Below are 144,179 nucleotides of genomic sequence, written 5' to 3' on the forward strand. Positions count from 1 at the left end.
TTCCCCCAATGATTCTTTATTTTCCCCCTCTGTTCATTTCTTCGGCCTTCTCCTCCTTTCATTGTCCATTATTCTAATTTTTCAGTGCACCGTAACAAAGGCTGGGCCTCCATCACACCAGTTACATCTATTAAAGTGGGTCAGTAGTAGGATACTTCACACTGCACATTGGATGCCTTTTTTACTTCCACGTCTCTTTCTCAACAAACAAAGAAGATTAATTGTGATTTCTTATTAACATATTGGACGTAAAAAGGCTCTCCTTGTGATTACGAAAATAATTGTTTTAAGAAATATATTCACACATGTCAGATTTTCACATTTCAATTATTCGACAATCGGCTCTGTGCATATACCGGTAACTGTAGTCCAAGTTTTCTGGTGGTTCCAGTTCATCTACCTATAGCTTTGTTTGATTAGCTCAGCAGCAGGTTTGAACTTCCAGTTTAAATCTGCTGCAGAGCCTATCAAACGAAGCTATGGGAAAATAAACTGGAATAGTAAACAGGTACTGTAATTGCCACCTTCTGAAAACTGGGAATACAGCACAAAGCCTATTTTCTTTTCAATCTTGTGAGTGCCAAATGCCAATATCCATGTACACATGGCATGTGGGTAACGAAACGAAATCAGTGAAACAATAGTGAAATTATACGTGCACAGATATTGAAACAAATTGATTAGGGATGTCTGAGTGAGTGGTGTCCTTCTGAGGAACTCAGTCATTGCCTACTGTGCCACATAAAAAGGTTCAGTGGAGGATGGTTGTCTCTTGGATGGTGGCTGCTTGCACTGAATCAGTGGTCAGCTAAAAGGGCTGTCCTTCACAAAGAACAGAGGCTAAATGGTCTTGACCTAGGTCACTCAAAGTTCAACACCACACTGACCTCTTCAAATTCAGGTTTTCTGTGATCATAAAAAGTATATTTACAGAAAGACTGTGGGGGGTAAAGCTAAAGTCTTGTCTAGGTCCAGTTTCAAATTGCATACAGCTGCCCTTTTATGGCAGCTTTGAAGGACGGTAGGGAGTCACACTTTTTGATGACTGTTATAGAGCATTTCACATATAGCATAATATTAATAGTCAGTCAGTCAGTCAGTCAGTCAGTCAGTCAAAAGAAATTCCCTGGAGCTCAGCCACTGTCTGTCTGTCTGTCTGTCTGTCTGTCTGATATAAATGGACAGCTTTTTATTATTCAACGCTTTGAGTCAAAGTCTGTATTGGTTAAAGGTGTATTTTTGCTCTTTACAGAGCCTACGTTTTTCTTTGTTTTACACTTGACAATTGTTGTTGGGTGATTATAACATAGCCTAATAGTAATACTATTGGCAGACACATCCTACCCACTTATAGAAAAGGAGTAAAAGCATGCACATATGTAGAAGCAGTGCTCTTCCAAGCACAGTTCTCCACCAGGTCAGGTATGTTATTGTGGCCTCCTCCTGGTGGCGTTAAATGTGAAAAGGTTGCCATGTCTTCTTTGGTCTTTAACGGTGACGCTGCGGCTGCATGCATGATTTGAGGCATTTTGATCCAAATATTAATTTGGCAAAAGTCGACCTGCTGGTGGCGCTATAACAGGCCAATGTGAAAAGAGTGGCTTTTGTTCCTTGATCTAGTGGGAATGTGCGTGCAGAATTTCTCTGTAATCGCAAGCTGTGTTCATGATTTAAGTCATTTTGTTCAAAATGGACCAATCCTGTAAAATTTGGAAGCCAATAATGATGGAATATGAAATATCGGACACATCTGTCTTTCTTTTTTTTTTTTATATACTTTTTATCCCACGATTTTTGCAACCCATTTTTCACCCAGTGCCAATTGCCTATGTAATCCTGGGCTCTGCTCTCCCTCTGCCGCGCCTGGGGAGACAACGGACTGACCTCATGCTTCCTTCAATGCATGAGTAGTCCAAGTTGTTCCTTTTCACCTTTTCACCTTTTCAGGGGGGGATTTCAGGGGGGATTTCCCCGGGATGGACGTAGCGCGTGGAAGGAACACGTTATTCCAACCAGTTCCTTTCCCCTCCATCAAGCGCCCCGGCTGGCCAGGGGGAGGGGAGGCATTGTTGAGACCAGGATTACTGCATGTTTTTGTGAGGGTATCAACCCTAGGAGACACAGGGAGAACATGCAAACTCCACACAGAAAGGCCCTATCGCCGACCCCACCTAGGGTGTGGGCGCTGATGACGCGGAGGGAGGAACACGCCCCCAGCACCCACAGCGTCCCCCGAAGGGAATCGAACCCAGGACCTTCTAGCTGTGAGGCGAAGCGCTAACCACTGCGCCACCGTGCCCCCAGGACACATCCGTTTTGATCACATGACTATAGAGAGACTGTGTACTGATTCGCATGATTTTTGGATGAAATCTAAAGGAATAATAGGAAAGAATACGTTTTACATAAGTCGGCCTCCTGGTGTGAAAAATTTGGGGCAGAGGTTCTGAATTGGTATCCACCATCCAGGGAGTGTGTGTGCACAGTTTGGCAGCGACCGGGCCAACGGCACTGGAGATTAGCTGTTAACAAACTGGATGGACGGAAGGACGGACGGACGGACGAACGAATGCACACACGCACGGACAGACGGACAGATTGAATATGTTATTGATGATTTTTAAGGTCCAGTCAGTGCAACGAAAACAACTTAATATAGCCTATTCATGATTAACCTAACTATTGACCATGATTATTGGTCATTATTGTTTGTCAACATTTTGTAGGCTATATTGTCAATGTTGCATTCCTTATCATTCCTTGTGAGTACAATGAAATTAGTTTGTAAAGTCTTCTGCCTAATTAACCTCTGACAGGGCAGCCCAGAGGCTTTGGACCACTTCCTATCCTATCAGGATAAGAAACTTCATCAGAGAAACAAAGGCTCTGGCAGAACACTGATGCTGCACCTTGGCTAAGCATGGCTGACAGCAGCTTCCTATCTGTGGCCAGGAGGTCGCCCTGGGTGACATGTCGTTCTGGGGGGACACTGTCTCTTTGCCTGGAGAGTAGATTAGGGGGTGAAGTGACCTCATTCTCAGAGGGGCCTGGTGTGTTTTAGTAAACACTTTGTATGAGACACAAACATTGATCCTCCTTCAGACCGCGATTCCATTGTTTGCTATTACTCCTGAACAGACATGACAGAGGAATGCCAGTACTATGTGGTGCTGAGCTGTGGGCAGCCCTCCTCTTCTCTCCAGCATTAATAGGTTGATTGTTGCGACCGAAGGTCGCATAATACCCTGAAAAACCTCGTAGCTTGTCTGTCTGTCTGACTGTCTGTCTGTACAGGAAGTGATGTCATTGTGATGTCAGTGAGTCACAGTGATGTGGTACAGATTCTACAGAATGACTCATATATGGGCATAAAAAGGATGTCACGTGACATCACTTCCTGTACTGACAGTCAGACAAGTTTCGAGATTTCTCAGGGTATAAAAGTCCATATATGTCATTCCCAGAAAAAAAAAAAAAAACCTTTATGCCCATACATGGAGATTTCTGATGTAATTAATCGCAGGCCGAAGATGAGAATGTTAGGGTAGCCCCTTATGTCCATATATGGAGATCCACAGGCATCAAACCAAGGCCCTAACTCACCAAGGCCCTGCTTGGCATTACTTACGTACGTTTTATGCCCATATATGGAGATTCCTATATTGTCATAAGGACATTATTAAGGATATTATGTCCGTCCTTCCGTCTGTGAACAGCTAATCTACGGCACAGCGGCACCGTTGCCATGATGGCAGCAAAACTGTGCATGCACACTCCCTGGGTGCCAGAGCAGAACCTCTGCCCCAAATGTTTCACATGGGCCTGTTATAGCGCCACCAGGAGGCGGATTTGTGCAAAACACATTTTTGGCCAGTACTCTTACAGATTTTGTCCAAAAATCACGCAAATCGGTACGCAGTATCTCTATAGTCATTAAACAAAACAGCTTTCAGATTTGTCATATTCCATCCTGATTGGATGACTTTATCAAGAATCTATGACCAACCAGAGTTGAGACCAGAAAGCAGAGTTGCAGTCTTACACACTTCTCTGTGCTTCCACCAGAGCAGCCACCTACCCAAATTAAAACAATTATAACTGTTCGACCAGTTAGGCGTAATATACCAGCTGGACAAGGATCTGTGCATACAAACTTAGTACAGATCAAAACCAATGATGTAATGCCAGTAAATATAAATATTAAGTGTGGGCTCCTGAACATTAGATCTTTAAGCAAAAAAGGTGTAACAGTAAATGAAATAATATCGGACAATCACCTTGATGTTTGCTGTCTTACAGAGACATGGCTGAATGAGCTCGACTATGTCAGTCTCAATACAGCCACCCCGCCAAGTCACACTAATACACATATTCCTCGTGACACAGGACGGACAGGAGGTGGAGTTGCAGCCATCTTCAGCTCCAGTTTGGCTATTAGTCCAGGAGCCAAACCTACTTACAAGTCATTTGAAAGCCTAGTTCTTAATCTTTCACATCCAAGCTGGAAATCATCACAGCCACTATTATTTGTCACAGTGTACCGCCCACCTGGCGCCTACACTCTATTTCTATCTGAATTCTCAGAATTCTTGTCAAGTCTGGTCCTCGCCTCTAATAAGATTATTGTAAATGGGGATCTGAACGTACACATTGATGTAGAAACTGATAGCCTTGGTAAGGCATTCAGTTCATTAATTGACTCTATCGGTTTCTCCCAGTGTGTAGATAAACCTACACACATTGCCAACCATACCCTTGACCTTGTTTTGGTGTATGGCATTGAAATCGAACATCTCATGGTCTTCCCACATGATAAGGAACTCTCCGATCACTATTTGATCACTTTTGAGTTCACACTATTGGACTACCCACCAGTGGACACACATGTCCTTGGTAGAAGTCTATCCGATAAAGCTATAAATAAATTCAAGGAAAAATTGCCATTAGCCATTAGTCCAATATGCTCCAACCAAGTTGAAGATATGTATACTTATAGTCCCTCTCAGACTGATCACCTTGTTGACAGTGTCACAAGCTCGCTTCTTACGACACTTGATTCTGTTGCCCCTCTTAAAAAGAAGGTAATAAAGCAACAGAGGTTAGCCCCTTGGTATAACAATGAAACCAGAAGCCTTAAGCGAGCCTCACGCAAACTGGAAAAAATATGGCGTTCAGCCAAACGGGACGAATCCTGTATAGCATGGCAGAATAGCCTTAAGCTATATAGAAGGGCCCTTTGCAATGCCCGAACTGCCTACTATTCATCCCTAATAGAGGAAAATAAAAACAATCCCAAGTTCCTTTTTGACACCATAGCCGGGCTGACAAAAGGCCGTGACTCTGTGAAACAGCGTATTCCGCTAACTCTCAGTAGTAATGACTTCATGGGATTTTTTAATGATAAAATCAAGAAAATCAGAGATCAAATCGATGATCTGCTGCTTTTGTCTCCTACTGGTCCACATGTGGCCTCGGGAGTGGCTTTGCAGCCTAGTGTGTACTTGGACAGTCTCTCCCAAATCGAGCTCTCTGAATTCACCTCGATTATCACTTCTTCCAAGTCAACGACCTGTCTCCTCGATCCAGTCCCCACTAGATTACTTAAGGAGGTCCTGACCCAGATCGGTCCTTCCTTACTCAATATGATAAATATCTCTCTTGTGACAGGCTATGTGCCACAGTCCTTTAAGGTAGCAGTAATCAAACCTCTTCTCAAAAAGCCTACTCTCGATCCATGTCTTTTAGCTAACTATAGACCTATATCGAATCTCCCGTTCCTCTCTAAGGTCCTTGAGAAGGCAGTTGCCAAGCAGTTGTGTGACTTTTTACAACACAACAATTTATTTGAGACTTTCCAGTCAGGTTTCAGAGCACACCATAGCACTGAGACAGCACTTGTGAAAGTAACAAATGATATCCTGATCGCGCTGGATAACGGACTCCTCTCCGTGTTAGTTTTGCTGGATCTTAGTGCCGCTTTTGACACTATCGACCACCATATTCTGTTACAACGACTAGAGCACCTGGTTGGTATTAGGGGTACCGCACTGGGATGGTTCGAGTCCTATCTGTCGGACAGATCTCAGTTTGTAAACGTTAATGATACATCCTCATTACGTGAAAAGGTCAGATACGGAGTCCCACAAGGCTCTGTGCTTGGACCAATACTATTCACCCTATATATGCTTCCTCTGGGTGAAATCATTAGAAAACATTCTATACACTTCCATTGCTATGCAGATGACACTCAATTATATCTGTCAATGAAGCCAGATGAAACGGATCAACTGGCTAATCTGCAAGCATGTCTCAAAGACATAAAGAGTTGGATGACCAGTAACTACCTACTCCTCAACTCTGACAAAACAGAAGTTATCGTCCTGGGCCCTAAGCACCTAAGGGACAAACTGGCAGATAGGAACTTTGCTCTGGATGGCATTACCGTGGCCTCTAAGGCCGCTGTGAAGAATCTGGGGGTTATGTTTGATCAAGATATGTCTTTTCATTCTCACATCAAGCAAACCTCAAAGATTGCCTTCTTCCATCTGCGTAACATTGCTAAAGTGAGGCGCATCCTGTCTCAAAGTGATGCAGAAAAACTAGTCCATGCATTTGTTACCTCTAGGCTGGACTACTGCAACTCAGTACTATCAGGCTGCCCAAGTAAGTCTCTGAACAGCCTACAGCTAGTCCAGAATGCTGCCGCTCGTGTATTGACAGGAGCCAGAAGAAGTGATCATATCACTCCTTCCCTGGCATCTCTACACTGGCTCCCGGTTAAATACAGAATTGAATTTAAAATTCTCCTCCTCACATACAAAGCATATCACGGTCTGGCACCGCAGTACCTCGAAGAGCTCATTGAGCCTCGCAGTACTGCTAGACCGGTGCGTCCACAATATGAAAACATGCTTGTCATTCCCAAAAAAATACCTAAGGCCAGAACAGGAGCCAGAGCTTTTAAGTATCAGGCACCTCAGTTGTGGAACCTCCTCCCAGTTTCTGTCCGTGTGGCAGACACACTTTGTGTTTTTAAGACTAGATTAAAAACGTTTCTCTATGATAAAGCCTATAATTAGGTTCGTTCGTTCGTTCGTTCGTTCGTGCGTTCGTTCGTCGCTTGTTCGTTCGCTGCTTCGTTCGTTCGTTCGTTGCTTTGTGTCGATCAATTCGGAGGACTCGCTCCTCCGCGGCTGGGGCGTCGCAGGCTCTCCGGAGCCTTCGTCCCCTTAAGTACAGACCGTTGCTTCGTTCGTTCGTTCGTTGCTTCGTTCGTTCGTTCGTTCGTTCGTTGCTTCGCTTGTTCGTTGCTTCGTTCGTTCGCTGCTTCGTTCGTTCGTTCGTTCGTTGCTTCGTTCGTTCGTTCGTTGCTTCGTTCGTTCGTTCATTCGTTGCTTCGCTCGTTGCTTCGTTCGCTTGTTCGTTCGTTGCTTCGCTCGTTGCTTCGTTTGTTCGTTCGTTCGTCGCTGACTAAATTACCTCCCTCAGGCTGTCCGGGTGCATGTTGGGACCAGTGGCCGGGCTGACAAAAGGCCGTGGCTCTGTGAGACAGCGTACAGTCACTCCTAATCCCAACCTACAAAGTCACTGGGTTGGGCTGAATAATGGGTCAGAGGGGAGGGGGAACCCTCCTCCCTCTCTTCCCCCTTTTGGTTGTGTGGGTTTGTGTCACATCATTGCAATTGTAACTAGCACTGTGCCTGCCATTATAAGGCCTGCCACTAATTCGAACTCCGGGGATCATCCCCGGAGTTTCTTTTCTGTCTCCCACTCCACAGTTCCAGTTCCTGGAAACTCGACAACCTAAATACCTAAAACTCGACAACTCAGCTGCTGGGATTGCTACTAAAACCCGACTACTCAGCTGCAGACCAAGAGTGTGACCCCGGACCAGGCCTCCATGAAGCACACCTGTGGACCTGCCTGGATCTCTCTGTGTCTATCTCTTGTTCTCTCTTTGTTCCTTACTGTCCCCCCGACTCGGTCGAGGCAGCACGGCTGTTCACCCCAGAGTCAGGATCTGCCTGACGTTTCCTCCTCCTTAAGAGGGGGTTTTTCGTTACCATTGTAGCAAATTGCTTGCTCAGGGTGGGGGCCCCGGGCCTGTGAGGTATCCACTCGAGTTCTCTCGGGGGGGTACCTCACAGGTACAGGTTCTGCTCGGGTTCTCTCTCTCCTCCCCCCACCCCCCCTACCCTTACCTCCCCCTCCCCTCCCCTTCCCCTCCCCCTACACACGCGTGCGCATGCAGCGCCTGTGTGTGTGTGTGTGCGTTCGTTCGTTCGTTCTTGTACATACGCATGCGGGACCTGTGTATGTGTGTGCGTGTGCCCCTTGTTGTCTTTCCCTTGTCTCTCCCTTGTTTCTCCCTCTCTCCTCTCTCTCTCTCATGGCTCTTTAGCCTTTGTAAAGTGTCTTGAGATAACTTGTTATGATTTGACACTTTAATAAAATTGAATTGAATTGAATTGAATTGAATTGAAATTGGCCAAGATTGCCTTCCAAAGTTTGCAGGAATTCTCTGTTTTGAACAAAATGCCTCAAATCATGAACACAGAGTACTACATCTTGCCGTGACATTTTGCATGCACATACCCACTAGGCCGAGGAAGAAATGCCACTTGAACATTTTCAAATCAGCCATGGTTGCACTATAACAGGCTTATTTGTTTTTACCTATAACTCTACAGATCAGTGTAAAATGTTTTATGCACACTCCCTAGAGGCCAAGGAAAAACCTTTGCCCTACATTTTTCACATAGGCCTATGCCTTTTATAGCGCCACCAGGAGGCCGACTTATGTAAAACATTTTTGTTATATTGCTCCTTCAGATTTTATCCAAATTTCACACAACTCGGTACACATGATCTCTAATAGTCATGCGATAGTCTAGTCAAGTCTATAGTTAAGACTTTGTTTTTTGATATTTGGTCCGTTTTGAACAAAATTAGAAGGTTGCATGGGAAAAGGTACAGTTGCATGACAGTACAGTTCACTGGTACAAGGTCAACTAAAAAGAGATCCTAGTAAGCTTTATGGCTTATTTACACAGGAACCCTTTATGTATCTCATATAACATTGAAAGATAGACGGATAGAACACAGTACTATGCATAGTATATCATCAATAACAAAAAGGAAAAAAAGGAGCAGTTATAAAGAAGAAGAAAATTAGAAGCAGTGCTCTTCCGAGCACAGGTCTCTGCCAAGTCAGGTATGTTATTGTGGCCTCCTGGTGGCGCTATAATAGTCCAGTGTGAAAAGGGTGCCATGTCTTCCTTTCCCTGATGCTAGCCTGATTTCAGACTCAGAAAGAGTCCACTCTGAGAGTGTGTGGGGTCTATGGTCTGGAAGCAGGCTAATATGACGCTGCATTCATGATTTGAGGCATTTTGTTCCAAAAACTTGTGTTGCAAAAGTCGATCTCCTGGTGGCGCTGTAACAGGCATATGTGAAAAGGATGGCATTTGTTCCTCGACCTAGTGGGAATGTGTGTGCAAAATGTCACGGAAATTGCACCCTGCGTTTATGATTTGAGGCATTTTGTTATGAAATATCTGACAGGTCCGTCTTGATCACATGACTATAGAGATACTGTATAACGATTTTAAGTTGGCCTCCTGGTGGCACTATAAAGAGCAGATGTGAAAAATGCAGGGCAAAGGTTTTTTTCCTTGGCCTCTGGGCCTAGGGAGTGAGTGAGTGGGTGTGCATACAACGTTTTACACTGATTGGTGGAGTTATAGGTAAAAACACATATCGGCCTGTTATAGCGCCACCATGAGGCTGATTTGATGGGAAAAAAATCAAGAGGCATCTCTTCCTCGGCACTCTGTGTTCATGATTTGTTCAAAAGGGAGCACTCTTGCAAACTTTGGAAGCCAATCTTAGCCAATCAGGATGGAATCTGAAAATTCTGAAAGACCCATTTAGTTTAACTATAGAGATACTGTGTACCGATTTGCATGGTTTTTGGACAAAATCTGTGGGAGCACTGGTCAAAAATGTGTTTTTCACAAATTCGCCTCCTGGTGGCGCTATAATAACAAGCCAATGTAAAAATATTGGGGCAGAGGTTCTGCTCAAGCACCCAGGGAATGTGCGTGCACAGTTTTGCTGCCATCGTGGCAATGGTGCTGGAGATTAGCTGTTCACAGACGGAAGGACAGATGGACACGCGGACGGACGGACGGACGGACGGACGGACGGACGGACGGACGGACGGACGGACGGACGGACAGACAGACAGACAGACAGACAGACAGACAGACAGACAGACAGGGTTGTCTCTCGACCATGCCTTCTTTCGGCCTGGTGTAGACAATTAGCCTCAATCTGAATTAGAAAAAAAAACGGGCTCTAGGACCTAGCATCTGGTTCTTGGGGATGGTCTTATTTTTGTCCGTTACATTCATGCATGTAATCATTGATTGTGCCTATTGTGACAGGGCGGTATACCATCTGTAGTGTCCCATGAGGTTGACACTGCTGTCATTGGCTCTTTCCCCACAGACTTCAAGGAATTTCTCTTTAATTTCCGGTTGCAAACTTATTTAAAAAAAATGACTTCGTATTACCTATGATTAAACCCATAAGAAAGCATGAATATAGCAGGTTACAAACTTCGACCGATTATCTTGTCAACTTATCAAGCAAGTGTTACACCATTAGGCTACCTAAAAGTGGAGGTTATTTAACTTAGCCTATTGCATCCTAAAAAAAGAAGAACCTGCATAGGCACAGCACTGTTTCCCAACCAGTGGGTCGGGACATAATGTCCCTTTGTTTCCTACATGTTTAACAATTATTATTATTATTCCAAATATTTCCAAAAAGCTTTTTCATGAATTAAAAACTAAATTCAATGATTTTTTTTCGGTAATTTCATGAAGAAATCAAAGAAAAATCTAAGAAATTCCATAAATTAGAACACAAATTAAGAAGTGAAAATAGCCGATCTACAAGCTCATATAACTGCGCAAGTTGTGAGCTTGTAGATCTGCTGTTTTCACTAGTTTGGGTCCGGAGCAAAGTCTAATTTCTCTTTTGGGTCTCGAGCTGAAAAGTTTGGGAACCACAGCAGGGATACCGTAGCCTATACAGCGCCCTTCTTGACAAGTGTTAGCTTTGTCGCCTTGCCCTGTCTTTGGCTCTAGCAGCCCCCGCCCGTCCCCCCCGTGCTCTGCCCTCCCTACGCGCCACCCCGGTTCTTTTTCCCACTGTTGAGCGAAGCAAGACGCGGGTGCAGCGGCGGGAAGCAAATGATCTACAAGCACTTCCCTAAAAAAAAGTTCACATTCACACACAGACGCCACAAGTAGCTAGTCTAGTCTAGCGACTCACATCTGACAGAGGGAGCCCACTTGGAATTAAGCTACGCAGTCAGGAACACTGTGGAAGAAAATGGATAACCCCTGTGTTGTAGGCTATTTTTTGTTTAGTTTTTAATTATTTTCCTTTATTCTTTCAGTAGATGAAAGCCTTTTAAGCCAATATTTTTAATAGCTTAGGCCGCCTATATAGGCTATAATTGTTACCTGGCTCAAATGCTGGGTAAGGTTGGCCTTATTTTTTATTAGGCACGCACGTTGCGCACCTGTAGCAGGACAACTCAACTCATGATCAGTTAACCTAGTAGGCTATGTGACCTGGCGAGCATATGATTCTGATGACTAAACGGATGGATGAAGCACAAAATAACCTTGCTTTGACTGAGCTTTCTCTGTAAGCTGTGGACGGGCTGGATACACATTGGAGAAAGTCATCTTCACGAGTGACAATAACAACCCAACAAGAACCAGAATGCAAAAGAGCACTGCGAACTGACTCAGCACGCTTTTTGCGTTAGGCCTCCTAGATGTGGAAAGTATAGATGAGGGGAAAAAGTGTCGATTTCCTCGAGCAGTGCACCTGCAGCAGGCAGCAGCATTGCGTTTCCAGCAGCTGTCAGACTGTTGGGACCCTCCCTGTCCCTTGAGCGACTGGAACCTCGGCTGAAGTGGGTACTGCGCATGACAGAGTGCTGGACAGCTCCAGAGAGGGAAATTTAAAAAGGGTTTTGGTGAATCAAGTGCAGCACAGTCAAAATACAGTACAGAGGCACGCGAACGGCGCACTCTTTCTTCAATATCATCTACGGCAGGTGATATGTTGTTTTTGTCTCTTTCATTCAGCATAATATTTTGGTTATGTCATTGTTATGTTAATTAACACGGGGCTATTGTAATTTTAGAATGATTTGGGCCGGGATGAATTTATGAATAGCCTACTTTCTCTCTTCAGCCATTGTCATTCTAACCTGGGTGAACTGAATACAATCATATTATTTATCTACATGCACATTTGATAAAGCCAATTTACAGTAGACATTTAATCCTATAATGGGCATTAAGGAACTTAAACTTACAGAAGTCTAAGGGAGCAATAAGCATTCATACTACATCCTATAACAATGCTGAAATAACCATAACCTTACTATAGGGCCTATAATTAGAAATATACCCTACTAAAATGTGCTTATTCATCTTAAATTGTATTCAACATACAATTATATTGTTGTATGTACAGTATATATATATATATATATATATATATATATATATATATATATATATATATATATATATACACACACACACACACACACGCACGCACGCACGTACGTAGACCTACGTATGTACTGTACGTATAGTATGTATGTATGTATGTATGTATGTATGTATGTATAATGTATGTATGTATGTGTGCGTGCGTGCGTGCGTGCGTGCGTGCGTGCGTGTGTGCGTGTGTGTGCGTGCGTGTATGCGCGTGCGTGCGTGCATATATAACTCAATTATAGCATTATTGTAGCATGTATATTTAATCCTGGTGATATACTTTTATGTTGTGTTGTGTGTTTATTTGCCATTTTATTATGGCCATATTTGTTATTCAATTTATCTAATATTAATATTATATTTTATATTTATATTTAATATTAACACTGCCATATGCAGACTGTTCATTTCCGTTGTACCTCTCCTTGAAGGCATCACCTAAACTTACATTTATCTTTCTTTGATTTCAGGGGTATCATAAATAAATAGGAAATGATAGAAGCTGGGATTTCAACCAGGATGTCAGGACTAATTGAGAATGCTGGGCATCACCCATCTCCTCAAGACTACAGGTAAGACCCCTGATGTCTCCTATTATTGGACTTTAAACATTAGTAAAATATGTGTTGTCCAAAACTGGACTGAATTACCCTGCACATCTTCAAAAACACTCAGGATTAAAACTGACCGGAATACAAAAGAAAAAGGGCATATTTATGGTAATCAAATTCCCAAAAGGTGTTAGCAAAAGTGTCATGGAACAAATTGTCTAACCTCACAATGTTAAATCTAAAGGTAGATAGACAGCTCTTTTTGTGCATGGGGGGGTTGCATGAAAAAGGAGAAAGAAAAAGACTGCAGAATAAATGATTTTCAGTCTGAATGGATCTGTCAGAAACCATCAGCTCTGTTTACACTCCCGCTGTCGGCACACGGAGAGCCTGAGCCTCTTGGGCTGCCGGCTCGGGAGAGAGGGGGCTCTCCGGGTCACCAGTATGAAGAAGTGGTTCCCAATTAGAAAAGGAGGGACAGAGAAGAGGGAGAAAGAGGGTGTGTGGGGGAGAAGAAGGAGGAGGAGGTGCAATATTTAGTGTTGTTGAAACTCTGGGAAAACGTCTGACTGGGTGAGAGATGGCGAGAGACATGCTTTGCATCATTGAGCAATTTCTTTACCGTAGATTTTGCCTTGGGAGGAGGAGTGTACCCCCGTAACTATCAAAAACATATTGTGTCATTCGTAATATTGTCTTTTGCCGTGTGGGACAAAAGTATGAGAGGTCATATCAAACAAGATAATGGTTTCAATCAATATAAAATATGTAATATTACATATTTGGTTTAATTTATAGAATATGCTTTTTTTTATATATTTTTTAACTTCTATTAATATATATATATATATATATATATATATATATATATATATATATATATATATATACATTTGTAATTTTACTTGTACATTGTTGAACTTTTTTTTATTAGATTAGATGATTTTATGTGTTTGATTTTATTTATTTCTTGAACACTGCATGTCAGAGATTACATAAAACTCACCTGACATTAAAGAGAGAGAGAGAGAGACCGACCATGTTAGTTCTTTCACAAGGATCTGAACTGCCAATAATCATTAAACAAGCCCTTGTAATTATTTTGTTTATGGACATGTGCTGATTCCTGGCTGCAATGATGTCATTTATTTTGATGGTAGAGGGAGTAAGCACTGAGACCTGACCCCCAACAACCCAGTCAGACACCCCCTCTGGTCTAGAGGCTCTGTTGGTTTCCCCATTAGGGGGATGGGGACTGAAGGGGGATGGGTTGGGGCCAGTGTAGATGGAGGCTGGAAAGGGACAGGGAAGCAGATGGCATCCTATTTGTCCCTCTTGTGTGAGGCCTGTCATTCCAACAGATTAATGCAAGGGCTGGTTAAGGAGAAAAACGGTAGAGACAATCAAGGAAGGGTCTGGGGAAGACAATGGAGACACGTGCCACTGGGCAGATTTGTCGTTTGGGACACAATAGGTGATCATTTTTCAATAGACAAGGCCAACTGTTGCAGGCAACATGTGCTGCTGTCCCATGTTTCAAACGATCCCTCTAGGCTGTTTACTTATGATTCAGCCAATGGTTACAACGGGACCATGGTCACCTGACACAGGGTAGATTTTTTTATTTGGGATTTTGTGTATGTGCGCGTGTGTGTGTGGAGGGGGGGGGGTTCTACTGCACTGTCCAGAGACCCATAAATTAACTGAATAGTGAGTGTTGTCATAGCGACCCCAATTACTAAACCCCTCTACAGTACAAAGTGTGTGCAGAGGACTGGAGAGCATTCAAGAGGATTCCTGTCTTTTCTTTCTTTTTCTTTGAGCCCCATTGCGTAAAGTAATGAGTGAGAGATGATCAGACCTGATTGCTGATAACACATTTATCCACCTTCTTAGCAATGTAATGTTTTTATTTTTGTAATATATATTACAAAATATATTATTATTATATATAAATATTGATTGCTTGTGAAATTATCCCTAAGAGACACAACATTAATGACTTGAAAACTGTTTAATTTAACAGGAATTTAAAAACATGAATCTATAGACTTATAATAATTATTTTGACTGTAAAGTTGATCTAAAATCCTGTATTGTTGATATATATGCTGCTGCTGTGTAACAACACTTGTGGTTAATCTTCTTACGGCAAATCCTGGCATAATACATGGCTCAATTGAGACGCTTTCACCTCTACTTCGCTAGCTTTGGGCTCATTACAGTGGCTTTGACTGTGAATAACAAAATGTTCTGTGAAGTGTTTAGATTTAAATTCCACTTGTAGTCTGTGTGTCTAAGCTGTTGGCTGCCCCCCCACACCCCAACCCCCCCCCCCCCCCCCCCCCCACCCGTCCTACACACCCCACCCCATCCAGGCTTCTGACCACAGACCCCTCCCAGCTGAGAGACGAGGACCTCCCAGGGGACCTGCAGTCTCTGTCATGGCTCACCTCCGTGGATGTCCCCCGGCTGCAGCAGATGGTTGATAGTCGCGGCCACAGCAACGGGCCCTCTCAGGGAAGCCTGTTGGACCAACAGACAGGTGAGGATGACACGTTGGGGATACAATTATAACAAACGGAACATTGCAAATAACGAAACCAAAACAGATATAGACTACTGTAAGACTAGCCCATAGACAAATGCTAAACAAAAACGACTCTTGCAATTGCCAAAACCAATATAAACTAAAAACATTATAATCTAATAAAAAACAATCTTACAGCTCAGCTGAACAATATGACCATGACTGGAGGACAAGGCTCCATGATCCATCTCCAGAGCAACATGCAGCACAGCCCCCTGGGAATCAACGTCATCAATGCCCATAGTGGAAGTGTGAGTTGTAACAGCCCTGCATGGACTTTTTATTTATTTATTTGAATTGAATTTTATACAATAACATTTCACGTTAATGGGCCCATTTCCACAGATGTCTCCATTTTCCATGAACGGGCAGCCCTCCCCAGGATACCAATGTTCTACCTCAGCCTACCAGCCTACACCCCAGCAAGTGTTCTCTTTAACTCAAGCTGGACAACAGGTACCTCACATGCCTTACCTTTAAGTTGAAGCACTTGAGGTTGCTGCCTTATTGCCTCTGTAATCTCAAATCACCATAAATCATGCATTTTCTTAATTTCCTTTCTCCAAGTGTTCACCTGCTGGACTTTATAGCAATGTCTCTTTCAACAACCAAAGTCTATTCACGCAACCTCGCCTGGCTCCACAAAACCAGGATATGCAGCCCAAATCTTTCCCCAAACCAATCTACTCCTATAGGTGAGACTCAATAATCCTCTGTCAAAATATATAATAAATACATTCCACATAGGAGAAATGGCATAACAACTATACATTTTCTTTCCTGTGAATTGTCTTCAGCTGTTTGATTGCGATGGCTCTGAAGAACAGCAAAACAGGCAGCCTCCCCGTCAGTGAGATCTATAGCTTTATGAAGGAGCATTTTCCTTATTTTAAGGTAAAAGAAAGTACATCTCTGCTGCTATAAGCTCAAACCGCAAAACAATAGGTGAGATGATTTTATTTAATTAAAATACCTGTCTTTCTTTTCATTGTAGACTGCACCAGATGGATGGAAGAATTCAGTCAGGCATAACCTGTCGCTTAACAAATGCTTTGAGAAAGTGGAGAACAAGATGAGTGGCTCATCCCGAAAGGGTTGTCTATGGGCACTGAACCCTGCCAAAATTGACAAGATGGAGGAAGAGATGCAGAAGTGGAAACGCAAGGACCTCCCAGCAATCCGCCGCAGCATGGCTAACCCTGGTCAGAATTTGTTTGTTTGTATTTAATCAGGTCTTGTATCCAAACAATGTGTGACGAAGTTCAGAGATCCATCCAAAACTCAATTATCAATTTACATAATGAAAATGACTAGAAGACGAAGTCTGTCAGTTTTGATAGTTCTACTGTAACATGCTTCCTTGCAGATGAGTTGGACAAACTGATCACAGACCGTCCAGAGAACTGCAGACGTAAGGCTATGGAGCCAGGTATGACACGGGTGCCCAACTGCCCAACTGGCCTTCCCCTGCCAGTCCCAAACCAGATGCAGCCCCAGCCTATGGTGACCCTGTCCCTGCAGTGCTTACCCATGCACCAACACCATCACCTTCAGGCCCAACTCCAGGCCCAGGCCCGCTTGGCCCCCATGTCTCCAGTCCCTGCCCAGACGCCTCCGCTCCACACAGTACCTGACCTTTCCCATAGCCCACTTGCCCAGCAGCCTAGCAAGCAGACACACGATTTCTACAGTCTCCATGGTGATACAAACACAGAGGTGGATGCATTGGACCCCAGCATCATGGACTTTGCTCTACAAGGTGCAGTCTTTTCTCACTTTTAAATTTGTTTGCAGTTTGTTGGTTAAATGTTTGCTAAGTCACAAATCATCTCATAAATCTGATACAGCCACACTATTTTCCTGAGCTGGAGTCCAGACACTTGTCTTATAGTACATGTGCTATTGTCTCCTCAGGTAATCTATGGGAGGAGATGAAGGATGATAGCTTTAACCTGGATGCACTGGGCACCTTCAGTAACTCGCCCCTTCGCCTATCAGACTGTGACCTGGGAACACTTAATCTTCCTCCTGCCTCTGTTGGAGGAAGCCTGCCTCTTTCAGATACACATGTGACAGGCCTCTACACTACCTACACCCTGGACACGCTATCGTCTCAGTACATGGGCACACCAACCAACAGCAAGCCCATTGCCCTGCTTTAAAACCAGATGAAAAATGTGTCTGTCACACATTTTGAACCTTTTGTTTTTGAAGAATCAAAATGATTCAGATATCTATGGATATGCATGGATGTCCACAAAGGAAGTCTGAATTACAATCCTGGCATTTTGTTGTACCAGTAATAATATAAATGACTGGATACGGTTACCTGGATAACAGCAAATCCAGGAAATATCAGGGGAAAGGTTTAAAAATGTTTTATGTTAAATCATACATGTAGAGCTCAAGATGACATTTTTAATTCGAGATAAAAAGGCTATGTGAAAAAATACACATAATAATGTATAACTTTGCCAAGCAAAGACTAAAAGCTTGTGAGGAGGATTACGATTAAGTTGCAACCAACCTTTGTACCATTCACTCTGTGTATAAGTCCTGTCGTTCCTGTAGCTCCTGTCCATTGTCTTGTTTTGTGCTAGACAGAATTATTGTGATGTTTTATTTATATTTATAAAAGAAAAGGCAGCTAGAGGAGTGATTCTATCAAATGTTTTACTGTATATATTTGAATGTTAATCTCTATTTCATCAGAAAAGCTTTCTTTGAACTACATTTACCCACTTCTTCCAAATTGCAAACGTGTGCCAATACTTTTTGTGTGAGTTGTTAACTAGCATCTCCTGATTCTACACATTTCACTCTGTGATTAACATTTATGAACGTCAGGATGTACATTATTCAATGACTTGCTCCTAATAAAAACAAAATGGGTAAAAAAAAGAAAAGAAGTTTCTTTTGCCAACAATAGATCAGAATCACATTTATTAACAAACAAGGCGAAATACAGTAGAGCTGAGATTTTGCATACAATACTAGTATTTTGTTTTTACATTCTTGGCTTCACTAAATAATCATGGTCAATGTCTATTCTTTAAAAGAAATGTACAAATCAAAAATAGAAGAAATGTTCTAAGACATGGTGTGGAAAACCTCTCCTGGCTTTTATATCATTTGGTTTACCAGAGAGAGACTTCACCATTGCCGGACATAAACAAACTGAAATTAAATGGCATTGAAAAAAACTAAAATGGACTATGCAGTCCATTGTCAAAAATGAAATGAAATACGAAAATTATAACAACAGCACAAATGGACAAGTACATAGAAACTTATTTTACAATTAGCGGTTTCACGTTGACGTGTCACACTACTAGAACCAACAGAGTAAGGATATTACAAAATTAAATACTCTATTTAACTTTATTAATTTAATTCATCCTCTGTAATACAAAAGATCCAGTCATTGTTTAGTTTTCTTGTATTTGTTTAAATGTTGGCTACATTCAAAGACACAGTTTTAACCAACACACAGCTAAATAATTATCATCAATACCCACCTGTGAAAACGTGTGTTTCACTAGTGAAGGTTGCCAGCAAACTAGCAATAAGAGTTTGGACACACACAATACTGATAAGGCACATTTACCCCCATACACTGGGTATCTTTATTATGAAATTATATGACATGCACTATGTACACATGCAACCAATGAAATGCTGTAGGATAGACTGTAGCCCAGAGTACAGCTTATTCCTGGACTGTAGACGGCTGGCAGCATGATACTTTGCTGTTGTAGACAGCCGAGTGACATTTCATGTCACGTACAGTGGCAATTGTGAAAACATTTGAGTGCAATTTGTAGCCCTTGTTATTATCCTGACTAATCCTGAGTTTTGGCTTTTTTTTGGCATAGATTGTAATTTGTTCTGTTAAAAATCTGAGAAAGAAAAGCAGGTGACACTTCAACTGTTACTGAATTCCACATAGTAGTCCATGGGCCATACGAGATGTCGGTATCGGAAAGGTGGCAAAGGTTATCATGCATTTTTGAAAAGCTCTATATCTGTAGATTATAATTTGGTATAATAACCCTTTCTGAGACACAGCTAAATTGGTGTTATCAGCCTATGCTATGGTTTAGTGATGAAAAGTGATGAGTCATCACTTTTCACACTATTGTGGGGGCCGTTTTAGCCCAATTAATGTTTTTTGTGCAAAACAGATGTTTGCAATCGATTTAGAATCATGAAAACCCTCTAGTTTGACCCCTCATATGTTACTTAAAGCAGATTCATTTTTAGCTTTTTTTCCCCTGTAATGTAAAGTTAATGGGACACCAACTCTAGCGGCTGATAACACCAATTTAGCTGTGTCTCAGAAAGGGTTATCGTACCAAAATATAATCTACAGATATAGAGCTTTTCAAAAATGCATGGTAACCTATGCCACCTTTCCGATACCGACATCTCGTATGGCCCATGGACTATAGGAGAAGAAACTCCATCATGGTGAATTATCATTTTGGTCTGCCAGCTTAACTTGTGCTGTCCATAGTTGCAAGCAGATGGGAGATCTTTGCCCGCTGGGATGGAGAGATGTTTTGGCTCATGTGGATGATGCAGTCCATGGCTACCTCAGGGTTGGCCTCCACCAGGCTGTGACAAATGAACAATTGAAACATTAGTAACGACATAATCTCTCAAGACAGATTCTGCCAACACCAGAATCTGTCAGCACCACTGCCCTAAACATGTTGTTTTGTTGTTAGTGGGTTAGGGTTAGGGTTAGGGTTAGGGTAAACACAATAAAGCACCCGGGAGGAAGTGGACAAAGAAAGGGGAGGAGCTATTCAGAGTTCCTGTTTCTATACAAAAAAGGAGGTGGTGCCCCCAGAGGCAAAAATATAAATTTCCTTATTCCCACAACATAACCTTTGAGCTGCAACAAAATATAGCAATAGTGGTTAAAGGACTGGGCAGTAGAAAAAATTAGATATTTCATTTCAACCGTGTGTGTGTGTGTGTGTGTGTGTGTGTGTGTGTGTGTGTGTTTGTGTCGACTTGTGTGTGTCTCTAGTACCTGCGGATATGTTTCAAAGTGTAGTCCCTTTTCAGGTACTTGATGTTCTCACGGATGGCTGATCGTGTGCCATCCTCCTTTGATAAATGCTTTTCAAGCCACTCTACAACAGCTTGGTTACTGTCCCAAAGGTAGGCCTGGGTGACACAAAAACAACAATAACAAAATGAAGGGATAGGTGCTAAAAATAGAAGGGCAAAACATGCAAATCAGCATTGATTGTTAGACACATAGCAAGCACTGCAGTAAAGAACTATCAATTATTTTAGCATTCTATTTGAACATTCGATGAATGTTGCATTTCATGGGTCTTCAACAGGGGGTCCCGGCGGAGTCGTAAGACCCCTCGGAGTGTGGGGGGGGGGGGGGGGGCTGCCAAACCTTTGTGTGATAGGAACCCTTTATTTTATTTTTTTATTAACCACTTGAATCCTACCTATTCTGAAAATAGGCGATCTACAAGCTCACAACAAGTAGATCAGCTATTTTCAGCAAATAGGTTTGGTGTAGACTAGGGAAAAAGGAGCAAACCAAGTACAGAGCCAAAGGTCAAGTTCACTAAGTATTGATGGCTTTACTCCCAAAAAAAGAGTGTATAATACTGTATATAATAATAATAATGATGTCATCTAGACTGGAAACACGACAAATCTTCAGCAGATTTGGTCTGGCCCCACTCAGTTGAGATTGGATTTCACTGCCATTTGTGGGGCACCAATCAGTGCCCAGTATGCAAATGTGGGGCGGGTTTGTCACCCCTTGGAAATGCAGGTTCCACACAGAGATCTATGCAGTGAAAAATGTCATCATCGGCACAAGTTATTGCGGTCTCAATAGGTCAATTCTCTTGTGACATACCTTAACAGTTCCCTCTGTTTCCACAAACCAACGCCGGAGCATTGACTGTATTTGTCCATCACCGAGGTCCTTGTTGGCCTGCAGAATCTCACACTTCACCACCTTCTCCAACAGGAGGCGCCGCAGTCGCCAGTAGAAGAAACACCGCACATTCTTCCAATCCAAAATGTCCTATAATCAGACAAAATCAATCCCAGTTTGAGCGGTGCATTCATTAAGCTATACCCTGTGTGTGTGTGTGTGTGTGTGTGTGTGTGTGTGTGTGTGTGTGTGTGTGTGTGTGTGTGTGTGTGTGTGTGTGTGTGTGTGTGTGTGTGTGTGTGTGTGTGTGTGTGTGTGTGTGTGTGTGTGCGCGCGTATTGCTCATACTCATACATAGTTAGTTGAATATGCTACATACATAGTTACATAGTTACACACTCAGTCAAGCCTTGGAGCGGTTGTGCACCGCTCAAAAAGGTTGTGAGATGCATGCGATTGCAATCATAAACGTGCATGGTATTTGTCTGTGCCCTAAACACTCACAGTGATGACCCCCTTTTCTTGCATCCTGCCTGGGGTGTCATGGAGATCCACAAATTGCACCGCCACCTGGTGGTAGATGGGCAGCAGGAACTCCTCTCTAGCCTTCAGTTTGGATTCCAGCTCTTTTCGCTGTTTGTCTGAGAGTTCAGGGTTACCTGACCAGAACAGAAGAGTTTATTATTATTAACATAATCTCCAGTAATAAGCCCAGTAAGACGCCCTAAGGGCGAGAAGTGCACACATGGGCACGTGCACACACCCGCCTGGGTGACAGCAGACTGCTGGGTGAGCGATGGTGCTTTGGCATGAGATCATTTTTCCCTCTGCGTCTTAAAATAAATATTGGCACTTTGGCTACAGTGTGTGCAGCCGCCTCTTTGTCTTTTAAAGACTATAATGGGATCAACTTAGACAAAAATAAAAATGTACAGACCTGGTTGGTCATTTAAGTTGAACAAAATGTGCAGGTGACGAGATATTGATTACATCAGGGATCTCCATACATGGGCATAAAAGGGACGGAATTAATTTTCAACATCATTGTGATGTCAGAACAGGTCAGCTACTGTATATGCGTCTACTGAGCTGGGATGATATTGATGACATCAGGGATCTCCATACAGTATATGGGCATAAAAGGGACAATGAGGGAATTCATTTGCAAATGGTAAATGGTGCATTTATATAGCGCTTTTTATCCAAAGCGCTTTACAATGTGCATTACATTCACCCATTCACACACACATTCATACACCGGTGGCGGTGGAAACCATGCAAGGCACCAACCAGCTCACCGGAGGCAACTTGGGGTTCAGTGTCTTGCCCAAGGACACTTCGACATGTAGACAGGAGAAGCTGGGATTTGAACCGCTGACCCATGGAGCATTGGCCAACCCACTCTACCTCCTGAGCTACAGCCGCGAAACATCATTGTGATGTCAGAACAGGTCAGCTATATCCTTCTACTGAGCCCAGATGAGAACAGGTTATCTATAATGTGATGTCATTGTGATGCATGTCATTGTGATGTCAGAAGTGTGACAGACTCAAAAGAGTGACAGACAGGATCTGATCTGGAGGCTTTCATATTAAATAGAGACCTACGGTCGCAATTATGAACGCATGTTGCAATTATGAACCTGATATTGATGATAATCAAGTGTGGGAAAATTAAGACGCAAAGAAAAACAGATAAAGCTTTACCTAGTTGTTCAGCCAGACGGGCATATTCTGAATCCAGCCTTCTCATAGACTTCAGCTGGTCCTTCCTCCTGAACTTGATCTCCACAGTGCCCTCGGCCTCCAGCACTCCACCTCTGGATAGAACACAGCGGGAGCAGGTACAGAGACACAAAGAAAGAAGTAGGTTATTTACCAGTTCCAGTTCCTCCATGTTGGAACTGGTTCCAGTATTACAAAGCCTAGATAAGATTGGGGTTAAGTGGCTGTGTTCTGCACCTGCTCTCCCTGTCAGCATAGAGCTCCATGCACAGAGGATTGATGGTTGGGTCGATCACCACCCAGGAGCCTCCTCTCAACTCTGCATACGGTGGGATGTACACAAGCACAGGCTGGCGGAACTCACGAAGGCCATCAACAATATAGGCCCCAAATTTCAGCACTTGGTCATACATGTCTGAAAAAGACACAGGACAAAAGTGTTATTCTAATATGATATATACAGTGATTAAAAAATGCATTTTTGTATTTCTCCAGTAACTTATACGTATGATGCGTTAAAGTATTGGTTACAAAAATGACATGAAAGGTATTTAACTGAAGAAGAAAAAAGTGCTGATGCAAAATATTTTCTTGAGCAACAAAATTTGGCTTTATTCTGTACCCTTCATCCCTCCTGAGAAACCCCTCCAGTTGGCAAACACCATGAGAGGCAGATGCTCGCGGTTGAAGTCACAAATGGCCTGGGCTGTTTTGAAAGCCGAGTCTGGGAACCACACCTGGCCAGCCTGCTGCAGGAGCTGAGACAAGACACACAAAACATGTGTGCTGTTATACCCTCATGGAATTACAGACTGCTGCATGACATTTATAGTTAGCCTTTATAAAACGTGACATAGGAGTGGAATTTACTCACTTTAGCCTCCGAGTCTAAGTTGGCTGGATCTGCTGGGACAGTGAGCTCCACAGTGCGTGTTTCCACAGCAATAACACCAAGGGGAATTCCTCCTAATCTGTATTTATAAATACAAAGTAAAAGTGGTGGGATTAATTCATTAACCACTGTTGCACAGTGAAAATTGCCCTTCCACAGGCATTGCATCAAACTTGTAGATCTGCTATTTTAGCCATTCTTTTTTTGTAATAATGACATGCAAAATAGGGACGCAAGGGTGAAAGTGTTAAATAAATTAGATAGGTAACGCTTGGCATATCTGTGTATACATGAACTTACCGAGCTCTGCCCACAACTACAGTCTGAGCCCAAGAGTCCATGATCTCCATGAAGGAGCCATGGTCAAAGAATCCACTCTGCCAGGCTCCTTTCACAGCTAAAGACACACATTGAGAAGATTTAGGGCAATGTAATAATAGATTATTGGCAGCATGTAGCCAAAGTTAAGCCAAAGCACTCACTGGGGTGTGGCCTTCCAGCCAGCATCCAGCGAGGGTCATACGGAGCTTTCGTGGGGGTGAATTCTATCTCCCTGTCTACTGGATCCTTAGATGTTATAACTGGAACAGGGGACTGATTGTTCTGTAAGGATAAGAACAACATTGACTGTATGAGATACAGTCATGCTTGGTACAGTAGTATATAGAACCGGACTCGTCATAAATGAACTTCCACCTTTGGCATATAGGAGAGCCACTTGAGAATGTTGAAGACGCCTTCAAAGTCATCTGGCACAGTGATGTGACTGACTCCATTATTGTGCATGATCTGCACTCCTCCCAGCTGGTTGTTGGATGTATAGACCTCCCGTCCAAGAACCTGCACAGAAACAAGGAAAATGTATCATCAAGGCCAATCGACAACTGTCATGTTTTTTTTTTCATGTGACAGCGAGGAGCATTCAGCTTCACAAACCTTGTTGAGGGCTCCTGCTCCAGTCAGGATTATATGAGAGTTCTCCACCTGGATGACCCTCTGCCCCAGACGGACTAGATAGGCTCCAATCCCAATGGCACGGCATGTCACCTGAAAGGGAATTAAATTACTCAGTACCACACACTGGGAGGAAACTACATAACGGTAGCTGGTTAGGGGTGGATGAACAGGAGGAGCTGGGAGAAGCAGGGGATGACTTCTCACCATGCTGATGGTGACGATCTCCTCATAGGCCTGCGATGTCTCCCCAGCGATCATGCCAGAGCCTCGCAAGTTCTCCACACCAAGCCCATCGTCCTTCCCGATGATGTCAGTGATGATGTACCTGAAGCGTGTACATGCCACATACAAAACCAATTATTCATGATTTGACAGGAACAAGAGCACAAAGCCTTGCAACAATCGACAGTGGAGGGTTTATTTTACCTGGACTCTCCGCCCTCCTCCACGTGGTGACAGTGAACCGCATTAGTAGAGCTGATACGGGTGTAGTCCTGTGGTGTCAGGTACAGGTACTTGAAACCCTACAGATGAAAGGGGATAACATTAAAGAACATGCGTTAGTGTCCATCATCTGAGACCAATTAACAACCACTCATTATTTTAAATGGGGCCTCAGGTGAGGAGGCCCAATCTGCATTATTACTACGACTACCGTCAAATGACTAGTCTAGCACACATATTAATGCGAACATGAGCAGAAAGCCTCCTTCCCCCTTTGTTTTGTTTTGTGATGTCATCACCTTGTAGGGGTCATTAGGGTCGATCCAGGCCACCTGGAACATGAGTCTGAGTTCTTCAGCCAGGCCGATGCGTGCTCCGCTGTTGGCAGCGATGTAGATGCGGGGGATCCCCTCAGACCGAGCCAGCTCAGACGCCTTGAGGTAAAGCTCGTCTTCCTGAGGCCCAAACGAGCCGATCATGTGAGTGATGTCGTTGCAGATCACGATGATGTCCCGCCCCTCCGGGTACTCTGGGGTCTTCATCTTCATCTTGAAGGCAACCATTCCCACCTGGTGAAAAGCGATAATAGACATGCATAAAAGCTGTGGCTCCAACACATGGGGTTGCGTCAGATTAAATATTCAACAGTCATTTAATCCCAAGTGAGCCGATATTAAGATTAACATCTCACATCGTTGTCCCCAGGGAGGCGGTTCATCTGCACCAACCGACCTTGAGAGTCCAAAACCAGCTCAGTGCACATCAGCACATCTTTAGGGTATTTGTCCCCTGGTCCCCACAGCTTGAATAGCGCCTGCAGAACAGCAATTAAAACACGGCTCAAAAACAGCAAATGTCTAAATAAACGTATGTCTAATTCACAGAGCTTTCAATACCTGTCTGAACATCTCGGGGAAATCGTAGACGTAAGTAGTGCCTAGACTCTGGGCCTGGAAGCGCTTGGACTGCAGCAGGTCTTTGGTCACATATGGGGTGTTGATAATCATGCCATGCAGGAGACCCTGCCTTTCTCCATACGACTGGAACATGATCTGAACAGAGAGGGAGACGAGTTTCCCTTCAGTAAATGTCATGTTTATATGAAAACTAGATTGCACCCATTTCTCAAATATATCAAAAAATCGAATTAATGTGGTAATGGCATAGCTTCAAAGCGTCCGATCATAGCCCCATTGACTTCCATTAAAACATTTCTAAGTATATAGTTCAGAATTGTGGCCTACTGGTAATGTGCACTGAAAACCTGCAGTTAAGCGGTTTGTGAGATTAGCTGCAAAAACACAAACAGGCACATTGCCTGACCCTTTTATAAATGACTCTTGCAAAGCTATGTTGTGAAAACAAAGGGAGAGAATAAATATCCTGTTAACTGAACTGTACCACTGCTGCTAGTATGTCACTGTATGTAGTAGGTGAACTTGGTCAATGGCTTGTACCTGTCCACAACTGGGGTCTGTGTCTTCCTTATACAGGCTGATGTCCAAATAATAGCCAGATTCATTGGTGAGGAACAGACGAACGGGTATGGCATTCCCCGTGGGTGTCAGACGGATATTGATCTTCAGTTCAGCCTGCAGGACCCGAAGCTTCCACAGGCGGCTGCCATAACGCATCACCATGGAGCGCACAGACTCCTCTATCTGAAGGCCAGAAGGAGAGAGGATGTGGATGGACAAAAACTATGTTGGCCTGAAGCAGCAATACATTTTTGAAGAAAAGTGATACACTTTAAAGCTAATTTATATTTAGTTGTGTGCCGGTGTTCCACACAGAAAATAGCAGATCTACAAGCTTATCTATGTTCACTGTGCATTGCGTTATGAGCATATACAGTATATGGTGTGCTATTTTCAGTGTGCAATACTCACACACAACTAAATATAACTCGGTCATTAAGTAAGCTTGGTCCTACTGTTATTGTGTTTAGCACATTGACCTTGGAAGGGTCCATAATGACAGTAGGGACAAAGTTGAGGAAGATGTGGTTGCAGTCTGTGCGGAAAGTGGTGTTACTGCGGGCAACTTCCAGTTCATCCATGGCCTCCAGCAGAAGACGTTCTCCCTCATTTTGCAGGTACTCAAAGGAGGCTTCCTGGTTGTGAAATACAGAGGTTTTTAACAAAAGATACATATAAAGCAACCTTCCAAAGTTCAATGAAAAACAAACTAGAGTCTAAAAGGCCCACTAGTGACCTCTAGAGGCCGTGCTGCTTCTTGTGCCCAAATGGACTGAAGTGGTTTGAACTGACTGACCAACATGCTATTGTTGGTGCCCCGCACTATCGACAACACACACACACACACACACACACACACACACACACACACACACACACACACACACACACACACACACACACACACACACACACACACACACACACACACACACAGTTTTTAACTATGGTGGTCATATCACAAGGCCCTCATACCTTTGTTATGAGGTCTGAGTGACGAATGATCGCTCGGATGAAGAAGCGGTAGTCTGTAACCTCAGCGCCTACCGCTACGCGAGCAGCACCGAGATACAGGTGCATCTTGTGGTTGGCACAGGGAACAGCGGCCAGGTCAAAGTTCCTCATGCGGTTCAGCTCCAGCTGAAAGGCCAAGGCTGGTTCAAGGTTTCTATAGATACGGTCCTCCTGGAACTGAGTTAATGTACAGGCAGAGTCATAGGTTATAATCACGAGCCACTTCTGAACAAACATGTACCCATGCTCTATTTATTATATATAGTATTTCTGCAATTTTTACTAAATTATAATTCTACCATCATCGCTATACTCTTGTTAATGTTATCTCACCCCATCTCTGGCTCTGAAGGTGAAGAACTTGGGAAATTCTCTCTGTTGTAATCATAGTAAATACAGGGTTAGTACAAATCAACTATAAATATGCAATAGCAAAGGTATATGGTGAAAAAGAGCCATGGCATAACACATTAATATCAGTTTGTGCCTGCCCATACGTAAGGTATTATTATTTATTAGAAACAAGCACATTTAGGCCTATCAATTGGCGAGGGAGGACTGGAGTATTATTATTTTTGGCATGAGCATTATAATTAATTTAGCCCTGCTCAAACAGCCAGTATATGAGCAGCAGGAACACTTAAGGATGAAAATTGGATCAGTGTTGTAGCAGAATGTTTTGTCTCCAGATCTCCAGTGCACCAGTAAACACTTGTGATAAGCCCTCTTTCTCTCTTCTTTATCATGCAGTTAGATCCAGGGCTGTGCCACACAGACTTAAGGCTTCTACAGACCAAGCTGTCTTGTCCTGACATCTCCTGACTACATCAGAAGATCAGATCAAGTGAAGCCAGGTGACGTCTTATGTTTAAAAGTTGCTCCAAACACACTGCACAGACTACATCCAACAATCAGTGGATGGCACAGCCTGCGTGAGAGGAAATACATCTCCTACCATTATGTGCAAATACCTCAATGAATAACGTTATAACATGTTATACCTTGCGCAAAAAAGCGACTGACTCTGTAATGAATGTAGCCGGCAGAATTTTGCCTAATATGTTCTAATATAATGTACTAGTATAATCAAAGTGTACCAACCCTACTCAAATATGACAGCTGTGTGGAGTGGACCTCAGCTCGGGGTCCATGCAATGTGTAATCAGCACATTCCACAATGTGTATTACAATGTGTACTGTATCATTTTATAGTTCAATATGAAAAGAACTAATCAATAAATCCTTACCTTCTGTGCAAACAAAAATGTGATCCTCCTGATGCCATACTCAAAGAGGATTGATTTCTGTAAGAGGAAGTGCATTTTGATATCAATCATCACAATTCAATTTACTTAGCTGATCTATGAGCCAACAACTCATCACAAAGCAAAATGTGAGCTTGTAGGCCAGCTAGTTTCAGCGTGCGACATCGCCATACTACAAAGTTATAAATCAAGCTCAAGATCATATACCGACCTTAGACTGAGCATAGGCGGTCAGTGCTGTGACCAGAGCATCATCATCCTCTGTGTCTGTTGACTTTAGGGACACATTAATGATGTGGATCGGGTTTTCCCTAGTGTTCTGAAGAAGACATAAGATCGTTATGTGACAAAGTAGAACAGTTTTGTTTTGTTTATTTATAAGCATATTGTAATATAAAATTGAAACAATACATAAAACAAGTTTATGTGCAAGGAAAGGAAGAAGCCAACAGGCTTATTTGGAATCCTTTCCTTAATGGAAGAGATCATTAAATAGCATACATTAAAAGTTAAATAAGAAACAATTGAACAGATCAAACTAAGTAGTGTTATTGCTAGACTAGACCCCTTGTGCTTAAAAACCTTGTGCTTAGACCCCTTGTGCTTAAAAAACCCCTCACCTTTAAGTTTTCCTCCTCATACAGGCCAGAGCTGGCATCTGAAAACAGTGGACTGTCCAGATCATCTGCAAAGCTTGAGAGTATCTCATCAAAGTTCCTGTAAAACACAAGAATACATCAACAACTAGAAGTAGTGCTCTTCCGAGCACAGGGTTACGCCAGGTGAGGAATGTTGGTTGTGGGCATGCATTGTTTGGTATCGAGTGATCATCGAGGTGTGTAAAATAATGTCAACCTTAGCCAACCACGACCAAGAAAGATCGGATGAAAAAATCAGATCACAAAAATATCATGTGTACCGATTTGTGTGATATTTAGATAAAATGTGAAGGACTAATATAAAAAATGTCGACCTCCTGGTGGCGCTATAAAAGGCAGATATATAGGGAGTGTCCATATAAAGTTTTACACAGATTTTATGCCGTTATAGGTCAAGGCGCGTCAGCCTGTTATAGCGTCACCATGAGGCTGATTTGAAAATGTCCAAGTGGCATTTCTTCCTCAGCCTATGGGGAATGTACGTGCACAGTTTCACCGCAATCGGACTCTGCACAGGGGTTAAAGCCAAAAAAAACGTTGTCATTCACGCAGTGGCAATCGCTACACCTCCCCCTTATTTATTTATTCGTGGATCTGCACTGATCTCAGAAATAACCCCTATGGAATCCTCAAGACTGAAATCAGTCCCCAGGACTCAGAACTTACCCCTGCTCTGCATTCATGATTTGCAACATTATGTTCAAAATGGGCCACCCCTGCACACTTTAGATGTCAATTTTAGCCAATCAGGATATGAAAAATCTAACAGATCTGTGATTGATCACATGACTATAGAGATCATTGTACCAATGTACCAATTTGTGTGAAATTTGGATAAAAGCAGATGGATAAATATCCACAAATGTGTTTTACATAAGTCCTGGTGTTGCTATAAAAAGGCAGAAGTGAAAAATGCAGGGCAAAGGTTTTTCCTTGACCTCTAGGGAGTTCTCATACAACTTTTTGTTCGTGATTTGAGGCTTTTTATCCAAACGGAGCACTCTTGCAAATGTTTACCTTTTGAAGTCCTCAAAGCAGTTGAAGGCCACCATGGCGCCCATGCGCTGGCACGGTGGAGACAGGTGAGCTCCCTCCAGGAACAGATCACTGCCCTGACGCCTCATTTCAAACTGACCCGAGTTACTTAGTGGGACAGCAACCCTGGCATGGGGGAACAGGCCACATGAGTCAGCGATAGGAGGTTCCCAACAGCAAATAATAACTGCAGGCAGGACAGGTGTGCTTCAGCGCGGAAGTTGCGGAACACGCTACAGCCATCAGAGAGCAGTGAAAGCATTCTACACTATGTCTGCTTGACCTATTTGCAAAGCAACTTGACCAATCTCGTATCCAGCTAACATAATAGGAATAGGTATATTTCATCTCTTTTTTTAATTGAATTTCATATGACAAATAACTGTTGTTACAGATTATAAGCAATTGTTGTATTATGTTTGATTGAGTTTGATGGGCAAATTATGAATCCAAATTTGAAAATACAGGTTCCCCAAATTGACATAAATCAGCACGATAGCAGGTTTTAAGAGGAACATACCATGAATAAGACATACCCCTCTCAAAAGCTACCCATCAACGTAATTTAAAAAAATATATATATATTTATAAATACATTTTTAAAAGACAAATTAGTAAGAACTTGTTAGAGGAGTCCTTTAGCAAATGTTTATGGTTTCATAGGAAGGGAGGAAGAGGCAACACTGTGCATTCAACATGCATTGCTGCGAGGCATACACAGACAGGTCAGGAGGTTTGGCTGGCTGGGAGGAGCTGTACCTGTTCAGAGTAGGGCTGCTCCCTCTGAAATAAGATGATTGACAGGTGAATATTAACAACCTTGGCCTCAACCTCTATGCATTAGAATGCTTTGCACATTCAGGTTAATGTCTAATTGGGTAAAATCAAAAAACATTATGCATTCAAAGTTAGCTCTCAGCAGTTACGGCCCTGATTAAAAGGCTGCTCTATGCCTGTGCTACAGTATGTCTAATGATTACAGTATACAGTATGTGTTATGAAGGATCAGGTTACAGTCATTAAATAGAGGTGAGGGTTGAGGGGAAAACTCTTAGTTAAAGTCAAACCCAGGCTTTAAAAATGGCATACAGTAATATAAAACCTGTATTATGATTTGGTTCAGTGGATCATTGGAAGCACATGGCTTTGCTCTAAATAAAGAGATGATATAATGTCTCTGATGCAGCTGAAGAGATCAAGTGTTTTATCACTCAGTTTTTTCTCAATTTGAATCCATTTGCTGAAATTGCCCATGGCCTTTCTTTGACTGAAATAGGAATCACAAAGCAATAGTGAATAACAGTGAATAATAGTAAAATAAGTTAACAAACAAACCAAAAGCCTTCGAATTTAAATGGTGTATTGTGTAGATACTGTGTTTTCGTTTTGTAGGCACCTGTTGGGGTGGGATGATGGCAACATAAACTGGAAGTCTACAGCACATGTCCCATCCCGCAACTGGTGATGCTGGAGGCTGTTTAACTCATAGGCAATGTACCCTCTGCGCACGTATACCTGCAGAGAGGACAGATAGATATTAATCAATAGATACTCTGAACAAACAAGCAAGGAGGTTGCAGTAGAAGCAGGGCTGAAGCCTTTATTAGTGGCAATGCTTACCTCCAAGGCAGCCATGCACACAACCCGATTAGCATGGTAGAAGAAATTGGGAAGAACATCAAAAATGGAAGTCTCAGAGAGGATGAGTTTCTGTAAGAAATTAAAACCACCATCGTTTCATTGATCCTCAACCATCTAAAATGTATACAAAATAAACATATACAGTAAACCCTCCACAAACCAACCTTCAGGTTCTCTGGGCAAAACTGGTGTCCGTACATGTCAATCGCAGACAAGAAGATTGACTCCACTTGATTGTGTCTTAACTCATAGGATGGCAAATGAGAGGCAATCAACACCTGTGGAACACAAACATTAAGAGTCATATTAAAAGTTTATTTGAATAACTTCAATTAATGGAATCTGATCAAACATGCTCTGGAAAATGGTCAGCGGTAATGTTAGTTTGTCAACTATACCGCAAGTAAATAGGGCTCAACATGCCAAACCCCTGGTACTGATTCCCTAATCGGGAGATAAGCGTTGCATACATAACCTTTAAAAGGCAATCGTAGCCAATCAGGAGGGAATATGGGAAATGGGACAAATCCATGTTGATGACATAACCTTAGAGTTACTGTGTACCACTTTGCGTGATTGCGACCGTCAGATCGCAGTTACTATCAAAACCTCCAAAGGCTGTCTGTCTGTCAGTCTGTTTGTCACACGTCACGTCACACTTTTGCCCTATTCATATCTCCGCCACCGTTGCCCCTATGCCAAACTTTGTACACACACTCCTTGGCTGCCAAACCACAACCTCCACCCACCCCACCACTCATTTCTCACATGGCCCTCTTCTAGCGCCACCATGAGGCCGATTCTTGCTAAACAAATTTTTGGAGCGGTGAAAGCGCTCCCAATAGACAGGTATGTCCGTGGGTATGTGGGTGGCTGGGTGGCTGGGTGGCTGGCTGGCTGGCCGTGTCCGTAGCCTGGCAATACCTTGAGTGGCCACACACAACACACTAGTTAAAGGAGGGGCGCTGTTTTGTGCAGGCCAGGCACACTCACCACTCACTCACAGGCACAGTTTACAGTTTACAGTTTAGGCATTTAGCAGACGCTTTTAATCCAAAGCGACTCACACACACACACACACAGGGTATAGCTGCTCAGATTCACCGCTCCACTTCGAACCGAGGTTTGATTTTTGTACACTGCTCATACAGATTTTGCCCTAAAATCACACAAAGCGGTACATCTCTAAAGTCATGTCATTAACATGGATCTGTCCCATTCCCCATATTCCGTCCTGATTAGCTACCATTGCCTTCTAAAGTTTGTGTATGCAACCTGACGGTTGCTTATCTCTCGATCAGGGAGTCTTACTGGTTTTAGGCCAAAATCTGTAGGAGCAGTTAATGTGTTTTGTAAAAATTGGCCTGATGGTGGTGCTAGAAGAGGGCCATGTGAGAAATCAGGGGTGGAGGTTGTGATTTGCCAGCCAAGGAGTGTGTGTGCAAAGTTTGGCATGGATAGGAGCAACGGTGGAGGAGAAAAGTGTGACGTGACGTGACAGACAGACAGAGGGACTGACGGACAGTCGGTGGAGCTTTTCATAGTAACTTGCGACCTGACGGAATATAGGGACAGCATTCAAATATCTGACTGAGACCAAATCATGCTCATGGCCTTACCTGTCTTGCCCGCAAGGCTACCTTGGAGTTCTCCACCTTGCTGAGCTGTGTGAGTTCATTTAGTATGGCCATCAACTCGTCTGCTAGGGTAGGATCTCTTCCACAAAGTCGGTCCTAAATATGTACAAGACAATGAAGACACTATACAAATACAAGTTATTCAACTATGTATGTGAGCACTCTGAGCATGGATGTTGACTTAACACTTACTATAAGCATTGTGACCAGGATGTTCTTCTTGGAGACCTGAGCGTGAGAGAAAATGCAGTCGAGCACATGTGCCATGTCAGGTTTGTACTGCTCTCTCAGGTTGATGACACACTTGTCGTAGTGAGCTGTTTGAGTGGAAGGAAAAAACACCAAAACAATCTTCAGATTTTAATTCAAAATGCTCAAAAATAAATATGTTGCCATATACTGTATATAGCAACATCTAATGTTACCTCTGGATTGAAAGGTATAACAACGTTCCAGGTCTGGTATAACAACGTTCCAGGTCTAAATGGGTTATAACACTGGACATTGGATGCACAGTAAGTATTACTGATATTTTAATTTAATTCAATTGGAGTTCAAACGGTATTAAATATTAACCTTGCTGAAACTGCGTTTCCACTTGTAAGTAGCGCTTTAGCAAGTCCATCACCACAGACTTCATATAGCCTCGGATTCCACTGCGGTACCTGGGACAAAGCCATTAGACACATCCCTTTAATTGATGCAATAAATCTTGCCATCAGCGTTTCAGTCTAAAAAGAAAGCAATGAATGTACTTAACCAAAAACTAACCTCTGCACCAGCTGTACAATGCTCTGAGTATTCATAAAGAACACCTCTCGGTCAGCTTTCCTCTGCAGGGTGGCTGCATGGCTGTCCAAAATATTGGCAATCTGAAGCAAAGCATTGTGAGATTGAGAGGGAAATCAACATCGTGGTAGCATCTTTGGGCATGGGGTCATAGTATGTACTCTACCAAAGACGGTATTTCTTCTATATGGAACCCTCACCCTTTGGCTGGGGAACTGGCAGAGGACAGAGGTGATGTTGCTAGCATACTGTGCCATGACCTTACGGATAGCCTTCTCCACAGCTGGGGGGATGCGACCTGCCACACTGGTCATGATCTCCTGGAGTTCCAACAGTGGGAGGGAAGGGTCCCTTAGCGTTGTCATCAGGGTATTCACCCACTGCTTCAGCTGCACAAAAAAACATACAGACCATAACTTTCTTGTGACAAAGAAAACAGACCACAGCAGAAAGAGGCCTCCTGTACTGTATGATGATGTACCTTGTTACTAAAGTAGGGCTCAGCAAGGCAGTAACCATCCATGACTTTAACCAAGTTCTCTAGCACGCCATGGAACACCTGGTGAAGCTTCTTCCCCATGATGGGCAGTTCTGGCTGGGGTGGCAGTATAGCATTATTAAGCTCCACCTATGACAGCAGAACACAGGAAAAGAGAAGAAAATTCAGCTTAAGTATTGTATAGTAATGCCATGGATAACGTATGATATTAAACTAGCCGGTGGATTTATCTAGCAATTAATGTTGTTTTTAATATTAGGCAAACCAACCAAACACAGGCTTTTAACCTGTCAAAATGGCTTGTATAATTGACAAACACCACACCAGTTTTTAACGGGTGACTATGAATCCCTGTTAAAATTTACAATTTAGGCATTTAGCAGATGCTTTTAATCCAAAGTGACTTACAATAAGCAGGTAATACATCAATATAATAAGCAAGATATTATGTCAGTACATCAACAACAATACAACAAATGCATATGAATATCAATCTAGAAAAACAATAACATAGGTAGACCACACACCGTAATCAGTAAAAAAGCTTTCTAAACCTAGAAATGCTATCTCGCTTCATGTGTGGTCATCGAGGGAAGGGGAGTGTTACAGTAGTGCTCTGGGTTTAGGTGGAGTCTGAAGAGGTGAGTCTTCAGTTCACGGCGGAACCTAGGGAGTGAGTCTGTAGTTCTAAATGCGACAGGGAGTTTATTTATTTCGTGCACACACTACAGCTGGTGGTGTGGGGGTAAACTTGCCAGATGGATACTGCTAGGATCATCCAGTTCCATACTGGCCACCACACAGCCAGGCTCCAGCACCGCCCCGGGTCTCTTTACAAAGTGGATACAACCAGGGTCCTGCACCGTTAGAGTCATCACCATCTTCATCACCTAAATCAACAGAACAATCAAGTCAATTAAAGCAGTGGTTATCAACCTGTGGGTCGGGACCCCCAAATTATTTTGGGGAGGTCACCAGATGATTAACTTAATGTGCAACATTGTTTTCTCACTCAACAGTAAACAAACCAACATAAAGTGTAAGTGTATTGAGGGTACTAGAAGCTGGGCCGCCCTTCGGGCGGCCCAGCGTCTAGTCGGCGACCTGGCCAACTCGGAACAATGTAAATAGGGAATGAATGCCCCGCCCTTTAATGCAAACCCCATTATACCTGTTTTCATAGGACCCGTTTTGACCATCTGTCTGCCTGTGTCCATTTATGCCCATATATGGAGATATCTGTATCTGTCTGTCTGTCTGTCGGCGTCCATTTTATGTCCATATATGGAGATCACTGCAGTTATAGTTCTGGGTCCATTTTATGCCCATATATGGAGATATCTGTCTATCTGCGTCCATTTTATGCCCATATATGGAGTATCTGTCTGTGCCTCCAACTGTGTTGCAGACACAGTGCCGGTTCCCCCTTTAATGCAAACCTCATTATACCTGTTGTCATAGGACCCGTTTTGAACATCTGTTTGCCTGTGTCCATTTATGCCCATATATGGAGATATCTGTATCTGTCTGTCTGCGTCCATTTTATGCCCATATATGGAGATCTTTGACCATCTGTTTGCCTCTGTCCATTTATGTCCATATATGGAGATATCTGTATCTGTCTGTCTGCAATCCATTTTATGCCCATATATGGGGGCATTCATTTTATGCCCATATATGGAGAACGCGCGTGCCCGTGGGACGAACGGTTCTCGAGATACGCGGATTACTTACATACATACATACACACTCACAGAGATTTTTTGTTGACTCATGTGGCGTATGTGATGTCAGAGCCTTTTATGAAGTGATGTCACAATGAGTCAGAGCTTACGCCGATTTCCTCCGGAACAGCCTGATGTCAACAATCAGCTCCGCATAAGGAGATTCCGAACGTTTTGCGCCGTTTCGGAAAAAACGCGCGTCGGGTCGGGTCGAGGCCGGGCACTGCACTCCGCGCCGCGGCGGAGAACGTGCGTGCCGAATCTGAAGCCGGTGGGACGAACGGTTCTCGAGATACGCGGATTACATACACGCAGACAGACACGCAGAGACTTCTCGCATTTATAGATAGATACGCACATTTCCAAAGTGACAATTTAAGAACTTTTTAATACCTCTAAAATGACAAACATTGGCCAAATTGTCAAATGTTAGAGGCAGAAATTGTGAAAATTGCCGATCTACATGCTCACAATGCCAGCATGTAGATCTGCTATTTTCACAATATATTACCGTGTTATACAAAATGTATTGCCTCAACTCTTAGTGCTCGTCAGGGTCATGATTATTTTGGGGGTCGCGGCCTGACAAGGTTGAGAACCAGTGAATTAAAGCACATGCACACTGAAACATGGCTGAAGATTTCTTTACCAAATCATTTATCATTCACCTCAATCTCTGCGTAGGCGTATCCCGCTGAGACGTGGCCTCCGTCCTCAACCATATACTGCAGCAGTTTACCAGCAGAGGGTGACCTCAGCTTCGTGGGATCCTTCTCCTTCTCAAACACACACGTCTTGTTGCCGACAGTGATACGGTAGCTGCAGGATCAGAATGGATCAGTGGGATCACACTATGTCATGTCAATTTGTGTTTTCAGATAGTTAACCACTTGAATCATCAATACTTGATAATTTTGACCTTTCACTCTGTACTTAGTCTGCTCTTTTTCCCCTCTTCACCAAACCTCTTTGCCGAAAATAGCCAATCTACAAGCTCACAACGCCTCACAGCGTGAGACGTTTTGAGCTTGTAGATTTGCTATTTTTGGCTAAAGTTACAGAAAGAGCAAATACACTTCCCGGCACCGGCGTCTGCCGCGGAATTGCCACGACAGGCAAAGAACAGGACCGGCAGTTCGAACGCACACACCGGCAGGTAGGACCGGCAGCCGCCGCACGGACCGGCACCTTCCGCGGCACCTACCCGCCGGTGCTGGGAATTGTATTCGTTGTCCCTCTAAAGTTCTCCCAATATGGACGCTAGGGTTCAAATGGTTAATATAAAAAAGGAGAGAAAAAAAAAGGAGCCCCCCTGTTGAAGACCCTTCCACCATGTTTTCACAAGTCCAGATTCTAGTAGACCTCACCTGTCCACTTCTTCCTTCATGTAGGTGGTGTGGCTGCTGCCGTCATAAGAGAGCAGAAGGCCTCCGTCACTCAGCCTGTGGACATCGATCTCTATGTCTGCACCATTCATGATGAGGACGTAGGTTGTCGGGGATTGACGAGCAACCTAACAGGACCACGGGCACAGTCGAGAGGTTATCGCTTAGAAAATAAAGTAACAGCAGAGTTGAACAGAGCAGAGTGGATGAGTTGGAAGTCTCAGGTACCTTGAGGCAGTATTTGACCCCCTCATATATCAGGTCCACATTCACAGAGTTAAGTAGACTCTCCGCAGGCAGCACCTGGCCTCTGCAGAGGTACAAAATCAGATACAGCTTTTTAGAAAATATCTACTGTAACAATTGAGGCTCATAAAGCATGAAGGGGAGACGACGTGTTCCTGACCTTTCCAGTGAGTGCAGGAAGTCAGACATGCTCTTTCTAAAAGTGGCATCAGCGACGTGCAATGCCCCGCAGACGATGCCCAGCATGGTATCTGGCCTCTCAGCCTACCGAAAAAAGCAGTTGGCTCATGACATCACATAAAACTAAGAAACTAATAAAACATTTAACTTAAATGAAAAACGTACGGCATGGAGCTTTTGTCTTTTCAGTAACTTACCTGCACTTTCTCTGCAATGAGATGATCGAGCCAACCAGTGTCAATGTCGTTGTTTCTAAAGCTCTCCGTCTCCAGCAACTTTATGAGGTATTCTACTGTGGTCCTGAAGTCTCCTCTGATGGACAGCTCCTTCATGGCAACAACCATGTTTCTGAAAAATCACAAAAACCATTTGTAGTTCTCATACTTATGTGTGGATGTCATGACATTGAGGCAAAGAAAATGATTAACCACTCAAAGCAAGAGCCAGAATTACATCATCGGCTAGTTAGATTTTGGGGTCCGAAGCCATTGCGAAGAGCCCAAGACCTAGACCACCCATTACACACATTACTGATGTTTGTGCAAAATCTTGAAATCAATATGAAAAACTTAGATTTGATTAACATTTAACTTTAATTATACAACAAACAAACAAACAAACAAATAAACAAACACATTTTAGCACAAATCCTCTAAAATAGCTGATCTAAAAGTAGATCTATTATTTTAGCAAAATGTTTAATGGTAAAAGAATTGGGACACGCTGGCTGCATAATTGCTGACATCATCAAATAATGTCAAATAATGGCTGATATATTGGTCTGGCTCTATAATATGGAGTTTTATCTTGTCATTGGCTAAATATTGAGGTGGTGTTCTTTAGTTTTATTACGTTATATATAGCCAGTTGTTATCTATAGGTATTGCCTAACTGCATTATGTCCCATTTGCTCAAAAATAGACATCACATGAAACACCCACAATAGACACAACTAATCTACATATTGTTGCAGCAACAGAACAATAAAGAGACTCACGAAATGGCTTCCTCACGGTTCTCCCCCCAAGAGAAGCAATGTCCAAACTGGGAGTCTGCAAACTCATGTAGGCCACCTGTGGCCCCAACACTGAAGTAACCCCAAACATTTTTACTGCTCCGAAAGTTCAGCTCCTGGACAGTGCCTGAACTGGGCTTGAACCCCTGTAAGTGACAACCACAACAACAGATAACTGATCAGTGGTCTGAGCTATTTAAAAAAGATATAATAATTAATAACCTCGTATCAGCAGGTATCGGATGGTAAAACTGTGTGTCCTACCTCATCAGGATTCTCGCTGGTGATGCGAGCAGCTATGACATGCCCTCTTGGACATGGTGTGCATTCTGGAGCTTGAAAGTTTATGGTGCCGTCGCCCCATGGGGCCTCACCATAAAGCAAGCGTATGTCCTTAATCCTGTAGAGGGGAATGCCCATCGCAATCTAGCAGAGATGAAACAGTGAATTAAAATGAGGCAGGTGTAGCGCTTCGCCTCACAGCTAGAAGGTCCTGGGTTTGATTCCTGTCGGGTGAAGCTGTAGGCGCTGGGGGGCGCGTTCCTCCCTCCGCGTCATCAGCGCCCACACCCTAGGTGGGATTGGCGATAGGGCCTTTCTGTGTGGAGTTTGCATGTTCTCCCCGTGACTCCTAGGGGCTAGGGTAGATGCCCTCACAAAAACATACAGTAGTCCTGGTTTCTATACTCCCTCCCGCTAGCCAGCCAGGTGCTCCCCAATTCCCCTGGCACGGCAGGGGGAGAGTGGAAACCAGGACTACAGGTTAAGTAGTTGGCACTGGGTGAGAAAATGGGATGCAAAAAACGTGGGATAAAAATATAATAATAAATAAATAAATGAGGCAGGTGTGCAGCTCTACAGTATGTGCACGGTCAGTTGCATGAGAGTGATTCATAGCACCATGACATATATTTCCATTCCTATGGTGTCAATGACACCATAGGAATGGCAATATATGTCAATAATGACACCGTGTAATTATCGTGCCCAGTAGGAGAAGTTACCTGTAACTGGGCAGCAGGCAAGTTTACATCTGCGATCATCTCTGTACAGGGATGTTCAACCTGCAGCCGTGGGTTCAACTCCAGGAAGTGGAAGCTTCCATCTTCTGAGAAGAGGTACTCTACGGTTCCTGCACTCACATAGCCCACCATCTTTGCCAGTCGAACTGCATACTAGAACATAGAGGGGCAACAAACTTGTAAAAATATGAAGATGATCTTAGAACAAGGGTCTTCAACAGGGGGTCGGGGACCCCTAGGGGGTCCTCAGAGTTATTAAAGGGGGGTCCTCCAAATCTTTGTGTGATAGAAACTTATCTCCTTTTTTATATTAACCACTTGAAACCTAGTGTCCATATTCTGAGAACTTTAGCCAAAAAACGCCTCGCGCTGCACTGCAAGGCGTTGTGAGCTTGTAGATCGGCTATTTTTGGCAAAGAAGTTTTGGTGTAGAGGGGAAAAAGAGCAGACAGAGTACAGAGTGAAATGTCAAGTTATGTATTGACGTTTCAAGTGGTTAAACACATATCTGAAAACACAAATTGACATGAATCCAAAATACATTGATGATTTTGCTATGAGAAGGAATCTAACCCTAACCCTGCTTCATCTCTCTCTCTCAACTAAGGGGCCCATTGTATGTTTATTGAGGTTGTGTTTATTGAGGTTGCACATAATATCTATAAGGCTAGGGCTCCACCAAAAAGACGGCGTCGTGCCGGCGTCGAAAAATGAACCGGGGCGAATTTGAGCGTCCGACGTTGACGTTGGCAGTGGAGCACCCTTCATTAATTAAAACGGGAGCGTTCACAGCGTTGACGGTGACGCAACGTTCAGCGCACCCGGTGGAGCCGGGGGGAAAAGTAGCTCACCCGTTCCATCTGCTCAAAGGTTGAGGAAGCTGCTATGGTGGCGGGAGCCTCTTCAATGATCTTCTGGTGCCGTCTCTGGATAGAGCAGTCTCGTCCAAACAGGGAGACAGCGTTTCCATACTGGTCAGCCAAGATCTGGACCTCCAGGTGGCGGGCATGCTGGGCCAGCTGCATGATGAAGATGGGCGAGCCAGGCACCTCAGCCTGAACCTGCAGCCAAAATGTATGCCGGAAGGAGAGAAACGCAATAGATTCAGGTCCATTATCACAAAAATACAAACAAATACAAATACTTAATTGAGATGCAGCATTAAGATGCAAGGTGAAATCTTTAGACAAACCTGTCTAAAGAAGTTGGGAAAATCATCGGCACACTCCACCTTCCGAATACCCTTCCCACCTCCACCCTCAGAGGCCTTGATCACAACCGGATAACCAATTCTTTCAGCTCCCTTCAAGGAAAAAGCACATGAGAGATGCAAACTTATATCTACAAAAAGACAGACGATGTATCCCATAAATAATATAGGAAATATGGATTATAGGAACGGCTAGAGCCAGGATTATCTTTATGGTGATCATGCTTATAATCCTTACCGCCAAACCCTCATCTACGTCACGCACACAGCCTTGAGCGTAGACCTCTGGAGGAACACTGATTACATTGCCTTGTCTTTGGTCTTCCTCTGCCCAGTCCAACCTCAGACCTGGAGCACAAACAAATGTAAGGTGAGAAGATGAAAATGCTGACATATACAGTATATTACCACAAAACCTTATTTTGGACATCTACAACACTGATATGAACCGTGTCATTTCAGAACATAACACACAGCAAGTTTACATACATCATTGGTGCAATCCGTGTAATGCCCAATTCATGCTCCTTCATACAACAGAGAAAATAGCAAATCTGAAAGCAATGCGTTGCATCCGCGGCATGTTGTGAGCTTGTAGATTGTCTATTTTTGGCACGCAAGTCCATTGTATAACGAAGTATGGCTTTGAGCAGAATTACACAACTAAGGTATTGTGCAGAATGGTGGGTCACCTGATCCGGTCCACGGCAATGTGGGAATGTCAGCACTCTGGGCCACGATGGAGGAAGCCACCTTATCACCCAGAGCCCACATGGCCTTACTGGATGGCCCTGAAAATATAGTAACAAATGTATAAACAAACCAAATTAACAAATACAATAATTAATATAGTGACATTTGAGAGTGGAACATACCAATGAATGATATGTCCGCCTTGTTCAACAACTCGGGCAGTTTGGGATTTTCCGAGGCATGACCCCATCCAGCCCAGACGGCCTGTCAGAAGCGATAAACAGTTATTGACAGGTAAACAGGGTCAAGTAAAGCAGGTTTACACTAACATAGTACCATCTTATACTGAACATTAGGGTGGACCGGTTATTTGACAATGGGTGAAGTTGTCTGGGAAGTTATCCTTATAAGTACAAGTTATGCTTAACGGGAGTAGAAACATGATGAAGAGTCCCTACCTGTACTGGGATTCTCTTGGCAATGTCCACTATTAGTTCTACATTGGCATAGTTGTTATTGTTGGCCCCCCCTGGAACAGGCACATAATGGTCCGCCATTTTGATGTATTCTATAGGGCAAAAAAGAGACGTAAACAGCATTTGTTATGCTAGATACTGCAGAGGTCAATGGTTAGCATAAATAAATAGAGCTGAGCTGACTCAACCACCCTCCCTCCCTCTCACCCATGACCCACATACAAATAATGATATAAAAATGATTTAAGTGACCTGCATTGGCTTTCAAGTCTTCAGGGGTGACCATGACCACAAAACGTATGGTCCTCTCATTGCGAAACATTTCATAGGACCAGCGACGAATGGAACGCATACATTTGACTGCTGCTATACCATTGTTAGCAATTAGTACCTATAACAGAGAAAAAATAAAGCATTGGAATTGGCTGAGAAAGACAAGGTTCATGTAGAGTATCATGTATTACTGTAATGCTCTTGCTACCCAACAGTATCTACAGTATGACATCGAAGTCTCTCACTTTGTCAATGACACGGTTGCCTCCAAAGCGGGTAACAAACTCGGCAGGTGAAGCCACAGTGAAGTCCCTCTGGAGATCCATTTTTCTATGTTCTCGTCCTTTCTTCACCAGATGCAGGCCAGACATGCTAGGCCTAGAGTAGGAAATTAAAAGACTGTTCACCAGGTCATCGTCATCATTAACCTTTAATTCACTTCGGGGGAAGAAAAAAATAACTCAGGAATGGTTTTGAGTTATAGAAGTTTAAAAAGGAACAAAGATTCAATAATAAATCAAATGCACAGGATATCATTATATAAAAACAAATAAATAAAATGGAAAGAATTAAGGCAAGATTGTAAACTAACAAAGATGTGTTATAAGAATGTTATGGCATGCGAAAAATAAAAATCAGTAAATAAACATTTCATAATGATTAAAGTCAGATTTTAAATAACATTCTTATCAAAATGTACAAGCTCTGAGATCAGGCTTTTGAACTGCTTAACAGCAACAGAGTTTACATTTAAGGTGCTCTTTAGTTTGTTCCAACTGAAGGGAATTATTCCAATTTCAGTTCTAATAAGAGGAACGTGGAAAATAAGCCTATTTTGTGAGAAAGCACCAAGACAGCTGTGTTCTGGATTGAGCACTTGAAAAAAAAAGGATACTATATAGAACACACAGTGAAGATATATTCTAGTCAGCACACAGGCTGTAGCCTACATTAGACTAAAACTAACCTTCACGTCGTCATACAGTACGTTGAATATCTGCCTCCATAATGTCAGATCCAAGAATGCGTAAATGGTAGCAGAATCTGAGTGCATGATACGTCTAGCCAACATCTAGGGCTAGGCTAATAAACAGCTGTAGACCTTTAGCAATACTTTGGCACACAGGAACAGCTAAACTACCACAAGGAAAAAACAGTAATAGAAATCAGTAGAGAAAGTCAAAGTTCAGTTTAGTCTGTACAGGGGATGATCCTAATTGGGGCTCCCAGTTCATGTCTTGCCTTATCTTCAGATTCTGCACAAACCTAGCTACTACTGTAATCTGACATAGACAGACACTGTTACCCACAGAGATTAGGCAATTCCTGGCACTCTTGGTTATGGCATCACACGTATAGAATATTCAACCAAAGGTTCATGTAAAAACAACAGGTACTGAACGATTGTGGCTAAAAGTATAATCCAGATTATTTTGCTTAATATTGTAATCATGATTATTAATCAAATTCTTTGGTAATGAATTATGATTTTAGTGGAAAGACATTTTAAAATTGTCTTAATCTTTTTTTATTGATTGTGCAGCTTGCTGTTGTTGGTTAACCCCAATCATAAATAAGGCAACATAACAGGATAACACAAGGCTGGCCAGCAAGCTGCACACAGTCAGCTATCTATAACCTCATAAAAGAATCACATCATTTTAGGTGCCAAAATGGGCTTGGATAGATTATTATATTCAGCAAGGAATAACTGTTGTGTGTATTGAAAATAATATGATGTCTGCAATCCAGAAATTAAAAAAGACGAGAATAGAGTAAGACACGCATAACTAGGCCTGGACTATACAGCTTTCCAATAAATAATGCAGGGTCTGCAGGTAAAAGATTGTATCATTTAATCTAAGTAACGTGTGAGTGTCTTGTCTCTTTCACCCAAACTATGAAAGAGAACAAAACTGTCCTTACTTCGCACCTCTACTAAGGTGCTTGAAACCATTCACAAACACAAGCAGTACCACAGTCTTCATACCCTGGCTGATACCAACAACAAGTCTCTCTGACCTACTACTACTACTACTACTGATATCGGCCCATACCTATTCCTTTCAAAGTTGCACCCAGAACAGACGACCAGTCACTGTATAGAAATTCAAACTTGTGTTGTGACAGTATATTGTGGGTATACTGGATAAGCAATATTATAATTTGAACTTTAGACAATATTCTTATGGTATAGCTCGTTCAATGAGTCAAGATTGAAAAAAAAAACAAAAGAAAAAAACGTTTTTTACGTATTGCACTGTTGGGCCCCGAGCAGTCTAGATGAGGGACTGTTTATGTGTCTGTCTTGTCTGTGAGTCTGAGGCTAATCTCACAAAACACTAGACTGATCAGCAAATCTTCTGTAATGCTAGTAGGCCAATTAAGTAAATATATTAGTAATATATTTAATTAGAAATGTTTCACATATGTTTTACACCTTTTTAACTATTTAACATTAAAAAAAAAAAAAGTTGTACTGTAAGTCAATAGCCGTGGAATCAGGCTGAAATCTTGCCATATAGATATGTATGACATCATATAATACTAACGTAATAGCTCATAGACGTCCAGTTATAAGACCCTTGTTTTGTTTTATAACCCCCTGTGACTTTTGCTTGGTTTCCTTAACTGTATGATTTAAAAAATCACAAGCATCTTTTATCAGAAAATGAAAACAAGTACTTTAGATACTTAATTAATGATAAAACATTTAATATCATCAGATAAAACAAACAGAACAAAGTCATTGCTGGAAAGAGACCGCTTCATCCTATGACTTTGTGTATGACTTTTTTGGGGGTGGGGTGGGTATTTCCTCAAACCCACACATGCCCAGGCGACTGAGGCGAGCCCTGCACAGTTACGTAACTACAGTATAGCCAAATTATCACCATGCATACATTGTTACTACATATCGTTCTCCTTACCAAATACCAACAAACAAAAACAGAAAAACAAACTGAGCTCATATGCACAGTTGCAGAGCTCGGACCGTTCTGTGTAGCAAACTTTGGAGCAAGAGTTTCGAATAACAAAGAAAGATCTTATCACAGTACTAACCTCTTGAGATACTGAAACCAGTTGAGAACTGCATTGCCATCTCCTTCCATGACAGATTTTCATGCACACATTAGAAATGCAGTTTGCTAAAGACAAAATCTAGAACCAAAACAAACACACTTCCATGAGTTCCTTCTTCTCACGCGGCCCCTCCCCTCTCCCCTCCCCTGTACAAGCAAAATATCCTGCTCAAACAGATCCACATGGAATAGAACTGCATACACACTTACACTGGCTGTAAAAGGCTATCGCATAGGCTATGAACACAAACTAGCATGACCGCTGATAAAACATCAGCTGTTCTACCTCACCAGTTGAGAAAATAATCAGACTAAAGTTTCACATAAAAAAGCCAACCCCTTCATCTGCAAGATAAGATTATGAGCAACAAACTGGTTTCATTTTACATATTGGAGCAAGCTGTATGCATTAGCACAAGCAGTCTGATCCTGAGGTTCTTAATAAAAAGGTGCACTCTCCTAAAACACAGCCATGCAGATAAGGATAGGCCATAAATAAATACTCTTACCTTTCCGTACTGGTAATACGGACATGTCAAGTCAGCAAAAACAATGTGAAGTTCGTCACTTAGCAATGCATAGCTAGCCCACTACCTGAACATTCATCCTGTAGCCCTATCATTACTCTGGCTACAGAAATTAGGTGCAATTATGACAATCTGAAGAGAGGTTTGATTGCATATCATGGAACAGTGTTGTGTCCTGGATCATGGACGGTGAACACAGTTTTCAAAGTCAAAGGCAGTCACTTGTTCCAATAATAGTGCAGGGCTGTGAGGCATGCGACAATAACACAGGTCAGGTGATCACAGGCAGCTTATTGAGACAGGGCATTTGGGAGCACTATGACAACGTGGCGGCTGCATGTCCCGATTACATCCGACAATGGACTGCTGAGCAACAACACACTCTACTGTCCCAGTAAAGCAAGCACATCTCACTCACACCAAGTGACCACATGTCTCTAATTCAGATATTCATTTCCTCACTTGCCACAGTTGACTGACCACTACAATTTGGTTTAAGAAACACAGGATATTACATTACAACAGATATCTATTAATGGATAGTGCAAAGTTCCACTCTGATCTAAGTCATGAAGTTCACTTAAAAAATAAGAAGCTTCTGTATGTGAAACCTTACCTTATGCCTGAGGGGGCTGTTGTGGATGAGGACTGCAGTGGGACAATAGAGATGGTGGTCGGTCGCTGAGTTGCACCAGTTGGAGGTTTGATGACCACAGTCTCCTCATCCGAAGAATTGTCTTCTGACGCACCGAGAATGAACTTGAGGGGCTGCCTTTTCCTGGGGCCTGCACTGGCCTTGGGCATGGTGACTTCAGATGGGGTCTGGGAGGTGTCAGGTGATGTTGACTGCTGTTCTGGCATCACCTCAAAAGCGGCGTGTGAAGGCTGAGTGTCCGGTGTTGAGGTACTTCTGGCTCGAGGACAGTTCTCCTCACTGTCATTTGAGGTAGATGTGGGATGTTCTTTTGGAGAAGGGCTGGGTGCCTCCGCATGGGTAGCTGGGGGACCACAGCCAGGAGATTCCTCTCCTTTTCCTGGCATTGTGGTGGTCTTACTTGTCTTTCTCAGTAGCCCCAATAGCAGCAGGCTTAATCCCAAAACTACTACCAGGAGCATTCGCAGACATCCTCCTCTGAAGACTGCAATGAGAACAAAGTCAAGGTTTTATGAGTCAGCGAGATAAGCGATAACATGAACTTGTTCTGGTTTGAACCCCCACATGAATGAAAGATACATCTTGATCTTTCATTCGGGTGGGAGTTTAACACAGTTCATGGTATCGCTTATCTCTCTGAAGATAAAAAAACAAGTTAAGAAATTCTTGGATTAGAGCAATACTTTTAGCTTACTGCGGCCTGTTCTATACTGGGTACATAGGAATTGGGAGACATTTCCCTGGATCAGTGACAAGGTCAGACTAATCATACCTAAGACCTGTGCATAAGCACATGTCTTAACAGTCCTATTAATTGGACATACAAAAAATAGCGGAAATAGTTGCTCTACTACAAGCTCAGGTTGAAAGTTGTTAATGCACGGGTACATCCCCTTTGTACACCCATCCCATACCCAGATATAGCCCTGTTTGGAAATATAAAGTTTATATTATGAGCAAGGAGAGTAGCATGACTTTCAAGAAAGGTGACCCAAATAAATAAATACAATTCTGACATTATAAACATAGGCAAATGGGAAACCTATGCAGTAGATGAAGTGCCTCCAGGACAGGCTATATACTCCTGTAAACAGCCTGTCTCTCTGTCTCTGGCAGCTGACAAGAGAACTGCCATATGGGGTAAAGGTCGCTGGTGAGGGGGGTAGTGTGTGGGGGTGAGAAAGACGGGGCACAAGCATCCTCCACACTAAAACGCTACAGCATTTGAAGCAGCATTAAGACGACATAAATAATACATTGGGGAAAAAAGTATTGCAAAATGTGTTCTACCAGGCACAAGAACACAAACACACACTCACTACAACTACTAGAAGGAAACATGATATGTGTGTTATTACAAAATGCATTAATAAGCATGACCTTGGTAATTCTACAGCACTTATTTGAAGGGGCAGCTCTTCAAAATGTGAGAGGCAAACTACACTGCCATGCAATCATGTATGAAAACAAATGGGCCTACTTAAAAGTGACTTCCCATAATGTATGCTGTGAAATATTACTTTTATTATTAATTATTATTTTGTATCCACACAAATATGCAAACAATTAAGTCAAACTAAACTAAAACTAACCCCGTCCCAAGAGGAAGGATTGGAAGGCGTGTGTGAAGTGAAGTCCACCGAACGAGATCAAATCATATACTATTTTTAGGACATTACGTTTTTTTTGTTTACTATTCTTTTGCCCACATAATAAACCATTTCCGATCTAAAGCATTACAGACATGCATGCTGTGTTCTCCTTGCAGCGATGCCGTTTGACAATACATTTCTAGAACATTAATAACGCCACTGTCCACTCACCAGCAACTTATTGATAACGTCACTATACGCTTGTGTTGATGTTGATTCAATGTAGCCAGACGAGCTACCAACGAACGAACGCTACGTCTAACCAACAGCCCCTCTTATTTATTCCACTCTTTGTCCAAACCATAGAAACTAGCAGGACTGTAACGTAATCTGTAATGTTTAAAACACGCCCCACCGAACTGCATTGTAGGACGAGGACGATTAATACTGTTTTCATACTAATAATAAATGCAGCCGCAAATGTCACAGCGTCCTACGACCAAAACAACCCATGTAGTCATGTAGAATATAGAGTGAGTGAGTGAGTGACTCTGTGACTGACTAGTGTGTAATATATCGCCACCATCGGCGATAGTAAACCGTGACACATATGACGCACACCTCATGACAAGCAGTGGTGTAAGCTGCTACCTTTAAACACGTTTTATATTTGAGTCTTTTTTTCCCTTTTCTTTTATTTATCTTTTGTTTTATGGAAATCGTACTGAGAAAAAAAAGAAATGCTGCTATTTGTTCCAAAAAGCTTCATACCCTGTATAGGCATATACTTACTGTAGGCTACATAACGACAAAATGTAACATACCTCTGTTTACACAATGTTGGTCCGGTACCCCCTCCAACTGTTATGTTCTCCATTTTCAACAGTTTTTATTGTGTTTTGGCAATGTACACGTATGTTTTCTCATGCCAATAATGTCAAATCTCTTTCTTTTTGTCCACGCCTGCCCCCGTGTGGTACTGCTGTGCAACTACCAAAATAAGCGGAGTAGGGCGTTCGCATTAAGTTTTCAAGGTTTCAAATGTATTTAAAAAAGTATTGGAAATTGAAAAGTACAGATACCCACGTACTTGAGTACAGACTGGTACTTGAGTAAAAAAAATTAGGCCTACTTAGTTACTTAGTTAAATATTCTAGTACTTTTTCCACCACTAGTGACAAGAAGTGGGAGGGGCTACGCTCAGGAAGCTCCACCGTGATCTCGCGGCAACAGCGAAGGAGCGCGCCAAAGCCAAAGTAGGAAGACACAACAGTCTGTGTCTGGGTGCTCGCAGCTGTCAAATAGCACTTTGTTGATATATTCGTCTAAAAAACGGGCAAATGGTCGTTAGGCTGTAAAGAACGGCGGCTATTTTCTCGTGGCACTACTTGCAGGCCACGATATATACAAGATGGTTTTGCAAAACAGTGGAAAGTGGAGAGCTGACCGCGGACAACAAGGAGGAGATGCAGAAAATCAACAGTAAGTTGTGTGGCAGGCAGGCGCCGCGTTGCTTTTAGTTGGATCCTATTCCTAGACTAGTTTCATATCACACATACTAAATCAACCCTCTTGTCAAATAAGTGTGACATTCTTGACTATGGTACATTTCAATTGGGTGCCCATTGTACTTAGGCTACAGTATTTCAGTCAATGTATTTACATTATGACAGTGGCTCAAGTTCACGTAGGACAGCACAATGTCTGGTTCCCAAACAGTTGGTCGGGACCCGTTTGTGGGTCACGACTCACGGACACATTTTTATGGGTTTCCTGGATTTTGTCAAAACATTTTCAAAAAACATTACCCCTAAAGCTAAGATTTCATGCAAAATAAATATATATAATGATTTATCTAAATTGTCTAAGTAATTTAATTAATACATTACAATACAATTATACACAGTTGGGTCCCGGGGGCAAACATCTAATTTCTCTTTTGGATCTCGAGCTAAAAGGTTTGAGACAGTGATGTAGGACAGTGGGTCGAGACCCGCAGGGGGGGGGGGGGGGCACAAATTATTTTGGGGGGTCCCCAGATGATTAACTTAATGTGCAACACTGTTTTCTCACTCAACAGTAAACCAACATAAAGTTTAAGTGTATAGAAGTTATCTGCACATTTCTAAAGTGAAAGTTTAAGGACTTTTTAATACCTCTAAAATGTCAAATTAAACATTGTCAAATATTAGAGGCAAAGATTGTGAAAATAGCTGATCTACATGCTCACAACGCCTCGCAACCGCGAGGCATTGTGAGCATGTAGATCTGCTATTTTCACTATAGAACTGTTATACAAAATGTAATTCCTCAACTCTTAGTGCTCGTCAGGGTGGGGTCCCCAGTTAAAATGTGATTATTTTGGGGGTCACGGCCTGAAAAGTTGAGAACCACTGATGTAGGAGACAATTATTATCAGTTCTGTTCTCTCTCAACCAGGGATGATGGGTCGGCCCTCAAGCGGCTGGAGCGCAGTCAGTTTACCGATGAGATGGACGCGCGCTTCGGTTTCGACAGGATGAGAGAACCAGGAGAGAAGACAGGCTGGCTCATCAACATGCATCCTGTAAGTCCACAGACAGACACACAGTACAGTACAATCCTCCTGTATGTTGAAATATTGCACTATATGATTTTAAGCTGTACTACTTTTCAACCAGTAAGTGTCACATCAGGCTCTGTTTCTCAATGGAAGAAAAATTACTTTGAATTGCGATAATTCATTAATTTAGCATGTTCATTGTTCATCGCAGAGAGTGTGTACAAATGTATCCAAATAATGGGGCTCCCAAGGAGTCAGCTTAGGTGGTTCTAGCATCTAGTACGGATGCCTCCCGAGCGCCTTCCTAGGAAGGTCCTCGATGCATGTCCCACTTGGAGGAGACCCTGTGGCAGACCAAAGACCAGATGGAAGGATTATATCTCACTGGCTTGGGAACGCCTCGGTATACTCCGGAAGGGAGTGTAGGAAGTTGCTCAGGATAGGGAACTCTGGAAATCTCAGTTGGAACTGTTACCCCCGCGAGTCTGCAACCCGATTCCAGATAAGTGGTTGAAGATGGATGGATGGATGAATAAAGTTGGGCAGAGAACCAAATTTCATGTAATTCATTTTCTACTTCCAGACAGAGATTCTGGATGATGATAAACGAATGGTCAGTGCTGTGGATTATTATTTCATTCAGGAAGATGGAAGCAGGTTCAAGGTGAGGAACACAATAATATTGGCAGAAAGATACATTTGTTGTTATCATTAATAAGTGTTTAGGTTGTGACACACAGCTGCTATGTAACAATACATGGATGTAGACAGGATATTTTTCCCCTCTTCATACTTGTGTTTGATTTGCATTTTTCCTTTAGGTTGGCCTCCCCTTTAAGCCATATTTCTACATAGCCACCAGAAAGGTAAGTAGATTTCTTAAGGCTGTCACATTTTTTTATTATGTGAAAACCCTAGGCTAGATGTATATACTTTTGAGGGAAAAACAACCAAACATTATGCTCTGTACTTTCAATTCAGAACTGTGAAAGAGAAGTCATCTCATTCTTGTCCAAGAAATTCCAAGGAAAGGTGGCAAAGTTGGAAGCGGTCCCCAAGGAGGACCTAGATCTGGTGGGACATTTACTATTCATATTAACTGATTTCTAGTTATTAAACATTATAGCAATAAATCAAACCCTTATATTTTCTTTATCAATTTTCTCAGATTATGTAAAATGATGTGACTTACATACCGTATTTCAATTTATCACAATATGTATGTACCTAAAAGTGTCATAAAACCAACTTGGTGCAATATGTCCATGTCATGACATACTCCAGGCTTTGTGTTGGGGGGAGTTTGGCCTTTATAAGACCTATCTTTTCACATTACTGCAGTAATATGATCAGTGTGTGTGCGCGTGAGAATATGGCTGTGTTACCTATCAAAACATTACCAACATGTCTGTAAAAGTCTTTGTTGTGTTCTCCGTAGCCTAACCACCTGGTTGGACTGAAGAGAAATTACATCAAGCTGTATTTCAACACAGTGGACGACCTCATGAAGGTCAAACGTGAGATCTCTCCTGCTGTACGCAAGAACAGAGAGAGGGACCAGGCCAATGACACTTACACTTCAATGTTGTCCAGGTACTGCCTGTTTGAAGATGATGATTCCATATGTGTAGTATAGTCATGATTCTACATGTGTAATATAGTCATTTTCAAATGGTTCTATTTATTTATTTATTTATTTTTAAATGGCAGATCTACAAGTGCATTGCGACACATTGTGTACTTGTAGATTAGCTATTTTCACTATTCGTCATGAAACTAGTGTACAGTTTTTGGTTAAGACTGTTTTTCTTCTTCTTTTCTCCTTATACCTGATACCTTAAACTGCCCATAATGTATATGTAACATCTGCTCTTCAGCGCCTTGTCAGGTGGAAACGTGATGTCAGCCGATGAGGACGGGAGGTCCAAGAAGATTTCAGACCAGCTAGACAACATAGTCGACATGAGAGAATATGACGTTCCTTACCATACGCGCCTGTCCATCGACCTCAAGATTCATGTGGTAAAGACGGATGGAAGTTTGTTAACTCTGTGATCTAGAGATCTGTGATCTGTGGTCTTTCCAGTGTTAGTGGTGTTGTTGCTAATTGTCGTTTGTTCCTCAGGCCCACTGGTACAACGTCCGATACAGGGGCAGCGCTTATCCACCAGAGATTGTACGCAGGGATGACCTTGTTGAGCGACCAGTATGCGTCTTTTTACCTACACAAAGTTCTAAGATCTAATGGCTGCTACATATGATTTCCTCAGAGTTTATGCTTTAGATTTTCAATAAACCATCCATGACATTCTGTTTTTTGTTTTACTTTTTTAGGATCCAGTTGTTTTGGCTTATGACATAGAAACCACCAAACTTCCTCTAAAATTCCCAGATGCAGAGACGGATCAGATTATGATGATCTCCTACATGATTGATGGACAGGTTTGTTTAACTTAAATTGTAATATTATATGTATTTGTGCTGAATGTATTTCATCGCATATATGCTCAGTAATGTCTTTTGTTTGTATAAAGGGCTTTCTGATAACAAACAGAGAGATCGTCTCTGAGGACATTGAAGATTTTGAATTCACCCCAAAGCCAGAATATGATGGACCTTTCACTGTGTTCAATGAGGTTGATGAGGTAAGCGGTGCAATGTAAGAGCTGTAGTAGGAATGCTATATGTCCTGAAATATTGAATTACAGTCTAAATAACCTCACTGTTCCAAAACTGTTTTTCCTTTTGGATGTAGGCGGCACTCATTCAGAGGTTTTTCGATCATGTTCAGGAAACAAAGCCAACCATTTTTGTAACTTACAATGGAGACTTCTTCGATTGGTAAGTTAACAGTTAAGATGTTGCATGTTTTCAATTGACTTTAGTGGTGTTTATAGATGACACCATTGCAATCTTCCCCAAAAGACCCTGTTTCTCTATCTTTTAAGGCCTTTTGTTGAGACCAGGGCTGCCCACCATGGGCTGAATATGTACAGGGAAATTGGTTTCCAGAAGGACAGTCAGGGAGAGTACAAGGCGAGCCAGGCCATCCACATGGACTGCTATAGGTTTGTATGCCCCTGACAATGAACATGCTACATTTGCCTAAAGTAAATCCTTAACTATCATTATTTATTTGTGTTTAAATTAGAAGTTGTGTTAAATGGTATATTGCTTCTTACCTGTGTCCCAGGTGGGTGAAGCGAGACAGTTACCTGCCTGTGGGCAGCCAAAACCTGAAAGCAGCTGCTAAGGCCAAGCTGAGTTATGACCCTGTTGAGCTGGACCCTGAGGAGATGTGTCGCATGGCGACAGAGGAACCACAGGTACAGGCAAAGCTCAAATAATGGATAGACGGGGCTGATGGAAATGGGTTGCAGTCATTGCAGCTTTAACTGATATTTATCTTCTTCCTATCAGACATTAGCCACCTACTCTGTGTCAGATGCCGTGGCCACATATTACCTCTATATGAAATATGTTCACCCCTTCATATTCGCTCTCTGCACCATCATTCCTATGGAGCCTGATGAGGTTGGTCTAATGTGCAATTCACAAAAGAAATCTAGAAATTAAAGGCACTTGGATTCCACCACTTTCTTTGTTTCATTTGTGCCTTTGTTTTTTGCTTCTGTGACTTAGGTGCTGCGGAAAGGTTCTGGAACGCTCTGCGAGGCGTTGCTCATGGTGCAGGCTTTCCATGCCAACATTGTCTTCCCCAACAAACAGGAGCAGGTTTTCAACAAAATGACAGATGACGGTCATGTCTTGGACTCTGAGACCTACGTGGGGGGTCACGTGGAGGCGCTAGAGTCCGGAGTGTTCCGCAGTGACATCCCGTGCCGTTTTAAAATGGTACAGGCACTCCTTATCATCTCCCCGCTCATTCTCAGTTTTACTTTTCTCTTGTGTGATCATCAGACTCTCAGTGATGTTGTTTTCTGGTGCGTGTTGACAGAACCCGGCGGCATTTGACTTCCTGCTGAATAGGGTTGAGATAACGATGCGTCATGCGATTGAGGAAGAGGAGAAGGTGCCCTTGGAGCAGGTCACCAACTTCAATGAGGTCAGTAACATTTTCATGTTATGATTAACCTGTTCCATAATGTTACTGTACAAGAGTTGGCCTCAGAGTCAGAGGGCATGCAGCACTGTTACCTGTTCTATTAGATATATAATTTTACTGATTTAATGTGTATAACACCGTAATACCTGACTCAGGGAAGAGGATGCAGCTGCCATTCATAGTCAGTTGTGGGCACTGGTGGAGGTGCGACAGGCCTAGTGAAGAACACAAACTGTGCAGGTTAGAGGGGGTAACTGGTGTTTTTTTTTTTTTTTTTTCAGGTGTGTGAGGACATCAAGAAGAAGCTTATTTCTCTGAAGGAAGTCCCAAACAGGATAGAATGCCCTCTCATCTACCATTTGGATGTCGGTGCAATGTACCCCAACATCATCCTAACCAACCGCCTGCAGGTAAACAGAGTACAAACCGTGAAAGTAAAGCCCTTTGAACACAGGACAGTTGCGTTTTTTTCGTTTGCGGCATGAATAAAACGCATTGGATTTGGTGTGCAAGGCTGTGCGGAATCGGCGCTACGGATCCAAAAAGGAGTCATAAAAGGAGTGATGTGTTTTTTACCGCATGCGACAAGACGCACGAATCGAACTGGGTTCGATCGAGAGAAAAACGCACGGCGGCAGCCACTCGTCGCACGGCTAATTCGGAGCCGGTGTGCATGAGGTCATAGAGAATCATTGTTTTCTTTTCAAAAAATTATATTGTCCGTTTTATCCGTGCGGATAAACGCGCCTGTGTGCAAAGGGCTTAACTTGGGTTACTTTAATAATAACACAATAAGGTAGTACAGGGTGCTTGCTCTGGTCTCGAAAAATATGGACTTATCAATCACTGTGTTTTCCAGACCTGGAAAAGTGGGCATTTAGGTAAAACTCAAAAAAGCGTTTTGCATATGATACAAGCATAAAAAAGAAAAAAAGAATTTACACAAAAATTAAAAAGGATTTATTGGAAATAAAGATCTTATCAAGACCCTCAAATAGTCCATGTGCACTGTTTGTTGTGATAACTGCCCGGATGTCACCGCATGCACCCATACTAAGGTTTGCCCAGTATTCTTGGAAGAAAGTGTCACTTCTGGTCTGAAGTCAAACTTGCAGAAACGTTCTGCAAAATATGTAGAAACTAATAAACTAATAAGAAACTGCCATCACCAGCATGGTGCAAAAACATGCAGGTCTCACTGCCAGTGCTCTGAAATCACTGCCAGTGTAAATGAAATAAAAATACTAATCTTATTTGTAGAGGTCACTATTTTATTAATTTGTTTTTATTAGGACTTTTTCTTTCTAAGAGGCGCTATGGTTTTTGGAAAAAATCAACAGTAGAAATATGTATATGCAAATATGTAAGATGTAACTCTCTACCTATGCAGCCATCTGCCATTGTTGATGAGGCAACTTGTGCTGCCTGTGACTTCAACAAGCCTGGTGCCACCTGTCAGAGGAAAATGGAATGGCAGTGGAGAGGGGAAATCAGTAAGTTGAATGTATGATTTAAAAAAAAAAAAAGAACATAAGAAAGGAATATATTTTAAAAGTGCAATACACTAGGATAGTTTGCAATATAATTAATTACCTTTACTCTCTTTATTATCAGGCTCCTTCATGCAACTACAAAAGGTCATTCTTCTGTAGCATCCCTGTAGCATCCCTAGTTCATTCCTCATAACTTTCTATGTGTGTCTGCAGTGCCAGCCAGCCGCAGTGAGTTCCACCGTATTCAGCAGCAACTGGAGTCCGAGAAGTTCCCTCCTTTCTTTCCTAACGGTCCGCCTCGGGCCTTCCACTCACTGAGCCGTGAAGACCAGGCAAAGCATGAGAAAAAACGCTTAGCAGGTAATCTTCTAACTTTCTCTGTTTGAAATCCTGTGAACGGATCAAAGTTTACTTCGGTCAGGCCACTGTCTGTCTGTGGCCCTGTGCCTGTAGCTGTTAATATGAGTTGTTTTTGGCAGTTTAGCTCCTGCTACGTGTCCTGAAGTCTATATTGCTGGGTTGTCTTGTTTCAGACTACTGCAAGAGGGCCTATAAGAAGGTACATGTCACCAAGCTGGAGACGAGGGTCACCACCATCTGCCAGAGGGAGAACTCCTTCTATGTGGACACTGTCAGAGCTTTCAGGGACAGACGCTATGAATTCAAGGGACTTCACAAGGTAACTGTGTGAAGGGGCTTCATAGTGAGATTAAAGCACATTAACATAGTACAATTATAGTAACTCCCTTCCATTCCATGTGAGAGTATGGTCTAGCCAACACCAACTTGGGACTCCTGAATTGCTGCCCTCTTATCTAGTATCAGGGACTTAAGCTATACAGTGTAGTTAGCTTTTCTTCTCCACTGTTTATACAACAAGTGTTTCTCTTGCAGGTGTGGAAGAAGAAGCTGTCTGTAGCTCAGGAAAATGGAGACGCTGCTGAGGTGAAGCGCTGTAAGAACATGGAGATCCTCTATGATTCTCTTCAACTGGCCCACAAGTGTATCCTCAACTCCTTCTATGGCTATGTCATGAGGAAAGGGTACGAGACTGTACATTTTTGTCTGGAAATGTTTTACTGAAGTCACTGAATTTAACATTCACCTGCAATGGGAGATCAGGTTGTGTTAAGTGATTTACAGTGTGCAGTGTTACAGTATGCTTCTGACTCCATAGCGAATGTGTTTGTTTTTCTCTCTGTCAGAGCGCGCTGGTACTCCATGGAAATGGCCGGCATTGTGTGCTATACTGGAGCAAATATCATTACCCAGGCCAGAGAGCTCGTTGAGCAGATAGGGTGAGTCAAATGTACAAGCTTGTCAAGCAAATTCATAGTTTAGATTTTTTCCACTTACTGCAGTGCAGATATGTAGAAGTGGAAGCTTGAATCACATTTTCCTACTTTCCCTGTGGCTCAGACGGCCCCTTGAGTTGGACACCGATGGTATCTGGTGCGTCCTGCCCAACACATTTCCTGAGAATGTTGTGGTGAAGACCAGCAACGAGAAGAAGCCCAAAGTGACCATCTCTTACCCAGGAGCCATGCTGAACGTCTTGGTGAAGGAGGGCTTCACCAACGACCAGTACCAGGAGCTGGTAGACCCTGTCAACCTCATCTACGAGACCAGGTCTGAGAACAGCATCTTCTTTGAAGTGGACGGGCCCTACCTGGCAATGATCCTACCCGCCTCCAAGGAGGAAGGGAAGAAGCTGAAGAAAAGGTATGAGCATAGTGGAAATGTGTGCATTTTCCAATGATTAAAAGTTGTTGTAAACTAAAGCTGTTTATTCTAGTGGAGAGCAGCAATAGACAATAGAGCTTATTTGTGTGTTTTCTCTCTTGCCTGTCCAGATATGCTGTGTTTAATGAGGATGGCTCTTTGGCTGAGCTGAAGGGCTTTGAAGTGAAGAGGAGAGGAGAGCTGCAGCTCATTAAGATTTTCCAGTCCTCTGTGTTTGAGGCTTTCCTCAAAGGCACCAATCTGGAGGAAGTCTATGCATCTGTGGCAAAGGTGGCAGACTACTGGCTGGATGTGCTCTATAGCAAGGTACAGTACAGCCAATTGATAGTGTGTTTTGCTGACTTTCTGTACTTTATTATCTACAAGCTTACAACGGGCTGCGTTGAACATATTGTGAACTTGTATATTTTCACTGAACTTTCTCCCATTTTTGCATGATGTTCACATATTACGACATGCCCGGAATAGGAATGCTAGGGTTCATGTAGTTAATATAACATTTAGGGAAAAGTCAAGTCAATCTCTCACTCTTTATACTCGGCCTCATGAATCATATCATATGTGTGCAGGCTGCCAATATGCCGGATGCAGAGCTCTTTGAGCTGATCTCAGAGAACCGCTCAATGTCTAGGAAGCTGGAGGACTATGGAGAGCAGAAATCCACCTCCATCAGCACGGCCAAGAGGCTGGCTGAGTTCCTAGGGGACCAGATGGTGAAGGATGCTGGCCTAAGCTGTCGCTTTATCATCTCACGCAAGCCTGAGGGATCCCCTGTCACTGAGAGGTATGGACCGTATGTAGAAAAGAGATATTGTGCATTCACATCCACTGCAGTGTCCAGGTGCAGGACAAACGATAGACTAAGAAAAGAAAAGAAAGTCTGCACAGATATGTATACATTCCGCAAGTTTAACGTTTCAATCACATAATTAAGGATGTTCATCTTCCTGATGAATGATGATTGAACCGGTACCAAACCCAGACTGATGTTTCTTGCTTCTCTTTCTGTCAGGGCCATTCCCATGGCTATTTTCCAAGCTGAGCCAAGTGTGAAGAAGCATTTCCTGCGTAAGTGGCTAAAGATGCCCGGCCTCCATGACTTGGACATCCGCTCTGTAAGTCTACATTATGAATTAAACATTCATCTTCATTCTGATTTAAATGACACAAAAGAAATGTTGTATTATTATTGGTCCCTGTGTTTAAATAACTCCCAGTTCTTGCTAACAGTAAAAGTTCTTCCATTATCCTCTCAGATCCTTGACTGGAATTACTACATTGAGAGGTTGGGTAGCGCCATCCAGAAAATCATTACTATACCAGCAGCTCTACAACAGGTAAACAAAAAATAAAAAATAAATGAGATGCTTTTCATTGATCTTGAGCAGCCTGTCTTTATCTGCAGATGACCGTAATATAAATATTGTGATTGTGTCCTTCTCATCATAAGGTGAAGAACCCTGTGCCCAGAGTGAGGCACCCAGACTGGCTCCACAAGAAACTCCTGGAGAAGAATGATATCTTCAAACAGAAGAAGATAAGCGAGCTGTTCACTAGTGAGGGAAAGAGACAGGTAGGTTCACCTCTTGCACGCACAACGGTACAAAAATAATAATACTGCAATAACTGCATGCTTTGTACACATTACACACAGACTACGCTAACTTCATCTGTAACACTTAATGTTTTGTCTCAGGTTCACCAGCAGCAGCAGGCCACACAGCCAGCAGACATGGAGGACTTTGGGATGCCAGTATCCAAGCCCATCAAGCCAGCTATCCTGATAACCACCAAGCGTAAGCGTGTCTCGCAGGGCGAGGACAGTCAGGTGGAATCTCAGGATATGGAGCTTACCCAGTCCTGGAGAGAGATCCTGGGACCTCCACCGCCAATGGGAACAACAAAGGTAGGCTGAAGGCACGCAGACAGTGCCAGACACCATCGCAAACTGTAACCTCTTGTCTGAATAGGCAGAGGGGGTCCTCAGAGTTACTACATCATCAAATCTTTGTGGGATAGGTGATTTCACATTAACCAGTTGAACCCTAGCATCCCTATTAGGAAAACGTTAGCCGAAAATAGCAGATCTACAAGCTATTTTAGGAGGTGTAGAGGGGGAAAAAAGAGCAGACCTAGTGCAGAGTGAAAGTTCAAGTTTCCTAAGTATTGAGGTTTATGTCTGAAAATACTATTAACGTGAATCCAACATACTCTGATGATAGTCGTGTCAAACAAGTCTATGAAGCGATCTATGAAATCTATGAAAAGGGGCGCCCGCTGGCCTAGTGGTCCAAGCGCAAACCACATACTAGGCTATGATGCCTGCTGGCGTCGCCGGTTCGATTCCCGATCCGGACGACCTTTGCCACATGTCATTCCCCATCTCTCCCCATTTCCTGTCGGTCTACTATCCTATCAAATGAAGGCATAAAAAGCCCAAAAAACAAATCTATGAATAGGTTTAATCAGCAACGCAGTGTTATACAATATGTAGTGGGGGTCCTTGCTTTCATCTCTGTTTCAGCTAAGGGGTCCTTGACCTGAGATTGAAGACCCCTGATGTCAACAAATATTCAAAAGACAAATGACTAAAAACAACATCTGGCATGTGTCTCTGCAGGAGGAGCGTCTGGTGTGGATGCGCTACCATAAGAAGAAGTGGGAGCTGCAGCTCAAACAGAGGAAGGAGAAGAAAAAGAGACGGAGGTTACTGGATGGAGAGGCTCAACCTGTAGGAGGAGGTCTGATCAGAGATGGACCAACCACAGGCCTGGGTAGCTTCCTCCGCAAGACCGCACGCAGCATCCTGGACATGCCCTGGCAGATTGTACAGGTAAAAAGAAATCATGAATGAAAAACATTCAATGATTTTTTTTTTTTTTTTTTTCAGTACATTCTTGAAGAAATACAAGAAAAATCAAAGAAATTCCATAAATTAGAAAACAATTATTCGGCACGAAGCGACACGTTGTGAGCTTGTAGCTCGGCTATTTTCACTAGTTTAAGTCCCGGGCAAATGTCTAATTTCTCTTTTGGGTCATGGCAAGAACCACTTCTGTACCACATCTGTAGTGGTAAATTGTAAATGAGACTTGCAGTTGCAGTAGTATTGTAAAGGGGCCTTGTAGTATTGTAAATGTTCTAACTAGCCGTTCCTTTCCCCTCTCCTTTCAGATTGCAGAGACAAGTCATCCTGGTCTGTACAAGTTATGGGCTGTGATAGGAAATGACCTCCACTGCATGAAGCTCAACATCCCACGGGTCTTCTATGTCAATCAGAAAGTCCCCAAGCAGGAGGAGGGAGTCGCATACAAAAAGGTACACACACACGAAGGCTTGTTATGAATTATCAGTAGGCTAACTGTAGGGCAAATAATCATGCTACGGTTACAGTGAGGTGACATGATCTTATTGCTTTCAGGTGAACCGCTTGCTGCCTCGCTCCAACATGGTCTACTATCTGTACCAGTACTCTGTACCAGAGGACATGTACCAAGAGCACATCAATGAAATTAACGCTGACCTCTCTGCCCCTGATATTGAGGGGGTCTATGAAACACAGGTAACATATTTGTTTCAGCTCTCAATCTATCAAAGATAATTGATTATGTCCTTGGCTTGAGTCCACATGTACCACAAACAGTGGAGTGGCTAATGCAATCCTCGCGTCCCCTTGGCTTCTTCTGTAGGTTCCTCTGTTGTTCCGTGCCCTGGTGCAGCTGGGCTGCATGTGTATGGTCAATAAGCAGGTGGTGAGGGACCTGGCAGGCAGAGAGGCAGACACCTTCGACCTGGAGCATCTGGACATGAGGTCCCTGGCCCAGTTCAGCTACCTGGAACCTGGTACAACCTGGCTTATTTAGACCATGCTAATTTATGATATGATACAGTGGTACACAGAGAGAGAGAATTATGCCACATACTAGGTCATGAGTTTGATTCAATCACATAATAATTCATTGGGGCTGTGTGCATGGGCAAACTTAATCTTGAGGGATATATTTTCCTCTGTTACCACTGTATATTGTCCAAGTAATTCATTAAGAAATAGCTTAAAAACTTTATCAATGTTTTTTTGTTTTGTTCTCTCTCAGGGAGTGTTCGTCACATCTATCTGTACCACCACAGCCAGGGCCACAAGGCTCTGTTTGGTCTGTTCATCCCTTCCCAACGCAAGGCCAGTGTCTTTGTCCTGGACACGGTAAGACAAATACAACCTTTACCTCACCATCACGATCGACTTCTTAGCGTGTTTTGACTTTGTGTTAAAACGCTTTCAGGAACGCTACTGCTTATTCAGATTATTTTAAAGAATGTAATAACCCCAGCCACTGCAATAAATCAGTGGTTCTCAACCTTTTCAGGCCGTGACCCCCAAAATAATCATATTTAACTGGGGACTCCCCCACCCTGACGAGCGCTAAGAGTTGAGGCATTACATTTTGTATAACACGATATTGTGAAAATAGCAGATCTATATGCTCACAACGGCTCCCATTGCGAGGCGTTGTGAGCATGTAGATCGTCTATTTTCACAATTTCTGCCTCTAATATTCGACAATTTGGCCAGTGTTCAATTTGTCAATTTAGAGGTATTAAAAAGTCCTTAAATGTGCAAATGTGCTCTATACACTTAAACTTTATGTTGGTTTGTTTACTGTTGAGTGAGAAAACAATGAATGTTACACATTTAGCCAATCATCAGGGGACCCCCCAAAATAATTTGGGGAGGTTGAGAACCACTGCAATAAACGACCCGTAACGGTCTGTCTTTAAATTAACCTAAGGTCCGAAGCAACCAGATGCCCAACCTGAGTTCGGTTTACGGAGCAGAACGCACAGCTCTCCTGGAGAAGACCACCGAGGACCTCCTGCCTCCAGAGAAGCACAACTTTGAGGTGCGGGCTGAAAACGACGCCAAGGCCATCAGCCGGGCTCTGCAGCGCATACTGCTCAACTACAAGGTAAAATATACAGTAAACCAGGGGTCTTAAACGTTTTCAGGTCAAGGACCCCTTAGCCGAGAGAGCGATGAAGCAGGGACTCCCCACAACCTTTTCGTAGATTCCATATAGTTTCATCGTTTGACAGCGCAATCATCAGTGTATTTTGGATTCATGTCAAATTGCGTTTTCAGATATTTAACCACTTGAGCCGTCAATACTTAATGAACTTGATCTTTCACTCTGTACTTGGTCTGCTCTTTTTTCCCCTCTACACCAAACCTCTTTGCCGAAAACATCCGATCTACAAGCTCACAATGCTTCGCAGCGCGAGGCGTTGTGAGCTTGTAGATCTGCTCTTTTTGTCTAAAGTTTTCAGAATATGGACGTTAGGGTTCAAGTGGTTAATATAGAAAAGGAGAAAAAAAATGTTTCTATCACACAAAGATTTGGAGGCACCCCTGTAGTAACTCTGAGGACCCTCTAAGGGTTCCGGACCCCCTGCAGTAAACCTCTCCTTATCTTTACGATTTTCCAGTCTCTCAATAATGTTATGATTAATAAGACGGAGTCTCTCCTCTTATAGGAAGAGCGTCGCGGACCCACCCTGATAGCAGTGCAGTCTAACTGGGAGTTGCGGCGGCTGGCGGCCCAGATGCCAGTGCTGGAGGAGTTCCCGGTGGTTCCCGTGCACGTCGTGGACGAGATCAGCTACAATGTGCTGGACTGGCAACGCCACGGCGCCCAACGCATGATCCGCCACTACCTCAACCTGGACAGCTGCCTGTCGCAGGCTTTCGACATGGCCAGGTACCTAGCGACCCCCCCCCCCCACACACACACACACACACATACACACACACACAATATGTGTTATCTGGGGCCAGTGCCCTATCCCAAATACACATATAAACACACTCTCTTGTAGCTGTAGGTCTTAACAAATATATATTGTTTTGTTTCAGTGTACAGATGTTCGTGGCAACTCATCTCATCCCTCTCTGACTATTCCCCCTGCCTCTTGTTCTCAGGTACTACCACTTACCAGTGGGGAACCTCCCTAAGGATGTGTCCATCTTCGGCTCAGATCTGTTCTTGGCCAGACACCTGATGAAACACAACCACCTGCTGTGGCTCTCGCCCACAGCCAGACCCGACCTGGGGGGTAAGGAGGCAGACGACAGTCGCCTGGTCATGGAAAGTGACGACAGAGGCTCTGTGGAGATCAACATGCAAGGGTGCTACTCCACAGGTACACAATGGCAGTTGTGCTTATTAAAGATTGAGCATTGATGTATACTGCACTTTTTGACTGGATTGGGATTGCCTTCGGGAAGCCCTAAATAGACACTCTCTGACTGGAAAAATATTGCCAGAGTCTATCTGGATATTTAATGTTTTTAGATGTTGATTGCTTTTGGCCCATTTTACTACCCCTCCTTTTGTAGGGATTTATGTTTTTATAAATAGTTGCCCTTCTTCGCCAGGTCTCTTGTAAAGAGCCTGTATATGGGACAACTGATCCCTTCGGTGCTAAATATTTGGGCAAAGAAACCATATTTGGGCAAAATGAGGTGCCATGCAATGCATGCATATACATGCTGTTCTAGAAGGCGGCTGCATTTGGTGCCATGCCATTAAATCTTTTTAATAAAAAGGAACAAATGAACATTGTGTGTGATTGCCTTGTTTCTCTCAGCGTGTGTGGAGCTGGACCTGCAGAGCCTGGCGGTGAACACCATCCTGCAGTCGCAGCATGTGAACGACATGGAGGGAGGAGCCAGCCTGGGCGTCAGCTTCGATGTGATCCAGCAGGCCTCACTGGAGGACATGATGTCAGGAAACCAGGGAGCCAGCGCCCATGCTAGCTATGACGAGACAGCCCTCTGCTCCAACACCTTCAGGTCTGTTACGGTTGGGGCAGGTCAACATACTGTAGAAAGTTATCCATGAGAAATGTTGAGGCTCGTATTTTGTTCATGAGCTAATTCTTTGACCCCCTTATTTGTTCATGGCAAATTGTCTCATGCACAGTACCCTAATTTTTGCCTATACTGATGTATAATTACAATGACATGCCAACCTTTTTTTAAACGTATCCAATCTACAAGCTCACAACGCATGTGAGCTTTATTTTTTCTTTTCTTCCCCCCATATCATTTTGAATAATTTTATCATTTTCACCCATCTATAATTGCATCCTTGAAATGGGGGGGGGTGCCAGGTTTAAATTGGTTTATCATATTCTACTGGTGCTCACTGTGTGCTGTTTGTAGGATTCTGAAGAGCATGGTTGTGGGCTGGGTCAGGGAGATCACCCAATTCCACAATGTCTACGCAGACAACCAGGTGATGCACTTCTACCGCTGGTTGCACTCCCCCAGCTCGCTGCTGTACGACCCCGCGTTGCACCGCACCCTGCACAACATGATGAAAAAGGTCTTCCTGCAGTAAGTGACAACTGTCCATGTCATCCAATCCTATGTCATACACACAGATCTTCATTTAACCACATGACCCCTACCATCCCTATTCTGGGCATGCTATAGAAGACAAACATTCAGTTAAAATATCAGATCTGCAGATGCGTTGTGTAAGCTTGTAGAACAGCTACTTTCGATAAAGAGATTAGTGTAAAGGGGAAGACTGGGGGACCCTGGTCAGCAAAGTATATGGGTTGTAAGTATTCATTTATAATTTACCACCATATACATTTAAAATTCTGATTGTTTTTACAATCTCTCCAAATTTAAGGTCTTTTGAAATCACATTGTGGGATTTAAATTTGACATGACATTTGTGTGATTTAAACTTCCATGTATTTATCTCCAACACTTGTTGAAATCCTAACGGTGTTATGACTTAAAATAACAGTTGGTCTTCTAATTCTAGGCTGGTTGCAGAGTTTAAGCGTCTTGGTTCTACTGTGGTCTACGGGAACTTCAACCGCATCATTCTGTGTACGAAAAAACGCAGGATTGACGATGCCATTGGCTACGTGGAATACATCACCAACAGGTTAGAAATATTAATTTCACCTTAATACTATCATCAATTACTCTACTTAACTGTTCTGCTGCTGTTGACGGCGCTCACCGTCATTGAAAGGGTTAATACCATGGCGCCGTTGACGGTGAGGACTGTGAATCTTACTGTATATACAGTAAAGATATTATTACTTACTGTACGTCGCTCCGGTCCCGCCCGCATCGGCAATGTCCGCGATTTGTTTACAACGCACGTCGGGCGTGCACGCGAAGTTAACGTCCTCCATAGTAAATCCATTGAGAGGCCCATAAATAGACTTCATTTTCTCCAAAAGGGACATTCTTATACAAAGGATGGTCTCCACTCTTCCATACTGTACACAAAAGGTGGGCGCAGCCATGTTCTCTTGTGGGCCCACACTGTCATGTGACTAGATGACGTAATCGTTGCCGTCAAGTGATAATCCAAAAAAACAAAAACAAACCCCTTCCGGCCCTTCAAAATAATAGCGGCGGCCTATGGAGGAAACGGCGTGGCACCGAGGCACCAAGCAACTTTCAGATTAAGAGGCACTAATTGTGTTAAGTGAAAAAGTAGAGGCAGACAAACTCGATAATTATTTTCATTTTTGCTAAGAATTATGACAGAAATGGTGGTGTTGTTAAGGTCCTCACCTATGGAACCGCATGGCATGTGGCTTCTCCTACTTTGCTGCCTCCTATTTAGCATTCATTTGAATTCAAGAAAAGCCACACAAAAAAAATCACATTCCGTTTTACCCTTCACCTGCAGCATACATTCCCGGGAGATCTTCCACTCCCTGTCCATCTCCTTCTCTAAATGCTGGGAGTTCCTGCTGTGGATGGACCCAGCCAACTATGGAGGCGTGAAGGGCAAACTGCCCACCAGCATCCTGTATGGAGAGGTACCTTCACCGGCTGTCAGTCTGTCTGTCCGTCACACGTCATGTCACTTTTGCCCTACTCATATCTCCGCCACCGTTGCCCCTATCCATGACAAACTTTGCGCACACACACACTCCTTGGCTGCCAAACCACAACCTCCACCCCTCATTTCTCACATGGCCATCTTCTAGCGCCACCATGAGGCCGATTCTTGCAAAACACATTTTTGGACACTGCTCCTACAGATTTTGCCCTAAAATCACGCAAAGCGGTGCACAGTATCTCTAAAGTCATGTCATCAACATGGATCTGTCCCATTTCCCATATTCCCTCCTGATTGGCTACCATTGTATGGCTAAGACTGTGCCTAAGACTTTGTTATTTCTTAGGATGGAGCCACACAAAAGAAAAAGAGTAGGGGGGATGGAGAGGAAGACGGCAGTGAGGACGAGGAGGAAGTGGAGGCCAATGAGGAGGAAGGCGACAGGGATGGAGAGCAAGACGAGGTAGAGGAGCTGATTGAGAGCAACTGGAACATCATGCAGTATCTACCACAATCAGCCTCTTGTCAAAAATACTTCCTCATGATTGTATCAGGTAAACCTCAAATATGTAATTTCCTGGTTAATGTGTTGTACCCTTGTGATGCTGCAGGCATTGGTTATGGCAGGGGTCTTCAACGTTTTCAGGCCAAGGACCCCTTAGTTGAGAGGGAGAGATGAAGCAGGGACCCCCACAACCTGTTCATAGATTCCATATAGCTTCAAGTGGCGTTTCCATAAAGCTACTTTTTGCGCATTAACGGCTTAATCGCAAAATCTTTTTATGGAAACACTTCAATTTGCGAATAAACTTTCATTATCCGCAAAAAAGATAATACGCTTGGAGGAGGAGGATTTTGAGGGTTAATCGAATAAACTAAATTCGCTTAAGTGAATGGAAACGGGTCAGACAATAAATGCGAATAAAATATGACGTTCTGGTCCATATCGTCCTCCAATAACACTTTCCCCCGCCGCTTAATTAACGTCCATTGTATAGCGTTAGCCCACAAAACAAATCGGTTGTTACACACGGAGTGTCCCTTCGTCATCACACCGCGTTGCGCGTGGAAAAAGTGGCCGTACAAGCTCGCATCTGCGACGCTGCAGGATGCAGTCTGCCCGGAGGACTCAACCAGGCGGGGGGGCGGCCGCCTCGGCTCGGGGACTCGGGGCGCCCCGGCCGGGGTCGCTTGCTCTGTGCTCCCGCCGGCCGCACTTTCTCCGCGGTGGTGCGTCGCGACTGGCTCTGGGTCGGGAATCGGGATGCGTGTGCAGCGAGTCACAGCAGTGCCCTCACGTCTCTCGGTCTGAAAAATTCAGCCCACAAAACAAACCTCGGTACACACGGAGTGACACGGACCATGTGTAAATTCCTCCCGTTTTCACCTCAAGCCATCGGTGGCAAGCGAACCCTTCCTCATCCCATCCCACGGTGTTGCGTGCCTGACGTGCCCAATCTACAAGCTCACAGGCACAGCAGCTCATAGATATATGCAGCAGCTCGCATCCACGTCTCCGCGCCGTGTTGAGAGCTTGCAGATCGGCCACCTGACCTTCCAGAGGACGCTAAAACATGCACTGTGCAACTGCAGCGACGCGACCGCGGTTTTCCCGGTGAACCGGTAGCTTTATGTATTGAGAGGAACTCTTGCCAATTTCGTAAGAGACTCGTCGCCAATTGTATTTAAAAGTTATTTGGGGCCATGATGATGATAACACCTTCTTCCCACTACTAGACAGTGACCGAGTCACAGCAGTCAGACGTGCAGACGCCAGACGGTGCAGTGCTCAGGTTCGGTCTATCAACTCTTGCGACGTCGCTAATTCGAATGACACCCGCAAATGGAAACATGCTAAATTCGCTTTGTCTTAATACGTATTTCTGATAATTCGCTTCCCTAATTCGATTAAGTTTATGGAAACGCCACTAATGTTTGACAGCACAATCCTCAGTGTATTTTGGATTCATGTCAATTTGTGTTGTCAGATATTTAACCACTCGAACTGTCAATACTTAATAAACTTGACCTTTCACTCTGTACTTAGTCTGCTCTTTCCCCCCTCTACACCAAAGCTCTTTGCCAAAAATAGCCGATCTACAAGCTCACAACACCTCGCAGCGCGAGGCATTGTTGGGTTCAAGTGGTTAATATAAAAAAGGTGAAGAGAAAAAAAGTTTATATCACTCAAAGATTTGGAGGACCCCCTGTAGTAACTCTGGGGGCCCCCTCGGGTCTCGGTCCCCCTGTTGAAGACCCCTGGTCTGTGGTATACTTATCAGCAGTTTTAAGTAGCCCTGTGATTTTTTTTTCTTTGAGTGTTCGTTGTCGTGTAGTGTGTCGACAACAGACCCAACAGCCCTTGTTTGATTGCAGCTTGTCCTGACGAATGCCATTGTGAAATCTTTGAAATAATAAACCCCACTTGTGTCACCCACCTCACTGTTGTTGTTGTTCCCCTTTCCAGCTTACATCGCAGCTGTTTACCACAGCATGAAGGAGGAACTGAGACGCAATGCCCCCGGAGCAACACCAGTCAAGAGGAGGGGAGGCAGCCAGGCTTCCCAGCCAACAGCAGGGGACCTGGGTGCTCTTCCTGGTAAGTTACTGTAGTGGGGCACTGGTACCGTTTCTAAATACTGCCATTGAGTTTAGACGCAACAACTGCTATTGGCGCCCAGTACTTATGTACTTCAATTCTTTGGGGGTGCGTTGATTATAACTCTTTATACAGTTGCATAAACGGACCATGAAATCCAATATTAATGCAGTGAGCTTTTAGATCGTCTATTTTTGCCATTTGTTTTTACTACACGATTGTACGACAAAGTCCAAAATAACCACTCATATACTTTGTTGACCAGAGTGCCAGGGGTCTGCTCTATACTTTGTCTGCTCCTTTTTTACCCCTTTTTGTTTTTACATCTACTTCAAATCTCTTTTGCAGAATGTTCACCTATTATGACATTCCCAGAATAGGGATGCTAGGGTACATGTGGTTAAGTGGTTAATAAATCAATCTAGTTGATTATAAAAAAAATCTATTGAAATGTATTCAATTTGATCTGTTGATATATTTAAATATTAAATAAATGTGCATTGTTATTCAATGAACAGCTAAACGAAAGCTAAATTGTTATTGTAATGTTCTAAATCTGTTGCACAGGTATGATCTCCTTCTCTCAGGATTATGTGTCCAATGAGTTGACACAGAACTTTTTCACCATCACTCAAAAAATCCAGAAGAAGGTGACGGGCACCAGGAGCGTCACTCTACCTTCAGAAATGTTCCCCAACCTGCCTGGTTCCCACCTGTCGCTCAACAACCCAGCCTTGGAGTTCATCAAATATGTCTGCCAGGTACATCACCACACCACACATATCACACATTTCTAGTATGTTCTAGCTGATTTCATATGGATGTCAAATGTTTTCCTTTCTGTGTAGGTTCTTTCTCTTGATGCTAACATAACGAACCAGGTGAACAAGCTGAAGAGAGACCTGCTGCGACTGGTGGACGTCGGAGAATTCTCAGAGGATGCACAGTTCCGTGACCCCTGTAACTCCTACATCCTGCCAGAGGTCATCTGCCACCTCTGCAATTTCTGTCGTGACCTTGACCTCTGCAAGGACCCCTCGATGGCCCAGGTCAGAGCCACGTTGAGGGAAGAGAGACATGAACATACAGCCTCAAACGCCCAGCAGTTACAATGAAAATGATATTTTCACTCAAAGTTGTGCTCATCCATTTTCCTTATGTGGAGATTAACTTGTTTCTTCATTATTTTAATTGTTTTCATGTCTTGCAGGATGGGTCTGTGTTGCCCCAGTGGTTCTGCTCCAACTGCCAAGCCCAGTATGAAACTGAGTCGATTGAGATGGCCCTGGTTGAAGCCCTGCAGAAGAAATTAATGAGCTACACTCTACAGGACCTGGTGAGTGAAGAATATATCTTGAATAGATAATGCATCTTTTAGCTTGTTATCTGAACCTTTTCCTGAAGCTGTCTCACTGCTAAAAACACTGTGTCCTTCACAGGTGTGCAGCAAGTGTAAAGGGGTGAAAGAAGCAAACATGCCTCTCTACTGCAAATGTGCAGGGGACTTTGCCCTCACCTTTCCAACCAAGGTTAGCATTCCAGATGCATTCTTGCAATGTATGATTGTAACTGAATAAACTGATTGAACAATCTTCCCAGCTGACAGCTTACTGAAAATTATGCTTCTGTTTCTTTCAAAGAATCTTTCAGAGCAAATCAAAGTGTTCCAGAACATCGCCTCCCACTACAACATGACTTTCCTCAACGAGACCATTGACTGGCTAATGGCGATGAGCCCTCAGATCACAGTCCAACTCCAGTCCCTTGTGTAACTAATTTCGTTCACATTTTTGGAAACTTCAGTGTATAAAAAATCAGAAATCCATGATTCCATTCGCAAAATCCCTAGGGGAATTTTTGACAGCTGCTGAAAGTTTGGGTCCCATTAACTTGACTTTACAAGGAAAAAAAGAAAAGAAAATCTGTGTTAAGTAGCATGTGAGGGGTCAAACTGTTTTTTTTTTTTTTCATGATTCTGAATCCATTGCAAGCATTTGTTTTGCATGAAAAACATTCCTTGGGCTAAAAACAGCCCCCACAAAAAAGTGGATGTTTGTGGTGTGGGGCCTTTTTAGCCCAATTAATGTTTTTTTTTGTGCAAAACAAATGCTTGCAATGGATTCAGAATCATGAAAAAAAAAACTCACACACTACTTAAAAAGATTTTATTTTTTTGTATTTTTTTTCCTGTAAATTTAATGGGACCCAAAACTTTCAGCAGTTGTCAAAGAATTCCCCTAGGTATTTATTGAACTAGACTATCAGCTCGATCACTCACTAACTGTAACATTAGTCACAGTCAGATGCTAACCTCCCTGATTGGGATGGTCATCTGATCATCCTTTTGGCAACAGGAAGCTATTACTGTGCCTCACATTCACTCATGTTTCATTCTGTATGTGTGTGAATAAGAAAGCCTGGAAGTTGCTGTTCAATTTAATTTTTATTGTGGTTTGGAGTAGAAAAGTGTAGCTTTTGACTGCATCCTTGACCAATGCGATATTGTAATTGTGAATAAAAGTATATACATTGTCAGATTTTCTTGTTTGTTTTTACAATAAATATTTCTTATAATAATACAAATGATTTGGTTGATTCTTGTGTGCACCCCCCTCACACCCCTGTTACTCTGTTATACACTTTGTCAATGCCATCCCGATTGGGATTGACATTAATCAATCATTTCACACTTTGCTGTTGCTTTCTCCACAATTGACTGCTGATGTCTCAAAGGGATTGTCCCAGGATGAGAGTGTCCTTATGCACGTCACTTCTCCACTCCCCTCACTATTATAGCTATATATGGACCTCCTCCATCTTAACCTCATTGTTCCATAGATGACTCGCTTTGTCTGATGGACATCTCCCAGACCAGTAATTACATTTCAGACCCTGAACTGAGACACAATTAGATTGGCTGCTCTGAGCTCCTAACGGATAAGTTGTCTCAAATGAAGGAATAAAAGCACTTACTGTACACCTTTAAACTATGCCTGTCATTTCCTTGTTTTTCCATTGTGTCTTTTAAACTAAAACAATTTTGACAAAAAGCACAATTTGACCTCAGCCTATAGCAAATATATGATTTCATACAAATCACCAAAGAGTAATTCTTTAATTGCTCAGTTTAAAGTTATAGTCGGTTGTCAGTTGTTACATATAAGACATGTTGATTTTAAAGGTGATGTGAGGTGAAAAAAATAATAAAGGTGATGTTCCACTGTGAATATCTTAACTGTTTTTGAAAGACTGATCTATTAGATTAGAGTCCTGCACATCATTGACGTTTGTATTACTCTCTCCAGGATGGATTCACACTTCCCCACAATCTTGTTAGACAAAACCATTTTGTGGGAAATGTCAGCATTATTTGATTACTGTTCTGAATGAGAGTTGCTGTCCTCTGACCTTGCCTTTTTCTTCCTCTATATGGTCATTAGTTTGATCGCATTACCTTGAAATACAAAGCAGATATTCAGAATACTGCTTGACACATATCTTATACAATGTTTGTTATCGTACAGTATTTGTAATAACATTTTGAAGCGCATTCTTAGTTGCAAGTGAAATTACATTTTATATTATATTTATGGTTGTATATGATATAACAGATTTCAAGTTAATAGAGAACATTTATTGTAGGGTTTGTATGTAAACAATACATTGGTTTAAAACTTTAAATTGTCAGTTAGTGACAGGGTATAGACCGGTTTCTTGTTTACAAACATTGAGACTAAATGCACAGCTGAATGTATCATGTAATCAATTCCCACCAATCCCCAAACCTGTTGTTTTGGGGAGCACTGCCCGAGCGCTGCATGGTTTCTATTTATTGGCTAATTTTGGTACCGACCCATCAGTGTGACGTGGACCAGAAACCTGTCTATAGAACTCTCCCTGCATAAAAGTTAAGCCTATTTCTATTCATCCATTGTCATCTCATTTCCTGACAAATGAAATCAAAACATAATGCACCCATTGCAGTATTGTTGAGATCCTTAGAATGACAACATCAGAGTTGGAAAAAAAAAGTACTGTAATATAATATGGTCCCCACTCCTTTGGGGTATTTTTGTCACAGTACATTTGCACATACTAATAGTCTTCAATTAAGATGGCCATTTATGGCTCTATTTCAGTTGATTCCCACAATGAACGACACGGTGGCTAATTGAACTGCCTTGACAGGCACCTGAGACACCACTCAAAGTCTGAAGTGACAGGAGCATCAATACACTTGGGTCACATGGGCTGGTGGAGGTTCAGCTCAATGTCACAGTGGCACGCCGTCTGACAGGTCTGAAAGATTTGAGCCATAGCTGTAGAAAATGAACTCTGAGGAACTCTGTGGTTGTATAGGCTCGTTGCTAACCTGTGGAGGAAGGGCAAAGATAATATTACCTGCTTACACAGGAATACGTTATTTTAGCCTGTAATTTTTATGGGATAGAACTGCATATTGCAAGGCTGAGCTTATATTGCTGCAAAAATAAACTGAGTAGTGTTGTGTTTCAAATGAATAAACTTGAAACCTTAATGTAAAGATCCCTTTGACATGGGTCAAAAGCTTTAGTACAGCTGTTAAAACTAATCTTTAGATAATCAACATTCAAATAAAAGGTTTGTTACTCACATCATCAAATTTCCTATCACTGTACACCTCATTCTTGTCAATGAAAGTCAGCATGATCCAGTCACAGATTATGGAACACTTCAGTGGACAAAACAATAAGCAGAAAATTGTGTTATTGGGCTAAATATACAGTCACAAAATAGCCGAGGAAAGATTGAACTAAGACCTTACAATTCCAACCGATGTCATGGCCGTCACAGCGTTTATGATGGTTGGGATGAAACTGAATTTACCAGCCTGCAAAGAAATCACATTCAGGTACGTCAGACAGAACTCCAACAAACACCTGAAAAGAAACCAATATCTTAAATATTCAGTGTTGATAGAGAGATATTCTTACATGTCCATGAACTATGACATCTAGTCGGATACCATAGGCTTTGATAAGTGTCCGAGACTCCACTCCATTTTTGCTGTAAAACTTGGCAAATCTATGTATTGCATAAAGAATTTGAAGAAAAAGACAAAGAAGGGAGCCTCAACAGATCCAAATCACAAAGGCAAACCAAGGTTCATATTTATATTCTGTACAGACACCTTGTTTTGAATGTTACCTATAGTAGTAACCAGAGCTGGGTAGATCCTTTCGAACATCAAGGCGACGGAACGAATATTTGGGTTTACAATGAGAGGAATCCAGATCCAGGTCACACTTCCAGTTGATATAAACACCAATGACGCCTCCCTGGCAGAGAGAATGATTATGCTTAATATATACTCTGTTATATCTAGCAGATCTACAAGCTCACAATGCCTAGTACCATTTATGAGCTGTGAACATTTAGATGTGTTATTTCATCTCAGGATAATACTGTACAGTATATGCATGCATGCCACACACTCACAGTCTTGCAGAGTTCACTGAAATTCCATCTTGCTTGTTCTGCGATGTAGCCCAGTCTGAAGACGGGGCAGTAGGGTTCTTTCTCCACATCATAGTGACATTTGTGGAGAAATTTATGTAGGCTACGTTTGTTTGGTTCTTCTCTTACATTACCTCTGCCACAAATGAGAACAGGAGGATGCTTTAATCAATGTGATTAAACACGCGCGCACACACACACAAACACACACACACACACACACACACGCACGCGCGTGCACGCGTGCGTGCGTGCGTGCGTGCGTGCGTGCGTGAGAGAGAGAGAGAGAGAGATAGATAGATATAGAGCAGCATACGATACCTCAGTACTTTAAGTTTGGGGAAGTGAACAGAATTCCTAATGAAGACAGTGAAATTGATGGCCTTCACTAATGCTGGCTCCCTGTTGAATATAACATTGAATTATTACTTTTAAACTGAAATCCAGCAGTACATAATCTTGGTGAAAAGTAGGCTGTACCTTACAGTGGCATATCCCTCAACTGGACACCAAGTCTGTATCTGGCAGGTTTTGAAGGTTTGATTATAATATGGAACACAACGCCCCGTTCTCTTGCCTGCAGAGGGACATGCAAAAACTGTTTGACAAATACAGACAGATTGTGACACTGGAAGACATTCTAAAGCAGTGGTTCTCAATCTTTTCTGGATTAGGACCTTTTAGCCTCTGACCCAAAAGAGAAATGAGATGTTCGCCCGGAACCCAAACTAGTGAAAACAGCAGCCCACGTGCAATATCCATATCCACCCGGCCCATGTTGAGAACCACTGTTTCACAGGGAAATAAGAAACATACCATGGCCATCAAAGTCAATCTGTCCTGGGACACAGTCAGAATCTGTTGTGCAGTTGGCGTTGGGAACAGAGAAATGCTGAAATGAAACCATGGGATGGATTGGAGGATTATTTCCTGGAAGTGGTTAGTAGCCATGTAACTGATACACCTTTATTACATTTTCCTTTCCTGTGTATTACGCAGAAGTGATGTTGCACTGCAGTTTCACTGGTGAAAAGAAACTATGTACAGTTTATTTATTTAAGTATTTAAAAAATGTCATAGTTTAAACTTTTACAGCTTTAATTATAGTTACTTAAATTAATACAATACTTTAGTTATTCTTTACTTAAAATAGCCATCTATAATATGACACGTTACTTCTGTAACAATAACAATACTTCTATACTTTTACTGAAGTAAACTTTTGAAAATGTGACTTACTTGTGTAATCGAATATGTGGTATTGTAGCCTACTTTTCCTTAAGTAAACTTCCAAATATGTATAGCCTCAAATGCCCCTAATCTTCTGTTTATTAATCTGAACACTGACTGCTGTCATGCTGTGAACAAACTCTTGCTGACCTCTCACCTCTGCACACTCTCCTTGCTTCTGATCATAGGTGACCTCACGTCTTAATATTGCGCTAATCACATCTCCACCCTATAAGAAAATGGCAAAACACAATATTACAAAGTGGATGCAACTCTAGCATGAAAAGATAAACACACTGACAAGTAGTTTGGTTTCTTCTGCGCTGTTTAATACATTAGATCAGTGGTTCTCAAACCTTTTCATATCAGGGACTTCAAAATGAATATGTATTTGGCCGTGGACCCCCAAGATTTTTTGCCAGGGTGTTGGGGTCCCCATAGAAATGTTGTTAAAATGTTTAAAAAATATTAAAATCTTTTCAAGATTCTTTTGAAAATAGTAGATCTCCAAGCTCACAGCGTGTCACGATGTGACACGTTGTGAGCTTGTAAATCTACTATTTTCAAATAACCACCTAATTTTGATGCTACGTTAACTAATTTAGCTAGGGACCCCTTGGAAACCCCTCAGGGGCACCTGGGGGTCTCCGGACCCCACTTTGAGAACCACTGCATTAGATAAGACAGTGAGGTGGACTCACCTCTGAGGGTCGGACATACTCCACTGTGTCCAGGATATGGTCTTCCTGAATTGCTATGCCCTTCATCCTAGTGTAAACTGAGCTCTCTGGACGAGTTTCACTTTCTTGATATGCTTTCTCATTTATAAATACATACCTGTTGGATGATTTGACCAATATTAAAAATATTACTGATTTTATGTGATGACATTATTCCTCGTTAAGCTGCTTTTCTGGGTTCAACCGCTCTAAAATGAAGCTGAAGTGCTTCCAATAGACCACAAAGTAATGACAATGAGCCTTTAAGGAAGATTATCAGCACATTAACTGCCTGTGAGACTATTACATCCCTCTTGACATTGGTGCCTCAGTTATATTGCCGTCAATTGTACTGTGCATTTGTGCTGATTTGTTCTGAGAGCTAATTGCAAATGAGGCTTTTTATCACCACATAATTTCAGCTTCCGGGGAATATGAAATCACTGATATTTTTGCCGTCACATGCTCAATTAAGATGTTTGGATCTTAATTGATTGCATTCTAATGTTAGGCTACTCCCAAACCCAGATACATTAGTAATTTACTGCATAATCAGGTTTTATTAATTACTGGAAATTCATGTCCAAATATGGTACATTTTCTTTAAAGCCTTAAGGAGACATGAAAGACTCATTTTACTTCACATAATGTGAACCTAAGATAGAACACAACAAAATCACAATTAGATCAAAATGAATAATTCAGATGTTTACTTTCAGCTAATACATGCAAAAACATGAATGCAAAGCTCACCAGATGAAATATGTCATCACAAGAAACTGCACACCCCTATAGATGACTCCAAGAGTTCTGTTTTTAACCACCATTACCTTTGGAGTTTCATAGTCCCAGAAACCAAGAAAATAATCCTTAATGAACTCAAGCAGGCCCATTGTGATGTTATGCACTGTCTGTGTTTCCCAAATGTCTCCTGACTGGTGAAGTCTGTCTGCTCTCTCGCTGTGTCTCCCTCCTCCTCTTCCTCCCTTCCTCCCTCCCTCCCTCTCTCTCTCTCTCTCTCTCTCTCTCTCTCTCTCTCTCTCTCTCTCTCTCTCTCTCTCTCTCTCTCTGACTCACACACTCCCTCTCTCTCTACCCACCCCCCTCTAACCCACTATTTTCTTCCTCCCCCTCCCTCTACCTCCCCTCTGAAGTCTGTCAGCGCTCTCTCTCTCTCTCTCTCTCTCTCTCTCTCTCTCTCTCTCTCTCTCTGTGTTTTGATTGATTGAAGCATTTATTAAAAGTTTGCATATAGGAAAAGGTACATTTTCACTGGTATAGGTCAATCTCATACAACATTGAATGACAGACAGATAGAACACAGTACTATGCAGAGGATATCATCAATAGCAAAAGGTGGGGGTAAACAGTCATAAAGAAGAAAAATAAAAGAAAGGAGAAAATAAATAAAATATATTTACAGTGGAAAAGGGGGGGTAAGGGGGGGTTCCGTTTACCTCCACCATCTGTTCTCTCCCCACCAAGTAAGATTGCTTCCATCTCACTGCTGTGCTGTCAAGACCGATAGCTTTTAATTTAATCAGTATAGAGTGATATACGGTGTCAAATGCCTTCTGGAGGTCCAACATGACCATGCCACAATATTTCCCCAGGTCTACCTCATGTTTGATGCAGTCGCTCAAATAGAGGAGGCATGTGTCTGTGGAATGGGATTCTCTGAAGCCAGATTGGAACTCATACAGAAAATCAATTTATTCTCTTCTATTCTTTTCCATTACTTTAGACTAGAGAGTAACTTAGAATTGAAATCTGGGCGGTAGTTGCCAGGGTCTAGTTTACTGCCTTTTTTGTGCAGGGGGATTACTTTTGCTAAATTGAAGTCTTGGGGGACGTGACCCTGTTTGATAGATAGATTTATTATGTGGGTAATGATTGGAGCAATGGAGGCGGCTGAGTCTATGAGAAATTTGTGGGGAATTTTGTCATGGACTGTGGCTTTGTGTTGTTGTAGGGCGATCAATGTTTTAAACAATTCCTCAGTTATCACAGTGGCGAGTTTAAAATTGTCTTTGCGTACCCTAGATTTCTGTAGAATTCTTTGGCTCCCTCCTCTGTCTCTCTCTCTCTCTCTCTCTCTCTCTCTCTCTCTCTCTCTCTCTGACACGTCTCTGTCTTTCTACACCTCTCTCTCTAAGCGATTTTCTTCGGTTAAAATAAGTGTTAAATATGGTATTCTGGTATTCTGATAGTAGCCTACTCATCGCTATAGACTGAGTCATAAAGTCAATCCCAGGTAACTGTGTGCTTGAGCTCGACACTAGTGCTTTTTACTAGGTTAATATCATCTAGGGACTTGAAAACACAAGAATATCAAGTGTGTAATGCTTTCCAATAATTAGATCGAGAGGGGGAGTGGAATTATGACAGCAAATGCTGCTGTGATAAAGTCATTATTCCCAGGTAAACACACTGTGTGCTTGAGCTCGACACTAGTGCTTTTTACTAGGTTAATATCATCTAGGGACTTGAAAACACAAGAATATCAAGTGTGTAATGCTTTCCAATAATTAGATAGAGAGGGGGAGTGGAATTATGACAGCAAATGCTGCTGTGATAAAGTCATTATTCCGAGGTAAACACACTGTGTGCTTGAGCTCGACACTAGTGCTTTTTACTAGGTTAATATCATCTAGGGACTTGAAAACATAAGAATATCAAGTGTGTAATGCTTTCCAATAATTAGATAGAGAGGGGGAGTGGAATTATGACAGCAAATGCTGCTGTGATAAAGTCATTATTCCGAGGTAAACACACTTTGTGCTTGAGCTCGACACTAGTGCTTTTTACTAGGTTAATATCATCTAGGGACTTGAAAACATAAGAATATCAAGTGTGTAATGCTTTCCAATAATTAGATAGAGAGGGGGAGTGGAATTATGACAGCATGCTGCTGTGATAAAGTCATTATTCCCAGGTAAACACACTGTGTGTTTGAGCTTGACAGTTGACACTAGTGCTTTTTAGGTTATCATCTAACAGGATGCCTCTCAAGCTCTTTATTAAATAGAAAATGTTCAGGCCAGGATACCAATTGTATTCAGTCAGGATAGAGAGCCGGATACAGATTAAACAAGTGAAATTGAATTGAATTATTGATGACACAAAGAAATGACTTGAACACTATAACATTTTAATCTGATAAATAGGTCCTCACTCTTTGTCTGCTCATTTCTTTGTGCGTTACTTCCTTCAGACCTTCACTTGTTTTGACTGAGTCTAATATCCTGGAGCACACGCACGCACGCACGCGCGCGCGTACACACACACACACACACACACACACACACACACACACACACACACACACACACACACACCATAGACTGTAGAGAGACACACACAAGGAGCTGGACATTCTATTCAGGCGGTAAAGGGAACTGCTTTTGGGTCCTCGCCGCCCATCACGCATTACTTTCGCGCATGTCAAACACACGTGTATCGGCCACTGCTTAGTTAGTGTGCTGATCTGCTGAATGCTATGTTTACATATTTACTAGACTATTAAAACTACATACTTGTGCGTTAGATCCATAGGTTAGATCCCTTATACTTAAGAAATGGGTGGTGTTCAAAAGAAAAAGGTAAGTGCGCACATAGAATGCATGTCACAGATTGTGTGGCCAGGTAGCCACTTAGCTAACGTTAACACTACCAGCACACTGAAGTAGACTTTATAGAATTAAACAGATTGACTGGTTGTTTCTAGTTAACAGTTAACATGCCGAAGAAGTTTGTTATCTAATTAACTTAGAAGTAGTGTCTGTCTTGTTTGATTGTCTGGCTGTAGCTGATGTCTTGATTTTTGTAGTTCGAAAGGGGCTCTGCCACAAACTACATCACCAGAAACAAAGCTCGCAAGAAGTTACAGCTGAGCCTCGCAGATTTCAGGTACAGTACTGAGTACTGACAGAAGCATCTCAATTTAAGAGAAGGGGTTTTGCTGTCCACTTCCAGATGTTGTTGATTATTGTCAGAAGATCACAATTCAATACTGTATAATCCCATAGCAGTTTAATGTAACGATTGAATACTTAATTAGACCGAAATGTAAACAGCACGAGGTACAGTCACACACTAAAAAGTCCTGGGGACTTGTTTCGATTGTGATCCTATGTATTCTATTCATCAATACAATATCAACAAATGTAAAACACAAAAAAATGGAAGCAGTTCTTTGGGAAAAGTGAGTTTTTGAAGGTAGACAGTGATCCACATTTTTAAGGCATGGTATGAGGCTGAGGGCATTCCACATTTTGGTGGCAGTCCCATTTTTAATTGATTCTTCTACCCTGAGCCATCCAGACTTGCAAAATGTGGTCATGGGCCCCAGGGCGAGAAGTAGTCAAGTCAATTTGTTTTGGAAGGTACTCTGAAGCTTAGTCTGCTCCCCTAGTGCTGCTCTCAAACTAATCTGACCTCCTGATTTCAGACGCCTATGCATTCTCAAAGGCATCTATCCTCATGAGCCCAAGAACAAGAAAAAGGTGAACAAGGGATCCACAGCCCCAAGGACTTTCTACCTGCTGAAAGACATTCGCTTTTTGCTTCATGAGCCCATTGTAGGGAAGTTCAGAGAGTACAAGGTATGTTCACTTTCACAGTGCACTGCACAATATCTCAATAGATGTATTTTTCCTCTCGTTTGTTTTAACCACATAAGCCCCAGCATCCATATTCTGGGTGAACTTTAGCCAAGAATAACAGATCCACAAGCTCGTAATGCATTTGACGAAGAGATTTGGTGTAGACAGAAAAATTTGTACTGAGCCAACTCGGGTGTCTTGGGGGGGGGGGGGGGGTTAAGTGGTCCTACAATTTAGGACTAAGATCTTATAGAATTTGAACTATGCTATGTAGCTGGCACGTTGCATGCTGAATTTATGTCCTCAGAGGTCAAATTAATATCCTTTTCCTAATTTTTTTATTTATGCGCCCATGTTTTATTTGCTGTAGCTTTAGTAACTGTCGGTGTTTACACTGTGTTTGGGTTATTGTCATCTATATTTCTTCGCTTGTTGAATTTAAATGTCATATGTTGTGTTTTCCTTATGATTTCCAATCCAGCTTGTTACACTACTAATACTGTGACTTGTTCTTCTAATGTCCTTATCTTAAAAGATATTTGTACGAAAACTCAGGAAGGCATATGGAAAAGCAGAATGGACAAGAGTGGAGAGACTGAGGGACAACAAGCCATCCTACAAACTGGACCATGTCATCAAAGAGAGGTGAGAGCACTAAATGTAGTGCCAAGAATCAACAGAAGAGGGCGTTGTGGAGCTTAGTTGATCGCCTTTCCTAAAAATCTCCAGTTCAGCACAAGTGTGTGGCTCATAACCATGTCTTGTCACAATCATGTATTTGTCACAGTTTTAAAGGATATAGAATCTAAATGATTGCTGGTGTTCTTTCTTGTGGCAGGTATCCCAACTTCACTGATGCCCTTCGTGACGTCGATGATGCTCTCTCTATGTGCTTCCTGTTCTCCACCTTTGCTCGCACAGGAAAATGCCACGTCCAGTCAATCCAGCTGTGTAGACGTCTTATTGTGGAGTGGATGAACTTTGTGATCATGGCCCGTGCTCTCAGAAAGGTACGAGGCACCATTATGTTTTTTTAGTTTGTCACATACAAAAATAATTATTGCACATGTTAAAAAAATATACTGTGTATTCTAGCTCTCTCTCTCCCTCCATTAAATAGTATATTTCTATCTCTGATAGGTTTTCCTCTCCATCAAAGGAATCTACTATCAAGCTGAGGTCCTTGGACAATCCGTTACCTGGCTTGTGCCCTACCAGTTCGCTCATGATGTAAGTGTAGAATGATGAAATGCAAGTCTGCACACGATTGTTGACAACTTAGAAAATGCAGGAAATAAACCTTATTAGTGTGGTTGTTATAGGAAACACACTATTGTATTTGGTCAGATCATTTTTTGCCAGCAAAGTGAACCTGCTTTTTGTAAACCTTTGCACAAACAGAATTCAGTTCCTTGCGCATTCCTCACGACTTGTGTCTGTGCAACCACACTTGCAATTTCCCAGAATTGCACCTTTCTAGTTGTAGATTTGCCATAGTATATGGTGATACAATGGCTCCCTTGATCAATTACTGGGGTTATCAGTCCTAGGATTAGTATAATGACTGTATTTGAGAAATGCAGTGTTTGTTGACTTTAACATTGATCATCATGCATTCAGTCTGTTAGATATACTGTATGAGTTTCAATCAGTAATGGGAACTCGGTTTTGGAAAAGCCAGTGAGTCTGTTTGCAGAAGTGATTGTGTCAACTAAGGCTGAGCAATTAACCGAAAACTGTCAAGTTGATCTGAATGCAGACTCCAGTTTATTGGAAGATGGATTTGGGGCCCCTTTATAAATGGTTGCTTTTATCACCATGTTTTCACTGACAGACACAAGAGTGTGGGTGCTTTAGAAATTTCAAGTAAATCATAATGTGCATGATGTTAAACCTAACCTTTGCTCTTCCAGCACCCTACTGATGTGGACTACAGGGTGATGTCCACCTTCACAGAGTTCTACAATACCCTTCTAGGGTTCATCAACTTCCGTCTCTACCAGTCTCTCAACCTGGTATACCCACCAAAGGTACACCATTAAGTTGTAATTGCTGTATTATAAATGTATAATATTTGTATGAATACCTTATGTGACTTGTGGCCATTTGGCTGTGGGCTTTATTAATCTCACTTTAATTTCTAGGTGGAAACCAAAGAGTTGAAGACAGAGGATGAGGAAGACTATGCCATGGACTCGGAATGCCACATAGAGGTAAGGCTCTATTCCAATACAGAGGGAAAATTGATCCCATGCCAAAGCGCCAGTGCTCACCCAGCAGTCTGCTGTCACCCAGGCGGATGTGTGCACGCGCCCATGTGCGCAACATGGCCCTTTAGGGCGTCTTAAGGGCTGTTAATAGTTCTGTATGCTTGATTTTGTGTACGTTTTGGATGAGAGAGAGCGTACTGTAAATGCGTCGACATGCATTGTTCTTCTACAGTGCGTGACTACCTGCTCTCCGGGCCAATTCTGCTCCCGTCGGGGCCACGCGCCACATTTTTGCGCCTCGCAGCACAGAACAGAATAGCTGCCAAACTATGTAGAACCACAGAATTTCTTGACCCGAAATGATGTTTGGAATAATGAGTGGTAACAGTCTGGACTGGTTCTGCTGTCTGTCGGCAATGTTACATCGCAGTCCAAATGTAACTCCGCGAGTGTACAGATTTAACCACATGGATCCGGACCCAGAGTAATTATAACAAAACACACATCAACGTCACAACGGTTTACGTACACCCGCTCATATATTGAACATAATTCCCAAGTGATAAATGAGCTGCTGAGCTAAATAAGCTTTTCTTGTGTGCCTGATCAGCCTAGTAGCTGTCTGTCTGGAGAGGCGGACCGACCTGTGTGTTTGTGTTTGTGTGTGAGGAGTCAAGGGCAGGCGTCCTCTTCACGTGGTTGCAACAACGTTCCTTTTTTCCTGTTTCTTGATAATATATATATATTTCTTATTTGGACCCATAGTTTGAGAACCGCTGTCTTAGAGGTATAAGAACAACATCTTTTCACTATTTTTGCAGAGGAAAAGTAATTTTCCTCACTACTGCCCCTACAGTTGACAACGGTGGCCGCGGGTACTTCTTGCTACGGACAAATCTTGTATGTTCATTTGGGAGCTGTATGGTAGTCTGTGTACAGACCTAAATCTTACAGATAATTACGTACAGGGAGAAAGAACGTACAAATGGACCTAACAGATCGTACGTAAGAACGTACAAATGGACCTAACAGATTAAATCGCTCTCCCCCTCCGTTTCTAGTGTATTCCTGCGGTCCTTATGTACTACTTATGCATGGTACTTTACTGGTATTAGGTTGATGCTTTTTCTCTGTCAACCAGATGCTCTCAATTTAAGAAAAGTTGCAAAATCACACTTAAAGGGGAAGACCACCCATTTTCAATATTGAACTATGTCATTAATATATCTTAGAGGAGTTGTGTGGAAATAGAAAAAAAGTTCCCCCTCTTCTGTGTTGCCTAGAACTAAAGGATTGATTTTGGGGTTTGTATTCTTAAGTACAACTTGATGACATCACACATTGTACTTTACAATACAAACCCCAAAATCAATCTTCCAGTTCTAGGCAACAAAGAAGGGGGGGAACTTTTTTTCTATTTCCACACAACTCCTCTAAGTTATATTATGACATAGTTCAATATTGAAAATGGGTGGTCTTCCCCTTTAAGCAGATAATTGGACACAAATAAAGTGGATTTTGTCAGTTCAGATTCCAGATTCTAGTATGTTTATCATTATGGTAATACCTGAGTGGATCCAAGAAGACCTGTACTCAGTGCTGATAAGGAGTGTAACTCACGTGATTTAGTTCAGGGGTTCTCAAACTATGGGTCGTGACTCAGCTGCAGCACAAGAGTCAAGACAACACACACGCCAAAGAAATTCCCTCACAATATGGAATTGTTATACAAAGTTTGAGAAGCCCTGATTTAGCCTGACCTTGGATCAGATTACTGCTGTGCAAAATAAGGGTGATTTTAGACCGGTCTTTCTCCATGCTCAAGTCAAATAATGCATTTCTATTCTAATTGATAACACACATGTCTGTTGTAATTTAGAAACTTTCGGCCCTGAGCTCCAGCTTGGCGAGGGTGGTTTCCACAGTAGAGGAGGAGGAGGCTGAGCTTGACCACTTCCCTGCTGAAGAGGTAAGGATATAATTCTGTGTGTGCATTTATCTCTATTTTAAGAGTTTGAAGAAACACAAAGAAGACATAATAATAATAATTATTATTGTGGGCTCGCCTATAAGGCGAGCACACTTTAGATATTGTCATTATTTATCTATCAGGCAGTCAGACAGTAGACGGGATTTCGGTTCCTTTCTACTCCTACATACTTAGTGAGAAAATGAAAATAAAAACATCAATGTGTTCAGCTTACTGTGGCGCAGTGTGCTATTACTTTTTACAGCAATCGGCCAAATGGTGGTGCTGTAGGAAGCCTTCGAAAGTGCGATCTTTGAACAGGTATAGCTCATGCTGTGTTATACATACAGCCATGAAACCTGTATACACTTATGCGTCTCCTCATGCCGAACAACTTTTACCCTCTAACTTTTGACCTCTGACCTTTAGGTCTCCCACAATTCGGAATTATATGAAAAACAGTAAAAATCTATCTCCTCCTGGGATTTTCGCGTCAAGTGCACAAAACTTTTTTCACATGAACTTTGGACCAATACGGTCAGATTGATCAACCAGATTTCTTTTAAAGTGAAATATAATTTTTTAATAATTCAATCAATATTGCGGTTTTATGCAAATTATTCTTCGGCCTCTAAATCATACATGCAAAGTTACACGTTCATGGCATTTGGCAAAGATGTGGAGGGTTAGTCAAAGTATCACTGAAACCAATTTTATTCCAATCGGCCAAAGGGGGGCGCTATACGAAGCGTTTGAAAATTCAAACTTCAAACGGGCATAAGTCATGACTCGTTTCGTTTGAAGACATGCAACTTGTTACACGCGTGCTTTGACTCAAGCGGAAGACATCTGTGTCGTTGTTAAGTAAGCTCCGCCCTTCGATTTTCCGCCATATTGAGCAGTTTGTAAAACACGTAAACCCGCTTTTATTCTGGAATTTTCGCTCCACGTGCACAAAACTTTTTTTACGTGAACTTTGGACCGATATCTAAAGATCTGTCAGATCGGATTTCTTTAAAATTGAAACATGCTTTTTAAAATAAATTCAATGAATATTGCAGTTTTATGCAAATTATTCTTCTGCCTCTAAATCATACATGCAAAGTAACATGTTCATGGCATTTGGCAAAGATGTAGAGTGTTAGTCCAAATATCACTAAAACCAATCTTACCCCAATTGGCCAAAGGGGGGCGCTATATCATTTTGAGCAGTTTGTGAAACGCTTAAACCCGTTAGGATTTTTTTTTTGCAATTTGCATGAAACATTCTGCACACAATCTAAGGACCTTTATCTAATATGCCTATGAAGTGCACACACACAAAAAAAAAATAATAATGAATATAGCTGCAAGCAGCGATAAAGTGGCCAAAGCCAAAAACACCTCAAATCATGAACACAGCCTGCAATGTGCGTGAAATCTTGCAAGCACATTCCCAATAGGTCAAGGAACAGATACCACCCTTCTCACATTGTCCTGTTATAGCGCCACCAGCGGGTCAACTTTTGCACAACACATTTTTGGAACAAAATGGACCAATCGTTGACGTCAGTAACGTCAAAGAGAGCACTGCCTGCGATCTTGACATTTTGTGCTTTTATAGCCATTGTTTTCTGGCTTGAAGCGAGCCCACAATTGTTTCGAAGGAACAATATTTTTCTAGTTATTATTGTTGTTGTCAAAACATGCAGTAGACTGGCAGACTTGAGAGATAATGTATTTGCCAGTGAATTCATTTAATTAGAGGTGTTTGACTGGGGATCACAGTCACACCTATATGGCTGGTTGCTATGGATGAGATGTTTGTCACCCTGGCAGGGTTGTTTTGCTTGCATGGCAATATATTTTGGTAATAAACAATTTTAGATGCACTAGAGCAGTGCTTCTCAAATGGGGTACATTGGAGAAAGTGTAAGATGGATTTTTTTAGTTGTACTTATTACGTGTGATTTATTTTTTAATCTCTAAACAATGAGAGTGATATGAATCTCTATGTATAGTTTCTTGTTCACAACACACAGAGACGACAGATAATCAACAATATTTTTACTTATCATAGCCAGGCAGCTGTACAACCCAAGGTTATACTAAAGTTCAAAATGTATTTTGAAATGTTATTGCTTCTTTAACTCAATCTCCAGGAGGATATGGAGAAGATGCAGGCCAGAGAAAAGGAACAAAAAGAACAGGAGGCCCAGAAAAAGCTCTTTGATGGGCTCAAGGTCTTCGTCAACAGGGAAGTGCCCAGAGAGTCCCTGGCTTTTATCCTCAGGTGAGTGTGAGCTGTTGTGACCCACAGAGGAACCAATGAAACAGCAAAGCCTTAATTAATGCGGGATCATTAAACTCTTGTTGCTTCCATCAGGTGTTTTGGGGCTGAGGTGTCCTGGGACAAGTCGGTTTGCATTGGTGGCACATTTGATGTGACGGATGAGACCATTACTCATCAGATTGTTGACAGACCTAACATGGACAAGCAGTACATAAACCGGTAGGGGACTGATGATGCATTAATTGGTGTGTTTTATTGGTGTGAATTTCCAATAGTTTTTACTTTATATAAAAGATTACAAAAAAAACTATAGCTATTTATGTATTTGAGTGGAAATTCCATCAGTGAGTCTTAGATTCTAGAGAACATTTAGTTGTTTGAGCATGTGTCTCTTTCCTCAATCCCCCCTTGTACATGGTCATGGTACCAACAATACTGCCTTTGAAAGGGGGACTTCCTGCCCTTTTGCTTGAAAGGAACCCTGTTCTTCATGGTGTTTGACAGACTTGCCCCCCCCCCCCCCCCCCCCCCCTGCCATTTCAGCCAATTGTACCTTGTTATGAACTATCAACCCCTCATATAGTCATGCATTTGCTGATATCCTCAACAATGTTTCAGTAGTTCCCTATAGTAGTTGTATAACAGTAACATGTTATGCATGCTGTGTTGGTCTTGGTAGGTACTACGTCCAGCCCCAGTGGGTGTACGACTGCGTCAATGCCAAAGTCATCCTGCCAGTGGAGGACTATTTCCTCGGTGTGACCCTTCCACCCCACCTGTCTCCGTTTGTGGTGGAGAAGGAAGGAGACTACGTGCCACCAGAGAAGCTGAAGATCATGGCGTTGCAGCGAGGAGAAAAACCTGGTACGAAGCACACTGCTTTTCTTAACCACTTTTACCCTGCTGTCCCAATTTTGGCCAAGTCATTATAGGCCAAAATAAAAACTGAACTTCTAGATCAGGGGTCTTCATTGTTTTCAGGCCGAGGACCCCTTAGTTGAGAGAGAGATGAAGCAGGGACCCCCACAACCTTTTCATAGATTCCATATCATTTCATTGTTTGCCGATCTACAAGCTTACAACGCCTCGCACTGCGAGGCGGTGAGCTTGTAGATCTGCTATTTTTGGCTAAAGTTCTCTTCTCAGAATATGGATGCTAGGGTTCAAATGGTTAATATAAAAAAGGAGAAAATACTTTCTATCACACAAAGATTTGGCGGCCCCCCTGTAGCAACTCTGAGGACCCCCTAGTCAGGACCCCCTGTTGAAGACCCTTCTAGATCATCAAAATAATTTAGAATTTCTTTGTGGTTCAGTCAGTGGCTAACATTACACTATGCATCTATCCAGTGATGCATAAGAGTGAATGAAAAATAACATGTATTTGGTCTCTTAGTGCAAGAAGAAGAAGAGGAGGAGGAGGAAGAAGAGGACGACGACGATGAAGAGGAGGAGGATGAAGAGGAGGAAGATGAGGAGGAAGCGGCAGAGGAGATGAATTTGAAGGAAATGGAACAGCAGCGTTCTCAGGGCAAGGTAAGAGGACATTGAGATTAAAAAGAGATCTGTCCTGCTTTTTAGTTTAGCTTTTTTTTTATATAGACCTACCGCCTGTTGCTAACACTTAATGTTCCTTTACAGTCTTTGTCAGTGAAGGTCACTCCTGGGAAAGTGAAGCTAGAGAACCGTGCACGGTTGGAGCAAGAGGAGAAGGCTGAGGAGAAACGTCTGGCGATCATGATGATGAAGAAGAGAGAGAAGCATCTTTACGACAAGATTATGTTTGGAAAGAAGAGAACAATCCGAGAGGTTAGTGCAAGTGAATATACTACATGTCCGGTAGCTGTTGATACAAGAGTCATTATGTAGATACATGATGGGGAAAACTAAAGTGGCTGCATACTTAACCTGGGACCCATCATCTGTTTTCTGTCTGGCATGCCGCCAAATAGAGAACCCGGGGATAATGGTTAACAGTGTTGTATAGCCCAACCCTACAAAGTTTGCATGTTGAATGATGACCCTTAGGTCCCTACAGAGGACAGGTGACCTGCCTTCGAAGAGAGTGTTAAATGCCAGTGGGTTCATTGCTCCCTCAACTGTTCATTAACTCAATCTGCTCTCCTCCCCCACAGGCAAACAAGCTCGCAGTCAAGAGGAAAGCTCATGATGATGCCACCAAGGCGCAGAAGAAGAAAAAAGGCAAGAAACAATAGTCATCAGAGAAGATGACTGGACTGACTTTATGTATGTAGCTTCATAAAGTTGCATATTGATGGTTGATGTCTCATGAATCTCATGAGTTAAGTGTACAGTATTGTGCGTCGGATGCGTCCCATGTGGCGTGGGAATGTTGGTTGAAGTTACAGAAGGCTGAAGAGCGGATCAGAAACATAATTTTATATTGTTTGAGTTCTCTGAGATTGTATGCCTCTGCTTTATAAGAATTCGTAATGTTGTTTTATGTTTAATACATAATAAATTGCCTCCACGTAAATGTATATTTGGCTGTATTTTGTGATTGTCCAAGTTATCACAAGTTGCATATTTAGAAGCTGTTAAACATTGCTCCTTGCCTTTTCATCCTGTACCACTGGATGTCATATTCACACGGCTTTAACAATGCTGAATAATTTAGGGTTGTAGGTGTGTTTGACCGATCGCAGACAGGCTACGTTGTGTGTCACATGCTACAGCTGTAAAAAGGGAAGCCTCAGCCTTCAAAGGGTGGAATCTCATGTCCACAACCTTGCGGATTTAGGGCGGATTCACACTGCGGTCTCGAGACCGGTCTCGAGGCTACTTGGCAGATGTTTAAACCGGTTTTGACAGTGTGAAGCGTGCGGTCTTCCTCAGAAACGGATAGCCTCGAAACCACCTCAAGAGGTAGTCTCGAGACTGCATTGTGCGACCTCGAGACCGGTGAGCCGCAGTGTGAAGCAACCGGCCTCAAAAACGGTATTGATGTTGAACGTGACCTCATATAATGTCGACGAGTCAGCAGTCGGCACAAATAAACACTGGGTAACAGTTGTCGACATGGCCATGGGATCAGCGACTTCATCTCACAGAGAGATTGCTTGCTTGTAGGACTGTCTTCTAAAATTCGTTTATATGTTTTATATCACCAGTTAGCCTACTACTGTGGTGCGCTGGACTGGTGTCATGTACTTCCAATTGGGAGAAGTAGCAATTGGCGAACAGTTATTTATTGTCTCGCACCAGCGCACTGAGGCAGGGGTGAAAGTGAGACGGGACGGCCAGAACCGGCGCTCCGTTAAAACATTCGGAACACGGGACTGTAATCTAGGCTGACCTAGGATCAGATTCAGGTCCGTTATTAGCCGCGAGGCAGCGACATGAAGTATGGCTGTAACTGTGAGATGATGGTTATGCTGCTCTGGGATCAGATTTACAGCGGGAGGGGGGGGGGGGCTTGGTGCGTGCGTGCATGCATGTGTGTGCGCTGTCGCCCGTCGGGAAAGAAAAGCAGAAAGAGAAAGCACTAGCCTACAAGTTAAACCATGAACTGTTAAACCATGAAAACAAACCGAAAATGACTTACCGCTGTTGATAGAAAATAGCCTAAAAGTATTCCTTTATCCCTGACTTTTGTTTCGATGTTATAGATTCCTTGGCACTGCTTGTGCACTGCTGTGCCTGCTTGACGTGCCATTAATGTGAATATTAAGCCACAAGCGTTTCAGCCATGTTGATTATTAAATAATTAAAATAATAACGTGCGCTGCGCTGCATGTCTCGCTCATCATTCTGCACGTTTATGCGCCTGGAAAATAGCAGATCTACAAGCTCACAACGCGTCGCGGATGCAAGGTCAGTGTGAGCTTGTAGATCAGCGACACAGGTCAATTGATATGCAAATAGGCTTGTTTGTCTTGTCGAGGTGTGGGGGGTGCGAGACCCAAGACCACTGCAACAATGTTCCACACTGCGCTGTCGCGCGTCATTGAATTGTTACACCAACTTTCGTGCCTGAATTTATTGGCAACCACCATCAGCAATGTCGCATAGTTGATGACACTATGTGCATACCGCCACCTATAGGACCGGGCTGTATAGTGCTAGTGATCTCCAGGGAGGCCAGAAGGTCTGCCAATGTGAATGCTGGCCAGCGTGAACCAGCAACCGGTTTCAGAATCAGTTCTAATCAAACGGATTGCAGTGTGAATCCGCCCTTAGACTGCAGTCAAATCCAGCCTGAATCTGTGCCACATCCAGATTGGAATCTGATTGGTTCCATTTGACTATGTGACCATTTAAACCAATCGGATTCCAATCTGGATGTGGCTCAGATCTGATTCAGGCTAGATTTGACTGCAGTCTAAGGGCGGATTCACACTGCAATCCGTTTGATTAGAACTGATTCTGAAACCGGTTGCTGGTTCACGCTGGCCAGCATTCACATTGGCAGACCTTCTGGCCTCCCTGGAGATCACTAGCACTATACAGCCCGGTCCTATAGGTGGCGGTATGCACATAGTGTCATCAACTATGCGACATTGCTGATGGTGGTTGCCAATAAATTCAGGCACGAAAGTTGGTGTAACAATTCAATGACGTGCGACAGCGCAGTGTGGAACATTGTTGCAGTGGTCTTGGGTCTCGCACCCCCCACACCTCGACAAGACAAACAAGCCTATTTGCATATCAATTGACCTGTGTCGCTGATCTACAAGCTCACACTGACCTTGCATCCGCGACGCGTTGTGAGCTTGTAGATCTGCTATTTTCCAGGCGCATAAACGTGCAGAATGATGAGCGAGACATGCAGCGCAGCGCACGTTATTATTTTAATTATTTAATAATCAACATGGCTGAAACGCTTGTGGCTTAATATTCACATTAATGGCACGTCAAGCAGGCACAGCAGTGCACAAGCAGTGCCAAGGAATCTATAACATCGAAACAAAAGTCAGGGATAAAGGAATACTTTTAGGCTATTTTCTATCAACAGCGGTAAGTCATTTTCGGTTTGTTTTCATGGTTTAACAGTTCATGGTTTAACTTGTAGGCTAGTGCTTTCTCTTTCTGCTTTTCTTTCCCGACGGGCGACAGCGCACACACATGCATGCACGCACGCACCAAGCCCCCCCCCCCCCCCTCCCGCTGTAAATCTGATCCCAGAGCAGCATAACCATCATCTCACAGTTACAGCCATACTTCATGTCGCTGCCTCGCGGCTAATAACGGACCTGAATCTGATCCTAGGTCAGCCTAGATTACAGTCCCGTGTTCCGAATGTTTTAACGGAGCGCCGGTTCTGGCCGTCCCGTCTCACTTTCTCCCCTGCCTCAGTGCGCTGGTGCGAGACAATAAATAACTGTTCGCCAATTGCTACTTCTCCCAATTGGAAGTACATGACACCAGTCCAGCGCACCACAGTAGTAGGCTAACTGGTGATATAAAACATATAAACGAATTTTAGAAGACAGTCCTACAAGCAAGCAATCTCTCTGTGAGATGAAGTCGCTGATCCCATGGCCATGTCGACAACTGTTACCCAGTGTTTATTTGTGCCGACGGCTGACTCGTCGACATTATATGAGGTCACGTTCAACATCAATACCGTTTTTGAGGCCGGTTGCTTCACACTGCGGCTCACCGGTCTCGAGGTCGCACAATGCAGTCTCGAGACTACCTCTTGAGGTGGTTTCGAGGCTATCCGTTTCTGAGGAAGACCGCACGCTTCACACTGTCAAAACCGGTTTAAACATCTGCCAAGTAGCCTCGAGACCGGTCTCGAGACCGCAGTGTGAATCCGCCCTAGCCTTACAAACCACATCCAGAGGTGGTTTCAAATCTGATTTAAGATGTGTCTGAATGCACTAACCTGATCTAACAAGCCAACTCAAATATCAAACTGTCCAAAACGTCACTTGAAGCACGACCCGAGCGCCACTGATGTCCATTACAGAGCACGAGAATTGCATTTTGATTTACATATAGCGCAAGGGTGTAATGAAAATAAAACAGTTCTGCATAAGTTTTACACTACAGAAATGGCGAGCAGCATTCAGTGGACAAACGGAGAAATTCAACGTCTCCTAGCACTTTGAGGGGATATGTCTCAGTATATGAGAAATGCATAGGAACAGTTTTTACATTTAAAAATGTAAAAACACAAAGAAAGAAAATGACGCCTATGTTGTTACCACAGTAACCAAAGCAGATATATCGACGCAGGGCACTTTGGGTTGAAGTTGTTAAAATCAGTCTGAACACAGATCAGATCTGTGTCACTTGCAAATGCAGTGTTAACATTCGGGCCAAAAGATCGGATTTGAGAACTAAATCAGATTCAGGCTAGATTTGACTGCAGTCTAAATCCAGCTTAAGCGTCTACTTTCATACAGAGGCAGAGATCACTATAGTGTCACTGCGTGGGGGGGTCAGGGATTGGTCTATGCCTGGACAGTGGGTGGTGATGATGGAGGAACGTTCACATCCGTAGGCCTTTGAGGGTGCTGTGATCTCAGAGGGCTGGGGGCCAGGCCAGTCATGCCCTCCACTACTCAATCTCTTTATTCACTGACTGACCTCACTGGTCTTTTTCCCCTCCCCACTCACCCGCGTGCCTGATGCGCATTCCACGCATGCCCGCCCAGTCCAGGTCTCAGCCTGGCACTCTGGGTGCGTGCATGCAGGGGCACACCCATTCAACAAAAGCATCAGTGTTGTAGCTGGATGCAAAGAGAGTGGGATGAGCAGCACGAGCCCTATGCTGTCTCCCTGTTTGTTGGAAGGGCCACAGTGTGCCAAGAGGGACAGGGAGAGGGCCCTTACTGTAACGGGTGAGGCGTTACAACGACATACAGTATTGCTACACCCTGTGCCCCAGAGCCACATGGACTTGTTAATCCCTGGTGGATGTCTATTGAATTCTCTTTTGACACAAGCGCTCTGCCTTTATTTAGAATCCATCAAAAGTTAGTTTAACCTAAGATTCAATTTCTACATATTCCAGTATAACTAAATATTTTCATAAACTTGTATTATACCATGTCTTTATTTTCCTTTTTTTTTTTTTTTTTTTTTTAGTTTCTTTTTGTATTTCTTTTTTCTTTTTTTTTTTTATGCTTGACACTGGCGGTGCATGCCACACAAATTTCACTGCACATAATTGTATGGGAGTGATAGATAAATTGCCTTCGATTTTGAAGTGGAAGAAATGATAAAAAAAAAATAACCCCAAACAAGGTACCCGGTTACATAATGTGATAATCGCTTTTATGCATGGTAACACATGTTATCTTTATGATTCTTGGATTCACTTCAAATCCAAAAATAATGCATACTAGGTTTGCTAAATCAGCATTCTGAACAATACAGAGAGTGGTCTTGATCAAGTGGCACAATTGAAGCCTTTGTGCCTCATCTTTCTGCATTTGTTCTTTTTATACCATTTGCCAGCCCTCCTATCAGCTTGCAGCTCCAGAGTCCAGTGGCTTCACTCAATAGCCCTCTGTATGTGGCCACAGAATAGAGCCTATACCCCCTCCCCTTTCCCTCTCTCTGCTTTCCTCCCTCCCTCTTCAAACTGACAAGTGCTAGTCCCCTGACAGTGAGCCTGACGTCACAGGTGGCTGGATGAGTCTCCCCGTAGTGCTTGATTCAGCTGAATCCGTTTTAGAATTGAAATTGGAAGAAGAGGCGGAGGCCAGAAGCATCAGGTGTAGGCCTACATGTAGATCGAGAGAGGGAAGACAGCACCTGGCAGGTGAATGCGATTCGGAGCGCTGGACGTGATAAGGAGAGTGCTGAACTGTGCAGTGTTAATGACAGCGTGTGTATGTCAGGATCAGACATAAGTCAACAGCAGGGAGGGCAACTTGTCTATGACATTTGAACGAGAAGGGGGAAAAGGCTGTACATAATGCACATGGTAGAGAAACGCCTACCATAGGTTTCTGCTTGGATTAATGCATGAGGGTAAGGAATCATTTATCAAACATTTTCTGATCACAATTACTTGAGCATACTTTTTACTTTAGTTTAATGTTTTCTTGTATGTAACTATATTGGGAAGCTGTTCAAAATATACAGATCACAAACCCTATTGTATTTGATCCTATATCATATATTTACACTAATAGGGTTAACAGAGTATTAACACTGTTCATAAGTCAATGTCATTACCTATGACTGGATGGATGCTGATAGGAGGGTAATTGGAAAACATTTGAAAATATATTTGATGGAATATTAGCAAACTTGTGCTGAATATATAACTTCCATATGCACTCATTTAGATGTATTTACAGTATATCATGCCATAGACACAGTACAACTTCCTAAATACATTTGCTGTGAAGATAATTCTTATGTAGCTAGTGTAAGCTACAAAGTAATGTTATCAAAAATACAGGTATCTGTGGCCCATAGGTTTTGAGTGTACTGTCAATTAAAGGAAAAACTAACAAAGAAACAATATTGTGCTACTTGCAAAGCAGAACTGATCCATGTAACCATCCTGTACCCGAACCAGCCTGCTTCATATCTCCCATGACAGCAGCCTCTGAAGGCAGAGAAAGAGCTCCCTCACATGAATCCATAATAGGCCCTTCATGGAGCCCAGACAAAGAGGAAGAAAAAGTCCTTCTAGCTATGTTTGGTGAACAATGTTTGAGTAGGCTATGCTCTGCTGATAAGAGGTCTGGACTATATAAACTATATTTGCCTTAATGAATAAACTCCAAGGTTTCTTCAGCACTTGAGAAACCCATACAATACATAAACGTCCTAGATATGAATAGTATGATTAGGTCAATCGGTTTCTGCTTACTTTACTCATTATGGTTGCTATGCTCGCTGTTGACGAAGTCAGACTCAAGATTCAGAACTGTTTTTAAATACAGAAAAGGTATGGTTTGTTTTAAAATGTGAAAGTGCGATTTTTTTAGATGAATGTTTTATTTTTTTATAATCTTTTTTGATAGCCTTACTGATTGCAGGGCAAGGATGCCTTTCCTATATGCTATACTCTTGCTGACACATATTTATAGTCATTATGGCTAGCTAATCTAGCATGGTTTATGTCACACCATTGAGCTATAAATTATCCAAATTCTCACAGCAGTTGCTGTTATATTTTCACATTCATTAAATGGTCACTGGAGATGAACAATTCAATGGTCTCACCTCTGATACTTCACATCACAGTCATTTTGTGAAAGATGACACTTATTAAGGCTACAGGTGGTGCATGTGTGTGACCGTTACTTTATAGCGCAGAGTCAGACTCTGGGTCATCTTATTACCGGCTGCAGGGGGAATGCTGGCGTAGTGCTGGCTCACTTTCCACAGGAGTGCATTATTTATTATATAGACAGGTGCCAGAGAAACACAGGGCAGGGCATAGGTATGCTCAATAAACAATTATCCTCACATTTAAAATGTTAATGAAGTGCCAATGTAGGCTATTCATTATATTCTCATGACATGTTTCCAGTGGTGGACAATAACAAAGAACATTTACTCAAGGTCTACAGTACTTAACTCTTAATATCTGTACCTTCTGTACTTTAGTATTTGTTTTGTTGTTTTTGGAAACGTATGACTTTTATTCGACTAGACCTAATTTAAAAGACAAATATTGTACTTTTGAATCCACTATGTTTCTATGAATGTTATTCATTACTCTTCAGCATTGCTTTGGAATCAGCAGTTCAATTTGAGGACTTCTTCAAGTTTGAATAGTTTGATGGCACCAGTGTGACATAATTGTTTAAGTCCTAATGTTCTTTTTAAGACTTTTGTCCACTAAGCACAAGATATGAAAATTCTGCATTGGAATGGATAGATTTGTATCTTTTTAGGGATGTCTTAGCTTCTGGAAGTTCTGGCAGATCGATGATAATGATGATGATGGTGGTGACAATGATGATAATGATGATTATGATGATTGTTTTCCAAGGTAATCTGTAATTCATCCGGACCATGGTTGGAAAGCAAGGGAGACAGTGGAGGTCCATGTGCAAAGGCCTGGTCCTTGGTACCCTTCTCACCAGCTGTATGATCCTGCTATACTGCCTGTCTAGTCCACAGGTCCACTTCAATCTACCCGAGTAAGACTCATCACAATGGGGAACTGAAATATTGCATTGTATAAAACATTTATTACATAATGATTGATACGATCTTGTGTGATGTAAACCCATATCAGATTTATTTGATATGGGCCATAAACTAGGGTTATTTCACTTTCAAATATGTTTGGGGTCATTTTAACGTCTACTCAGGCTTTTGTGAGCACCCTAGACAGTCTTACAGTATGTTGCTTGATCCAGTATTTCGTTATTTGATTTTCATTTAAAGGGATATTTCACTTTTTTTTTTAAAAACCCTTTGGTTATTTTATCGTCTAATCAGGCTTTTAAGAACAACCAGGACAGTTTTTGAGTATTTAGATATTTCATATTCATTTTATCAGACACGCCCCCTTCCTATACAAACCCATTGTAACTTCAAACTAAATTTTAACCATTCCTCAAAAATACCTGTTTTTTCAATAACCATTTTCATTTATTTTTAATCATTTTGTTATTTATTTATTTTTTTTATTTTTTTTCCCCAAAAATGTATTACAAATAAATTAAAAAAGGTTATTGAAAAAACAGCCTGCTCACATATTTGGTGGGTGTCAGGAGTCACCAGGAAATAAGGACAGTGTTTTCATTGAATCTATCAAGGTTAAAATGAAGTTTGAATAATGGGTTTGTATAGGAAGGAAATGGGGGGAAATTTATCTCAAATACCTAAATACTGAAACAAGCAATTCAAAAACTGGCCTGGGTATTCCCAAAATCCTGATTAGACAATAAAATGACCAAAAATATTTTTTAAAGTGAAATATCCCTTTAATCAGGCACGCCCCCTTCCTATACAAACCCATTGTAACTTCGAACTCCATTTTAACTTTTTCATTTCATACTGCCGGGCCGTGTTTTTTCAATTACTTTTTTCATTTATTTTTTTTGTAAAATGTATTAGGAGGAATCTATCATGGTTAAAATGGAGTTTAAAGTTACAATGGGTTTGTATAGGAAGGGGGCAAGGATGAATCTATCATGGTTAAAATGGAGTTTAAAGTTACAATGGGTTTGTATAGAAGGGGGCAAGTCTGATAAGATGAATATCAAATATCCAAATTGAGCAAGCCTGAGTAGACTTTAAAATGACATCAAACATGTATGAAAGTGAAATATCCCTTTAAATACTGTCATCTGATATATGAGTTTTACTCCATTGTTATATTATTTCTGTTTTAATGTGTGACAGATACAGAAATGGGAAAACACAGAAAGAAACACAGTTTTGACATGTGATGTAATATCCAGAAACATGATAACATTTGTACTAATAAAAATAAACCAAAGCTAAAATTGGCGTCTTTCTTAAATGATAAAATATGTACTGTATAAATTGGATAATGAAAAAATATATAGCAATATATAGTCTATTGCATGTTGGGATTTATTGTAAACATTGTAAATTAGCTTTGTTTAATTGTGGTAGTATTTATGATTTGATGGTATTTGCTTTCTCTAGGGTTCCCGTGCCTTACTCCTGTGCCCACCGTCCGGCCCACTCTCACACCCTCCCAACCACAAATGGCTCTCATGGGGCCAGCGGCCTCTGCACTCCTAAAGTAGATGTCATGTTCATGAAGACTCACAAGACGGCCAGCAGCACATTCCTCAACATCCTGTTCCGCTTTGGAGAGAAACACAAGCTCAAATTCGCCTTCCCTGACAGTAGAAATGACTTCTTCTACCCCACACGTTTCCAACGTTCCCAGGTTAAAGACTACCGGCCTGGAATGTGCTTCAATATCATCTGTAATCACATGCGCTTCAATGCAGCCGAGGTGGCCAAACTGCTTCCTACGGATACTTCCTACATCACTATTCTGCGAGACCCCGCAGAGCTCTTCGAGTCCTCCTTCCACTACTTTGGTCGTCTGGTGCCCTTGACCTGGAAGATACCAGGGGGGGACAAGCTGACAGAGTTCCTACGCGATCCCCATTACTACTTTGACCCAGAGGGCTTTAATTCATTCTACCTCAAGAATCTGCTGTTCTTTGACTTTGGACACGATAACACCCTGGATCTGAATGATCCACAGGTGCAGGAGGGCATCAGATCCATCACTGGCCGCTTTCAGCTGGTCATGCTTGTGGAGCATTTTGAGGAATCCCTCATCCTCCTCAAGGACACCCTCTGCTGGGAGATGGATGACCTGCTCTTCTTTAAGCTCAATGCCCGCAAAGGATCCACAGTGTCTAAGCTGACCCCTGCACTTCGGGCAAAGGCCCTTGAGTGGAATGCAATAGACTGGAAGTTGTATCAACATTTCAACACCACCTTCTGGAAGAAAGTGGATGCTTATGGACGAAAGCGCATGGCAGACGATGTGGCAGAGCTCAGAAGGAGGAATGCAGAGATGGCATCCATCTGTATCGAGGGTGGTCATGCTGTAGACGCTGGCAGCATTCAGGAGACAGCCATGCAGCCCTGGCAGCCTATTGGTGAGAAGTCGATCATGGGTTATAACCTGAAGAAGAATGTGGACAAGGCCCACCGCAAGTTGTGCCGTAAGATGTTGACACCCGAGCTTCAGTACTTGACAGAACTGGGGGTTAACCTGTGGATCACCAAGCTATGGGGTCACGTCAGAGATGTCATTAACTGGTGACTACAAATACAAACTGGTGATTAGGCACAATAGCAAGAGGGGCCAATGAATAAAGTAGAATAAAGTATTCATTGTGAATGAATACGTTATGGATGAAGTTGACTGAGAGAAAGGTTGCTGTTTGTTTGTGTGTTGGATTGTGTCACATTACCAGTCATCAGTATTGACTTGCTATCATTTCATGTTTGCAGGCTGTAATTTATCTGATGGGTACTTGACAATAGCATACTTCACCTCACAATCTACAAAAACTGAAACTGTTTATTACAGAGGCGAGGCCTATTATTGTACAGTGTTTGTGAGTCCCATTTCAAACATAAAAATATTTTTGTCCTTGTAGATATTAGGTTGGATGCAAAATTATTTTATTTGTTTGGTCTTTTGAAGGGAAATTTACCGCCAAAGGTTGCCATTTTTAAGGTAAAATATGGAAGAAAAAAATCATGATGTTGGGTTTTCAAGGCAGTGTTCTTATAGTTGTTGATTATGTAATTTGTTGTCAAAATCCTGTAATGCTCACTGTTCATCCACAAAAGCAAGGGAAAATAAAGGATGTTACAATTGTGAAAGTAGCCTACTATATATCCTACATTCCAGAACCCTGGCAATAAACGATAATCTTTTCATCTCTGTCCTCAAAATAAAATGAAAGTGGAAAAAATGCATATCAATCATCATTCCTTTGTCTGGTCAGATTATTTACTACATGGCCTATAATAATAATAATAACAATAATAATCTATTTTCCACGTGATATGTTATAGCATTAGTTATAGTATAGTACTAACATATTATAGTTATGTTATTATAACATCATTATAATATTAGATACATTAGTAGGTTTGTTATGCACTGCGACACCAAAGAGGGCATACCGTTAAAGAAGATTGATCAACTGGAAGGAGATCTGTGTGGCAGACTTGCAGTCTGTCATTCATTCTTCTGCATTACAGGAAGTCAAGTGAAGTCAACAATCTTGTTCCAGCATGGGCGTGGGTGCTAGTCTTTGATAACAGCTCTTTTTTGCTAGCTTTACTATAGTAGTGGTGGTTGTCAATATTATAGCTTTTATTTCTTTCATTTTAGTGCTTAGCTGCAGAGAAGACACGTGAAAGATGAATCGGATATACTAAATGTAACGATTACTGTATTGGTTTTTCGGCACAGTCTCAATTCACTGCCAAAAGTACATCTGCCTAGCGTTAGCTAGCTAGTTTTTAGCCTGTCATGTAGCTAGCTCGCTGATCGACTCTCCCTTCTACTGTTAATGCAAATAATAACATTATGTGAGCTGTCTAGTGAAGCCAAAACAAGATTGAAGTAATCGTCGGGATAGTTAGCATTGATCATGGCGTTCAGTCAGGATGTAGTTGCGGATACGTGGCTTTGGTTTTGAGTTTAGTTGGATAGCAACAATGTCTTGCAAATCCACTAAAGTTGCCCCAAGTGTTGATTTCGACCACAGTTGCTCCGACAGTGTGGAATATTTGACGCTCAATTTTGGCCCTTTTGAGACTGTCCATCGCTGGCGAAGGCTCCCTCCTTGTGACGAGTTCGTTGGTGCAAGGTAACAGTGATCAGTTGTTCACTTTCATAGTACCTGGTACAGATTGGCATGCAATGCATGTATTAATTCCCAAAAATCTTTGGCTTCATTCAGACGCAGCAAGCATACTGTTGTGGCCTACAGAGATGCCATTTATGTGTTTGGAGGAGACAATGGGTGAGTAGGGGTATATGTATTTATGTATATAATATAAATATTAGTTTACGGAGGGTTGCCATTGCCAACATTGTACAGTCAGAATTCAGGAGATTTTATTTGTGGTAGTTTGGGGGGGGGCATGGAACTCCCCAAACGGGGGTCTGGAGGTCTCCCCCCCCCCTTTTTTTAACAGTGTAGATGTAGTCTCCTGTGTTCTGGTGAATTTTGCTATTTCTATCATTTTATTAGGCTTGCTTTACTTGCATTGGAAAATGATGGGTACAATTTCAGCATTTAAAACGCAAAAAGTTGGTGTACAGAATTTGATTTGATAACTGAAGCAATGTAAGACCCATCTGTACTAATATTCAATCACTACTTTACTGTAAGTGAATATATCTGTGTGATTCCATGCACTTCCCACATCCCTTATGCGGGGGATCTGGAGGTCCTCCCCCAGAAAATTTTGAACATGGTAGATGTAATTTCCTGTGTTCTGGTGAATTTTTGGAGTTTGATACCTAAATCCAGGAGAAATGACACGTGTTACCACGCAAAAGCCACAGAAATCCCCCAATCCAGGTGAAATTCAGGAGAAATGACAATTCAGGAGCATGGCAGGGTATGGGGTAAACATTCAGGAGTGTTGGCAACCCTGGTTTACTGTACTACCAAAACAACACAATTGACCATGTATGAACCATCTATACAGGAAAAACATGTTGAATGATTTGCTACGCTTCGATGTGAAGGACTGCTCCTGGTGTCGGTAAGACTCGAGATCAACACATGTAACTAATAATGAAGCCATATCACAAATATATCCAGATTTTCTGGGTAATGTGATTTCATGTCTGACATGTTTTACAGAGCATTCACCACTGGAACCCCACCTGCACCTAGATATCACCATTCAGCTGTGGTGTATGGCAGTAGCATGTTTGTTTTTGGTTAGTTTTCTTTTTTTCATGATGATGATGATTATTCATATGATTATGATTATTTTTTGCCAGTGTTGAAATGATATGTCGTTCTGACGTTCTTTTCTGTTTTAATGGGTAAATACATGTATTATATTTCAGGGGGCTATACTGGAGATATCTACTCAAACTCCAACTTGAAAAACAAAAATGACCTTTTTGAATACAAGTTTGCAACAGGACAATGGACAGAGTGGAAAGTAGAGGGAAGGTAGTGCATGGAAGATACGTTTAATAAAGATGTTGATGTATGTTTTATTTGAAAAAACATATGTATTTATTTTCAAATCCCAGTTGCTTCTCATGATGTAAAACTATGAATACATTCTCTCCGTTCTAGTTTGCCGGTAGCCAGGTCAGCACATGGGGCCACAGTCTACAATGATAAGCTGTGGATATTTGCTGGCTATGATGGGAATGCCAGGTAGGCTGTGTGTCAGATTCTGTTGCATTCAATGTATGGATGCTTTGGTGACAACATTATATGTTACAAACAATGGTTTTAACATTTTGCTTTGTGCAGGTTGAATGACATGTGGACCATCAGCCTACAGGACCGAGAGCATGCCTGTTGGGAGGAGGCTAGTATAAAGATCTACACACACACACGCACGCACGCGCGCGCACACACACACACACACACACACACACACACACACACACACACACACACACACACACACACACACACTGAGAAGACATTTCCCAAACATGTTGTAAAAATAAATTGCACTTCAATTAGCTGTGTTTCTGTTAATGTCTCTCTCTGTTCTGTCTCAGATTGATCAGAGCGGTGAGATTCCCCCATCTTGCTGCAACTTCCCTGTAGCCGTTTGCAGGGACAAGATGTTTGTGTTTTCTGGGCAAAGCGGGGCCAAGATTACGAACAACCTCTTTCAGTTTGAGTTCAAAGGCCGTATGTGAGTATGGCCTTATTTGATTGCAGAGACAGAGTCTTTGAGTTCTAACTATGTAAATGATAAATAACAGGAATACATTTCCCCCTGGTGGCTGATTCCAGCAGTTTCTGATGTGACTATAATAATGCTTTCTGTTAAGCATTAAGATTTTAACCATTATTTCATGCTTTAACTATTAAAAAATAGCAGATATACAAGCTCACAGCGTGGCACCGAGTGCCGCACTGCGAGCTTGTAGATCTGCTATTTTTGAAAAATCTTGAAAATCTGTGCAAGTCTTATATTAATATTTTGACTCGATTCTGTAAATGTCGGGTCCGCGTCAATATGCCGACGGGCTGGTATGCCGGCACTAACCCTAACCCTAAACCTAACCTCAGTAACCGTGACGAGTAAATAACCTGTCGACGCTACTCGGAACAACGGACCGGCGGAACAATGAGCGGACCCCGTAAATGTCTCCTAAATCCTAACAGGTTTCTGAAAAATCTATGTTTCTATGTCAGTGGTGCTCAAACCTTTTCATGTCAAGTACAATGATATGTATTTGGCCACGGACCTCCATCTCAAAATATTTAGACCCAGGGACCCCCCAGAACAAAATTTGAGTTACAGATGTTCGCTTTAAAAAGATTTGCACACATTTTCATGACTTATAGAAAAAAAAGCAGATCTACAAGCTCGCAGCAGCCATTTTTTAATAGTTAAAGGGTATACAATAATTCCAGCTTAATGGGTTAAATCTGTCCTCTCAGGTGGACACGTATCCCAACTGAACATCTACTGAGGGGCTCCCCACCACCTCCCCAAAGACGCTACGGTCACACCATGGTCGCCTTTGACCGCCACCTGTATGTGTTTGGAGGTGCTGCTGACAACACTTTACCCAATGAGCTGCACTGCTATGATGTTGACTCTCAGACCTGGGAGGTGATCCAGCCAAGTCTGGACAGTGAGGTACTGTACACATTGAGTGATGTATTTATTTATTGGAACTACAAATAATGATGGAAGCTGAATGAAAGTTAAATTAGAATTTTTTTCTCCTTTTATAAAACCAGTAAGATGCCCTAAAGGGCGAGGTTGCGCTGAAACAACAGACTGACACAATATGTCCATATATGGGCATTCCCAGATACGGTCTTAATATTGATAACATCAGGGATCTCCATATATAGGCATAAAAGGTAGAAGGACGGAATTCATTTAAGTGTGACTTGCGTCGCAGTATTTTAAGTTGGATAAAAATGTGCCCAGAATGTCGAGAGGAGATTGACACAATATGTCCATGTATGGGCAGAGGCGTGAACGCACGCACGCACATGATCTGCATACTAAATTAAATTAAATTCAATTATTCATCAAAATAAATAGTACATGCAATCTGTTCTGACGACTGGGTTAGACTGCTTCCTACTCAAAACAGTTTCGCTGTATGAACCTGTGTGTATGAGAGACAGCTGAACTTGGGGATGTGTGTAGTGTAAACAAACACAGAACATGAATTAACATTTAGATCTTGACCGAGTCTGTCGCCAGGGAGGGAGATGGAAAGAATGAACTTACGTTGTTGTGCCTTACGCACTGCAGTGTGCCTTGCTTCTCTGAACTCTTTTGCTTTGCTGTCATTTGAGCTCTTTGTCAAAGGATGTCCTGCAAATCATCATGTTTATTTTTTATTGTATTGTTAAAGAAAAAGGATTGTGCACACTAAGCTTGCTGTATAGAACTGATTTAAATAAGAAAAAAATATATAGTAATAGTAAACATTGTTTGTATAGCACATATAACATATAATATAGCTCAGAGTCAGTGCATTATAAGTGGCACTAGAATAGATAAATGTGAGAAGAAGAAAAAAGTAATCTCCCCTAAATCTCTCAAATTCTCTTTCTCCTCAGATGCCCAGTGGGAGACTGTTCCATGCAGCTGCTGTGATCCAGGATGCCATGTACATCTTTGGCGGAACAGTGGACAACAATGTGCGCAGTGGGGAGATGTACCGATTTCAGGTTGCTGCCTTTTGTATGAATAAAATGTACACGTCACTGCTACTAAAAATGTTGATTTAACTTGGTACACCATCAGGCTAAATTTCATAGAACTGTGTTTATGCTTTGTTTTTTTTGTAGTTCTCTTGCTATCCAAAATGCACTCTCCACGAGGACTATGGCAAACTGTTTGAGAACCGCCAGTTCTGTGACGTGGAGTTTATCCTGGGCGAGGTAGGTTCTCGTTGGCTGTGACATTAATCCCCTTCATTGCTGAGAGAAAAGCTTCACTGTGGGCTGTAGATGACATTCATTTCAAACAATGTTGTTCTTTTCCTTCCTGTTGGTTGTCTAGAGGGAGGAGAGGGTCTTGGGTCATATTTCCATAGTTACTGCAAGATGCCAGTGGCTTCGCAAGAAGATACTGCAGGCACGGGACAGGCAGCGACAGGTCAGAAACCTGCAATATTCACACCACGGTTCATTTCCTTTAACGTTATATAAGAGCTGGAGTTGTAGCCGAAACACGATTCATTTAATTAGAGCAATTAAAATATGATTACAGATAACATCCAGTAGACAATCACTGTTTTGAAGCTGTTTTTGGTAACAAAGTTGGCAGGCACCATAGAAATTCATTACAATCTTCAAATCCAATCAAGAAAAGTAGACCTGGAAAAGTAAGGGAATGTGATTAAAACATCATCCAACTGGCCGATGGACAAAACATTTAATCAGTCACTTTTACAGACATTTCTGCTGCAAAATGCATTGCGGAAAAGCCACAGCAAAATAAAGCTTCAAGCTCCAAAGAGTAACTAAGCCTGGAAAAGGAGTTTTTGCATGAACATTGTTACTAGATAGGGTGCAAAATCAACAGTGTTTGAAGTGAGGAAATGTTCATTGTTATCAAAACAATAACGATATTAGAGCTAACAAATATAACAGCTGGAAGGCTTTGCTATAGAGGAACCTTTAACTATGTTCTGCTGGAAATGTTGGGTAATCATCAGTTCCCCTTTGTCCTTACGCTGTGTGTAGAAGAGTAAACAAGAGTGCAGCGAGGAGAACGATGAGGGGGCGAATGGAGCCCCGAGGGATATCCCAGTGAGCAGCAGGCCATCGGGTACACAGCCTCTGCTAGAGGTGGCCATCAGGGAAGCAGAGGCGCAACCATTCCAAGTGCTGATGCAGTTCCTCTACACAGACAAGATCCAATACCCGCGCAGAGGTCACTGCCCTCACATACACTCTTGTGATACAACTGCATCGTTCCACAGGGAGAGAAAATAGATAATAATGAATTAATTGATTTTTATAGCACCTTTCTTAACATAACCTGACTGCGCCAGATGATAGCAGCAGTGCGTCCGCTCTGCCTACTACCATCTGGTACTGCTCCGGCAGACTCGATGTAAGGGGCGGGCCATTTTTTGAATTGTTAAGCAGGTGATTGGATGGGGCCGTCTGTCTATCACAGTCTGGGAGTGCCAACTCCAACCACTCATATTGGCTTGTCTGCATGACGTTACACCCAGAATCCGCCTCCTGGGTTTCCACGTGGTCTGCAATCAGACTCTATTGGCTCAGAGCCGCTCAGAGCCCGCCCGTAGCTGCCGCTGATTGGTCCGGCCCGGGGCTTTACGAGTGTTATCAACTCTCACGGAGAGAACTCAGATGGTAAAGTAGGCTATGCACTACTGCCACCATCTGACGAAAGTCAGGTTATTCTTAACATGGTTAGTACGTGCTTTTATAGAGAAATGTATAGAGAAAACATTACAACAAATAAAACACCAATAATGGAAAACGGTTAAAACAAGCAAAAGCATAATAAATAACTCAAAACAAACATGGCTACATTAAGACATGTGCCTCACTGAAAATAATATATATTGCGTTGGCATTTCTGCTCTATTTCTGTTTGAGAGAAGGGGGATGACAAGCAACAAAAAGCTGCTGTAGCCTGACTTATGTGCTCCAACATAACAGATGTTCAACTAAAGTCACAAATTAGTCACTGTTTTAGGTGTGGGACACGACTAAGTATAAATGAGGCATAAGCCGGACCTAGGTACAGTAAAACTGTATCGGAGGATCTCCAGATGGGTCATTTGTTGTGTTTCTGACTCTGTGTAGGTCATGTGCAGGACGTTCTCCTCATCATGGATGTTTATAAACTGGCCCTGAGTTTCAAGCTATCACGTCTGGAGCAGCTATGTGTGCAGTACATCGAGGCATCTGTGGACTTGCAGAACGTTTTGAGTGTGTGTGAAAATGCCAACAAGCTTCAGCTAGACCAGCTTAAGGTATGTTGAGAACTCTATATACTGCATTAAAATGCCTTTTGTTTTGCGGTTGTGGCTCAGGAGGATCCATGGGTCGGCAGTTCCTCCTGTCCTCCTCCTGTCCACATGTCGAAGTGTCCTTGGCAAGACTCTCCACATTGCCTCCAATGAGTTTGTCAGTGTTGGCTTGCCACCATTGGTGTGTGAATGTGGGCCAACTGTTTGCCGATTGACCTCCCAATGAATGAATGAATGAACCATTGTAAAACGCTTTGAGCACTTGGAAAGACGCTATAAAAAATGCAATTCATTATAGATAGATAGTAGTACCTATGTACACACACACACACACACACACACACACACACACACACACACACACACACACAAATACAGTACACACTGTAAGGATGATACATGGATAGACAGACAGACAGACAGACAGACAGACAGACAGACAGACAGACAGACAGACAGACAGACAGACAGACAGACAGACCGACCAATAGTCTCATTAAATACACTATTAATGCCAGCAATTATTTTCTTCCCTCCAGGAGCATTGCCTTAATTTTGTGGTGAAGGAGACGCATTTCAACCAGGTGATTATGACAAAGGAGTTTGAGCATTTGTCCACGCCACTGATTGTGGAGATAGTGCGGCGCAAGCAGCATCCTCCACACAGGTTGTACCCAGACCAGCCTGTGGACATAGGTACGTCCTTAGTGCAGGACATGAAGGCATGCCTGGAGGGAGGCGGCTTGGAGTTCTGTGACATTATCCTGCTTTTAGACGGTCACCCACGGCCCGCCCACAAAGCCATCCTGGCTGCCCGCTCCAGGTAGGGGGTCTAACACAGCCATTTGTGATTTGTATCACTGGTGTCTGGTTCCCAAACACAGGGTCGGGACCAATTTTAATGGGTCACGACTCGAGTAAAAGTCACATTTTCTTTTCCTACATTAAAAAATATATATCTCAAAATATATATCTCATAATAATAATAAAAAAAAAAACACATTTTAAAACAAATAAACAAACAAACAAACGTAAGAAATACAAATTATAAATAATAATTAATTAATTATTAAGAAGTATAGTGAAAATAGACGATCTACAAGCACACAACGTGGCGCAAAGCAACGTTTTGTGCGCTAGATCTGGTATTTTCACTAGTTTGGACTTTTTTTGGGTGTTTTGGGTCTCGGCTTGAAAGGTTTGGGAATCATATACAGTACATTTTATATCATGTTTCGTGTATGTACACAAACCTTTTCATTTTCGTTTCTCAGTTATTTTGAGGCGATGTTCCGCTCCTTCATGCCTGAGGATGGTCAGGTGAACATCTCCATAGGTGAAATGGTTCCTAGTAAGCAGGCCTTTGAGTCCATGCTGCGCTACATTTACTACGGTGATGTCGACATGCCTCCGGAGGATTCCCTGTATCCTTTACAAAAGAACTGTTTCTTATTCAACGTTGATCTAACCAGGAGTATATTTAAACACAACACTTATTATTGCTTATATTACATTTATTATTCTCAGGGCAGAGACAAGTTAGGAAGACATTAGAATTCACTAGGATTTTTTAGCCATGAGTACTGTCCCTGTGTACTAAAGAAATGTCTCCCTTGACTCTTGCTGAAAGATATCTATTTGCAGCGCCATATTACTATGGTTTCTCAAACAACAGGTTGCAGGCCTACTGCAAGCAAAACCTGGAGATGAACGTCACTGTGGAGAATGTCTTACAGGTATCTATGTTTAAAGCTGGACCTAATATTTATCTGCATTTCCATTTAAAACCCACTCATACATTTCCTGCGTTCTCTCAGTTTAATTGATTATTATTTGTTACCCCCTTCATAGATCCTGGAGGCAGCAGACAAGACCCAGGCCTGGGACATGAAGAAGCACTGCTTACACATTATAGTCCACCAGTTCATCAAGGTGGGTGGGCTTGTGTCTGGAGCCCTGGGGGTGTGCTGCCCACTCACTGCAGCTGAGCTAACCCCCTAGCCTGCCTCTTCTTTGTGGGAGACTGAACCCTTGGCCTAGTGGATTACCCTCCACTTCCTACATAGAGAAGAAGCTGTTTACAGCCGAGGCCGGCTGTACAAGCACCTTATCTATCCCTCAGTGTTATGGGTCATAGTGCCAATCTGAGTGTTGTTTGTTTTAAAAGAACAAGTGAAGGAACTGGAACTCGCATACACCACCCACCCACACGACCCCCCATGGAAACGTTACTTGGTGTTTCAGTTTGGCTTTTGTTCTCTGTGATTCTTTTCTCTCTTTGCAGCATGTGTGATTTAAGCGCTCCCAGTCCCTCAGATCTTCTCTGCATGAATGTTTCTTTCAGGGTCAAAGTCTTTTTTATGGTTCATTTTTTGTTTTTGTTTTTGCTTTCCTCCCCTTCTGAAGGTATCCAAGCTTCCCAACCTGCGGTCACTCAGCCAGCTGTTGCTGCTGGACATCATCGAGTCACTGGCCACGCACATTTCAGATAAACAGTGTGCTGAGATGGGCTCTGACATTTAGGAGGACCTAGGATAAGCTGGCTTCCTTTCTCTCCTCAAAGAAGCCCTGCATATCTGCTCTGCCATTACACTACTTGTAGCCATTCCCTCCTCCCCACATGCAGCATACCTTTCTTTATTTTGGACCTTGCATGTCAGACTCCCAGTGGTTACTTACAGTATATCCATGCTGGATGAAATTGTATCAGATTACCGTATTTTCAGTGGATGACATGAACTGACAACATAACTTTTGGCTATTAGCACAATTTCTCATCTACATTTAAATGGTTTAAGGCAAAAATATAAACAGCAATGAATGAACGTTTTATTGCAAACTCTGAATCGCTCACTATCATAAGTAGCAGTCCTATCTATTTGTTTTCTCATAGTCATATTATTGTATCAATAGGACCAAACTTGACTCAAGGTTTTATGGAGCACAGTATTGTTGCGGCATTAGTTATTTTTCTGAAATATGCAATGTGGGAATTTATACTAGTTGCACTACAGAGATCCCCAACAAGTAAGTCCTGATAAAATAAGGTTCTGTCATCTAAATGCAACTAAATCACTTCCTGTTATGTAGCTCATTGATAGTCATTTGTTATCTCAACTGATCTCATGAACTCCGAAATTTTGCAATGTTTGCAAGCATTTATGATGTCAACATTAAATTAACAAAGTCATTAGGAATGAAAATTTGTATGACCAGCATGCTGTGTTCAGTATGTCTCCAAGCTATTTCTGTTTGTTGGATCGTTTTGACACTGATAATAACCAACTGCCATTGCAGCTAGCGAATATCTGAGCTCCTGTACCTGTATAATATACAGTAGTATGTGTATTTAGTGATAAATATATACTATTAAGTGTTAACTCAACTATTTAATGCCTTAATAAATATCTTTATGAAATGAATGATACTGAGCAGGATCAGTGATTCCCTCTTCAGTGTTTACCAGTTGCTGAAATGCAGTAGTAGTAGATTGGATTGGCATGATTCTAGCACAATGGGACTCATTCTCTTAGCTGCAAACAGCTTCCAATGCTTGCTGCCAGAGTATGCAGCATCTGACACAGTTTTTTAGTCTTGGAGCTGAGGCAAATCAGTTTTTTTTGCAATTTGAATCAAAGTACTGGGCACATGGTTCCCTCTGAATAGGACTGAATTCCCTGAAAAAGACCATTGATATATGTGTTACTGCAATTAGCTATTTAGTATCTAATATAATATATATATATATATATATATATATATATATATATATATATATATATATATATATATATAATATTCTCATCTTACGTTATTTCTTAGATCTTAGAGAAATATTAAAAACCCATATTGTCTAAACCCATATTACCCCTTCCAGAAAACAACTACAGATTAAACCTTGACCTTTATCTAAACAACCCAGCAGTGTCCTTCAGGAGTTTCAGCTTTCACCGATAGGTAGAAGATAAGCTTGGACAATGGTCCTTACTATGAGTTGGAAAATTCCTTCTTCTGCAAAGTTATTAAACCATAGATCAGACAGATATTTATCTTATTTTAAATTTGGACTAAGGTTGGATTTGAACAAATGGTTAAATTGTTTTATAAACATCAGACCTACTTTAAATTGTTTGTGTCTTAAATAAAAGATTATATGGAATGTCTGTCCAGTGCCAGTAACTCGTTGGTCTCAATGTCAAAACAAGAGACAAACAAGACTTATGCCATCATTTCCTCATACATAAAGGCCTATACTTATTTACTGTATGAACATTGAGTGTGCCTTTTGAAGTCTTCATTTGTTTTACTGCATGGTAATACACATTAATTCCATGTGGTTGAATGAAAGATGCTGAGCAAATTGAAAAGCAATATTTTTTTCTTGTTCCTTGCCCAGTTACACACCAGGATCTATAAAGGCTCACAATGGAATTCACACAGTGTTGAACTCCTTTGGGCTCTTTGTAAGCTATATGAGTACAAGGTGCTATTCATAGTCTTGGTACTTGAGACACTTGGCAAATCAACAGATTTTCTCTAGATTTCCTTCGAGAGGGGAAAGCCTTGACTTCAATAATGCCCTAATCTCATATCAGTGAGATATCAGTGACATCAGTAAATTGTTTCATCAGTAATAATTACACCTTTGGAAGAAAGCCATGGGCACTCAGCGACCCATAGAAATGAGCCATTATGGTCACCCTTGGGATTGCGCTTCTTCTCTGCTTTTCTTTTCTTCTTTTGCTTGTTCTCCCAAAGCCCAGCTTCCTCATGTTTCCTTCATTTGGGGCTACTTGTGCACGCATTCAGCCCATATTCCCATCGGACATATTTGGTTTCATCTTAAAACAGTGTTCATTGTTCAGTGTAACAGTATTTATCATGAAGACAAGAAGACAGAATGTCTGTTGCAATGCCACAAACACTGGATTATCTCTCTCCTGTCACTCAGGTGTGTTTTATTAAGGAGTTTTTGACTAGGTGGGCTGACTGGGTCGGTCCAGCTACGGCAGCAACAGGTGGGATGGGCTACAAAGCCTCTTAGAATATTTTCCTAGACCTGAACAGAAGAGCAGAAACAGCAATAGAGAAAGAGAGTGTGTGTATGTGGGTGTGTGTGTGTGTGAGAGAGAGAGAGAGAGGCAACGACAAAAGAAGATGGTTTTTCTGACAACTAAAATGATGCAAAGAACTGCACTTTTTGTGACATTTGGGGGTCTGGTCACTTCTCTCATCACGGCCTTCCTTCCACTGTGGAAGACAATGAACTCTGAACTGAATGAAGTGGAAAACTACTACTCTGGTCTGTTTCACGCGTGCGTCTTTACAGAGGAGGTGGGAGTGCAGTGTAAGGCCTACGAGTCCATCCTAGCACTCCCCATGGACTTACAGATCTCCAGGGTGCTTATGATGGTGTCCATAGGTACTGGCGCTCTAGCAGTGGTGGTGGTCTTTCCAGGACTGGAAGGGGTGGAGGTCTGCTCTGGGCAGCAGGGGCTGAAGAGGGGGCTCATCATCTTTAGTGGGGTGCTCTCCTGGGTGTCAGCACTCACCACTTTGGCCCCTGTCTCCATAGTGGCCTATACTACTGTGGTGGAGTTCTGGGATGAGAACTTACCTGATGTTGTTCCACGTTGGGAGTTTGGGGAGGCAATGTTCTCTGGATGGTTTGCAGGTCTGGCGTTGGCCATCGGCGGGACCCTCTTTTTCATAGCTGTGTGTATGGGGGACTATGATCAGCGATCACCCAGCCTTCCAAACACACCTCAGATGAACCAAAGGACAAAGCACTACCTAAAGACAGAGGTTTTATAGCTTTCTTATTGTCAAATGTGTGTGTTCTAAACTGTTCATGCTTGATTTCTTGATTTCAGTGGCATGGAATTTGCAAAAGATTAAGATTGACACATTAGCAGTGAGATGGCAAAAGTCACTTTTGCAATATTTCAAAAGCCATACTTTTGTGTTTTGATAGCCATCTGTTTTTCATGTGCTAATCTCAGTGAAAATCTTGTTGAATTTCCCTCTTCTGATACATTTCTTGCTGTAAACAGTCAAGTAGCCTACCTTGTGAGAGAGAATTACAAGTGAGGAATTGTTGATTATCCAGATTCAGTTAAGGTACTACTAGATTATGACAAGGAAGTAGACATCCAGGGTACTGGAAGGCGTATTTACATCTCTTACAAGTCAAAGTAGAAATAGGCAGATATGCAACATAATTCTAATCAAAAATGTCAAGTAAAGGTAAAAATTGTGTATTTGCTGCTAAATGTTTGTCAGTGTGTAAATCTTCAGATAAAAGGGTTGGTGGCCCAGCTATCTATGTTCTGATTGTTTTCTTGTAAAGTTACCTCAAAAGAGTTTAAAAGGTGTCATGAACTGATCATTAAATAAGCCTTTTCCATCACATTATATGAACTGCTTGTGTATTTATGTTGCTTCCTAAAAGTTCAATAATGAACAGTGTCTATCAGTGCTTCGATACATCATAGGCTACTTACCTCAATCCTGGTCATACATGGTGACTGAAGTTTACAATGTGGAACACTGATCTGAACAAGCATCGCAATGTCCAAGATTAATTGCCCAGAGAAGATAAATTCTATCCAATACTGCCATGAGTCTCTTATGTCTACAGCCAGAGTAAGAATGAATAGCTTAGTTTATTAAGAGTTGCATTCCACTGCCGCAGCTCTTCTGTGTTGTATTTCGTTTTGGGGAGGGACTTGGCACCATGAGGTTGCTTGAATCCTTAACCACTTAATCCCCAGCATCTGTATTGTGGGGAAAGCTTTCGCTAAAAGTAGCAGATCGACAAGCTCACATTACAGTGTTGTGAGCTTGTCGATCAGCCTTCTCCACAATAACAGAAAACAGAAAAAACACTAGTATAGAACACTGAGGATTTATGGACAAAGGCAGGGCCCTGAGCTATTTTAGCTATTTCTAAAATACAACTAGGCCTAAGTTTAGTTTGATTTAATTCCTGTGTTTCAGGTGTATGCCGGTAATATTTGCAATATTTTAAATTCATAGCCCCTTTTCTATTGTAGATAATCAACATGCACTTTTCTTTCTTCCATGCAGGTAAATAGAAATATAATTAAAGGCAAGTATCTTAATTCCCAGGCCAACAGGTGAGGTGAGTATATTAACTCTTTAGGCTAGCACTTCAACAAATCAGGTTACCACAAACATAAATGAATGCCTCTATTATTTAAATACCCAGAACTCAATGTCAGGCAGTTATAAAAAATTATATTGAATTAGACAAACACATAAACATACAACAACATGAATGTCTTTTTTTCAAAATAGAAAACAAAAAATAATTCCCAACCCTAGTTGTCAACCAACAATTATTATTCCAATTGAACAAAAGAATACCTTTTGTATTACTTAAAATCAATTGAACAATATACCTTTTTGAATTAGGCCTATATTAAATTAACCCTATTTTAGATATATATAAAACACCCCTATTCAGATTATAAAATAACCGGTGGATTACCTCAATAAAACAAAACTTCAATTTCAAAGAACAATATATCAACCTCAAATGAAATCACACTTGTGAAATGTTAATGTGAGCTGGGCTGGGCCCACAGTCATTCACACCTTACACCTAAGATACAATTTAGAATGTATTCAATTTAAACAAAAAAAACCCTGGTTGCAGGCCTGTAGTGATGCTCGTGTAGCCTACGTTGTGCCCGAAAACGGAATAGCCCCATCACCCTCCTGAGCTAGGAAAATAAAACAATGGTAGGGGAGAGCCTGCACGATTGTAACGTTTTTCATATTTCAATATTTTACTCAGAGATTCTTTCACCTACATATGTAATATTTTCAGGCAAAGGACTTACACATGTCTGCTATCTTAAACCACTTCAAGTTTTTCAATTGATAAAACAGGTCATGAGTTATTAAACCGAGAGTGGACGCTGTTCCGATGTTACATTTGAAGCCCACACGGGATTAATTGTAACAGCATGATTTACAAATGTAACACAGCTAAAGAACCATAATAAACAAATATTTTTTTGATTAAATCAATTATATTACATTCAAGCAACTCTTTTACATTGTTTTCATACCAAGTGTGATAAGATACTATATCATACTTTAGGAAAATATTAAATATTACAAGATGTACCAGTTTAAGCGTTTGAGTGAATTCCATGGGAAAATACATTGATTACCTAAATAAATAGCAAGTTTGATTAATTCAACATGTTATACATCCCTAATCTGACTTAAAATACACTGTAATTGAATGTCAGCTGACTGAACACAATATTGGCCAATATGTCAAATATTTCAATATGATATTATCATGTTAAATTGTGTTACAATTGAACCGTTTTGGCACCCCTGCTTTGACGTTGCCTACAGAACAGAACTAACATGCATAGCAAGTTAAAACGATGTAAACTAATGAAGAACAGATACATGCAGACAGCCATCTAGATTTTATCTCCGCAACATTAAAGAAAAGATTTGCAGACCAAAGATACTCAAGGTGAAAATTTTTACGCATTTTGAGAAATACCAGTTTTTCTGCAATAACTCGGTCTAGGCTGGATCATAGAGCTATAATAATAAGGGCTGGATACAAATAGTTCTTACTTCCTGGAGACGTTCATTACGGCCCTGGTCACAAACTGATAATAATAATAATAATAATAAAACTTTATTTGTATAGCACCTTTCATGACATGAAATGCAGCTCAAAGTGCTTTACAGAGCATAAAATGAAGCACACGTGCTTAACAGAGAAAAAGTAAAATAGAAATAAAAAATACATAAAAAAGAGATAAGTAAAATGATTACAATAAAGCAAGAAAAAATAAAAGCATAGAACATTGAAGAACAATTTCAGAGCCGTGCGGACGTCAATAGCAGCATAGGGATTAAAAAATTTAGCTAAAAGCAAGAGTAAAGAAATAGGTCTTGAGCTGTGCTTTAAAGCTATCCACCGAGGCTGCCTGTCTTAGGTGTAGTGGTAGTTTATTCCAAGCTGTCGGTCCATAGAAGCAGAAAGCTGCCTCACCATATTTTTTATATGTCATTGTTGGCACCTCAAGTAGGTCTGCACTAGAGGACCTGAGTGGGCGGGTTGGAACATATCTATGCAGGCAGTTATAGAGGTACGAAGGTGCCAGACCATTTAGAGCTTTATAAACAAGTAAAAGAATTTTAAAATCAATCCTAAAAACAACCGGGAGCCAGTGTAGCGACGCTAAAACTGGAGTAATATGTTCTCTTATCTTAGTTTTTGTTAAAACTCTGGCTGCTGCATTTTGAACAAGTTGTAATCTGTCAGTTGTTTTCTTTGGTAGACCAGAGAGAAGTGCGTTGCAGTAATCAAGCCGAGAGAAAACAAAAGCGTGGATCAGCGTTTTTGCATCGTTCAGCGACAGATAGGCTCTAATTCGCGCAATATTTCTAAGGTGAAAGAAGGCAATCTTCGTGACATGATTAATGTGTGTATTAAAATTTAATTCAGCATCAATGATCACCCCCAGGTTCTTAACAGAGGTGTTATTTTCTTTAGCCAGGTTACCAAGTCTATTTATTATTGATTCTCTCTGGGCAGTAGAACCTATTATGAGAACTTCTGTCTTGTCCTCATTTAGCTTGAGAAAGTTCTCACTCATCCAGCATTTTATGCTGGACACGCACGTCAGCAATGGGTCTAGAGCACAGGGGTCGTCCGTAGCCACCGAAAGGTACAACTGGGTGTCATCAGCATAGAAATGGAAATTCACACCGTGAGCGGAAATAAGTTCTCCCAGCGGCAGTATATAGAGGGAGAATAATAAAGGACCAAGAATCGAGCCCTGTGGAATACCAGAGCAGATGTTGTGTTTGTTTGACTCGAAGTCAGCTAGATTAACAGAGTAGCTTCTGCCTGTCAGATAAGAGCAAAACCAGGACAGAGCTGTACCTGACAGTCCTACCCAGTGTTCGAGACGTTGTATTAGAATTGTATGGTCAATTGTGTCAAAAGCCGCCGATTGGTCCAGCAGTAGGAGAACGGACACATCTTTGTTATCAGCAGCCACCCTAAGATCATTAATAACTTTTAAAAGTGCAGTTTCTGTGCTGTGTCCTTTCCTGAAGCCGGATTGGAATTTGTTGTGCACCTTATTGTTCTGCAGAAACACATCCAATTGATGAAAGATAATTTTTTCTAGGACCTTGCCCAGAAAAGGCAAATTAGAGATGGGTCGATAATTATCCAGCACGGACGGGTCAAGGTTGGGTTTTTTGAGTAAGGGTTTAACTACAGCCGTTTTCAGTGAGTCTGGAAAGACACCTGATTGTATAGAGCTGTTTACTATTTTTAGGATATCTTCAATAACACAGTCTACAACCTCTTTAAGAAACGGCGTGGGTATTGCATCCAGCGAGCAAGAAGACGATGTCATTTGCGATATGGTTTTACGAAGTTCCTCTTCATCAATTGCACAAAATGATACTAGGCTCCCCCTAGATTTATCGATGCTTTTACACATGGCACCATTAACCGCATTTGCATTTGTGACAGTATTATTCGTAATACCAGCTCGAATGTTAACAATTTTGTTGTCAAAGAAGGATGCAAACTCATTACACTTTGCTTTAGAGGCAGGGAGTGACTGCTTGTAGGACTGGGGGGGGTTTAAAAGGCGTTCAATGGTAGAGAATAAGACCCTAGCATTGTTCTTATTCTCATTAATAATTCCGGAAAAATAGGCCTGCCTAGCCAGACGCATGGTTTTATTATAGGTGGCTGTTGACGCCTTAAATATCTGTAGGTGGATTGTTAATTTATTTTTTCTCCAAGCTCGCTCTGCTCTGCGGCATTGTTTTTTGAGTGAACGTATATGATCGTTTATCCAGGGTGTTACTTTGGAATTATATTTCTTTTTAGTTTTCATAGGAGCCACTATATCCAGAGCTGACTCCAATTTAAGATTAAAACGTTGAACCATATCATTTACTGAGGGAATATCCGGAAGGCGGGGTGCACACGCAAGAAGGCTGGCAAACTCTTCTGCTGCCGAGGAACCGAAAAATCTCTTTTTTATAGTATATTCTCTATTGTTTTTTTCTAGATCAGAGACAGTCATATTAAAACACAGTAAATAGTGGTCTGATAAATCAGGCTTAGCGATAATCCTGTCCATAGAAATATTTAGCCCTTTAGAGATCACAAGATCAAGGGTGTGGCCTTGATTGTGGGTTGGCCCGGTAACATGCTGATCAAAATCAAGGGAATGCAGTAACTGTAAGAAACTCATAGCTGTAAGATCAGTAACAGTGTCCACATGCAAGTTAGTATCACCAGCAATAAGGGTTCTCTCATAGTCCGTGGAACAGATAGATAGAAGTTCAGATATTTCTGTAAGAAATAAGGCTTTGCTACATTTTGGTGGGCGATATATCGTAATCATTAGAACAGAGGATTGACTCTCAAATAAGTTAGCTTGATATTCAAAGGATGAAAAACTTCCAAAGGACAGGCACTTGAATTTAAAAATGTCAGAGAAAATGTATGCCAAGCCTCCGCCTCTTTTTCCTTCGCGCACTGATTGAATAAAGTGATAGTTTGGTGGGCAGGCGACACCAAGTGCAAAAGCTCCATCGTTGCCCAGCCATGTCTCTGTTAAAAAGATTATATCTAATTTCTCTTCACAGATTATATCATTTACAGAGGAGGACTTGTTTAAAAGTGACCTGATGTTAAAAAGTGCCAGGTTTATTTTATGACATTTTACTGTACTATAGCCCCTACAGGGAATGTAAGTTAAGTTAGCTAAATTAGCAGAGCCACTGCTTATCCTGGACTCTCTATTTGAAATTACAGTAGAAATGTTGTGAGCCTGCTTAATAAAAGCGCTTGAAGGAGCATCGGGTCCAGATACGTTAGTTGCTGGGTATAATGGACCCAGCTGACATCAACGGCTAAACGTATTGTCCAGCTGGGAGGCCTGGGTCTTCAGTCGTTGTGGTCGTGGAGGGATGGGTGGGGGCGAAAACACCCAGGCCACAGATTTCTGGGGCACGGCCGGGGCAATTTCAGGCGTTTTCAGGGATGGTGGTTGTGGTGCCGGGCGTTTGTCCTGTGGTGGTTGTGCCGCCGGGCCATTGACCGTGTGTCTGGCCGGGGTCATTTTTAACGCAGTGTTAATGAGTTCATTCATTCCATTCGTGAATTCTAGAAGAGGCATTGGAGATAGTGAGAAAGAGGAGGATTGGGGTGATGGGGCGGTTGTACCCGCCCCCTCCTCTTCCTCTGTCAACTCTCCGTTGTCAGTTGCCAGTTCACTTTGCTCACTGTTCGGGCCAGCCACGGCTGAAGCAGGGAATCCACAAAAAAAAAAAAAAAAAAAAAAAAAAAAAAAAAATCTCCTTTTTTTTTTATGCGATGCGATGACGTCATGATGGCATTGACCATTTTTATGCGATGCGATGACGTCATGATGGCATTGACCAATAAGGAGATAATGTGCTTGTTACAATTATGAAGCGTTACAATTGAGGTGGCTCTCCCCTACCTTTATGCGATGAGTGTCTATGTGGGTGATGCAACAGTTCAGAGCCCCTCTCCTCTCCAGCAGCGCACCTCCGTTGGTCCGTCCCGAAGTCCTAACAGGGAGAACAGCAGATAGGGCCTATAGGGAATATTATCAGAATAATGTCAAATTTGGGATAAAAGGCTATCGGTCTTGATAGCGCAGCAGTGAGCTGGAGCCTGGATGCAATCTTACCTGATGGGGAGAGAAGAACAGGTGGTGGAGGTGAACGGTACCCCCAAATTGCAGGTTGAAAAGGCCCTTAGCTCTGTACTAAATAAGATCTAAACCTGGCTCAATGACAACAAACTATCAATACACCTGGTTACAACCGAATCCATCCTCTTTGGGTCAATTCCTAACCTCAGCAAAGGTCGATTCACAATTAAAGTGGGTGACAATGTAATAACAAGAAAAGACTAATCCACAGTCCCGGACTGTGGGCTTTTAATGCTGCTCTGAGGCTTACCCCCTTCCTTGACACACTGGATCGACCGCTGTGCTGTTCCCAGACTGGCCCTGTTTGCTTCCATTCTGCGTACCTCAAGGATTTCAGCTAGTTTGCGCAGAACGCAGTCGTGGCGCCATCTGTAGCGGCCCTGCGTCAAAGCTACATTACAGCCAGACAGGAAGTGATGCAAGCTTGAGTTCTGGGAGTCGCAGAGCTTGCAGGTCACCTCTGTCCCTTACCACACATGCAGATTCCAGGGACTGGGAAGGGTATCGTATGTGGCCCTGATGAAGAAACTCAGTCTCGCTTGGGGCATCTCAATTGGTCTCCCAATTGCCAGCCTCCACCGCTCAGTTCACACAAGTGTGATTTTTTGATGCTTTGGGTGATGTTCCCCATCCGAAACCGGCCCTGCCAGACTGCAGTTGTTGGCCTACCACAATCACACATACACGCACGCACGCACGCACGCACGCACGCACGCACGCACGCACGCACACACACACACACACACACACACACACACACACACACACACACACACACACACACACACACCATCTACCAAAAATATTACAATATTACACAAGATCACTCAAAACAAGGATTTATAATAGAGAAATGTCAACCTTCAGAAGTCAGAGTTGCTTGAAGTCCATGCAGTGGGAAGTTTCCGAAGTCAGTGATGATTTGGGGTTCTATGACATCTGCAATGATTTTTTTTACACAATATTACTTTTTTTAAGATGGATCTGTATGGGCTTAATAGGATCAATTAGTGAGGGATCTCTATATATGGCCATTAATATATTAGTGAATTAACTTTCCACTTTGACTTGAATGGGAAAAATTCAAATGGTAAGACGGAAATTATTTCACAGAATTGCATCTTTCTATCAGTTTACTCTAGTCTACTCTACCCTAGAGTCTACCCTTTCCAATGTGCAAGTCCCCTGATAGAGATGGATTGCTAAGTTGGAGCGCAACACCTACTATCAGCTACCAGTACTTATATTACCACACAGCTTGCTACTCGTGCACTGGGTTAGAGATGGCCAGGATTGAAGCCATGATCGTGTGGCATTTTCATATAGCCACCATCTTGGACATATGCAAATTGGTGTCCAGACACAGCCAATAATAAAGTTAAGTATTCCAAAATTGATTCTAATTGTCAAACAACCTGAATAGACCCCAAGTCTGCATTTGTATTTGATTCATATTGGATTTGGCCGCTATGGTGACTCCGAAGGACACCTCGGGTAAATCATTAGAGCATGCACTGGGCTACATCTGGGCTCCTTCACAATTGATCTTAAATCAGAATATTTCATTGTATTCCCCATATATGAAATATTATATAATACATAAAAAAGGACATTTCAGTACATTTTCTACGTTTAGTTCTGTGCTGGGGGGATGCCTGTTAGGCAGATCTTTATGCCCATACATGGTGTTCCGTGTCCAGGCCAGTCTGTGATGTCAGTACTATGATGTCAGAGTATGACGTCAGACCGAGTATGACCTGATGTCAGTATGCAGACATGCGGTTACCATGGCGGCAAACTGTGTAATATCACTGATGTCAGCATGCAGATGTTCAGATGGACGGAGGGACAGACATTTGCTAAATTAATAGTTAGATATGTGATTTATTATATTTCAGCATAGTGGTGGCCGCCATCTTTAAATGGCCCATTTTGAGGGCTTAGCAGCCATTTTTTAGCTTGACATACAGCAGATTTGGATTCAGCACAACTTAATACCCCTAAAAAACATGTAGGCCTACCTGTAGGCCTAACACAATTTGCCTTCGGGGTTAAGATTTTTGGAAAACTGACCTGGTCTAATTTGTCTGAATCGATTCTTTTTATAAAGGTCACAGTCATTAGAAAATGATGTTTGTTCATAGCTTGAGCAGCTGCTCTCACTCAATTTGCAAACTTCCGGTTCAGAGATTTGTCACTTTATAGTTTAGAAGCTCCTCCCGAGCTGCCATTGGACTCGCCCCATGAAGTGAACGTAGGTGGCATAACTCTCCGTTCTAGGGCTCTGGTCTTAACTATCTATTAAATCATTATAAGAATATGAGACAGATAATTAGGCTTTTTGCAAGTATAGGCCTACTTCTTATGAATGGTGAGACGACTGCACAGTGAAGAATGAAGATGGTAAGAGGAAATGAGTTTTGCCTGGAAGTTGCAGCAATGGCATACCTGACTTGCATGGTTAATTAGATTAAGAATAAAACACAAGTTAAAGAAAACATGTCTCTGAACACATACTATTAAAAAAATAGAATAAATGGTTAACACAACCCTTTTATTTAATTTAGAATAAGCGGAATGCCGCCAACGGGGTCCATTGTTCCGGTGCGCATATTTCTTTTGAAGTGAAATTGTGGCTTATAGGTTTGAGATTGAATCAAATAAACACCATCAATAGTTGACAGACATCTCCAAGTTATTAACTTTGCATTTTTGTCTCAATTGAGCAACTATTTGTTTAGTAGGCTAATGGAGTAAAATGTAAAAAAACAAAAACAAAAAAAAAACAAACCCCGGTCTCCATGTCTCCACCATGGTCTCCACTAGTAAAGTTAATGGGACCCCAACTTTCAGCAGCTGTCAAAAATTCCCAAAGGGAAATTGAATTTCAAACTTTGGTAGATCACCTTTACAAACACATTGATGAAGAATTTAATTGGTAAGGAATTAATTCCCAAATGTTATTAATATCAAGAAGAACATATTTCTCCTCTCCTTGTCCCGACGTTTAGCAGAGACTTTAAAGGCCAGATGACTGTCTTTAGCTCCAACACGTCCCTCAGAAGTCAGACTTAAAAGCTAAAAGGTCACTTGCCCTCGCTGGTTTAGCAAGCACTGATTAACACACCACTTGTAGAATATCACGGTTTGCAACGTCTGGCTGACGTTCAGTCTTCGTCTACACTACAGGTATGAAACTTCACAGTGCAGTTGAGTTAGTATTAAACAACCAATTAATGAATATTTTGATGATTCCCTTGTACTCTATGCCACTCCTCTGAGCTTTCAATGGTTACTGCAGTCACATGAATTGCTTGCATTAGAGTTCCCCTGTAACAGATGTAGGCCTACCAATGATGTAAAGGGCCCCCCATACCTTGGAAAGTATCAATTATCTTGGGACAATAACCCCTGCCCTCTGTTGCAATTATAAAACATGCAATGGGTACATGCACTGTTAAACAGAGACACAAACAGGCCAGGCCACTGTACACATTATTCATGTAACAACTGTGCAGCATCTGTGGTGGGAAAAGTACTCAAATGTTTTACGTAAGTAAAAGTATCAATACTGCATAGAAATAGGCTACACTGTTACAAGTAAAAGTCCAGAATTCAAAATGTACTTGAGTAAAAGTACAAAGGTATTGGCATCAAAATGTACTTAAAGTACCAAAAGTAAAAGTACTCATCATCATTCACAATGTCCTATTTCAAATGTATAAAAATCTTTTGAAAATAGCAGCAACAAGCTCACAATGGTCGACGCATTGTGAGCTTGTAGATCGTATTTTCAAAGGGCAAAATGTATATAGGGCTGACGTAGAGTTCTCAAATTCTGCCCGAACCCGACAATACCCGAACCCGACATTTAGGGTAGGGTAGGGCCTAAAATGTATGCTAATTAGTCGGGCCGGGTAGGGCCTCGGGCTCAATGAAAAAAGATTTATTTTTAATTTTTTTATTACCATTACTCTGTGATAGAGTAATGAGAACTCGACCATACCCGAACCCGACCCGACATTTAGGGTAGGGTTACTAGGGTAGGGCCTAAAATGTATTCTATCTAGTCGGGCCGGGTAGGGCCTCGGGCCGACCTAATTAGGGCCCAGTTAGGGCCGGGCCTTAATTTTCAGGCCCGTTGAGAACTCGAGGCTAACGTGGTTAATGTATGTTTTACTTTTGTAATAATAATCAAAATCAATAAAGTAACTAGTGACTAAAGATTTTAAATAAATGTAGTGGAGTAGAAGTAAAATTATTGGAAATTGGAAATTCTCAAGTAAAGTAATAGGCTACCTAAAAATTGAACTTTAGTAGAGTACTTAAGTTACCAATGTAGGTCTACTTAGTTACTTTACAACACGTGCTCAGCATACATGCTGTTGGTTGTGCACCCCCCCCCCCCCCCCCATGCAGATTGAATGATTGAGTGGACTAAGTACAGAGAGAGATGGGGGTCATTCTTCTTTTGAACAGCAGAGGGTACAGTGAGTAGATGACTGTCGTACAACACACTTGAGATCTTAACATAAGCAAAATATTCCTTACTCAAAAATCATCATCAACTTCACCATTCCATTTCAGTCACTGAATCATCCCTGTATGCTTATGAAACACACATACTTAAAGTCAGCATTTCAATTAAAGCAAGCAGTCTAAAAGGAATGTGAGATTGTAAGCCTTGTATGACCTTATTACAGGGATACGAACATATACTTATAGGGATATAACATATACTTACTTAGGCCTTCTTATTCCTTTCGGAACATAGGCCACTGATGAATTGTATCCACCCTCATTACAGTATATTGGGTCATCCTCTCAAGCCGTTCCCATGCACGTCAGTCCTTTCTTCTGCTTTTTTCTTGAGTTTCTGGTTTGTGCTCCTTCTCCAGGTGTTTTGGGGTCTTCCTCTGCCCCAAATGGCTAAAATGGGGGTAGAACTGAAGAACATAGAACTGTTTTAATTTTACTAGATTACTTCTAAATGTTGTGTATCCTTTTAAGAGCTTGTCCTCTTATCACCCAGCACACCCACCCCACTCTGAAAATGTGATAGGCTGCAACGCTACATTACATTTGTTACTATTCCCCTATGCTTATAAACTGCTTTATGAGGTAGGTATCACATCTATAATGTGAAGTTTATACTGTATATATTGTACAGTATGCATTCTAACTGACATTTGGCATGAAAGGTTGTAATGAAGATACCTAAAGAGTAGTTTGGGAATCTACAGCACATATACACTTTACAGTATAATCCTACGCAAGAAAATTCACCCAAACAGGTTTACAGTACAATCTATGCATAATACGCAGGCTGGCTGATACGCAGGCATTCGGACCATGCAGGCAGTGCAGTGGGGGGCAGCCAGTCTTTGATCAGGCTTAACTCGCATCTGAAGGCGAGGCTGAAAAGGAGCTGAGCAGAAGGCAGCCTCTAGAAGTGAGTGTTTTTATGTATGTGTGAGCAGGAGAGAGAGAGAGAGAGAGAGAGAGAGAGAGAGAGAGAGAGAGAGAGAGAGAGAGAGAGACTACATTGAAGAGGAGTGGGAGGAAGAGAGCAGAGAACGGTGAGAATTCGTGCTGCGTTAGCATCCCCACAGCAACTCCATCAATACTGCATACAGCTGAGACACTGGCAAGGGTCCCTGGTGCTGCATTTGCAGGCTTGACCACTGAAAGAGGGAGAGAGAGAGAAAGAGAGAGAGGGGGAGAGAGCAACTTCCCACGGCCAGTCCTTCTGTCTGAAGGGGTGTTCTCCGAGGGACAGCGCACTCATCAGAGCCCTTCTGCTGCATCAAGCAGGAGAGGAGGAGGCTGGAGGAGGGTGGAAGAGGGTGCAGCGGGAGACACAGAGTGGGAATACTCCTATCAGAGAGAACCAATCCCGGAGAGGGACAGGATTCTTGGGGGACTGGAGTGCTAGAATGCTGCCATACTCTGCAGGATAAGCTGAACACGGGGTAGTCTGTCAGCAACTCAGTGCACCTGCTACACACAGGCTTTGGTAAGCTGTTTTACTGCTTTATGGTCTGTGCAGTATTCATTTGTTAATAAGATTTGTTTGATCAGTTTCTGATGTCCAGGGGGATGAGGGGGGTATGTCATTATGTCTTAATGACTCAATGTGGAATTTGTTTTCCCGTCTTGGACTTGGAGCCTTAGGGACACAAATATTAGTTCTCTGGAAGTTACTCGCTTAAAGCTTACATACAATAATAGTACAGTACTGTACAGTATGTAATCAGACCTACTGTGAGAATGATGTGCTGTGGTGCAGTGTTTTCACTGGATCCACACTCATTCAGTACACTAATACACACAGAGCTCTTAGAAAAGTAGAAAACATGGATATTCTGCTACAAACATCGGAAAAGTACATATGTTTAATTAGGCACAACACAAATTCTGTATATAACTGGAAAGCTACACGTGATCTGATCACCCTGACAACTGTTTAAATTACGTTTTGGCTCAAATCTTAAGCTCCATTCTACTCTATTGATTTAGACAATATATGCTTGTATGTGCATGTGCATCATTCTCTACACATTTGAGTGTGTGTGTGTGTGTGTGTGTGTGTGTGTGTGTGTGTGTGTGTGTGTGTGTGCGTGCGTGCGTGCGTGCGTGCGTGCGTGCGTGCGTGCGTGCGTGCGTGCGTGCGTGCGTGAGAGTGTGTGTGTGTGTGTGTGTGTGTGTGTGTGTGTGTGTGTGTGTGTGTGTGACTGTGCATGTGTGAGAGAGTGTGTGACTGTCTGTGACTGTGTGTGCGAGTGAGTGCGTGCATGTGTACGCGTGCGCACACGCATGCTGAGAGACTGGTCAATACGAGAGTTGTTTTTGCCTATGGAGGCACTGTGCCCTGTAGGAGTGGACACCCCTCTGTAACATGCAATCCTGGTTTTCCATGACATCATGGAGGCTATTGCTGAAAGCAACACCAACATGACCTGATACAGGCCTATAGTGCTTCCACCATGCCATTGTTCACCAGCTTTAACTCTACAGCACATGTGTGTCTTTGTTCACTAAAGCATTTTACAAGACAAATTAGAGCAACTCATGCCACACAATTCAACACACACCCACTGGCGCTACAATGCCAAACCTGTCTTTGTGGGTGACATAGTAAGCAAGGGTACTTGAAAGTATAGTCTTTCACTTTCTTCAGCCACATGGCATGTCCACTCACTCGGTTAGAATTTGAATTCCATAACAAGCTAAACTACATGACCTCTGAAACCTGATCATGGTGAAAAGTACATGAGAAATTACATTCCAGTCTATTCAGTTTGCAACACGGATTGTTTAGAAGTCTACTGTAAATCAGTGGTTCCCAAACCTTTTAGCGTCGAGACCCAAAAGAGAGATTAGACGTTTGCCATGTTTACCCAAAGTAGTGAAAACAGCAGATCTACAAGCTTACAGCGCGTCGCTTCATGCCACGTTGTGAACTTGTAGATCCGCTATTTTCAATACTTCTTAAACATTTGTTTTCTAATTTATAGAATTTCTTTGGTTTTTCTTTTATTTCATTATGAAATTACTGAAAAAAGTAATTGGATTTTGTTTTTAATTCATGAATTCATTGGAAATGTTTTGAAATAATACATAAAACAAACGTTTGAGAACCAGTGGTCTACTCTAAATTATACTGCATGGGAGTATAATTAATGGTCTTAATGGTCTCATATCTCATGCTACTGTTTCTTAATGGGGAATCTGATTAGCCTCAATCCAGTGTTTATTCGTTCTAAGAATGGTAGTAGTAACGATAAAATACAGAAGTCACTCAGAAGGTTCTTTAGTGATCATCTCTATTTCATCACTCGCTTTGATGTTGCTCCTTTTTATTTTGGTAGTTCTTTTGGATAGGTATATCAATTCTAAGAGACATTTCCAAGTAGTGTTTAAGTTTGTAAATATCTGGTGCTCTACAGGATGACTTTTGCTCGTGAACTGGGTGACGAAATCCAGGTTGTGATTCCCAGGGCTTATCTTGGACAGGTATTTCACAAACCTGGAGTGCTTGCTCACTGTCAGTGAGGTAAGGAGGTGTGGTCAAATATTAACCACTTGAACCCCAGTATCTATATTCTGAGGGGAACATTAGCTAGAAATAGCAGATCTACAAGCTCACAGTTTGAGCTTACAGGTCATCTATTTTTGGCAAAGACATTTGGTGCAGAGGGAAAAAAGTGGTCCAAGTACAGAGCGTGGTCTTTATCAGCGGAGGATCAAAGCGACAGCCATAATTGTTAACCATATAGCTAAACATGACCAGAGCCGGTCAAGTGTGTTAGGACATTAGGTCATTAAGAGACAAATGATGAACCAGTCCCTAACTGGTAGCACCTACTTTCTTCAGACTCTAGTTCTCTCTTTGCAAGTGCAGTGTTTATAAAGCAGCATATAGCCTACAGTAATTAACAGGAAGTAATTGAGCGGTTATTGTTTTACAATGATGATGCAGTATGTTCATCTACCCCTGTATCTCTGATATCAATAGTTCAGGTGTGATTACATGTTAGTTAGTGGTGTGATAGGCATATGGGACATCTGTGGCATTGTAATCATGTTACTTACAGTCCATTTATTTTAGGAAGCAAAGGTGTGCTGTTTTAAGGGGAGGGGATCTTTGTGGCATTAATAAATGAATACGTCTTTGATGAGTGACAGGTCATGCCCTTGTGTGGTGTGCTCAACTATGCAGATTAATGTCCTTTTGCTGTCATGAAATGAGTCTAAATCTTGAATACGTTTCTGTACTGTACGCATGGATGCAACGTGTTTTGGTCTCTTGAATGACAGACATGGTCATCAGATTAGGCCTAATAGTAAATGTTCTGTATTCAACGATTTTTCCCTCTTATAGATCAGCCGCTCTCCGCCAACTAACTAACTACCAGCTGCAGTTGTTAATTCTCCCTACATTCCAGTAACAGGTATTACATTTGTGGAGAAGTGAGTGAAACTGACAGCTTGTTTGCAGGAAGGATTATTAGCACTGCTTGGGGACAGGCCCAACAGTGAGCGACTAGGATCTGCGTCATACAGTATGTTGACGACCAAATCTGCTTAACCTACTTTAGGTTTGCACAAAATATCGTACAAATAAACTAAACGAAACAAACCTAAAGTAAACAATTTGTTGTTCATTACATTTTGATTTATAAGTTATTTAAGTTGCAATATGTGCGACAGAATCTTTGTAGAAAAGGCCAAGCTTTGAATTATATTACTCTCATGAAATGGATATTTTTTTGCCAGGTTTTACCAGGCTTTGCTTACTACATCAGGATTCATGGTTACCATGGAGATTAAGTTGAATGTATCACAACAACTTCTGCTTGTGTAGGAAAACAGGTGCCCAGTGGGCACTGCCCGCATTCTACCAAATATTGTTTTCCAGTTGATAATACTATCCTGTTGACAGTTTATTTGAGTCATAAATAATGATTTGATGTTTGCCTATAAACATCTTAGATTAAATCAAAAGAAGATTAGCAACATGTTCATTATATTTTCAGGTTCTTCCCAAACAGATCTTTAGACACACTTTAGATCTTTCCACTTCTCTTTTGGTCTCTCTGGAACTTTACTAGTACTAACTAATGTCCTATTCAACAGTGCAGTTGTGGACAACTTTGAGGGCATGAGATGTGCTTTGAATATCAAGTAGTCTCTTTAGTTGTAATTTTCCAAAGAATAGTTTGGTAATGAATTATACCATGAGGAGTATTACACTGCATCTGTTGAAATTCATATCAACCACTGCATTGTGAGTAAAAACTTTGTATGTGGGTGAAAATACCAGGAGTGTTGGCAGAAATGCGTAGGCAACAAAACAAGGGTGATTTTGAAACTGAAGGGGCCCCTGTTTCCCTTCAATACACAGTGTGACAAGAAAGTTAATAGGTGTCTGAGGGCTGTTAATATTTAACAGTTAGCCATGAAAGATGCATTAAGAAAGCCAACAATGTGTGTGGAAATGTTGCTAATTAACACAATTACTTCCTTTTTAACACACACACATGCGCGTGTGTGCGTGCGTGCGTGCGTGCGTGTGTGTGTGTGTGTGTGTTTGTGTATGTGTGTGCGTGCGTGCGCGTGTGTGTGTGTGTGTGTGTGTGTGTGTGTGTGTGTGTGTGTGTGTGTGTGTGTGTGTGTGTGTGTGCGTGCACGCGCAGGAGAGATTTATAGAATACCTCCACAGAGCTCTGTAGTAACCTGACTCAGAACAATATCTTGAATGGTTGATTATGGCATTCAGGGAAATAAAACACTCTTGGCTCTTTGCTGCAAATAGTGAGGTGAATGCTAACATTCTCCCTGATATAAGTAATAAGGATATGGCCATAATAATAGCACCACCAGTAAGACTCCCTAATCGGGAGATAAGTGACCACCAGGTCGCATACACAAACTCCAGATCCATGTTGATGACATGACTTAGAGATGCTGTGTACCGCTTTGCGTGATTTTAGGGCAAAATCTGTAGGAGCAGTGTCCAAAAATGTGTTTTGCAAAAACCGGCCTCATGGTGGCCTAAAGTGACAAATGAGAGAGGCTAGAGGTTGTGCTTTGCCAGCCAAGGAGTGTGTATGCAAAGTTTGACATGGATAGGAACAACGGTGCCGGAGATAAGAGTAGGGCCAAAAGTGTGACATGACGTGACGGACAGACGGAGGGACAGACAGCCGGTGGAGGTTTTCATAGTACATAGTAATATAATTGCGACCTAACGGTCGCAATTATATTAACAGCCCATCTAACCCACTACCATCCGCACAAAAGGCCTGTGCTCTAACCACTACACATATACTGTATATATACAAGTAAGACGCCTTAAGGACGAGAAGCGTGGGGAAGCGTGGGGAAACAACACACTTATTAAAAAATAGTCAATGTAAATCTGGCAATGTACAGATTTACATTGCCAGTGTGTGTGTGACACTGTGTGTGAGTGCCGTTACAGGCAAGCATTACAGGCAAGAGTAACAGCATGACACAATTGCTGCAGGTTTTCACAATAACTGCTCCCTGCGGTCACAATTATACTGTATATACTGTATATAGGGCTGATATAGAATGTGCTCTTTCTATAAATGCACAGATTCTCTCTGTACGTCTGTAGTTCACATATCTCAAGAACCGTTCGACCGACGACTTCAAATTCAGTCTGACGGTATACATACAGTATATATAATATGTCTGTCTCTAACACCTGTTCATACAGGTTATGTGGACAAGCTGACGTGTGCGATGGCCAGACTGGACCTGCAGGTACTCATACCCCCCCTCAAGCGTTATCGTTACCTCCCAACCAAGCAGCCCAGCAGAGGGATCTGACCACTTCTCCTCTCCCTGGGTTTCCCTCAGCCAGGTCTCCTGGCTCAACCCTGGGTCCCACCATGGGAGGATGTTTCTCCAAACCCAAGCCAGGTGACTTTTCTAGCCTTGTATTTTCTCACTCATCCTACCCACCATATTGTTTGCCAGATAGATGTCATATACAACTTACTCTCTTAATGCATAGGGGAACAATTTGATGCTCCCTGTTGCAATGTTCACCAAGATATAATGATCACACATGTTGTTATGATCATTTGCAATGGCTGGGGTTAAAATAGAGTTAAGGCCCATTCCCACTGGGCCAGATAACAGATATCTGGAGATATTTCTCCAGATATTTTTCCATGCAAAGTGGATGGTAGATACAGATAAAAAAAAAAATTGCCACAGATAAAAGTATCTGTGGCAAATATCTGTGGTAGACTTTTTTTTTAATCTGTATCTACCATCCACTTTGCATGGAAAAATATCTGGAGAAATATCTCCAGATATCTGTTATCTGGCCCAGTGGGAATGGGCCTTTAGTCTCGCATAGCCGGACAACTGGAAATCTCTGGGTACTGATATGTCTGGTGACAATCTAAATTCACTGAATGGGTTAAGACTGGGGGCTAACAATTAGGAAATGTAAACACTTTATGGTGGTTCTTTATATGGGATGATATCAGAATTTATTTTCAAAGCTGTGGCATTATAGGTTTTTTACTGCTGGTTTTCTCCTGCGTTCAAGCCCATTCAATTCGTTTAGATTTATCATCAGTAGGCTGAAATTTATGTTTGTCTGGCAGTGCGCAGGCACTTAGGGAATGCCCTTTCAATGGGAACACCCATGCTATGGGAACGCTTACAAGCTTGATGGGGGAACGCTCATTCAACATCCCGCATAATGTTTTGGACAGCAGGGATGTGCAGAGAATGTTAGAGAGGCAGGGGCTGGAATTTCCAAAAGGGCCTTTTGGTGGAAGCACCCAAAATAGCTGACCTCCAAGCTCACAACGCGTCGCAGAGGTAGGCTATTTTAGGTGTGTGAAACCACACTGAACTAAGCATAACCAAGTCAATACTGGAGATGTGGCGTAATGGCATGGATTTCTACACAGCGAGGTCAATTCTTTCATCATAAGATGCTGCATTCAAGTTCAGGAGAGTTTTGACAAGGCAATTCTATTGAATGCTGCCTTCAGGTATGGCATGGAAAGTGGGCATTTGCTTTTCTTTCACCATAGTAAAAACTGCATTCATGATCTGGAGAGGGCACTTTTTACAGATGCATAAAAGGGTAGGGGCTCAAGCCCCCTTTGATGTCTATGTGTGCACGTGTCTGTTGGACAGGGAAGCACTTGTTTTGTTGCACTACACAATGCAGTTTTGAAACAGGCCAACATAGACTGCGTACTTGTTGACCCACAATGCCATCCGCTGCCTGGTTGCAGGCATTCGCTCACCTTGCAACTCACTTGGATGCACCTCACGTTTGTTTGTCTGTCTGTTGCTAATCTCCCAAACCACTGGGCCGATAATTGACACATTTCTTGTGCAAACTGCCAGTAGGATAAGGAAGTACATACACACATTTTCACATATTTGTGTATAATTATTGTAGTATTGTTTTTCATTTGATAATAGATAGTCAAAGTCAAAGGCAGTCATTTCAGGCTGATACCTTGCCTAAATATGGAGTCATAATCATAGATACGCAGGGCCGTAGCGCGTCTAATCGGCGCTCTAGGCGAGCTCTCTCGAATGCGCCCCCCCCACTCGCGCGCGCGCGCGGGTTTTGCCGTGAATTTAGTCGGTTTTGGGCCGGTTTGGATGACTGTTACAATAATATGACATTTTCTCGGGTTTTGGCGTGATTTTTGCCCGTTTTGGGTCAGGTTGGGTGGATCATTAAAGGTGATACACCATGCATTTAAAAAGTATTTATGTCATATTTTTTATGTCCCAAAAACGTTTTTCAAAAGGTTTGAGGCTAAATTACCACTCCTGAATAGAGAGCCTCTCTCATTTTTGAATGGCTCTGAGAATTTCAGCTGCAGTACCACCTTTGGCCTGAACTGCGCCACCCCCCCCCCCCCCCCCCCCAAATCTTTTTGAAAAAAAAAAATGTTTTGAAAAAGATTTTTTTTTAAAAAAAATGTTTTTTTGATTTTTTTTTTTTTTGTGATGACGTCACAATCGGCAGATGACGTCACAATCGGCAGCAAATCTGGACAGCCTGTTTTGAGAACCCGTGGGATACTTTTAACCTTCGCCTTCTCAAAACCAGAGAAAGACACAACGGTCAGAAATGGGACTTTGTGAGGATAGAAGGTGCTAGTGGGACCCCAAAAAAAGGTTTTAAAATAGGAAAAGTGAAATTTCATGGTGTATCACCTTTAACTGTTCAACAACATGATGCAAAAATGTCAAGCCAGCCAGCCTGCTGGAAACAAGATCACTTACCCAACCGTCGATGCTTCAGGGCAGGCAATTCACATACTAATGAACAACAAGATAAATCTGTTGCGTTTCCAGGGCACTGGTAGGCCTAATTATTAGTAACTTTACAAAACAGTGACGCTTCACTTCAAGCTCCCAGCCCTGTGCTGTGCGGCGCCGTCTTTGATGAAGAGTGCGGGGGCGGGGGTAGTACCAATCTCATTCACCTCGCCCTGTTACGGCCGAGCCGACTCGAGTGAGTGCACAGGCAGGCAGCAGGCTGCAGAGTGCAGACACAGAGCTCTGCCTCTGACGCTCGAGTTTTTATGATTGATAAAAAAAAATTGACCCACATATGTAAGCAACTGGGTCGTATTGGTGAGATAATACCAATAGAGGGGGCGCCAAAATGTTTTTTTCTTTTTCTTTTTTATAATATAAAAAAAAAACACTCCATTTCGGCAGGCGCCCCCTTGAGATCGGCGCTCTAGGCGACCGCCTATACCGCCTATAGCTAAAAACGGCCCTGTTAGATACGTCATAGATTCTTTATTATTCATTTATTTTCAGCTCTATTTTCCCAACCATCTCAATGTAACAGTTATGTAATGCTAAATTGACGTCTATTGAGGTTATTAATGTTCAAGTTTCAGTACCTTTAATATGTACTTCATATAGGCGTTCCCATAGAAGCTGGGCATTGCGTGGGCTTAGGGAAGGGGCATAAATGCCTCCACACTGCAGATGGACCATATTGGCTGTGTGAGTGTGTGTGAACTGGGCTCAACCAAACTGACTGTTTAGTATTATACTATATTTATATTATAAATTAATATTTATGTTTATGTCATAATTATCATCTTAAGACTACTTTTAATGCAGCCAACTAATGTTTGCTAATTATCCTATATGAAATTATAATTAACTAGAAGCAGTGCTCAGGTCTCCACTTCCCATGTGAAAAGCTCTAAGACTCCCAAACATTGTGAAGCACTTGAACCTATAGTTCCTCAACCTAATGGGAATGTGCGTGCAAAATTTCATGGAAATCTCACATTACGTTGATGATTTGAGGCATTTTGTTGAAAACGGACCAATCCTGTAAACTTTGGAAGCCAATGTTGCATTAGGATGGAATATGAAATATCAGACAGATCCGTCTTGATCACATGATTATTGAGATACTGTGTACCGATTTGCATGATTTTTGGATAAAATCGGAAGGAAACGGTACCGGATATTAGCTGGGCTTGGGCACACACACACGGACAGACGGACGGACGGACAGAGACACGGATGGAGAGACGGACAGGGTGAAAAACATGGTCTGGGCCATGCCTTTCGGCCTGGCAGAGACAATTATATAAAATAAAATCATATCATATTATATATCAATACTATCATAGCTATAAACTATCATAAGGGAGGGGTGAGCTAACGTTGGGGTATGATTGTTGACAGGAAGACTGTTCAGCTTCACTAAAAGGTGCTTCACAAAGCAACAGGCTGTTTGGGAGTCTTAAGGGCTTTTCACATGGGAAGCATCTCGTAATTCATTTTCAATGAGAGGCGAGTATTCAGGTAGGGAGGCAGATCCGGACAATCTGACACACAAACCAGCCCACAGAGTGGAGTGAGATTGTTTTTGTCACAGTGTTACACTACATGTGTAGCTATCAAATTCTGTGTCCTGCCATCACTGCAGTGAGGGCAGGTCATAGAATCCCATGAGTAACGTGTAGTGAATGTCCTTGCTATGCCAGGACCGGGACCTGTGCATAAATCAGGATTCCAGAAAAGAAAGGAGATGAAGAAGAGGTACTGTACCTGGCAAGGGCTTTAGACCCAATAAAAATTGTAATGGCCATCTGTTTCCATTCAGCTCACAATTACACTTGTGTGAGCTGGCTAAACAAATATATTTTATATACATTATAAAGGACAAGAATTGTGTCTTTATAAGAGGCAACGATCGTACAGGTGTGCAGATTGTTGATCTCGGTGTATGTGCATGTGTGATCGTCAATCTATCTCTCAGTCGATCTCTCAGTTAAAAGTGTGTTAATGTAGGAGAGAGAGATACAGTATGAATAAAAGATTTGGGGTGGGCCCATTCATTAACTGGACCTTTTCAGGGGTCCAGCTAGAGTATATACGTACTGTATGTGTGCATCCCTGACTATATAGTCTATTAATTTAAGATTGATAACGCTACTCTCTTATAGAAAGAAAAAATATAATGCAACACAACAGGGCGCTGATTATGTGATTCGGACGCATGTGTGTAGTGGAAAGTTTTTTGGGGGGGCTTTTATGCCTTTATCGAGACGGATAGACAGTATAGGCTACCAGGAAATGTAGAGAGAGATGGGTAGTGACATGCAGCAAAGGCCGTCGGGATCGGGACTTGAACCCGCGACACACTGACAGTCTGTACTGAGCCTAGGTGCCTGGACCGCTGCGCCAACGGCCCAGGCCTAGATGTCATTTTTAAGCCTGTAATTAGTAATAGAGAAGAGATTTAGTTTTTTTATTTTTATAAATACAAAATGCATACAGTTGAAATTCCCATAAGTGCTAAAACACAAAGAAAGATGTAAGAAAAAGGTTTTCAATATTGTATTATAAAGCATTTTGATTTTTAGTGCTTAACAGTCAGGATTTGTACAATGAGTTGAGATGAAAATGGTCACCCCATTCGAATGATATGGAAAATTCCACCAGTGGTTGTGATGATAGTCACTTATATAATGAGAGGGGAAAAGACTGTCTTTTAACTCTAGAGAGCTCTCTCTTTCTTCTCCCGCAAATGTAGTCACTGCTATGATTTTCCATTGATTTTAATTAAGACTTGCTCAGCAGGTGAAAATTCCAGCCAGATTACTGTGTAAGAACCGGATGGTCAGCACATTTTTCCAGCCGAAGAGATAAAGTCGGCTGCAGTGAAAAAGGTTTACACAACCATTATGTTATGTACAATATATAAACTCAAATGCAGTGCATTAGATGAAATGGCTCTATGGCTCCCATTTGATAGGCTTATGTTGTATATTATAATAATGATATATACTATGCCTGTACAGTACGTATAAATTATGTTGTCAAATTGTAAACAGAATGCTGCTTCCATGTCTAAGCTCAATTTGCTTGTGGTAGTGGGATGGGGGGTGGGTTATATTTATGATGTAGTTACGGTACCTGTGTCCTCTCAATTAAAAATTTAGTTTGGGTTAATTTGTTCACTTGGGGCTTTTAAGCCGTGACATCATTTTGTAGTCAGACCTCCAAGCAGATTTATTCATCATCATCATCATCATTATCTGTCCCTCGCTATTTCAATAGATCCGAGACAAAAATAACGACTAAAGTATAATTCTACCACTTTCCTTTCAACAACAAAGAAAATAAAAAATTGTAAATAGTAAAAATAGTAAAAAGATTCACGGGCGCTGGGGCCTTTTGGCCCCAAAAGTTCTCCTCTGTCTACAAAATGATATCAGACTTAACAGCCCCAACACCATTTACAGGAAGTTGTTGTTAGTGTTATTTATTTAGATTAGAAGGGTCAAACGGGATCAATATTGTAAATAAAATAAAAGAAACACATATATCTAAATCATTATTAATTTCTCATAATATTGTCGATATCTACAAGTAATACACAGCATGTGCTAACTTGTGCAAATTAGCTTGAAATAATCAACCCTGTCATGATCAACCCTGTTCGATTTTGTGGAATGACCCTAAAAACGAAATCTTAAAACCCAGGGCAAAATTTGTATAATCCACGAATGGAGAGCACGCCACACAGAGTATAGAACAGAGCTGGTAATCTGATCTGATTGAAAATGACACGTCCTTCACAACATGTTATCTTAAAAAAAAGGTTTCCCACAACATAGTCAAGTCAAGTCATATAGCATTAAAAACAACAGCAGCAGACCCAAAGTCAAATAGTTTTCCAATCAAGGATGACCAACAACAACATTAAAAGCCTTGCATTGGTAGAATCAACGTAAAAATCAAGTAGAATATAACGTTGTGAGACAAAATAATGGCAGTATCTAAAGACATTACTATAACCTTGGCCATCTGGCCAGTGATGTATAGAGGTATATCGGACCAGTTACCCATATATGGAGACCCATGGTACCCATAGATATTCACAGATATGGGCTTAATATTGATGACATCAGGGATCTCCATACTGCATATGGGCATAAAAGGAATTTGGTTCCCCTGGCATCACAGGTCTCTCATACGTATCTCCATATATGGGCATAAAAGGGATTTGGTTTCCCTGGCATCACAGGGATCTCATACGTATCTCCATATATGGGCATAAAAGGGATTTGGTTCCCCTGGCATCACAGGGATCTCCATATATGGGCATAAAAGGGATTTGGTTCCCCTGACATCACAGTGATGTCAGAGCGTGATGTCAGAGCTTGAGAGTCAGCGTGATGTCAGAGCGGCAAACACATAGAAAGTAAACGACACGACATGATGTGCCGTTTCTCATAGTAAACTGCAACCAAATAGTTAAAGGACTTGGGATACTGATGGGATACTATTCCAAAGTTTAGGGGCAGTGACAGAAAATAGCAGTGGGAGCAATTTTGAGAGGATGTGGTCTGGTAACAACTTGTCTGTGTTGCACAGTTGAAGTTAAGGTGGAACTATCCCTCCTGGAGAAGGAAAAGGAGGTGGATGGAATGTCACCCAATGGCAAGGCAAGCCCCTTTGCTGACTGCAGACCCAATGGGGCCCTGGGACATGGTTCTGATGAAGACGCTGCACCCCTGCGTCTCTACCACAGACCACGAGACTATGTGGAGGCCTCTGTCTGCCATGTTAAAGATCTGGAAAATGGACAGTAAGAAATGAATTAAATTTGTTGGGAAGGCGAATGAATGTATAGGACACTGCTCTCTCTCTCTCCCCCCCCCCCCCTCTCTCTCCCAAACACACACACACACACCCGCACGAACGCACGCACGCACGCACGCACGCACGCACGCACGCACGCACGCACACACACACACACACACACACACACACACACACACACACACACACACACACACACACACACACACACACACACAGAGAGAATCACCTGATGTTCAGGGGATACAGAAGGTTTGTAATACAGATGAGCGACTAGAACAACACAGTCAAATCCCAGTGTTCATTTTATCTCAGCATCATGTGTATGCATATGTATACTGTATCAACAGACACAAAAAACAGATACTGTATCTCTCTGTGCGTTCTTGACAGGATGCGAGAAGTTGACTTGGGAAGTGGCAGAGCTTTGCTAATCAAAGAACATGGAGAGTTCTCAGCCATTGGCCACAAGTGTCCCCACTACGGCGCACCGCTCGTCAAAGGTGAATCAGTTTCATTTAAAATAATTTTGTACAGTGGAAGCATAGATGAGGAATTGACCACTTCTGTTCACATTCTACCATTAAAGCTTAATTGATACAATGAAAATATGTATTTGTGGGCACCCGCTGGCCTACTGGTCTGGGCGCATACCACTTAGCCATTGCCACATAGGCATGGATGCCTGGTGGCGTCGCCGGTCCGATTCCCGATCCGGACGACCTTTGCCGCATGTCACTCCCTGTCTCTCCGCCCATTTCCTGTCAGCCTAACTGTCCTATCAATAAAGGCATACAAATCCCAAAAACTAATCTTTAAGAAAATATGTTTTTCATTCCAGGTGTCTTGTCAAAAGGTCACGTGCGCTGTCCCTGGCATGGCGCATGTTTCAGTATTGCAACAGGAGACATTGAGGACTTCCCTGGACTGGACAGCCTGCCTACCTTCCAGGTGACCTTCCCCACTGATGATGTCTTTCACATTCCGTGCCTTATCCTGTCTCTTAAACATCATGGGAATGATACACATGTGTGCACATCGTTCATGTCTGTTTGCTTTAGGTCAGAGTTGAAAAAGACAAGGTGATCATTCGTGCAAACAAACAGGTAAGACAACAAATGCACCACCTGGGACAATTTGAGGAATTTATTCTAGAAAATAAACAAATCCACTGATCTTGAGATCTTGCCAAATATTTCTAGGCTCTTCAGTCACAGAAGAGGTCAAAGCCCATGGCACGGTGTTCAGCAGTCATTAACTCTAACACAGGCTTCAGCCACATTCTTATCATTGGCTCAGGTACGTTACATTTGTGTGTGTGTGTGTGTGTGTGTGTGTGTGTGTGTGTGTGTACAGTATATATATAAAGTATGTATGTATGTCTATAAAGTTTGATTTATACATTTTTTTCTTCTTTTTGAATTTCCTGCACTCCCATGACTACAAGAATGAGGATATGATTGGGTTTCATTAGATTCTCATTGTTGACTTTTTACTTGAACCATTAGCAGTTATGGTTGTACTTCATGTCTCTCTGTAATACAATCCCGCTTTATGTGATGAACTGATTTGTCATCAGGTCCAGCAGGACTGGTGTGTGCAGAGACATTAAGGCAAGAGGGCTTCACTGATCGCATTGTCATATGCACCGTGGACAAACATCCACCTTATGACAGGCCTAAACTGAGTAAGGTTTGTACAGAGACCCAGAGCACACCACTGAGAGTATGTTTCTCAATATCTAATGTTGCTTTAGTCAATTATAAGATAAGTGCTCTTGGGAAACAAATACACTCGATAGGACCAGAGATTTGATGGAAAGCTGTGGATATAACTAACCATACAATACCAGTAAGGCTCCCTAATCGGGAGATAAGCGACCGTAGGTCACTTATCTCCACAAATAGGGCAAAAATGCTGACTTCAGACACTGTAATGAAATACAATTAATGTTTTAAAGCAAGGGTCTTCAACAGGCGGTCCTCCAAATCTTTATGTGATAGAAACCTTTTTTCTTCCTTTTTTATATTAAGCATTTGAACCCTAGCGTCCATATTCTGAGAACTTTAACCAAAAATAGCAGATCTATAAGGCAGCGAGGCGTTGTGAGCTTGTAGATCAGCTATTTTCGGCAAAGAGCTTTGGTGTAGAGAAGAAAAAGAGCAGACTAAGTGAAAGGCCAAGTTTATTATGTATTAACGGTTCAAGTGGTTAAATATCTGAAAACACAAATTGACATGAAACTATATGGAATCTATGATAAGGTTGTGGGGGTCCCTGCTTCATCTCTCTCTCTCTCAACAAAGGGGTCCTTGGCCTGAAAACGTTGAAGACCCCTGTTTTAAAGTGTTAATGGGTCTGTGTTGATTATTTGGAGCCCTGCGTTTTCAGTTTCGGATGCTATTCACAAACCAAGCATCTTCTCTAAAGCTTTGTGAACAGTACTCCATGATCATATATTTGACAAGCAATGTAAGTTCATGTATTGATTTACAGAATTAATACAC

General features: G+C 42.1%; 9 protein-coding genes across 16 annotated transcripts in view; 7 read left to right on the forward strand and 2 right to left on the reverse strand.

The window, feature by feature from the left end:
- Positions 1-13,088: 13,088 nt before the first annotated feature.
- foxn4 (forkhead box N4) lies at positions 13,089-17,899 on the forward strand (the record flags this gene model as incomplete). Its single annotated transcript, XM_080739544.1, has 9 exons — positions 13,089-13,168; positions 15,526-15,692; positions 15,876-15,988; positions 16,083-16,193; positions 16,305-16,432; positions 16,535-16,631; positions 16,732-16,939; positions 17,104-17,496; positions 17,652-17,899. 9 exons carry the CDS (start codon positions 13,089-13,091, stop codon positions 17,897-17,899), a joined length of 1,545 nt encoding a protein of 514 aa, XP_080595670.1.
- Positions 17,900-18,661: 762 nt separating this feature from the next.
- Positions 18,662-50,671, reverse strand: acacb (acetyl-CoA carboxylase beta). Of its 8 annotated transcripts, XM_080739525.1 has the most exons (55): positions 50,005-50,255; positions 48,143-48,665; positions 44,162-44,294; positions 43,896-44,034; positions 43,626-43,735; positions 43,350-43,431; positions 43,167-43,265; positions 42,713-42,822; positions 42,457-42,567; positions 42,116-42,325; positions 41,247-41,417; positions 40,507-40,668; positions 40,225-40,388; positions 39,425-39,575; positions 39,208-39,311; positions 39,030-39,111; positions 38,784-38,929; positions 38,085-38,235; positions 36,448-36,582; positions 35,675-35,821; positions 35,394-35,582; positions 35,176-35,276; positions 34,981-35,069; positions 34,597-34,721; positions 34,387-34,500; positions 32,932-33,045; positions 32,747-32,836; positions 32,523-32,641; positions 31,886-31,909; positions 31,109-31,252; positions 30,053-30,149; positions 29,644-29,751; positions 29,415-29,471; positions 28,501-28,542; positions 28,129-28,344; positions 27,633-27,788; positions 27,133-27,336; positions 26,572-26,727; positions 26,367-26,489; positions 25,975-26,244; positions 25,658-25,755; positions 25,436-25,556; positions 25,211-25,321; positions 24,971-25,114; positions 24,757-24,877; positions 24,575-24,671; positions 24,257-24,353; positions 24,005-24,140; positions 23,620-23,797; positions 23,365-23,477; positions 22,162-22,316; positions 21,637-21,807; positions 20,779-20,915; positions 20,185-20,354; positions 18,662-19,682 (listed from the first exon to the last, which is right to left on the reverse strand). In XM_080739525.1, the coding sequence occupies exons 2-54, from the start codon at positions 48,640-48,642 to the stop codon at positions 20,234-20,236; spliced, it is 7,245 nt and encodes a 2,414-aa protein (XP_080595651.1). In that variant the 5' UTR covers positions 48,643-48,665; positions 50,005-50,255; the 3' UTR covers positions 18,662-19,682; positions 20,185-20,233. The 8 variants fall into 8 exon arrangements, with proteins under 8 accessions (XP_080595651.1, XP_080595652.1, XP_080595650.1 ...); XM_080739526.1 differs by lacking the exon at positions 50,005-50,255 and adding an exon at positions 50,598-50,671 and having other exon boundaries at positions 18,662-20,354; XM_080739524.1 differs by having other exon boundaries at positions 18,662-20,354.
- A 454-nt stretch (positions 50,672-51,125) lies between these two features.
- On the forward strand, positions 51,126-72,867 carry pole (polymerase (DNA directed), epsilon; the record flags this gene model as incomplete). Its single annotated transcript, XM_080738600.1, has 48 exons — positions 51,126-51,255; positions 52,213-52,339; positions 52,899-52,979; positions 53,137-53,181; positions 53,297-53,389; positions 53,754-53,908; positions 54,193-54,337; positions 54,441-54,521; positions 54,650-54,757; positions 54,850-54,960; positions 55,071-55,156; positions 55,264-55,383; positions 55,509-55,641; positions 55,736-55,849; positions 55,958-56,170; positions 56,274-56,381; positions 56,663-56,791; positions 57,772-57,874; positions 58,088-58,234; positions 58,408-58,553; positions 58,769-58,917; positions 59,080-59,172; positions 59,294-59,596; positions 59,728-59,923; positions 60,187-60,401; positions 60,630-60,732; positions 60,874-60,954; positions 61,068-61,190; positions 61,314-61,523; positions 62,238-62,450; positions 62,792-62,935; positions 63,039-63,179; positions 63,307-63,460; positions 63,712-63,818; positions 64,405-64,581; positions 65,147-65,370; positions 65,592-65,812; positions 66,260-66,464; positions 66,837-67,010; positions 67,453-67,578; positions 68,341-68,473; positions 68,843-69,050; positions 70,964-71,095; positions 71,663-71,856; positions 71,944-72,144; positions 72,306-72,431; positions 72,535-72,624; positions 72,736-72,867. Exons 1-48 carry the CDS (start codon positions 51,185-51,187, stop codon positions 72,865-72,867), a joined length of 6,891 nt encoding a protein of 2,296 aa, XP_080594726.1. The 5' UTR covers positions 51,126-51,184.
- A 2,501-nt stretch (positions 72,868-75,368) lies between these two features.
- Positions 75,369-79,433, reverse strand: p2rx2 (purinergic receptor P2X, ligand-gated ion channel, 2; the record flags this gene model as incomplete). The annotated part of the gene is made up of 12 exons (XM_080738601.1): positions 75,369-75,467; positions 75,729-75,806; positions 75,900-75,965; positions 76,069-76,159; positions 76,283-76,413; positions 76,574-76,727; positions 76,913-76,993; positions 77,072-77,168; positions 77,408-77,483; positions 77,979-78,050; positions 78,523-78,658; positions 79,294-79,433. The coding sequence occupies 12 exons, from the start codon at positions 79,431-79,433 to the stop codon at positions 75,369-75,371; spliced, it is 1,221 nt and encodes a 406-aa protein (XP_080594727.1).
- Positions 79,434-81,997: 2,564 nt separating this feature from the next.
- pes (pescadillo) lies at positions 81,998-92,098 on the forward strand. Its single transcript, XM_080739541.1, has 15 exons — positions 81,998-82,142; positions 82,370-82,449; positions 82,991-83,144; positions 83,680-83,789; positions 83,983-84,154; positions 84,285-84,374; positions 85,058-85,174; positions 85,289-85,357; positions 87,234-87,323; positions 89,465-89,595; positions 89,689-89,814; positions 90,275-90,459; positions 90,992-91,131; positions 91,237-91,404; positions 91,731-92,098. Exons 1-15 carry the CDS (start codon positions 82,119-82,121, stop codon positions 91,809-91,811), a joined length of 1,737 nt encoding a protein of 578 aa, XP_080595667.1. The 5' UTR covers positions 81,998-82,118; the 3' UTR covers positions 91,812-92,098.
- A 7,454-nt stretch (positions 92,099-99,552) lies between these two features.
- Positions 99,553-102,310, forward strand: gal3st1a (galactose-3-O-sulfotransferase 1a; the record flags this gene model as incomplete). Its single annotated transcript, XM_080739547.1, has 2 exons — positions 99,553-99,680; positions 101,164-102,310. The coding sequence occupies 2 exons, from the start codon at positions 99,553-99,555 to the stop codon at positions 102,308-102,310; spliced, it is 1,275 nt and encodes a 424-aa protein (XP_080595673.1).
- A 993-nt stretch (positions 102,311-103,303) lies between these two features.
- Positions 103,304-113,597, forward strand: lztr1 (leucine zipper like post translational regulator 1). Its single transcript, XM_080739535.1, has 19 exons — positions 103,304-103,877; positions 103,971-104,033; positions 104,728-104,784; positions 104,886-104,965; positions 105,098-105,206; positions 105,336-105,419; positions 105,519-105,576; positions 105,776-105,915; positions 106,671-106,872; positions 107,817-107,927; positions 108,048-108,140; positions 108,262-108,357; positions 108,948-109,137; positions 110,046-110,215; positions 110,752-111,035; positions 111,487-111,636; positions 111,843-111,948; positions 112,064-112,144; positions 112,619-113,597. The coding sequence occupies exons 1-19, from the start codon at positions 103,726-103,728 to the stop codon at positions 112,733-112,735; spliced, it is 2,343 nt and encodes a 780-aa protein (XP_080595661.1). The 5' UTR covers positions 103,304-103,725; the 3' UTR covers positions 112,736-113,597.
- Positions 113,598-115,369: 1,772 nt separating this feature from the next.
- Positions 115,370-116,026, forward strand: cldn26 (claudin 26; the record flags this gene model as incomplete). The annotated part of the gene is made up of 1 exon (XM_080739552.1): positions 115,370-116,026. One exon carries the CDS (start codon positions 115,370-115,372, stop codon positions 116,024-116,026), a length of 657 nt encoding a protein of 218 aa, XP_080595678.1.
- An 18,394-nt stretch (positions 116,027-134,420) lies between these two features.
- Positions 134,421-144,179, forward strand: part of aifm3 (AIF family member 3) — a gene marked incomplete at both ends in the record, with an annotated part of 18,522 nt that continues 8,763 nt past the window's right edge. Inside the window, 7 exons of the mRNA XM_080739543.1 lie at positions 134,421-134,451; positions 141,445-141,658; positions 142,066-142,175; positions 142,514-142,623; positions 142,734-142,778; positions 142,875-142,971; positions 143,252-143,364. Coding sequence (XP_080595669.1) covers positions 134,421-134,451; positions 141,445-141,658; positions 142,066-142,175; positions 142,514-142,623; positions 142,734-142,778; positions 142,875-142,971; positions 143,252-143,364 — 720 coding nt within the window. The remainder of the gene's footprint in view (positions 134,452-141,444; positions 141,659-142,065; positions 142,176-142,513; positions 142,624-142,733; positions 142,779-142,874; positions 142,972-143,251; positions 143,365-144,179) is intronic.

Source organism: Nannobrachium achirus, assembly GCF_963921795.1.
Source record: "Nannobrachium achirus genome assembly, chromosome: 12".
Lineage (NCBI taxonomy): Eukaryota > Metazoa > Chordata > Actinopteri > Myctophiformes > Myctophidae > Nannobrachium > Nannobrachium achirus.

Excerpts from the sequence above, each read along its gene's own strand:
- acacb (XM_080739526.1), bottom strand. The coding sequence starts at position 48,642 with ATGCTCCTGGTAGTAGTTTTGGGATTAAGCCTGCTGCTATTGGGGCTA. Across the intron at positions 43,432-43,625 it reads CCAAGAGAATCCCAGTACAG|GCCGTCTGGGCTGGATGGGG; the intron begins GTAGGGACTCTT and ends CGCTTCTGACAG. Across the intron at positions 39,312-39,424 it reads TCATTGCAGAGAAAGTGCAG|GCTGAGAGGCCAGATACCAT; the intron begins GTAAGTTACTGA and ends TTTTTTCGGTAG.
- lztr1 (XM_080739535.1), top strand. The coding sequence starts at position 103,726 with ATGTCTTGCAAATCCACTAAAGTTGCCCCAAGTGTTGATTTCGACCAC. Across the intron at positions 104,966-105,097 it reads CAGTAGCATGTTTGTTTTTG|GGGGCTATACTGGAGATATC; the intron begins GTTAGTTTTCTT and ends ATTATATTTCAG. Across the intron at positions 106,873-107,816 it reads AGCCAAGTCTGGACAGTGAG|ATGCCCAGTGGGAGACTGTT; the intron begins GTACTGTACACA and ends CTTTCTCCTCAG.
- pes (XM_080739541.1), top strand. The coding sequence starts at position 82,119 with ATGGGTGGTGTTCAAAAGAAAAAG. Across the intron at positions 82,143-82,369 it reads GTGGTGTTCAAAAGAAAAAG|TTCGAAAGGGGCTCTGCCAC; the intron begins GTAAGTGCGCAC and ends TGATTTTTGTAG. Across the intron at positions 82,450-82,990 it reads CTGAGCCTCGCAGATTTCAG|ACGCCTATGCATTCTCAAAG; the intron begins GTACAGTACTGA and ends TCCTGATTTCAG.